Source organism: Chionomys nivalis, chromosome 15, assembly GCF_950005125.1.
Source record: "Chionomys nivalis chromosome 15, mChiNiv1.1, whole genome shotgun sequence".
NCBI classification, from domain to species: domain Eukaryota; kingdom Metazoa; phylum Chordata; class Mammalia; order Rodentia; family Cricetidae; genus Chionomys; species Chionomys nivalis.
Window position 1 is genome coordinate 31,975,120 of NC_080100.1, and position 144,179 is coordinate 32,119,298.

The following is a 144,179-nucleotide window of genomic DNA, read 5'->3' on the forward strand; positions in this document are numbered from 1 at the left end:
TGTGTGGCTTCATAAAAAGATAAGAAAAGGGGAAAAAAGAAACTACTGTTTATTGGATTGTGATACAATATTAGAAGATTGTCTAACATTGTCACAGGTTTAGAAACTACACATCTGTGTGATGTCCCATTAGTCTTTATGATTTAACCCCAAGTATATACAGCAATGGGATCACACGCCAAGCCAGATATAAGAATTAACATGTCTATTTTTAATCCAGATATTGGAATAATTTTAAAAAATGTAAAGCAATGCCACTCCTTTTGATTTACATCCAAGAGGTCTATTTTCTTATACACGACATTTATGTAAATATGTAATGGTTACTGGCATTAAAAATATACAAATCTTTAAATGCTCTCTTTAATATTTTATATGGCAAACCAAATAGAAATAAAAGTTCTTTAATAGTTTGAATGGCAGAAAAGGAGCCTGAGGCTACAGCAGGAAAGCTCAGCTCTTGCCTTATTTCCTGAAGTGAATGTGGCTTCCAAACTGACTAACCCAGGCAAGGTGTGTGTGAGGTAAGACTCCAGAAATAATTTTGTCTTAGCCACTTCATGCTGGTTAAATATTTCAATCCACAAACTTGTATACATATATATATATATATATATATATATTCTCATCTGTTCTTCCTCCATAGCAGCACAGTGCCGATTTGCCCATCTAAGAGCAACAAGCCCTCCAAATGCATTTTCCTCTCCCCAACTCAGACAAAGCCTATTAAAAGAGCAGTCCTGCTTCCCAAACAAGAGTCTGCTCCAAACAGAACTCACATTTCAGTGAGTCAGAAGGAAACAGACAGATAGTCATCTCCCTGAAACCTGGCAGGCTTCCCACCAGGAGCCTGTGAGCTGCCCAGCTGTGTGTCAGGGTTAGTGATCAGCCACCTCAGGTCTTACTAAGCACAACACACAAGGTCAGAACTGTCTGTGAGTAAAACTAAAAGAGGTGGGGGAGAGAACAGGAAGCAACCTGGGGCTGTGAGCTTCCGGGGCACTGAATTTATTATAGTATTAGTCAGAGTTCTAGCATCTATTGAGTGTCAACTTGGTACTGTCTGGAGTCTAGCAGATCACAGAGTCTAGCCTATTTGGTAAGATCCAGGCCAGTAAGAGAGTCTCAACACGAAAGGGTGAATGGCTCTTCAGGGGCAACAGCCAGGTTTGTTCTCTGGCCTCCATACAAATGCACCCATACAAACACACGCAGCTCACACACAAACCTGCACACACATGCAAAAATACACACAAAAGAAGAATTCAAGTGTTCAGTTCGACCCACTGTTTAATAAACAGATAATCATTTGATTTTTACCAAGTAGTTACATCTTCTTACCTGGAAGTGGCTCGCTTGCTCCATGGACCCAGAGAATCCTTTCCTGCCAAGGGGCGAATTCCCAAAACATTCTGAATGATGCGAGCAATAGCAATTAGATATGCAGTTCTTTAGTTTATGAGACTTTTTGATTGCTGCACAGAAAGCAGTCGCTAGAGTAAGTCTAACAGCATCAGTGCACAGGAACCTGTGGCTGAGCCTTTGTAGGAACGCTGGGTGTAGAGGAGATTAAAAGTAGACATTCTCTTTCTTGGATTTGGATATGAAAGAGTCAGATATAGAATACTGTCTTTCAGAGTCTGAAAGACTGGAAAACGGTGATGGCACAATCCAGAGAAAGAGTTGGGAGTCTCTAGCAGCTCTTCCCTCTTCTCACCTGTCCTGAAGTAAATCAAGTTGACTCAGATTCAACTCCTCATCACCTCAGAAAAGAACGACCGCCTCCCCTCTCTCACACACCCCACTGTGGCGCAAAAATAGTACTTCGGGGATAATCATAACTTGAGAGCAGTTCTTTCTGATGAGCTAGTGTAGAACCTGGTCATTCCGAGCTTATTTCTGTCCCTTTCTCCACCCACTCAGGAAAAAACAGAAAAGGGCACGCACATAGCAGCCTAGGAGCGGTGTTCAGGGCTCCTGGCTCCCCGCTGAGCACCATAGAGGGCTTTGAGCTGATAGAACTGCACTAGGGGTCTGGCTAGGGGTTTCCTGTGGACAAGTGGAGGGGGGAGGGTACGACCCTGCATTCTTGGGTCGGGTGTGCTAGGACAGTCTGCTACAGGGCAGGAAAGGCCACCAGGCGGTCAGTCCCATCCGCACTGCCTACAGGATGCGGGGGCTGCGTGGGCGTAGTGGAATTGTGGCTAGCAGTGTGCAACCCTGGGGGAGCTGCAGGCACCGTGGTGCAGGGCTCCATTGGGCGTGGCAGGGCAGATCCGGAGTTTGCCCAAGCTGGAGGGGCGGGTAGGGGCGGGTCCTAACTCAGAAGCTGCAAGCAACTTTTCCTTGCTCTCATCCAGACCAGGAGAGAAGTCCTCGGGACAGCTTCTGGAAAGTCTTAATTTCTGGAAGCCTTCCACCAAGGAGGGTACTGTGTGCACCCCCAGAGCACCTTAGATTTCCCAGAGCAGACCCAAAATGGAGCCGGGACAGGCAGGGGGCGCGCTTCTGCTGCGGCTGCTAGCGCTTGCTCAAGGTAAGTCTGAATTCTGATGCGCTTCTGAGGTGGGAGAGACCGGCAGAGGTTCAGGGACAGCAGGGAAGAATCCAGTGCAACTGGAGAGCCGGCGGTGGAGTCCACACTGCATCCGCGTGGACTCGGGATCCTGTCTACCTGGAGCCGCTTGGATAGACAGACAGACACACAGCCGCGCGCGCGCGTACACACACACACACACACACACACACACACACACGTCCGTATGAAGACGTGTTTCACCAGATCAAACACCCTTCAAAGTCATCTTTCTAAGCGCTTTGGGTTTCGATGTTCTCACACTCAACGTTTGAGGCCTTAGTAGGGTCCCGCAGATCGCGCGACCCTCCTTCCAACTTCCTATAGGTTCTGCAGGTGCTGAGCTAGCCCCGAATCAGGAACCCGGGATTTAGCGATGGACTGCAGCTTGCAGCTCCCAAAAGGTGGCTTTGCAGAAAACTTCCCGAGAGTCGCGCACAGTGCCCCCTGTTCTTATTTCAGAAAGGTGCACTGGAGTTTTTTTACACAGGGGTCAGGAAAGCCAAACAAACACTTCTTAAATACGAGGCAGAGGGGAATTCTTCCTTCCTGCCTGCCTTCCTCTTATTGTTGTAATGTCGTCCTTCAAAGAAAGTAAACTTAAACCAGTTCTATCCGTTTTCTTCATCTTAGACACCACAAAGGGATTAGCTGAGACCAGGGCTAGACTGCCTTGCCTGACTTCCATTGCCTTGAGTGAGGAAAGAGGGCTGGGGAGCCAGTTGAGCCGCTGGGAAACTCAGGAGAATTTTCCACCTTTAACCACAGCCTGGGGTGAGTCTAAGACGAAGGCTTTTATGGCAGTTGAGGGGAAAAGGAAGCAATTGTATGTGGACTCTAAACAGCTAACAGAGCAACGTAATGGTCACTAGTGGTCAGTGACTTATTACAAAGGAAAACATTCTCTAAACTGTGCTTTTCTGGGGGCTAATCTTTCTTTAAGATGAAGGAAAACCAGTCCAGGTTAGCCTTGTGGCATTTCCTGTGTGTCAGAGAGAAGAGAGAACTATGCAGCCGCCCTGATGCTCTAGCAGATACAGGGCACCATTAGACATTTAGGATGCTACCTTGTGCCCCAGGCTGCAATGTGCTCTGTCCTAGGGACACACAATTGATTGAAGGGGGCACCAGCTCCAATCTAGGGGTTTAAGACAGTTGCGTTGGATCCCGGAATTCCCTTTCTGGGGCTCTTCTAAGAAGTACTGGAAACACAAACCCAGGCTTTTTCATCTCCCCTTTTTAATTGTTGCCATTATTCAGAGAGGCCTCTGAAGCACAGCATCATTTTCTACTGGTGAAAAGTTGAGGCTTGTTCTGGGAGGAGCTCTGGGAAGGACCTTGATGGAATGTGTTGCCGAAAGGCACGGAGTCAGGTACCTGGGTTTTCTTTTGTAGCTAGTTAACAAGGATGACTCAGTATCCGCAAGCAGGTGGGGTTTATATGACATTTGTAAAAAGTACTCCAGGTGTTTATTCCTTCCTTTATTTCCTTTATTTGTATTCTCAAGGAACACATTTTCTCTCTATTTCAATCATCTAATTAAATAAAATCACATAATAAAATTTTGCCATTTGAGAAAGCAATTGAGATCCTTAGGCAGGTAGCATGATTTTCAAAGTTTTGGGTGTCTAAGGTTAACATTTAGTTGCAAGCTCTAGGCCTGGCCACCAGTACTTTAAATTTTTGTTTTTCCCTAGCAATATAAACATTTTCAACATTACTTAGCACTAAACAGACACATATATTATTCTTTATAGATCAGGGGCATGCACAATTGTGATGCAAATATATACAAAAGCTAGAACTGTGAAGGCACGCACGACTATGTGTTTCTACTTCTTATATCCTCTACAGCACATGGGCAAACCACATTAGAAGTAAGTTCATCTTCGATCTCTTTTTAACACTTAGCTTCAAATTTCTTTTCCATAACCCTTCTCACCAATCGATAAGAGGAACAATGGCCCGGCTTTGTTCTATATTTATCACTTTTCATTGTTCATGGGCAGGCTGAAGATGGAAAAGAGAGATCATAAGACACACAGTCTGTAAATTAAGTACATATCCAGAGAGGAAATCAACTGTAACCTTAACGTGAATGAAGAAATCACACATTCTTTAGTGGGCTTCCTTTTAACTTTTGGTTTTCTCATGAAATGCTCTCATCCCTGGCTTCTGTTCTCTTTTTCTCCTCTCGTCTCTTTTGCTTCATCTCACCTCCTTCAGAGGCTCACTTTCTGCCTATTGCTGGATGATATTTGAAGAGCTCCATCCGGGATCCCTGACTTCATTGTAAACGTGCCTCTGGATCCACAGGATCTAACTCATCTCACTCATCTCCTGAGTTCAAAATCGCCAAATTTCCACACCTCTGTGTCCTATTAACATGCCAGAATCAATATTCCCTAAGCTGAAGCCACTCCACCCATCTTCCAGAATCTCTCCTTCACAGTTCACTGTAGCTTACCGGCCGTCTGCCATGCCAGCAAGGAGCCTGAGAATGTGTTTCCAAGGCATTCAGTCAGACTCACAAGCTAGACTTTGCCAGTTTTTTCCTTCCAATCGATGCAACTTCTGCCACCACTAGTTCAAACCCTCATCTTCTTGTGTGAGATTTCCATGGCATTCAGTCAGACTCACAAGCTAGACTTTGCCAGTTTTTTCCTTCCAATCGATGCAACTTCTGCCACCACTAGTTCAAACCCTCATCTTCTTGTGTGAGAACATCTGTAACTTGGAAACTGGCTTTTCCATTTTGTTTCTTCTCCTCCCAGTTGATCGCTTTCATTGTCACATGGTATCTTTCTGAGACACTTATCTGGGTCTAAAAATATACACCCTTACTTCAAACACTTGATGTTTCCCACCACATCTGATATAGGGTAAAGTCCAAATATCTTGCCATTCATAAAAGTCCTCTACCATCTGGCCATAGTTTCCCTATCCATCTGGGTTTTTTTTTTCTATACTGCCCAATCCCACACATAAGAACACACAGACACTCCACTTATGTACACATTATAAATATACCCAAACTTTATAAATATACCCAAGGGGGTCTCGACCCACAGGTTAAGAACCACTGTACTAGGTGATTTCTGGGAAAAGAATCTTCTTCATTCTTCAGACAATATGATTTTGTCAGACTCAGATGTGAGGGTCAGAGACATTTCAACCATCTTGCAACCATGGTGTAAGCCAGTTAGCTGAGAGATGAAACCAAATATACCAGGGGTAACATCACACAAAGACTGAGAGACAGTTGGTGCCTGGCATTGCTTTTCAGTTCCTAAATCACCAAAAGGAAATTCTACTCAACTTCTTCAAAACTTTATATAATTTAAAACTTAGTTATGTTTTTAGCTAAGCAACAATTGTTATGTGTTTTATGGCATAAAATAAGTATTTTTTATACAGTTAATGAGTAAACAAAATGTTGAGTTTAGAGAAAAAAATAGCACGGTGACACCAAAATTTCAAGGCTCCAGAGAAGCCTTCACAGGAACAGAAAGGAGTCATTAGCATTTAGATCTTCTGTGGAGGACTGTCGAGGTCGTGGGGTCCAGTCTATCACTTTCCATGGATGGAAAGATGAGAGAGACAGCAAAATTACTGGAAAGAAGACCTGAGTTTAGTTCCTAGGTTGGAGAGGAGCCTTGACACAACGGAAGCAGGTCATAAAGCAGAGATGAAAAGCAAGAGGTCAATGGTCATCTGGCCTTAAGACTCTTCAACTATGCTGGAGCCGGAGTCACATCTGGAGTGTGGGAGAGAGCTTTGAAGTTACCTGAGCAAGGAAGTGAAGTGATATGCTCAGATTTTCTCATTGCCAGAGCACGCTGGCAGCCAGGAGGAGGATAAGGGATAGAGACTAGGCAGAAGATGCCAGGTATGTCTGGGAGAGAACCAGTTTCAGTGTTAGTTTGCCACACCAGGAGAAGGAAAATGATATTTTAAAAAGACCTGAGAGAATAGCAGAAGAAAAAGAGAGTAAAGTAAAATGTAAATGCTATGAAGGAAAAAGATGAGACAGGATTTGGTGGTGGACTTAATTCTGTCATGGGAATAAAGCAGATTCATAGAATCGTGATACATAGCACACAATGTCCAGCCATTTATTCATGTAAGGAATGCTAAAAGAGGCAAGTTGTAGGGAAGAGATGGTCAGTGTGGAGAGGTTGACATCCGGGGTACCCACTAGTTAGTAGATGATGTTTTATCAGTCAAATGAGTGACATTGGGAGAGAGATGGGAGGCATTGCATCTGGAGACAATGGAGCACATTACCTTGATGAGCAGAAGTTAGGAATAAGTGAAATGAGGTCGTACAGTGAGGGGCACTTGGTAGAAATGGGGAGGAGAGAGTACAGGAAACGCTGCTGTAAGTAAACAATGATGGAAATCACTTGCACGTAACTTATGATAGATCTCAGATTTTCTAATCATAATCCTTCATGGTGCATGCATAATTTTTCCAAAATTGTTGTGGCATCCATGAGCATCAGACACCCACCACCCAAGATTGATGGGGAATAGCTTTAGTGTCTGTGGAAAGAATCTTAGAAGAGAGAAAGGAGGGAAAAGGGAAAACCTCGTATTTCTTCTTAATTTGTATGTATGTGGTTTGCATATGTGTGTACATGTGCAAGTATGTGTGTGCTTGCCCATGTGTACATGTGTGGAAGCCAGATGTCTATGCTGAGTGTCTTTGTCTTCTGCTGTTGAGCTCTCTCTCTCTCTCTCTCTCTCTCTCTCTCTCTCTCTCTCTCTCTCTCTCTCTCTGTTGATTGATCTATTGAAACAAGATCTCTCCTAAATCTGGAGCTTGCTGTTACATCTAGCCTGGATAGTCAGCATCTTCCCAGGATCTACCTGTCTCGGCTCTCCCTTTCATCCATGTGGTGGGGTTATAGACAGTCGCCGCCATGCCCAGCTCTCTTTACATGGATGCTGGGAACCCCAAATTAGATCCTCATGCTTATGAAACAGGAACTTTTCTCTGTGCTTAATATTATTAGAGTTATAATTATTGCAAATTGCTATATTCCATTTTTGTCCAGTCTAGGCCTGCTGATTCATGTACAGAAAAGTTATATTCATTATGCTGTATGAACTTAAACTGCAGACTTTTTCCAACCTTTTCAGCTCACAGACTACTGAGGCAGCAAATAAATTTAAATATACTGTAGTTTCTCTTGAAGCTTTGTCTATGTTCACTACCCAGCAGTTAAAAGAAACTAGAATTGTAGGCAAAGACTCCTGCCTTCGCTCTACACCTACAACTGCAATTCTTGCTCTTATGAGTTTAAAGTGAATGCAGAGAGTCTTTATGAAGCAGCTTTATAAAAAAAAAAAATGAAGTGGATGTTGAACCAGAGCACAGCAAACAGAAGCACAGTAAAGACTGTGTTGGCCATGTCTGAGATTATTTCATTGTTTGTTAAAAAGCATGAGGAAGGCCACTGCTTCTTGGACTCTGGCAGCTGTCATTCATCGAAAGGTGGCCTTTGTTTGTCTTTGTGCAGGCCTGAGCTCATTTCCATGGATACCATGTAGCTGTGCAGACAGACTACAAGCTGGATTCTGGCCAGAGCAGCCAGACAGCTCTATTCCAAATTGTCCCCCAGTTACATTCAGTTCCTTTAGCCTACAGCTTCTTCCATGCTCAGTAGAGTGAGAGCTGTCTTGAATTTTATAACCCTTTCTAAATCTCACTGTGAGAGCTGGGTGTTTGAAGCAGATATTTTACATTAACTGGTTCTGCTTTCTGGTTATTTATTAATGTTCTTTGGGACTGGGGAGCAAAAGGAAAGCTGGAAATTATAAGACTCTTAGATGATCTTTATCTTTTCTTTTAGGGTAAAAGTATAATATATAGGCCTAATGAAAATACAATACAGAATTGAAAATGATCTATGAACACATAGTAATTAAGAAATCCCTTCATTACAACAATGCTTAATATTGTCCCCCAAATAAGCAGGCTGTAATAGAATCATTGCAATATTATTTCTGCTTGTTGTTTGGAAGAGGGTTGAGGCCTTACGATGCTATTAGCCTTTGGTCAACATATAGCCCTATCATTTCTGGTTTTGGTTCATGGCCTCCTGTCCAGATGCACTCAATCTATGAGTTCCTGTTTTGCAAATCATTTAATTCTGTTTCACTGAAGTACATGTGCCTCGGGAATGGGATGGGATGCACCCATCGCTCATGCAATTTAGTGGCACTTCTCCCGTGAACCCTGTTGGTAGCTGTCACCTGCTATTTCAGTGCTCTGATCACCTGTGAGCTCTGAAAAAACAAGCCTCCTCCTTCCTCCTCTATATCAAGGACATTTTTGTTAATTATTTTAAATATTACTTTTGCATTTATTCACTTAGTGGAGGAGGAGGGCATGCATCGGCACGCGTGTGGAGCTCAGAGGACAACTTATGGGGGTCAGATCCCTCCTTCCACCCTGTGGCATCAGGGGCTGGAATTCAGGTTGCCACGCTTAGCACCAAGTGTCTTAACCTGCTGAGCACCATCACTGGCCATGGTAACATTCTGCTTGGGAAACACAAGTGAATATAAAAATCACAGTAGAGTTGTCCATCTTCGTGTTGATTAATAAAACTTTAGCAGCTAGTTATGTGTGATCCAAAGACAGCCTTCCACTCCGTTTTATCTCTTAATGTGTATATTCTTAATGGGAACGTAGTGGAACTTGGATTTTGTGGTCATTGCTTACATTCTATTTTAGGTATAACTTCAAGGAAAGTCCCCCAACTCAAGCTCATAAAGATATTATCCTATGTTCCCTAAAACAGTATTTATTTTGTATTTTTATCTAGACCTACATTTTCCTGCAGTGGATTTTTGTGAATGAGAGAAGTAGAAGTCAAAACTGATATTTCCTTATACAGACAACCAATAATCTTAGCAGCGTTTGTTGAATGAAGAGTTCATCCTACAGCTCCTCCTTTGTCCCAGACAGGCAGTGTGTATGCTCTCCTCTAGTGCATGCTCCTCCACTGTGTTCCAAGACTGCTCTGTCTTATTAGCGCATGTGCACAGGAGCTCCATAGGACATTTACCCTACCCATTTTTTCGTCAGGAGTGTCTTGAGATCAAATTTTTAATACAAAATTTGGAATTAGCTTCTTAATACCAATGTATTTCTTTAACTTTTAAAATGTCTTGAATATGTAGCCATAGTGAGTCTGTAAATTAATTTTTGGATAACTGACATATTTTCAAATAATGAGTTCTCCAAGCTACCATTCTAATGAACTCCTCATTCCCTTAGGTCTTTCATCTTTTCAGCAATGATCTCTAGTTTTCTGCACAGGCAATTCTCAGTATATGGTAGACTTTTGTTAGGAGTGTGATGTTGTTTGATATTATTATAAGCAATGATTTCTTAAAATGGTTTTCTAAATGAAATCGAGGTTTTGATATATTGAGATGCAATTTATGTATCATTATTGCATATAGTGGACAGATCTGAGAACCTGAATTCTGTCCCAGGATCCAACAGTGTGGTAGGAGAACTTCCTCCTGAGAGAGTTGTTCCCTACCCTCCAAATATATGGCAGGACGCTTGCGTGCGCGCGCGCACACACACACACACAAACACAATTTATTAGTTATTTTATCTATCATCTTTTAATCTCTTTTATTTTAGTTGTTAATTCATTGTCATATCAGATACACATTATTCTTTCTCAAGGAGTTTTCTGAGTTTCTTTTTTTTTAAAATTTTCTAATCCTTCCTTGTCACACTGAGCTGAACAAGGCCTTCAATACAGTAGCAAATGCATTGTTGACTATTCAAAAAAAGAGGCAAAAGGGGTCTGCAATTTCCGTGTCGCAGTGTTTAGTGCAGTGTTTACTGTGGGCTGTAAATAGATACTTTTTCATCATATGCTTCTTCTTCTCTGTTACTTGGTCAAGATATATTTTAAATTGACAACTAATTTAATTTTATAAATATTTTTTGCATCTTAAGAATCACGTAAATTTTCTTCTATAATCCATTAACATGGCAAATTATATTGCTTTTCAGCTATGAAAGCCTTGTATTAGTAGCCTGTGTCTAGCTTGATCAACATTTGTAATGGGTTCTTGGGTTCATTTTTGCATTCATGTTCATGATTAAGATTAGCTTTTGATTTGATTTTTATGTACTCTTCCTTTGGATTCTGATGTCAAGACTGAGCGATTACCATAAAATTGAAACCATTTCTTCTTTTGTGAGTCTCTCACAAATTTTTTGTGAGCTCACAAGATGCCTCACTTGCTTCACAAGGATGGCTTGGGTTCCATCTCCAGACCCCATGGAAAACCAGATGTAGTGGCTCACATCTGTGATTCCAGCACTCCTGTTGGGAAATGGCGGGTGGAAGTGAGAGTTTCCTGGAAACTTTCAGACCAGCTAGCCTGGAGTACAGAGACCAGCAGAAATGATGAGGTAGACCCTGCGTTTGCAGGAGGAAGGAGAAAGCCATCTCTGAATGTTGTCCTCTGACTGCCATGTTCTCGCTGTGCCACACATGCTTGGAGACACACATGACATGTACACATATTCCACAAGGTTTAGAAAAAAATTCATTTAAATTTAGCTTGTATTTTTCTCATATTTTTAAAAGATATTTGGTTCTCTCTCTCTCTCTCTCTCTCTCTCTCTCTCTCTCTCTCTCTCTCTCTCTCTCTCTCTCTCTGTCCTGGAGTTAGAACTGTGAGCTACTCTATATAAGTACGGGAATTGAACTCAAGTCCTTCAGAAGAACAGCGTGTATTCTTAATGGCTGAACCATGCCACAAGCCCCTTTTTAATATTCTTGAGAGGAGGCCCTGGGAAAATTCTCCTTACATTTTTACAGTGTAGATTTAAATAACAATTTAGATATTTGAATTAGTTTAATAATTATCTTTTTTGCCCTGTAACTTTTTGTCTTTTCATTATGTAACAATAAATTTACAAACTCTATCAGTTTTGTTGGCTGTAGTTTGCTAAGTAGTCTGGATAGTTGGCTATTACCAAACACAGTTTTTTGCTTCTTTTAAAATTATTATTCCAATATTTTTTTTGGAATTTCAATTTACTTGAATGCTCAAATGTCTTAGTTACTTTTCTTTTGCTGTGTCAAAGCATCATGAACAAGGCAATTTATAGAAGACGGAGTTTGTTGAGGGCTTATAGTTTCAGAGGGTGAGCTCACTACCATCATGGCAGGGAGCATGGCAGCAGGCAGAAGCAGTTGGTGAGAGCTTATATCTTTTGGGAATAATGTGAGCTTTTGAAATCTCAAAACCCACCTGCAGTGACACACCTCCTCCAATAAGGCCACACCTCCTAATCCTTCCCAAACAACTCCACCAATAGGGACCAAGCTGTAGGGGGCATTCTCATTCAAATCACCACAACATCTCATTCTACAGTTATTATATCTATATACATATAAATGTAAGTTACAGAGCATGACTAAAGATACTTCATCACAATTCAAGGATGCCTTGCAGTTTCAGAGACAGATGGCTAGTAGACATGCAAATAGGATCTCAGGGAGGTTAGGTAATGAACCCATTTGGAGAAACACTGGAGATGCTGCTGTAGAACCCAGCTACATGGTCAGAGGGTTGAATCAAACATCAGGATTAAATTGAGCTGCAGAAGCCAGGTATAGAAACATGAAGACTCCAGACTTGAGTTGTTTTATAAGTTGCTTTTATTTATAATGTTTTCATCTAAAATTTCAAGTAAACACAAAATGATTTTAATAAACTAAGCTTTTAATTAGTGTAAAATTTGTAGTAACAACTCATTGTCACTCCTATTCTCAATCATTCTCACCAAGAGATTATGAAATTTATAAATGCTCTCAGGGAAGCAATTTTTAGTTCCACTTATTATTTGCACATTATATTTATTTCCGTTTCAGTAATTTGGGGTCTTATTTCTATAGCCTTCCTTATATTCCTCATGAAAATTTTCAAACATCATGTTTTAAAATATTTTTTTTTATCTTCATCATATTTTTTTGTTTTTCATTTTTCTAGAATTTGGTGACATAAAATTGAATTTTCATTTCTTACAAGTTTTTATTTGCAAATTTGCCTAGTCACTAATGTGTATGTACAGTGTCATCTGTCATCCTTAAGGGTTTTATTTCAGTACCTCCAAGAGATGTCTGAAACTATGGATATTACAAAATGTTTTATGCAGCATTTCCCCTCTACATACATATATATCATAGTTTTATTTATAAATTAAACACAATTATCTGGGTCTAATTGTGCACATCTGCAACTCCAATGCCCAGGAAGATAGAGAGTCCATAGTCTCCATGGTCTAAATGTTACATTGAGACCACCACCATGGGCTATGTCATACTTTCTTCTTGAATAAAAAGAAGAAAATAGGCGCAGAAAATGTTAATTATTTAGTAAAAGTACCTAATCATAAAAATGGAACAATTATAAATGTGCTCTAATAAAGTTGTGTGAATGTGGTCTTCCTCAAAAATGCGTAGTATCACCGCACCTTTTCCTTTGTGATGACGCAACACCTCATTGATAAAGTGATGTGAGATGATTAACACAGACATTGTGACATGGCATGAGGCGACCATATAAGGACTAACGCAGACATTGTGACATGGCATGAGGCGACCATATAAGGACTACCGGAACAAGATCTCTGTAAGACCATGATAGCTTAGAGATGGCTACTGAGTGACTAATAGGCAAGTGGCTTGGATATAATTGGAAGAGGGACGATTCATGTTCCAGGAGGATGGAGGAGATCTCACTGGGCTATTTAGACTAGTGGGCACATGAAGATTTATAAGTTGTTTGTTCCTAAAATTTCCATGGATCATGGCTCATTGTGGGAATCTGATATTTGAAAGAAGCTATGTAAGAGAGTGTGTTACTATGTTCAGAACCCCAAATCAATAGCAGCAAAGTTTTCTGGTAGGACAGGAACATGGCAGCAAGACTTTGGATTTGCCCAATGCACACTTTCCTAAATGATGTTAGTAGGAGAGTGCTCTGCCCTCCTGTCTCAGCTTTCCTGGCATACCCAAGAATTCACACTCTAGTCACTATTTCTTTCATGCATGCATGTATGTATGTGTATACATGTTTGTATTATGTATGCATGTGTATATGAATGTGTTATGTAGGAATGTATGCATATAAGTATGTATCTTTGGCTTTTAGCTGACTTTGTTGTTTTAGAACTGCCTCCAGATGCAGTATGGATTCTGTTGAATGCTGCTAAGTGAGAAAGAGCCGAAACAGCCTTACAGAGAGAATCTGTATGTTAAGCAGTCTTCCTTCAGGCATGAATCACTGTATCCTGCCTTCTCCTGGTTAGCTATTGTACCATTGTTGGATATTTAGGTTACATCCTGTGGGATTTCCCTCATCCCCCGCTGTATATAATGAATCTATACAAGAAGATTTTTTTCTCCTGTTTCCTTTTTGGATGATTTCCCAAAGCAGCATTGCAATGTCAGAGATGGCGAGTGTGCGTGTTTGTGTGTATATATGAGTGTGTGTCAGCTATTGCCACATATTCAACAGTATAGTTCTACAATGTAGAAACTGACCAACCTCCCCAACATTGTATTTTTCATTTACTTTTTGTAATCTGTCAGATATGAAGTGGTACACTCATCCTCTTTATTCACAAGGAATCACTGCTTTCATGTTACGACTTTGGAATGTATAGCTTGTGAAAATATTTATAGATTCAGGTCAAAGAACTTAGGGTTAGGGTCCTCTGACAACTCAGAAGAGATCTCAAGAGCTCATCGAGTTCCACACACCCCTGCCTCATTTTGACACTTGGAATTTGAAATGAAATCCAACCTTTCGTGTTCTGTATGTATTTTCAAAATGCTGTTGGGTCACGCTGAATATTTCCTTGAAAACCTCGCTTTTGTCTGTGTCGTTATTGTTACACACAGTCCGGCAGCTTTCCCTTGAAAAGGACACTTGACGCTTTCATGTGTCGGAAACTTTAAGCAGGGAAGGAAGACACTGTGCGTGCCACAGCATTTCACTGTGACCCACAGTCTGTAGATGACACTGGCTGGCTATGACTGTGCATTCACCCCAAGCCATGTCTTGAGCATCATTTATTATGTCTCAGAGTTTCTTCTGTTGGGATTTTCAGGAGTGTCCTCACTGGGGTTTCTGGCCATTGACTGCTGTCAGAGGACAGTTAACTTTCCCTTTCTGTGGCATATCTATTAGTCTCATTGCAAGGCATCCCCTTTCTGTGACACATTCATTAGTCTCTATCACAAGGCACCTACTGCATAACCTGACTTCCTGGTGGTAACTTGGCCTCCAAAGGCAAGTATCTTAAAAAAGTTACCGGGAAAGAAGTTGGGGGACATGGCTTGGTGGCTTTGAGCACATTCTGCTCATAGCAAGGACCTGAGTTCCACTCCCAGTCACCATGTAGGTGGGCTCTCAGGCTCACAACCACATGTGACTCCAGATCCAGGGAGACTTTTGATACCTCTGATCTCCAAGGACACCTACACTAGGGTATACAAACCTACCCAGAGACACACTAGACACATAAGTAAAAGTAATCAAAATTTTAAAGAGATACTGGGAGAAATTCACGGCTGTCTCTGTCTTTGACTTAGAAACCACATCTATCTCTTTGTACAACAATGAGCAAATCTCGCTTTACAGCAGAGGGAGGGGAATGAGACTCTGCCTCCTGATGGAAGAGTATCAAAATATTCCACCACGGAATCTTAAACAACTTAACATTGCTTACGAGACTGCTCACTGTTTAGACTACAGTTCAGACATCAGCATTGCTGACATGAGGGCCTTGATAATTCTTCTAGACCGGGGGAAGAGGAGGATGAACAAGACAGTACAAGATTGCTGAGCAGTGTGTCTGGACTCCACCCACTAGATAGAACACCCCAGTATAACAATCAAAAATATATCAGACATTACCAAATGGCCCCTTAGGGGAAACCACTGAAGAAAACAAGCCTCAATGGAGAGCGCTTCCTGCTCATGGCCGCATAGAACTGAAGTTAGGAAGAGTAGGTCATGTGCCATCACTTTCCTAGGTGGCTTCAGAAAAATCGGAAGCGAATTATTTTCTACTTTGCCTGTTCACAATTATTTTCTACTTGATGTTGGTTCACATCAAGGGTAATTATTATAAAGGGAAGAACATTTTGTATATTGTAAATCTATAAACTGGTACTCACTCATTTTTATTATCATTTGTTTACTTAGGGGAACATTAAAATAATGGCATGCCTGCCATATGTCACTTGGGTGTCAGACACTGGGAACTGGAAGCAGCCTCTCTCTCCCTAACGCTAAGGTCATTGTATTTTCCATTCTCCCAATGCATATTTCTTTCTTCATGAAAGCTGAGGGCTGAAGTTAGCTGCTGCAGTCTTGAGAAGTTGAAGGCATCATATTTTTTGCATATATATATATAAATATCATATATATATATATATTGTGTCTTTATCTGTAGGTGAAATATTACAGAGCTTAGCTGTCCATGCCGTGTGCTCATTTGCAAAGGACCACAACTGTTGAACCTGGTTATTTTTGTCGACAGAAGCTGCCTTCTACCTGCTTTGTGATCCTTTCATACTGAAGACAATGCTACCAAAACCAGATTTCCTGTGGTTGGGTGTGTGCAGATCTTACGTGACCCATGACCATTCCCCTACACACATATATTCTGGGTAATGGTTAGCTGCCCTTAGAGTTGAAGGCTATTAGCTTAATTCCATAGTAGGGTCTGCATCAGTCACTTCCAGTCAGTGTGGTTTCCTGGGAGGGTCCATGGACTGACACTATTTTCTTGGGTTTTATGACGTGCCTTTTCTGTGTGTCAGCAAAATGTAGCCGTCTGTCATCTGACTACTCATGATGCAGCAGTTTTAGAAAATTAAATGGAAATTTGTTCAGGAAATGCTCTTTCATCTGCGGTGGCAGTGGGCGTGTCTCTAAAGTGGTGCGGTTTGTGAAAGTTCCCAGGAAGTGTGCTAGTCTCAAGCAAGCACAATGATACTAAAAATGAAAATGAGAGAGACCAGCTTTTCTATGTGCCCATCACAGGTTGGGTTTCTTGTGTGTTGTCTGACATATGGCAGGAACACATATTGACTGATTTTATCATGAGAAAGCAGCAGCTATCATAGGCTGAGAAACTCAATCACGCCTGCTACTCACACCTCAGAGGTCAAGCTCTTTGATACCACAGTATACTATTGCCCTTGTTCCTCCAGAGGCCATTTTCAACCTTAAAAGAATAATCAACTTTTGCCTTTGTCATAATTCTGCCATCCTACTGCTATAAAATATGAACAATCCTTTTAGGATTCTCTTACAACTACATAATAAGAAAAGTGAGATGTTATACAGGATTATACATAGAAAATGATGTATATTTGCATGAACATATGAATTCACAGTATATACTTTCAATGCACATGTTTATAAATTCTATTTTTATAGAATAATATGTTACATGTAGGCATTAATGTATCTACTAATCCATTCATCCGCAGCCTACAGTCTCAGCTCTAGCTTTGAACCAGCCAGAACTCTAAGTCCTTTCTCTATCACACAGATCTTTGTTGCGCATCAACTATTATATAAGTAATTCATTGTTTAGAGGTTAATTGGTTTTTGTTCCTTCCGCAGGGATTACTGATAGTCTCTAAGTACTGAGCCATATGGCAGCTAATAAAATAAGCATGGTCCCTACTTGGACAAAGCATGCTAAGTATAAAACATGCAGAGATTAATTCAATTTAAGGGATATCTCTGTACAGGCCCTGCCCCATATACTCACACAGTCTGATATTTTTATTAAACACAGAAAATTAAGATTATTGTCTCTCTTCCATCATCTTTCAATAACAAAGACATCAACTGCAAGCTAATTATTAAATTTTGTAATCCAGAGTTCTGGATTAATCCCTGTAAAAGAAAACTTAACGTGAGTTGTAATGTCCCTAAAAACACACAGCTAGCATTATACAGACTGAACAGTACATCTATCTATCTATCTATCTATCTATCTATCTATCTATCTATCTATCCATCTATCTTCCTAATACATTCATAAACACACACACACATGCATGCAATAAAAGTTAGTGGAAAATAGAGGTCATAGATTTGAAGGAGAATGGGAGGGGCATATATGAGGGTTTGCAGGAAGGGGAAGAGAGAAATGTAATTACAGTATAATCTGAAAAAACAAAATTAAAAAAAACGTAGAGGAAGAAAGGGTGTGAAATTTGGTGGGAGGGGAGGAAGGGAGGATCTCTGAGGAGGTGAGGGATGTGGAAGGTGTGATTAGAATATGTCTGTATGAAATTTTTTTTAAAGACTTTATAGCAAAGTGCCTGTGGGCCGAGATGTAACAAGCAGTGCTCATTTAATCCTGATTGTTTCGCCCATATACTTCCTGAAGAGGTGTGACACTTACTCTGTAAGAAGCGAGTCAGGAAACAGGCCCTGAACTGCCAAGTACATGAGGCAGAGAGAAGTAGTGGGGAGACCGGACAAGAAAGGGGCTTCTCTCTTACACGGAAGGCAATTAGGAAGAAGTCGGAAATAGACCATCACTTCAGTGAAGGGATTTCAAGGAGTTCTCTCAACAACTCTTGGGCTAGTAAAATTATTTCACTGTCTCCAGTCCACTGTCAGGAGACAGCGAGTCTGCCAAATGCAACTCACCCTCCTGCACCCTTTTTGTAATGAAGAAAATCTATTGAGTTGCTAGGCGGCACCAAGTCACAGTAAATGGATGCAAGAAACAATTAGAACGAGATTTTGGGGATGGTTCTTCCTTTCAAGATCGAATTGTTGAAATGGGAAAAGACCTTGAAATGACCTGAGTGCAGGCAGCGATTCTTCAGGACTTACTACAGTTTCTCTCCTCTTTCTTTCTCCTCCCCTGCTCCACACTACCCCCCCCAAACATACGTAAACACACACACACTTCGAATTTTTCATAAAAATATGACTATTATGTGAAAAATCTGGAATATATTTATATATGTGCCTATATGGACAGAATCTTTGAAACCTGGAGCAATAAATTCAAATTTTCTGATGAAATTAGATTTCCCTTCTCTAGTCTGCTAGCCCTGAATGACAAATGCTGAGAACAAAGTACTTGAACTAGCAGAAATTTCTTTTCTGTTGTGGAGGCCAGCATTCTAAACGCTTTGGGGACAACTACTGAAATGGTTGGGGCACTTGCAGATGGACATCTCTTTCTTGTCTTTGCATAGTCCTTCCTCGTGTGTGTGTGTGTGTGTGTGTGTGTGTGTGTGTGTGTGTGTGTGTGTGCTGAGAGAAATCACCCTGTTGTAGCTTCCTCTTCTTGAGAGGACACTGCTCAAGTTGGATTAGAGTTCCACTGTGATGATCTTATTCAGTTTGAGTCACTTCCTGATCGTCTCTGTCTCTAATTGCACTCACACTGGGGACTCCAGCTTCACGACAGGACTTTTGAGTGGAGCCCACAACATTCCTTGAGCCTGGGTGATATATTTGGATGCTTAAGTCTGATCACCCAAATGATGCTGTTTCCTTTATGTGAACATAGAGTAATTGCCCAATACATGATGCACGCAAACAAATATTTGTGAACCAGGGAAAAACGTTCCCCATTCACAGTTCAGCAGGCAGCGTGAATGGGCTGACTCAGCGCCCCTTGGCCCGCTCCAGCTAGTCTCCTAGTGTTTGTATGAGAATGCTCAGTGAACATCTGCCTGTGTCATGTGATGTCCCGCAGGAAATAGGGAATGAACTTGTGACCTTGACTTTTTACCTCAAGCGTTTGCAAACCTAGTCTTTGTCCTGAGGGCATATGTCTATCTACCAATATAGTCCAACATAAGCCCAGCCCTGTGGAAAAAAAAAAAAAAGCAAAGGTTCTATATTCTTCCCATACCAATTTAATTGAGTTGAATGTTGATCTCTCAAAAATAAGTTGCCATTTAGTCCCTAGAACCTATGCCTATTACTGTACTGGCTAGTTTTGTGTCAATTTGGCGAATGCTAGAGTCTTCTGAGAGGAGGGAATCTCAATTGTGAAAATGCCCACATAACACTGGGTTATAGGTCAGACTTTAGGGCATTTTTTAAAATTAGTTATTGACATGGTAGGTCTCAGCCCATTGTGCTCGGTGCCATCCCTAAGTTGATGATCTTGGATGACGTAAGAAAGCAGCCTGAGCAAGTCATGATGAAGGAGCGAGAGATAAACAGCACTCCTCTGGTCAGCTCCTGCCTCCAGGTTCCTGCCCTGCCTCTGAATACGAGCTGTGATGTGGACCTCTGAGCCAAATAAACCCTTTCCTCTGGAAGTTGCTTTTGGTCATGGTGTTTCGTCACCATGATAGAAACCCTCACTAAGACAGTTGTGTTATTTGGCAAGATGCTCTTTATATAGTACTTCGAGGAGAATGTGAATATAAGCACAGATGTTCAAGCTGCCTCCAGGCTTAGACGGAACTGTGAAAAATCCTTATTGGAAACCGGAGCAAATGTGACTTCCCTTGTATTGTGGCAGAAAATTAGATCTAGCTATGCCTGTACAATGTGAAGAAATCACAGTTGTGAAGCTTGAACTTGGATTCTTTAGCTGAGTCAATTTCCAGCTATGATGCTGAAGGCAAAGCCTGTCTTTTCCTTGCTAACATAGCAACTGTGAAAAGAAGAGGCAAGTTGAGAACAAACCCCAAATCATCATCCTTGACGATCCAGAATCCTTAGCCTATCCAGATTGGAGTACATAACATTCAAAGTGCGTATGCCTGCCCCTCCACATTTTGTGTGTATTGAAATCCCCAGTGACAGCATTTAAAGGTGGGCCTATGGAGGTAATTAGGTTATAATGCTGGCGGCCTCATGCAAGGAATTAGTGTCCTTACTCAAAGACTAGACCTCTCTCTCTCTCTCTCTCTCTCTCTCTCTCTCTCTGCCTAGTAAAGAAGAAAAAAATAAGAACTCAGCCATCTGCAAGCTAGAAGACGGCTCTTATTGTAACCTAGCCATGCAGGCATCCTGAATTAAGACATCCAGTCTTAAGAACTATGAGAATTAAGCTCCCGGGCTAGCCCCTTATGACAGTCCAAGCAAAGCAATATTATGTATTTTATCACTATAAAAGCATGCCTAACATGAAGGCCAGTTCTTGGCTAGACAAAGTTTTTCTGAACAGACTAGTGTGTCAATCGCGAGCCCTCAACTATCTCTGCATAGTCAGGTTTATCCAGCACAGAGGTTACCCAGGGAAGACTAGCAAATGAGTGCTTGTCTATTGGCACAGATCCCTGTGACATGTATTATGTGTTCAAAAGGTTTTTAAGGATGTTGTACCAGTAGAAATGCTACCATTTTAAATGGGAGGAGCAAGGGCCACTGCTACGAGTAACAATAGTACCAATCGTTCATGCAACAGATTCATGAATAGCAGAATTATTCTCAGAGCTAATGAAAACTTTCCTTCTATTGTCAAACATCTTTGAGACTGGTGTTTCCTTTCTTCTCATCTCTGTCTTTTGGAATGGACTCAACTTTCCTGCATCTGCCTATTATATGTTGGAAATAGATAATCTGTGTGGTAAGTTTGGAAGCCCAGAGATGAAAAGAAATTCTGTTCTGTGAAATAATACTGAAATATCACTCATACCTGATTTGGATGATAAATTTGTGACTCTGGTGAGTTGATATTAGGTGAGATTTGGGGCCTAGAATTAGTATAGAATGGGTTGAAACTTTTGGAAAAAATATGATGCCCCTTACAAGTAGCAGAACTGTGATTTAGCAAGGAGACAAACAGTAGAGCAAAATAGACTAGGTCATTCCCGGGGGATAAAAAGTGACAGTGTACTAGCCATTAGAACTAGTAATTGCTACCTTATTTGGTAAAAGGCTTCTGCATGTGCTCTTGGAATAAAGCATCCATTTTTACCTGGAAGATCCTAAGTACAGCAATAAGTATCCATATAAATGTAATACAAAGGCAGATATGACATCAACAAGGAGAATGCAGTCTCCTGTGTTTGGAGAGCAAAGTCAAAGAGCAGAATTTGCAAGTATAAGAACAGCTAGCTACAGTTGTCATCACGGAGTCAAACACACTTGTGAATGGAGCACAATGAAATTATAGTGGAATGACTTTTTAGACTTCTTGAACAATAAAGAGTTGTTTATGTATAAATTGTTGAGATCTGCCTGGCCTTCCTTTTGTATCATGCACTAGAGCAGGGAACCACAGGCTGAGATCTCCATTCGGAGGATCACTGATAGTCTGGGAGTCTTTCTATGGTAGGAAAATATTTGACTATTGCCCTCTCTTGTTGTTGTTTTGCATCATACTCGAGAGGTACTCGGAATTTATTCAGATTAATTTGTTCATCACGTACATGAGATGGTTTGGTTTGTTAATGGTAGCAGATAACAATTTCTCTCTCTATCTCTCTCTCTGTCTGTCTCTGTCTGTCTGTCTCTGTCTGTCTGTGTCTGTCTGTCTCTGTCTCTGTCTCTCTCTCTCTCTCTCCTACCGGGAGGAAGTTCCAGTGAATACTGAAATTGACCACATTTAATTTCCAATAGCTAAGAGGTAGGAATAAGATTTTTTAAAACTGCATTAACATGATACAAGGAAATGAATAGACCAGTTGAAGGTCGCAGGCTACATCCATAGTTATACATTCTGTTGCTAGAACAAAACAAGTCAAGTTCACACCCTAGACCAAAACATGGCAAACTAGTCCATAGGTGGAGCCCAGTGTTATCTCCTTAAAGGAACTGGTACCTTAGTAAGATCTGTAGACTTTTGTTTGAGGTAGAAACATATCTACTCTTTCTGAAACAGAAGGTCTAACTATTAGCCACACCTGTTGACAATAACCTTGATGAACAGAACTCATTGAGCTAAATCTAGGTGAGACCTTTGCTTGAGGTAGGAACACAACCTTGAGGGAATAGAGGTTAAGTTCCAACTCTCTGACCTTTCGTCAATGTGGAAATAGGCTCACATTTTTGGGCTTCCCCAATTCCTCCCTTTTTAATAATTTTAATAAAAGCCCGTAAAAAAAAGAAATTTCAGATAAAGAAAACAGTTTCCAAAAAAAATAAAAAATAAAAAAAAATAAACTTCAGGTTTCAATACTGTTTCCAGGGTTACATCTAAAAAAAATAAAAAAATAAAAAATAAAAAAAAAAAATAAAACCCCGTGCTTCTGCAACAAGACAGTTGACTGCCTGTGTCTGCCTTAGGTGAACACTTTCCCATTTCCCAGGCTTACCTATCTTTCATACATGCATGCATGCCCATGTCTTAGGCAACTGGCGGCAGGAGGATCAAATGTATCTCTGACTGCCAACCTCTATAATCAAAGGGTTATACCAATATTAAAATGAATGAATGAATGAATGAATAAAGCAAGCAAGCCCTGGGTTTTTGTTTGTTTCTTTGTTTATATAAAGAATCCTGTCTTAAATGTTAATTTCTTTCTAGTAGTGTTATTTTTAAACATTATTAAGACTTGAACTCAACAGTGAGATTGTTTTGACTTGGCATAAGTTAGGTCTTGTACTTAAAGATCTACTTAAAACATATGCCTTTGAATAACGCAACAAGCATTAAAAGAGTTTTCTAGAAAACTTAAAACCGGGACACAGATGTCTCAGTGGTTAAGAACACCTGCTGCCCTCACAGAAGACATATCTATGTTTATGACCTGCTATCCCCACAGCTCCAGGGGAGCTAATAACCTCTTCTGACCTCCATGCCTATAGATGCACATCATTTCTTTTAAATTCTTGAAAAAAAGAAAAGAACATGAAACTGCATTAAAAATTGGCTTTGCTCTTAAGGTGTTTAATTTCTTCCTTTCTTTCCCTATTACTCTAATAACATACCCTGACCCACCCCCCAAAAAATAACCCTCAACAAAGACTTTATTCCAGTTCCCACGTTCAGGAGGCAGACAATCATGACGGCAAGAACTAGAAACACCTGGCCACATCACATCTACAACAGGAAGCCTAGGCTGATTGGTGCTTAAGCCCAGTTCCCTGTCTCCTTTTTGTACAGTCTGGGACTGGAATCCCTGGCCCACTTGTCCTTCGGTGCATGTAGATGGGCTTAAATCTGCAGAGATCATGCCATTATAGAGTCCACGGCCAAATACTGCTGTAAATGTTTCCATAAACGCTGCAAATTACATCAACGAAGTCAAATTTCTTGTGAGGTTAAATTTATTCTATCCCTAGCCGTATTCAATTATCTTGTAACTTAAAATTCAGTTCCAGAACATGGTGAGAAAATAAATTCGTTTACCAAAACTTCATTCTTACAAGTTGCTCATTTCTAAGGAAGCTATTTTAGTAGTAGTCATCAACTTTAAGAGAAGGGGGCGCATAAAATATTTAAATGAGAAATAAACTCAAATCTGTATGAGTTGACATATGTTTAACTATCTGCATTGTAGTTTAACTCACTCATATTTAAATGACAGCATGGCAAGTAAAACTAAAGATGAAACAGTATCCTCTTTTGATTTTGAAAGGAGAGGAATAATTTAACCCCCACCCCACCCACCCCAGCACGTGCCAGAGATACAGTGCTTATATCTGTAGTTCATTTTGATGAGATTTACTTGACTACTTTGGCTTGGTTACAGTCAATAACTGGCTAACAAGATTACCTTTGCTGAACGTTTTAAGAAGTCTTATTGGCTAATGGAAGCTTTCTAGTCTTGGTAATAATATGTTCCTGGAAGGGCAAAATGCAAATTGGTTTGACACATGCTACATCTGATATAGAACTTGGAATACTGGCCTAAATGAAGCAGGTTATGACTTTCTGAGCAATCACTATTCACCATCATCGCAGCCTTCTCTTCTGGATCTGACTGCTGAACATGACAGTTCTTGTGCCTGGAATGGGCTTATCTTCCTCTGCATAGGCGGAATTCCAGCTCATCTGCTGCTGTTTCATGCTTGTCTTAACATCTTACTTATTTAACTTGTCTTGAGGATTGTCATATCTTGCTCTGTTTCTATGTCTGTCGTGTTGTTATATAATCTTTCGTTGTGTTGTCAACTCGCAATAGTGGACACTCAGAGAAAACAGGGGTATTGTTTGTTTTGTTCATCTGCTGCTCTATCCTCAGGATGTGGAAATGTTCACGACACAAAGGCTTTATGTAAATATTTGTTGAATGAACTCTTTCTTAGTGGTTACAGACATGGAGGCTGGAAAGGGAAGTTCGAGTTGAGTTAAATGTAGTTTTTAATAACCATGTGGTCCTAAAGAGATAATAGGAAAGTATCGTTACAAACGGTGACTTACAAAGGAGAAAGAAGCAGATATTGAGTTAGACAAGATAGTTTATATACAAGTATTGCATTTATGGAAATGAGAAGATAGCTTCTGTTCAGTGTGAATTGATGGCATAATGGAAGTAAGTGTGCTTGATAATACTTGATTTATCAAAAGAAGCAGTGCCCAAAGGAAATGATTTAAACAGCAGAAAAGGAGAATTTTAGGATCAGTAACATAAAGGGATGGTGATAACGAGTGACATGTTTTATGAGAACATAAGCAGATCATTTATTAATAGAACTCCTAAACAGTAATGTTGGAGAAAATGAGCCATGCCAAGACTTGAGGAAAAACTTGGACGTAAACAATATGGACATTTAATCTTCGTGAGTTTCACTTTCCTTACTTGTCGGTTGGTGGGAATGGGCTTTGCCATCACACAAGGTTATCTGGGGTTCAGTTAAGTAAGGATAATTCTGTCATAGTCATGAGCACATGACCACTAAGATACAGTAGGCTGTGGTGTGGTGCTGGATACAGTGGGATGGTGGATAATAGGATATGTACTATAGCTTAAATTATATAGAGAAAAATAATGGAAGGAAATATTTTTTAAAAAAATTTTTTAAAAAAACTTATATTTGCAGACCGGGGCTCTAGGCTATCTTATTTCTCCCTCATTTCTTTTTTTAATATTCAAAATCGTCCATGAGAATGTCTGTTAACTTAAAACTGTTTTCATCAGTAAACATCATCTTGGATGCTGAGGTTGTAGAGATAGCTAAGCAGCTAGGAACACTTCTATGCAAGCATGAGGGAGGCCCTGAGTGCAAGGTCCCAGGACCCATGGAAAGCTATTGCAAAACCAGCTGCAACCACAGTGCCTCTCACCAGGCAGGGAGTGGAGCCAAGAGAATCCTGGGGATTACCAGCTGCTAGTCTAGCTCTAGGTTCAGTAAAGGACTTTCTCAGTGGTGTGACAAAACAGGATGCCTGACACTGTTCTCGGACCTGTGTGCATGCGCATACACACAGACACAAATATTACCTTAAGTTCTGAGAAAATATGGAAAAATAAAAGCCATGGCTGGTCTCTCAAGGACCTTGCATTGTAGTTAACAGAAGGTGACATCAAGAAATATGGACACATGAGAAAACTGCAGGTAATTGTCACCCCAGTGGGATAGTGTGTGAAGATGATATTGTTGCTAAATCGAGGAATCAAGGAAGAACCTAGAATAGAGACTATTCAAACACAGACCAATACAATGAATGATTTCCAAAACCTTAAATCTGGAGTTTGGCGAGAGCTACAGCAGTGAGACAGGTATCAAAGACCGCTACTGGAATTTTCTGGGTGTGTTCAAGGACAGAAGGAAAAGGGATGTGTCTAGGACCCAGTGAAGCCAGGAGGAAAGCAGAGGGATGAAACCAGAAAGCTACGTGAGCATCATATAAGAAAAGACCTTTGAAACTCTGTGAGGAAACTGGATTTTCTCAGTACTACAACAAGACCTTGAGTAATTTAAACAGAAAGATGGAATGATGTCTTCCACTTTGAAAAATGTTTTCCATATATACATTTATAATGTACAGTAATATACATACATTTATAAATTAGACTATTAAAATGAATTCTTATTTCCTTATTTATAAATCAGTCATTATATATGTACATATTCATACATAACAATACACATATGCTACATGTATATGTTGTATAGCAGCATTTTAGTCAAAAAATGGATGACATAGAGCAGTGTGAACCCTTAAGATAAAGAGAGAGAAAAGACATGAAGTTGGCTGAGTAGAGAGATGGGGAGGAGTTGATGGAGAGGAAAGAATATAAATAAAATATATTGTATTAAAAAACTTTAATAATTTTTTAAAAACAATTTTGTTTCCCAAGAGTGTAATAGTGATCTTGTGTGTTTATGTGCATTTTATGATTACATAATAACAGAGGCACCTAATGACACATTTCCTAAAGCATACATGTGCCATTACGTTGAAATAAATGCCTATAAATGCAAACTCTTATGAAATTTAACATTAAATAATAAAACAAACTTCCTATTACATGACTTGCCAAAGTCTAGCTTAATAGTGGGAGGGAGCTGCATCATTTTATGTCCAGTCACATTATTCTTTCAGGTGTTGGATTGTTTCAAACGACAATAGTTTGACATGGCCTCTCAAGCTTTAACCAGCATGCATAAAACCTGATGAACATTCCAACAGTGTTTGCTAAGTTCTCATAATGGGTGAAGATGAAGTCTTGATAGAAACACGAGCATTCTGAATGCCGCTTTCCGGATTCGGCTCAATTTTTGGAGCTGTTATTTCCCTTTGCATTTTGCTTCCTCAATAAAAAGGCACAGTGGTCCTATGAAGAGATAGATGTTACGGGCCAAATGTCCAAATGTTGACCCATGCAGATTATGTCACAGTGTATTTCAAAAATAATATGTGCCCTTTTCTTCCTGGAAAGTTTACATTTCTAAGAAATAATGAGCTGGGCTTTTTTGAGTGAGCCAACGCCCAGTCGAGTATTTTTGGCACTTAAAAAGGCTCATTGACTATTTCAGCTCCCAATGCATCATTGGTGACTTCATTTTTCCTTGGAAGCAGTCTATAGCATCTCCTCCCATAAGTTCAGAAGCACAGTGGTAAAGCAAGCCAGTTCATCCAGGCTTTCTGTGCCTGGAACTACAGACGTCTAAAACACCATGCAGACTTAATGCTGGTCCCAAAGTGAAATCTTCCTCTGTGAAGACAAAAGGCACAGGAATGGTGACGTTAAGTTTAAGAGTCCAGGCTGTTTTGTTGCTTTTTTTTTTTTTCAAAGCTCTGTAAGGATAAATGGTGGAGCTCTGCGGCACCCTCTTTCCAAATCCACAAAACCTGGCTTCTACAGTGTGAAGGCCTCGCAGCATTCATGCTTTTGGCACCAGAGAGAGTTAGCTCTGCTCTTCTCTCCCTTTCTATCAGAAACAGAAGTGTAAAACAAACAAACTCTGTTAGATATTGTCTCCTTCGCTTTGTTCTGTTTTCCAAGACTGCCATTTATTGATTGTTAAGTAAGAAAAATCAAAAGACAAAGTGCTTTTGACAGTTCCCACTGGAATAAGAAGATAATGCACCGTTTTCTAAGTCTTTAGCTTACGAAGCATCCTTTTCTGAGAAAGCAAATGATGCTGATTTGCGGGGCTGTGACTTTCCTCTCTCCTCAGCACTATGATTTTAACATATGTTTCATACAGGGAGTATGTCAAGGACAGGGCCCCCTTCGGACACTGTGCATGAGTAGCTTAAGGTCTTGCTCTGTGAGTGAAGACAAAAAGAATTTAAATCACCATACAATATATAATAAAACAATGGTTTAAGAGCTGAGTGTGTTAATTCGGTCTCTTGTTCAAATCCTGGCCTCCCCTTATCACTGGGCATGAGAGACTCATCTGGAACCTCCAAAATGTCTGTAAAGCAAAGATACCATTGTCCGCTAAGGCTGTCGGGGGGGGGGGTGCAATATTAAGGCAGTGAATTATGCATATGAGTATCTAGACCTGTGCTACGGCCCACACACATGCTTTAGATGTAGTAGCTGTTACTTCTTATCAACACTGATAAGGAGAAGAGTTATCAGGTCAGACAAGGTTTTTTTTAAAAAAAAAAAAAAAAACATGGTCCTTACCAATCATATTATGCACTTACATTAAAAATTGTAAATATGGCTATGTTTTCAATTTTAATAGGTATTTTAAGCTGTCTGGCATACAATGTTGGCCTCCCAGGAGCAAAAATATTTCCCGGTCCTTCAAGTGAACAATTTGGTTATGCTGTGCAGCAGCTCAAAACCCCACAGGGCAACTGGTAAGGCTATTCTCTTCTTTATTATTTCAATAGAATAGAATTGTATAAATGTAATGTTTGGATACTGTCGATGGATAGTGTGTGCTTTACTGTCATTCCGAGACAGTCTCACCGTGTTACTCTGGCTGGCCCGGAACATACAAAAAAATGCTTGCCTCTGTCTTCAGGGTGTGTTGGGAATTAAAGGCGTACCCAGTTCTTTTGTTTCTTTGATCCAATATTTTTAAATGAGGGCTTTTCTTCTAAAGTTCATAACTGTGGACTGACAATCAATAGGATACTAGAATGGTACTTTTTAGTGGGGAGAAATCTCAGAAAACTTTCTGTAAAAATTCTACTGACAATACGAGTTCTGACCATAATTGTGGTAGATAAGAAAAAATATAGACAGGTGCATATTTCCTTGGTTCCTTAACCTTTGAACTTATCTTCCATGAGCTTAAAAGTAATCATCCAGCTAACATTATTTTGGTGTCCCTCCTGGGGGGTGGGGCAGAACAAAGTCCAAAATATTTTCTTTTAACAGGGCTTTGCCCTCTCATCTCTAAGTCAGGTTTAGCCTGGTAGCAAGAATTCTCTTATGTGTTCATAGAAAACTCACAAAGTTGACTTCTAGCTTAAAGTACTGTTTTAGTTTAAGTCACTATTGCTGTGAGAGAACACCATGACCAGAAGCAAATAGGGGAGGAACGAGTTTATTCCGCCTACACTCCCACATCACAGTTCATCATTAAAGGAAGGCAGGACAGGAACTCAAGCAGGCAGGAACTTGGAGGCAGGAGCTGATGCAGAAGCCATGGAGAGGAGCTGATTAATGACTTGTTCATCATGGCTTGCTCGGCCTGCTTTCTTACAGCACCCAGGACCACCAGCCAAGGGATGGCACCACTGACAGTGGACTGGGTCCTTCACCACCGATCCCTAATTAATAAAATGTTCTACAGTCAGATCTTTTTTAAAATTTTTATTTTAAAACAGTTTTACATAAAATTCTCATTTTATGTAACTATCCCAGTTCCCCCTCCCCTTCCTCCTCCCATACCCCCAACCCCACTACTATCCACCCCTCAGAGAGGGTAAGACTTCCATGGGGGTTCAACAATGTCTGGAATATCACTTTGAGGCAGGATCAAGGCCCTTCCCACTATATTTAGGCTGAGCAAAATATCCCTTCAAGGAGAATGGGTTGCAAAAAGCCGGTTCAAGCACTAGGCATAAATACTGGTCCACATAGACTGCTCCAGTCACACAACTGTTACCCACATTCAGAGGGCCTTGTTTGGTCCTATGCAGGTTCCCCCTGTCAGTCTGGAGTCAGTGAGCTCCAACTAGCTCAGGTCAGAAGCTTCTGTGGGTGTCCCCATCATGGTCTTGATCCCTTCGCTCATATTATCACTCCTTCCTCTCTTCAACTGGACTCTGGGAGCTCGGTCCAGTGCTTAGATGGATGAAAAGTTCTATATGACAATTAAGGTAGTCATCAATATGATTACAGAAAAAGACCACCAGTTCAAGCACCCTCTCCACAATTGCTGATGGTCTTGGCTGGGGTCATCCTTGTGGATTCCTGGGAATTTTTCTACTGCCAGAAAATGGGAGTGTGGGAGGGGAGGATGGAAGGAGAGGGAGAGGAGAGAAGGAGAGGGGAGAGAAGAACATGAGAGAACCACATGGCTGAGACAGGGAAAGGACAGAGAGGGAGAGCAAGGAAACAAATCTTGATCGAGGAAGCCATTATGGGTCTAGTAGGAAACCTACAGCCAGATCTTATGGGTGCATTTTCTCAATTAAGGGCTCCTCCTTTTAGATAACTTTAACTTGTGTCAAGTTGACATAAAACTAGCCAGGGCAGTACGCGAGACTTTTAATGTATAGGATCACGTTTATAACTCAGAGCTTTATCTGGTGAAAAATGACTACTTTTGAGAAACTGGGGAAATGTGTGTGTGTGTGTGTGCGCGTGTGTGCGTGTGTGTGAATAGTGAATATATAATGGATATCTATCTATATATGTTAATCTAACATATATCTATGTTAATTTAAGTTTACTTGAAAGTAATAGAAAAGACTCAAGGAAATCAGATGACACTGAAATTTATATTGAGGCAGGCAAGTTCCTTCCAATTTGATGGCCATTTGTGGACAGGTCCTTGGAACACAACCTCTCTGTTGTGGCACAGGGACTTAAGCTCCGCCCACTAAGCCTGCAGCTTTAGGTCCTGATCTTTATCCTCTGGATGATTTTAAACAGTTAACATGAACCTCAACTGACTTTCAGTGATAACTACAATGTAATACCTTCATGTTGCAAGCTTACATTTGATTCTCTAATCCACTAAATCAAAGAAAAAAAAAACTATTTTATGCCCATGTTGCTTGTTCCCACATTGGGGCATGCTTATCTGTGTGATGAGAAAACAAAATTAAATTATCACAGTTCATCTTAGAAGGCATTTAGAAGGAGCAAATGTCAAGCTAGGATTAAAATGACAGAAACATGTGGACTGGAGAAGAACCTGAACTTCTTACTCCGAGGAGACCTACATTCACATGTGCCAATTTGCACTTAGAATGACATAATTAAAATACATCTTAAAATTTTAAAAGGATAACCGTTTGTTGAATGACTAAATGAAGGACCTACTTCCAAATGGTCCACCACAGATAGCCTATGAAGTGAACTATTTGAGACTACCTTCAGATATACAAGCTGAAGGAGAGTGCCACGCGAACTCCAGCTAGGCACACCCACGCTAAGGACAATCTGGCATTGAATTTTGAGGTTGTTTTGTTTTTGTTTTCAGTATCAGCTTTTTCTGGGGCAGAATAAGTCTAAGAGAAAAGGCCACCAGCTGTGATAGATGTTATTAAAGATGACGAGTCTGTTATGGACTGGCGAGGAACTCAACCACTGGCTTGGTGACAGCTGAGTAAGACCAAAACGACAAAAGGCTGATAGGGACTTTAACAGATAGAATCCTGGGAAAGTGAGAGTCAGGCTTGTTGTTTTTCTCTGTGTAAGAATTCAAGATATTGTTAAAATGCATTGGTATTAGCAGATTATATTGAAATTTTGGTGCTGAGCAGGTGACGTCAAGACCAGGGACATCAGATAATTCTAAATCCCGCCTTACTCTTCCCATAATATTCTTGTTTAAATAACAACAATGGCTATTGGGAAACAAGGCCCTACTCTATAATTGGCTGGGTTGGTACCTTGAATGCCAGTATGGAACTTTCTGGTAAGATGGAACTTTAGCTTAGGATCACAGCCTTCCTTCCCATTAGCCAGGATCTAATCATCAGCCTATAGAGACTTACTGCACCTCACAGAGGAGAAGGGGCAATTCGTGTCTCTCTAAGTGGCTGAATCCTCTGGAGGCACAAAGCAGAAAGGAAGAGAGCAAAGCTGGTGGGCAAGCCTGTCTGAAGCCTCTCACTGTTTGGATCTTGCCAAGCAAAGAAACAGAACAGGTCAAGCCATGGACAAAATTACCCAATCCACTGTGGACTGGACACGGTGCCTATGTGGGGTGCGGGAAATACAGAGCTTGGGACTTGACCTCCGGAGTGGGGAACAGTCTAGGAGGAGGATTTATATGCAGAATAGGAAAACATGAATAAGAGGGAAGGGGTAATTCGGTGCCAAGCCTTGGAAATGCTCCTGTTTTCATGTTCCTATTCCGTGAACTCAACAGTAAGAGCTCATTTTCTCTTTCCAAGGCCCAGGACACTAGAGATACAAGATTTCCTCATGGCCTCTGTTATTAGCACGGCTATGTCAGTGGGCCTTTCCTGGGTACAATTACCAGACTAGATAGTCCTCAATCAGGACAGGCTGCCTTCACAGCGAGGAGGAAAAATAACACGAAACCTGGGCTCCAGAATCGCCTATTTGTTTTGACAATTGGCACTGTGCCCTTCCCCACTCCTAATTTATGACAATTGCCCAGACATTATGGAAGTAGCAGATGTGGGAAAAACTGTTTAAACATTAACTTTCCTTCTGATACTAATGAAGTTAGCTTTTGCTAGGAATTCCTTCAATAAATTGTGAGTGTTTTCTCTTGAGTTCGTTTATCACACACACACACACACACACACTTACCGGTCCTTTTAGTTCATTGCTGTCTAACTGCTTATTCTGAGGTAGGTCATCCCCCATTTCCCTCTACTTACTTTGACTTTTTTATAATCTCTTTTTCCCTTGACTCCATTTCTCAGCCCTTTTCTTCTAATGCATTCAAGGCTCTCTCTAGTCAGAGTGTTTTTAAATCACACTAATGTTTTAGGATGCAGTTTGAGTTGTCCTATGTATCCAATGTTAAGAATATAGGCATGTTTTACTTCAAGATCTACTAGATTTTAATGAAGCAAACTTGGCTATTTTAGTAGTCTTATTTATTAGATTTTTTTATTACACCCTAGACTTCCACTTTAATAGTGTGGCTGACATCTCTTCATTACTCCGTGAGCCTTTTCAACAGTCTTCAGTGAGCTACTGAAGTTACATAGTTTGAAGAGCAAGCTGACCCTCCCAAGCAGAGCTGCTCTGCATCCCTCTGGCTAAGAGTAAAGTCTGGTGTACTCTTCCCTTGGCGTAGGCAGAGAAGGGCCCGCCTGCCCACAGCTTGAATCTCATACACCGGATGTTCAGTGTGGATGATGTAATCCTTATCACAAACAATCTACAAGAGCCTGAGACATGTTTAAGATCATTTCCTGGAACTAGTGGCAATATGTACTCTTTCTGTTTGTGGAGTCTGAAGACTTGCCTCAAGAAAAATCTGAGTTCATTATGACTCAAAATCATTGTAACTGAAATCACTTGTGAGATGAAGACAAAGAATGAGGGGTATTTCCAGTCATGGCAATGTATTTACTTGTTTTGTCAAGGATGGTGCATTCTATTCCTTATAAAGAGAGAACTATGAATGAATATTGCAGCAAAAAGAAAAACAACCACTGCATCTGTGTGGGGGCACATGTTGCTGTTTCAACTTTTTGGTTAAGAGAAAACTTAGTAAAGGTCCTTATTTACTATGAGTGTGAATAGTCTTCCAACAAATGACTCTAGAAGAAAGTTAAATAGAAAGTCCCATGGAAGAGGGAAATGTTCCGTTTTGTAGCAGACATCAAAGGCTCTGTGTGTTAAATAGCCCTTGCTCTAACTTGCTTTCATCCCTTCTGGACTTGAGTTTGTGGTGCTCATGTACACACACACACAAACACACACACATACACATGTACACACATGCATGCATACACACAAACACACACTATATTTGTTCCTCACACTTGAAAGATACCTGCTGTTCTAGAATGCTTAGAACATATCCATGATCTGTGGAAAATCCCAAGACATCTTATCAGATAATCCTCATGATAATATTGAGTGCCTGCTCCAGAGCGAAGCTTATTGATGAGAGTGAAGAGCTGGGACACACAAAGCTTTCTGGCATCCAACCATCTCAAACATTTCTCTCCATCAGAACATGGATGTGGGAAGTGGGAAGTGGCAGAGATGTGAGGTGGCTGTTAATGTTTTTAGGTTCCATGTGATAAGCAAGTACTGAGTTCTTGCCTAGAAGAATTCTAAGTAGACCCCGTATGATAGAATTGTGGATTTAGAAGGAAAGGACATAGGAGTGGGTCTGGATTCTGCTACCACTGAGATGCTGTACTAGTTATGTTGTGTTGCTGTGGTAAAACACTATGACCAAAGCAACCTAAAGAAAGAAGGCTTCCTTGGCCTTGTAGTCCCTCAGGGATGAGTCTGCTATGAGAAGAGTACATGGCAGCAAACATCAGGAGCAGAAAGCTAAGAGGCCATTTCCCAAACAAAGTCAGAGAGAGGAGAGAGAGAAAAGGATGTAGGATGAGGTTGTACATTCTCAAAGTTTACGCTTAGTGCCATGCTTTCTCCAGCAAGACCACACCGCCCAAATTTCCCCAAACAGCACCCCCAACTGGGGATCAAGTGTTCAAATGCCTGAGTCATGGAAGGGGCTGGGTGTATCTCTTTCAAACCACCAGTGTCTTTATACAAAACCAGAAATATGTTACACCTCATAGGTAATAATAAGGACCAAAGAAGATAATCGTATAAGAGTCCTTAATTAACCATTATGTAGTTTTACAATGCTGTTGCTATTAAAGTGTTTATCTCTGATTTTAAAAAAAAAATGCTGCCAAAACACCTATCAGAAAGGTATTGTATTGTCTCATGGGCTTTGATGTCTGAAATGGAGTAATATTCAAAACCATACTTGTTTCCCTAGGATGGGTAAAAGTGAGGGGACTTGCATCACCATAATTCTTTTCAGTGAGTAACTCAGTTTTTGATTTTAACTTCAGGAAAACTTTATGGAGGGTGATTTGAAGCCATACTTGATATTTATTGGCTCCTTTGTTTCCAGTAAGAAAATATATTTCTAGGGTTTTTATAAAGCACAGCAGCCTTAAGATGCTTTAAGGATAGAGGTAGGTGGACTCCGTTGTGACATTGACAGACCTTGAGGGCTTTGCCATCTCACCACTTCAGGGAACAGTCTGGAAGCTGAAGAGTCTGTGGTCATATAATGAGACTGAAATACTAACATTGCTTTTAACTTATGCCAAAGAGTTTGACTATTGGGTTTGGAATAGCAATACTATGACCTAAAAGATAAAGTTTACCTGCACTCCCTTTTCCTAAGGGAAAACCTTCCATAGGTGACTTCCTTCATCCACAAACACCTTTTCCATTAACTAGCAAGAAGCAAGGATCTATTTATACCTTGCCAGATGCCCTATATTGTCAATAACCTAGAATGATAAAAGGATGATATTCTTATTCATATGCTGTGGGCTTTGAAATTTCTAATGTTAATATAGATATTACATAGAATAGGCTCCAGTCATAAGTAGGGTATCCCCTTCAGGGTCTAGAGGACATCTCAAACGCCTGGTGTTCGGGTGTCGCTCATACAGGCATTGGGCTTCTTCATCTCAAGATCTTGCTCTGCTGGTCTACCTAACGTCCCAACTCCCAGGATTTCCCTTGATCCTGTGGTCACCCCTCTGTCCCCCTGTCCCTCTTTCTTCCCGCCTCTGTTTAAGTTTGAAGAAACCCTGCTGACCCAACTTTGAGAAACTATTTTAAGTAAGGCCAGGGCTCAGCGCCGGAATTCTCTGAACCTCCGCGAGCCCTAACACCTTTTACACAGGAGACCACAAGACCACTCCGTTGGCTTCCTGGTGGCTTTACTACAGCCATTTTAAGGAAGCACCTGTCACAGTTCCCCAAATGTGTCACATTGTGATCACTCTATACTCAGCCCCCTGAAGTCTTTCTTACTTAGAGATAAAAACAGGGGCTAATTACACACTAGTCTATATGTAACCTGGCCCACTTGCCAAGCTGATCCCACTGTTTGCCATTTTCTCCGGCCACGGAAAGTTTGTGCTTGCTGCACCCCTAGGCTACTCTTCCTGTCTTCTTTTAAGTCTTGAATGCTTAAGTCTTTTTAAGTCTTGAATGCTTTTGGGGGGCAGTGGGGCTTCTCTAACCATTTGAATAAAGATTATACCAGTCTCTACCTCATGCTTCTGACACACTCATCTTCCTTCCCAAGCACTGATCACTGCCACCATATGGTTCATTTCCAAGATTTATTATCTGTCTTCACTCTAGAATGTAAAAATTGAGGCCAGAATTTTTTTAGTGACTCATTCAGTAATGTATCCTTAGTACCTACAATCGAGTATGGTCCATGATAGGTGTTCTGGCTAATTTTAGGTCAACTTGACACAAGCAAGAGTCATGAGAGAGGAGGGAGCCTCAACTGAGGAAATGTCTCCATAAGATCAGGCTGTAGGCAACACTGTACGACATTTTTTAAATAAGTGATCGATGGGGAGGGCTCAGCCCATTGTGGGTGGGGCCAGCCCTGGGCTGGCGGTCCTGGGTTCTATAAGAAAGCAGGCTGAGCAAGCCATGGGGAACAAGCCAAAAAGCAGCACCCTTCCATAGCCTCTGCATGAGCTCTAGCCTTCAGGTTCCCACCCTGCTCGACTTTCTGTTTTGACTTCCTCCAATGATGAACAGTAAAATGAAAGAGTACTAAGAAACCCTTGCCTCCTCAGTTTGCTTTGGGTCATGGTGTTTTAGCACAGTCATAGTCACCCTAAGACAGTAGGTCTTGTCACCCTCCATACACGGCCTCACAGGTGTCTACTGTGCAGGGCCAGTTTACATGAGAATGGTGCCTCCTGGAGTTGTACAACATGTCTATCCCATAGGCCCTCAGTAAACGCATCTCGATGATACCGTATTGTTTTAACTGCACCTCCATTGACAATCTCTACAAAAGTCTTTACTGTTGAGGAAGTGCCTGGAGAGCTTAGAGACCCACAGACAAAGGGAAGATATTTTTAGCAGCTCCTGGATTGTGGGTTTAAAATTGTCTGACCTACACCACCATAAATATTGTTTACTAACTAAACAAAGCACTTGGAATTCCACTGGAGGTAGGCAAATTGGCTACTTTTTGGAGTCTACATAATCACTATTTTCCCACAAGATAATTGAACAGTAAGTGTTATTTAGGATAGTCTTGGAAGAAGTCCCAGTTTCACCGTAGGGAAGGAGCAGTTTGTATCTTGGACTTTGGTTTACTTTGAGGAATCAGCACTCATGGCTATTCACATAGCTCTATTTTTTTTTTTGGTTGAGTCAGTAAAATACATAACTGCAAAGAACTCCTTTCATGTTTGGACATGGTTTTCCCACCCGTGTGTGCCCTACCCCCCTTTGTGACATTTGTCCTTTTGTACTTCTCCCTGTTACAGCTATATGCCCATAAAATTTGATGGTTGGCCAGACCAGCCTCCTTCACTTCCTGTCTGCTTAATTTAAGAATGTCATGATTCCCTGGGAGTGGCCTCTGGTGACTTTATAGCCACCTATCATGAGGGAGAGTGAGCTGTAGGGAACAGGATTCCATGAAAGCCTGTGGGCGTGATGAGGTGTCTGCTGCGGGGAAGGAAACGGTACCAGGAAAGACGGTGGCAGTGGTCTAGAACCTTCCCTGGGATTTCTGGCCTGGAGGTGGGCTATAGTATTTACATACTGAGTCATGTGTGAATGAGGGAGTGGGACTCCCTCGGTCTTCAGGTGTACACCAAGTGGCCAGGTATTGCCTTGTCTTTTGCTGTCTTATGTTAATAATCTAAGATGGCAGATGAAGAAAATAACTTTGTCCCCCCCTTCACATTTCAGTGCCTTTATTTACTGCTTACTGAGTGGCATGGGACAGAGCAGGAGCAGGTTTCTTCCTCTTTGTTGTGTCTGCTTACCTTACAGAGAGCCACAAAGTTCCCAGTAGTGACAGTGATGGCGACATCTTAACTCCTCTTTAATTTCAAGGTTAACTAATGCTGAACAATTAGAGGAGGTGAGGGGGCGTCCCATCATGGTGCTCAGTGGGACAGAACGCAGCAAGTCTCTCTTGCTTCTTCCCGTGGAGATTAGCAGAGAGCTGGTGCTGTGTCCTTGCTGCTGGAGACAGCGAGAAACAGAGCACTTTAGTTCAGAAACACTTAAATTTCCTCAGCGTGTCTCCCCTGGGCTTAGGTGAGAAGGTGTGGAAATGTGTACAAAAGAAGTCACCTGAGTGATCAAATCTGGTGCTTCCTGAACATGCTCTGCCCTTGACTGTCACTGCACACGGCATGACCTGTACAGTGCTGTGTATATGTGCTCTCGCAAGGATGACGATGGCACATGTCTGAATTGGGGCTCCCTTCAATACCACACAGCCATCCACCTGCATCCAGGAAGTGTGACCTGGACCTCTGCTTCCAGTTTCTACTCCATCAGTTTCTAGAATTCATCTCATTTATTTAGATAGATTTCCCGGGCCTGGCCTAGGGCTTCTTGCATTGAAGAGGAAAGAGAACTAATTACTTGGAGGTTATAATCCAGTCCTTCAGAAAACAGTTGACTCTGACCGGCAATTTTGTAAGGGGTAACTTGCTCACCTGTCTCAGCACTTCCATTTGCAAAATGCCAATAATATAATCTCAGATTCATTTTACAGATTAAATTAGATAAGTTTTGGAAAACCTTACACCCACTCCAAAATACTGTAAGATTTACTAACATTAACAGAAATTCCCAGAATACCAAGGGCCAGAGTCCCACTTTCTGTAACTGCTTGTCTTAGGCACTTCATTGGTGACTTTTCTCATTGCTGCGACTAAACACCAGCAAGAGCATTTTAAGGAATCGTGGTTCATTTCATCTCACACCTTGAGGGGACAGCCATCATGGCGAGGGAGGCGTGAATGCAGGAGTATGAGGCGAGTGGTCTCATTTCATCTCTGCTCAAGAAGCAGAGGGCAATCAGTGCCAGATTTCAGCTAGATCAAAGCCTCCAGCCATGGATGACTGCTGCCCACAGTTAGGGTGGATCTTCCCTTCTCCATTCAGCCTTCTGGGAAACAGCCGTCACAGACACAGCTGGGGTGTGTTTCCATCAGATTCTAGATCCAGTCAAATTGGACTGTGAGGATTAATGACCATGGCGTCCTTTTCACTTTCCTTCGTGCTTTATACCTTGATCAGCGAAGCTTCTTTCTGTACTGAGACTCATAACTGGCCCAGGGGCCACGTGTAAAATAACACAAGGTGCTGAGTATTCCATGGCTCATCTGTATCACGTCTTCACCATTTAAGACTCAAGAAACTATGCAGAATGGGGAGGAGGCAGAAGAATGTGGCAGTCAATGTGTGGGGAGTTGAGCAGGGAAATGATGGCTTCTGGGTTTGCACAGTCATGAGCACACCAGCTCACAGCAGCTGCGTGCTATCTCTGCATGATCAGCACAAGATGAAGCCAGTGAATTCCACCGTGGACGAGGAAAGGGCACATGAGAACCCACTCCTAGCTGAGGAGTCTGGGCAATTGATGGCTGCCAGAGAGGGAAAGTCGTTTTCTTCAGGGGAGTGACTACTGGGAGAGAGCCAAAACCCTACTGAAGGGTTACACACCCATGTGCTTATGGGGAGCACTAAGAGGACACAGTAGGAGATTTTAAAGGAGGTTGAGCAGATGCACTGGGGGAATAGGGAGTTGGCTTGGGAGTGGAAAGTGGTTACGATCAAGACACGTATACATGTATGAAAATTTCAAAGATAAATTTAAAACATTAATTTTTTTTTGATGCACAGTCAAATGTACAAGCTGAACCTGAAATAGCTTGCAGAACAGCCACAGGGTTTCCTTCCTTTTGGCTCTCTTTGACTTTTCAAGTGTCTTAACCTATGTGCCTAATGTGATTGAAACATGGAGTACAAGTAATATTTTAATACATAATATATATATATATATATTGTGTATGTGTGTGTTGGTTCAATTTCACCTTTACGTGGACAAAAATAAGTTCTTTGGCTAAAACATAATTATACATTATTAATTAACTGTTCTTTTACCAAGACAGTTATTCCAATCAATAATTGAAATGCTTATTTTTCATTCGTTTGTTCAACAAAATTTAGACCTACAAGCACAGAATCTTTGACCCTCATTAACTTTCATATCTACCTCATAGATCTAGTCCTCATAGTTCAAAGATGGCTTTCTGGAGGGAGCGATATCCAACAGGAGATAAATCTGATGGGTAGAACCTGCCATGCGTGGGATGGCATGGCCTGTATGAAGGTGGGCAGCAGAAGAAACTCTGGTCTGCAGAGCTGAGTCCCATAGGACTGGACTCTTCTGCTGCAGGAGAGGCAAAGAATACGACAGTGTTGATAGAGCTGCAGCAGGCTGCATTCTGCCGCCCGGCTAGCTTTACCCGAAATAATTACACAGAAACTGTACTCTTTTAAACACTGCCTGGCCCATTAGTTTCAGCCTCTTATTGGCTAGCTCTTACATATTGATCTAACCCATTTCTAATATTCTGTGTAGCACCACGAGCTGGCTTACCAGGAAAGATCTTAACCTGCATCTGTCTGGAGTGGGAGAATCATGACGACTCACTGACTCGGCTTCTTTCTCCCAGCATTCTGTTCTGTTTACTCCACCCACCTAAGGGTTGGCCTATCAAATGGGCCTAGGCAGTTTCTTTATTAATTAACCAATGAAAGCAACAGATTAGAAAGAAATCACTCCCACATCACGACAGGGCTGAACACAAGATCAGGGGCATATTGCCTGCTTCTTTAAGATGTGTTTGTCTGCAAAAATAAGAGGAACACTGTGTAGACCCCTGTAAGTGAATACTAGAGACTAAAGATGAAGAAAGTGGAGCATTGTTGAAACAGTTTTCACAGTACAAAGGAGACTCCTAACTGATTCTAAGTGGGTATGAAGAACACCATATCTACTCAAACATACATGCCAAATGCCACCAGCAGTCCCACCATTAAAATGAATATGGTGACTTTATATCTATCAGTCAGATTTCTAGCTTTTCCAGAGTCTTAACCTGTGTGTCTAATGTGATTGAAGTGTTGATTACAAGTAACATCTTAATAGGCAGTGCTAAATTATCTCTTGATGAGAGGACAAATCTTTCAGTTGTGACCTTAATAAAACTTAATTTAATTATTGTATTCAAAATGTTCTCTGAGAATAATTTTATGCAATGATTAAGGTGATTTTACTCTTCATCCTTTGTGTCTATTTTTGTATCCTTTGACCATTTTAACATTTTTTCACAGAAGAGCTTCCTATCCTTCATCTCTCTCATATAATTGTTTTATTGTTTCTGTATATTAAACAGTTATGCTGGATTTATTAGGCAGGAATCTGCCTTAGATTTCTCTATGTCTACTATATAAAATTTAGCATGGAACACAAATATAAATGATAGTGACAAATTACTAACTAAGAATGCTAATGGAAGATTTTCATAGATAATCTTCTCAACTTAAAAAAGAGCAACTAACAGTAAAGCAAAGGTACTTCCTTAGCAACTGGATGTTAATAAATAACCTGCTATGGCCTCTGAAGATTAAGCCAATCAGGTTGGGCAATAGCTCAGTTGGTAAAGTGTTTGTCTCAGAAGCATGACCCTGATCCCCAGAACCCATGTAAAAATGCTGGGCATGGTGATTCACTTGTTACCAATGAGAAGAGAGGCAAAGACAGGTGGATCTTTGGGGTCTCTCTGGCTAGCCAGTGAAGCCTAACTGAGGAGCTCCTAACCAATGAAAGACCCTATCTCATAGGAGGATGATAGTGTTTCAGGTGATCTTCTGCCCCCTCCCCACATACACACACATGCACACGTGCACACACACATCCATCTGCACACATATGAACACACATGCATAGGAGAAAAATGATCAAACAGTACATGGTCTCTTTCTGTCCAGTACCGTATGAGCATACACATCTACTGTATTTCTGCGGGCAGGAGAAGCATAGTTTCTAGAAGGGAAACGAAGCTAACCAAAGGAAGGATGTGAATATCAGGCTCATCCTGTATTCTAAATATGCACTCAGTATTGCAGTCACTAAGGAGATCTCCGAGATACATGTGCTCAGTATTTCTGCTAAGCATCCTCCTTATAAAGGCAGTAGCCATAAAGCCACCCAGATAACTCATCTGTTGCCTAAATAGACCAGCCTGTAACAGCACTTAAGGCATAGAAAGAACTCCAGAAATGTTGGTTGTCACTCTTGGGAATGAATGAATATGACGTCATTCTTCAGCTCTATGCCAGCACACACTGTAGTATCTAGTCACATGTGCCTCTCTCTCGTGTTCTTAAAATGTTGCTTGAATATTGATATGTGCTTTTAGTAGGAGCAACGCAATGAATTTTAGAGACTATGCTTCTCTAGCTGCTGGGGAGGGACATCTCGGGGTGTTTTGTGAAGCAGCCATATCACAGACATCCACTAAGTGTCCTGATCAGCTGTGAGAACAGAAGACAAGTCAAATTATAACTGAACATGTTTGAACTATGAAGTTTTATAAGATTAAAATTAAATGCAATGTTTCTGACCTGTAGTCCGTTTTCTCTTTAATAAACTGTCCGTACCATACTGTGACTCATGAGAGCATCGTGTTTCTAGGCTGCTGGTTGGTTCACCATGGAGTGGCTTTCCTGCGAACAGAATGGGAGATGTGTACAAGTGCCCTGTTGACGTCCCCACGGATGCTTGTGAGAAGCTGAACCTGCAAAGTGAGTTGTTCTTAGCAATGTGATTATTTACAAATAGCGAGTCTCACTTGTCAGAAGTGCAGACAAAAATGACAACAAGATCCCAATCTCGTCTTAAAGAAATGTAGATAGCTTTATGCCTTTGTTGATTAACTCATATGGATACAAGTTCATATCCACATTTTTTAAATGGGTTTGAAGACCTGGTTTAATCATCTTCACAGGTAATGTTCTGCCTCCTGGGCCATTTGTCTTAGATCACGGACTGATATCTCCACTTTTATCTTTCATATCATGGTCAGAAGTCTGAGACTATCAGTATTTCTCTACCTCCTCTTTCCAGAAAAAGTCATTATGTACAAAAACAGTAGTTCTGGGATTGAAGGTTCCAAGAAATGCTATGTATTTCAGGTTTCCTGAATAATTACATTCTAGCTAAAATACATAACTTAAAATTATTTGCTATTTTATTCACCTACATTACAGGTGTGTTATATTACAGTGAGGAATATTTAATAAAGATTTGGGACTAGAAAGCTGAATGAGTAATATCCCACATAGTATTTCCTGAAGGAAGTAAAAGAACCTTCAACTCTTAGTTTAACACCTCAGCAAAGCCATGAGGATACAAACATTGCTGAGCCCGAGTCCTCCTTAAAAATCAAGGCATGCGATGAGAAAGGGAATTGTTAGAAAACTCAGAATGATTTCAATGACAGATGTAAAGAATTAGAAACATGACTGGGGATGTGGCAAACACAAATGCTTGAGTTCGACTCCCAAAAGTCACATAAAAACAGTCAGCCATGCGCTGCCTGCATGGCCAGGAACCAGAGGCAGGACAACGCAGAGACACAAGATAGAACCAAGCATGACTGGATAAAAGAAAAAGTCAATGAAATGATCCCTGATGATGTTCTGCTATATTCATAGATCAGTCCCTAGCCTGGTTGTTAGCAGAGAGGGGTCATCCAGCAACCAATGGGAGCAGATAGTAGAGACCCACAGCCAAACACTAGGCAGAGTCAAGGGAACCCTGAAAAAGAGGGAGAGAAAGGATTTTAAGAGTCTGAGGGGTCAAGAATACCATGAACACAGGGTCCATAGAATCAATTAAGCAGGGCTCATAGTGGCTCTGAGACTGAAGTGTCAATCATGGAGCCTGCATGGGTCTGAGCTTTGTCCTTTGCATATACCATATGCTGTACTTGTGGGACTCCCAGAATAGGAGTGGGAGGGTATTTCTGACTCTTTTGCCTGCACTTGGGATGCTTTTCCTACCACTGGGTAGCCATATCTAGCTGTGATTAGAGGGTTTGTGCCCAGTCTTATTGTATTGTTTTAGACCATGTTGGATGGATACCCCTGGGAGACCTGCTCTTCTTTTGCGTGTGTGAAGGGAAACAGGAGGAGTTGATCTGGGGGAGAGGAAAAGTTGGGGGGAAAGACTGGGAGGAGTGGAGGAAGGGGAAATTGCAGTTGGTATGTAATATGTGAGAGAAGAATAAAAGCTAAAGAAAAAAATTAAGACAGTCAGCCCTGACAGCACACACTTGTGTAAAACAGTCAGGCATGCTGACTTAGACTTGCGACAATAGCAATGGGAAGTTGGAGGCAGCTGGGCCTCCTAAGCTCAGTGGGCAATCAGTATTGCCAGCTAGGTGAAGTAATTCAGTAATAAATCCTGTCTAGAAAGAAAAGGTAGATGATGCCTGAGGCTCTGTCCGCATCTGTCCTCTGGCTTCCATGTGCATGCACACACACACACACACACACAAACACCACACGTTAGAAAAATAAGCAGGAATGTCCCTTACATACATCTATGTGACACATTTGTCACATGATTTTCACCCCACAGTAGGTTCTAAATGAGCACATTTTCAGTGAGCCATGTGGTCAGTGATGTCAGAGAGATGGTACAGAGGTTGAAGTGTGAGGCCCGAGTTAACATTTTCGTTTACGTAAAAGGGATGTGGGTGATAGAGCTCACCATGTGTGGAATTGATATTCAAAAATTTTTACTATAACAATGGGGTGTGTAGCTGAAGGGTAGATCCAAGAATATGTGAGAGTTTGTGTTCAGTTCCCCGCATTACAGGAAACACAGCGCCAAGAAAAAGAAAGCAAACACCAGCAATGTTACTATATCGCCTCAATTGTGTCTTTTTAACTTTTGAGCATTTAGGTGGTGGCTTTCTAGGAAGATTTTTTCTTCTAGATTCTCATGCCTCTGGAGAGAATCTGTGGTTAGTGTCTTCCCATCATCCCTATTTTGAAATAAAACCTAGAGATTTAAACATCAAAGTTTGCATTTTGGGTCAATTATACTAGTTAGATGGTCCAGGAAAAACAACACTGTTGATGGGTAGCTTGATATTCAGCAAAACAGTCATAGAATATTTTGTATAAAACACAGGAGTTAGAAAGACACACATACACATAGTTCATTTTAAGCTAACACGTACTGACACATTGCCTTATTAACAATGTTTACATAAAAGTACATTTAAAAATAAGGGTGCATGCCTAGGAGTTTCATTGTTTTCTTTCTATACCAAAGAAATTCTTACTCTATGAAAGCATACATAACTAACGTAGTTATAAGTCCAGTGGGACTGTGGAGTTAGGAAAAAAATAATTTATAAAGAAATAAATACAAGGATCAATAGCCATCCCTCATTTCTAGAATTTAGGCGATATGGGAGTGGTAGCAAGACAGCTCTATGGGGTAACAAGATTAAGAATTCTTTCCAGAAAAAGCCAGAGTGTAAAGGGGTGCCACCAATGAAGTGGGTATTGGCCAATGACAGTGAAGTATTTATCTAACTAGAGACACATCGCCAGCACATGGGAGAATGTGTCTAAGAATTCTTCCTCCTCTAAGACAGAAAGAAAGGAGGGAGGCAGGAGGCCTGCTGGTGACCCTCATCAGTGCTGAGGAGCCCAGGTCGCTGGAGCACGTGGTTCATACCACAGTGTTCTAGCGTCTCACTGTCTCACCGTCTCACCAAGACTGGCAGAGTGTGGAATTTAAGACTTCAGAAGAGGGAAGCCTTAGAGCAGTCTCCCTGGGAAATGGGGGAAGCAACCCAGCTGAGGATTAATGACAGGGGTGGCGATGGCTTGCCTGAAACTAGAGAACACCAGGAAATCAGGTTACCGAAAACTGGAATTTCAAGGCTCAGGAAATAGCCAGGTAGTGGTTGGTGCCATAGTTTGGAGGGACAGATTCATTTCTTGTTTTACCTGGCTGGTCCCATGGTTTCTTTTTGAAATTCTCCTACTGATTCGAGCCAGAATCTGTCAAATGGTGTTCACTAAGAGTATTTTAAACAATCTCAATGAAAAAAAAAAAAAAAACCAAGGCAAGGTGACAAACAGAAATGGATGGTGGTGCCCCCACTGTGCGTTTTGTTGTTTAATGAGAACATTGTCCTTTCTGAAACACATATTTAAATGCCCTGGTAGTGCAGCTGCCTAATGGCTCCTTACACAGGAGAGCTGGGAGTGGCTGAAGAAACCACGTTCCCACTCTTCATTATACAATTCTTGTTTCCAGATATGTTATACTACACTTAAACGTATGAAAAAAAACATGAATCTGCCTGTTTGTTTTATTATAGCCTTACGTGAAGGGTAGATATTTAAAACTTCAAAACATCTCTTTCTCTCCGAAAGGTTCAACCAGCATCTCAAATGTTACAGAGATCAAAACCAACATGAGCCTGGGTTTGACCCTCACCAGGAATTCGAGGACCGGTGGCTTTCTAGTGAGTGTTCTCCTCTCAGCTCCTCCTTCCTCTGGAGAGAGCGTGTGGTCAGTGTCATCCTGTCTTCCCTCTTAGCAAATGCAGTCTGGAGATTTAAACGTCGAAGTTCGCTTTTGGATCAACTTTGCTACTTGGCTAACCAAGGAAACATAACAGGGTTGATGTGGAGCCTTCTTGAATAGTGAGCAAATGATAGGATGTTTGGAATGCCATGAGAAGGTGAAGAACAAGGCCTTTGCCCTGGGAGGTGTGCTGGGCAGGTGTGGATGCCATCAAAATCACAGGCACCTTCCATTCAGCAGGAAGGGTTCAAAGTCAAGGAGTGCGATTGCCTTCAATCGCTGCCTTAAGGTCTGGCTACTCCGATCCTATGGAAAGCAAGGAGCTGTCTCTCCTGTCGTATATCTGCTTGTCCTCGCGTGTATTTCCTAATGTGCTAGGAAGGGAAGGTTTCTGAAGGAAAACAGAATTTCTGAGCTTCGATTTAATAAGGAAATTGCTGAAAATATTTGACTATACAAATAGTGAAAAAAATCACATACCCACTCCAAAAGATGAAAGACAAGTAAAAATTAAACCGTATTTAAAATTTCCTCTGACTCATAAAAAAATAGTCCAATTAGACAGCTCTGAAAAATTGTCTTCAAAAGTCTAGGTTGTCTGGCTATTGACATGCTCACCTAAAATCTTGTTTTATGAAAAAAAAATCTTGATTTAAAATAATGTAGCCAATATTTTCATTTCATTTAGAATAACAGATATTTACATTCAGAAAAACTTACTTCCACTAAATAAATTAAATATTAGCTATCATATTGGCAAATCAGTGTATAAATGGCTATTGCAAGATGTCTTTGTGCTTTGCTGTATTCTAATAGAGCTGACTTCATGTTTTTTGTCTATTTTGACAGTTGGCTAAGTCAGAAGAATATCTTGAGAATTATGGATTGTAGATGTACTTTTAAAGTTTTAATGCTTAATTCTAGATGAATTCAAAGTTTTAAAAAACTACAAGGGAATTCATAGTCACTGTACATGGGCTGGAAGGAAGGAGAGACCTGAGTTTCTTTACACATTTAAAAGGTCAGAGTCTTGAGCCGCTCTTAAGAATTATGTGGAAAAGACTGACAATCACCACATATTTCTGAAACTTCTTAAGTTCTGGGCTTAAAGCAAGAATGTTTTGGCAGTAACGGCTGGCATATTCTACCTTCAGCTTCTTAATTCTGTTTTCCATTGCTTATGAAAAAGAATGTCTATTCTCACATACATCATAAATCATCTGCCAACGTGATAAAAAAGGCTGAGGATATAGACACGGGCATGAATGATTGTCATCTACTGTGTGTGTGTGCGTGTGTGTGTGCGTGTGCATGTGCATGTGCGTGTGTGTGTGTATACTAGCCAGGTGCAACGACTTTTTCCTGATTGGCAAAGTGTTCCAGTTTAATGGGAGGAAAGCCATGCTTGCTCACTGGGCATGAAATATGAGCACAGCTGCTAGGGTTCAGCCACTTACAGTTAAACTGGGTCAAATAAATCCCCTTTGTTTTTCCAGTTGCTTCCTGTAAGTCCACACTTTTCTATTCAGTTTTAATAATTGGTCTGCCCATAATAAGTTCAATGCTCTACGCACGGGTCACGACTTTATATAATGGGAATTCCTTAGGTAATTTTTAGTATCTTTAGACTTAACCTATCTCCCCACGTTTCCTCTTTTTATATAGAAAATTGAGTGTTAGAGAGTCTAACATCTCCTGTGTGCTTTAATCATGATTTAACCCGCAGTTCTCAGCATCCTCCTAAGGGCTTCTGGAAATGAGAGAATTGGCGCTGTGTTATGACTCTAGTAGGAGTTAGGATTTGTGGGCTTTGAGCGTGGAGATGAGCACCAGCCAGTGAGGGACCTTGCTGTTCAAAGTAAATAAACAGTTTATAGCAAAGTTAAAGGGTTGCCGTTCATCACCTCACTTGTGTTGTTCAGTGTGTTCATATGCTTTACAAGAAAGCTTTTTTTTCCCTCAGAATTTCCCTTCAAAGTCTCAGAAAGAAAACGAGTAGGGTTTTAAAATAGCAGGTGAGCAGGGACACAACGGCCTGCCCCTGAATGGAACAAGTGTTTGTTTGGTTACCATAATGTCCATACACAGCTCAGGCACTCTTGAGGACCCTGCCTGCTGCCTGTCCTCATAGGCAGTTGGGGTTTTGCTTCCTATAGAGAATGGGACAGGAGGAGACCCAGTGCTCAAACAACCACAATGAGGTGCCAATGTATCGATTGCTTTTTCCATGACTTTGTTTTGAGTATTTCATGTCGATGGACTATGGAATATTCAATCTTTACAATCTTACAAGGAAAGAGACATAATTTTCTTCCTTTTATAAATGAACCACATGAGACCCATATACCTGAGAAACGAAAAGCCAGCTTGGCATTCTGTTTTCTTATGGAAATTTTCTAAAAGTAGTTTGGTGGGGGACCCCATCATCTCTCTGTCCACTGACAGCTACCCCTGAGGGCCTCATCTCTCTTCCTGAAGGCCACCATGAGGCAGCACATCTATTGCTTTCTCCTCATCTTTTCAGCCTTCCAAGAGGATGGTCACTCAAAAGCATTTTAAGAAGATTTTTGAGAGTTTATTTTTATTTCAACCACATGACTGTGGACCTGAATGTATGTTTGTATGCCAGGTGCATGTCAGTGACTAAAGAAGGTGTAAGATATCCTGGAATGGGAATTATAGACGGTTGCCACGTGGAGAATGGGAACTGAATCTGGGTCCTCTGGAAAAGCAGCCAGTGCTCTTCTTAACCTATGAACTATCTCATCAGTCCTTCCAACGCATTTTTGACTTGCTAGTTTTGAAAGCAAATCGGGTGCTGGAGAGAGGGCTCAGTGATTAAGATCACTGGCTACCCTTCCAGAGGACTTGAGTTCAATTCCCAGAACCCACCTGCTTCTGGCCTTCATATGTATACATTGTGTGTGTGTGTGTCTGTGTGTGTGTTGGTGAATCCTAGTATCTTGGGAAAGAATGGATATGATGTCTTCATTCCATAAAAGGAGAGGTATATTATTATATTATATATTATTTTCTCCTTTCTTTGAAGACCTGTGGTCCCCTGTGGGCACATCAGTGTGGAAATCAGTATTATGCAACTGGAATTTGTTCTGACATCAGTCCAGACTTTCAGTCCTTGACCAGCTTTTCACCTGCAGTCCAGGGTAAGATAGAATTGTGAAGGAGGTTTGAGCAATGCCTTACAATTAAAGCGGGGAGGTCCAACCAAAGTCCAACCAAACCTTCCTGTAAGTCTGAGGTTTCCATGGTTGTGAAGTCTGACTTACCTTTGAAAAATGTGATCTTTTTTGTCTCTTGATGTGTAGCTTGCCCTTCCCTCGTCGATGTTGTAGTCGTGTGTGATGAATCAAACAGTATTTATCCTTGGGAGGCGGTAAAGAATTTTTTGGAAAAATTTGTACAAGGCCTAGATATAGGTCCCAAAAAGACACAGGTAAGGACATCAAAAATGAGCCCATGGCTCTCCTTTGGGGAAAAGAGTGTTAGACGTGAAGACTTAAAGTTTCATTTGTCAGATATTTATTTTTAATGCACTTAATGTTGACCTGGGAAATTAATTGAAACATATACTTCGAAGGTCAGTATTTGGTTTATGGCTTTGTTCGGTGTTGTGGATTTTAGTTTTATTTTTGACACCATCATCAAAAGAATAGCGTGTAGCATTTACGACTCTTTTAAGTGCTGCTTATTTTAATTCTTTAACACATGAGTTTATTAATAAGACATTTACAGGAATAGAGATGTGGCTTAGTGGTTAAGAACACCCAGGTTCAGCTCCCAGGCTACACCTTCTGTCCCAGGTGACCCAAAGTCCTGGCCTCTATAGGCACCTGTACACACATGGTGCACATAAATACACATAAGCACGCACATATACACAAAATAAAAGGCAGTAAATAATATATTTTAAACTTAGATACATATTTCCCTATAAGAATTATGGTCAATAGTCATTCTATTTGTTTATACTTTTTTGTAAAAGAATTATCTGACTTCTGTGAAATTGAAAAATAAATCAGTAAACATGATTCTGATTTATAGCCTTTTGTATTTAATCCAGCATAATCTCAGTTGCATTTTACATAAGGGAAAGTATTTTCAATAATTTGAAATCATTTTCTATATCTTCAAAAGCCTCAATTGGGTGTTATTTTATCTTCTTTTTGTTTTGTTTTTATTTGTTTTCATTAGTTAATTTTACATCTCTGCCACAGTTTCCCCTCCTTCCTTTCCTCCCAGTTCCTCCTCTGTCCCCTCTCTATTCACATCCCCCATCCAGTCCTCCTTCTTTAGTGTTCAGGAAGGGACAGGTCTCCCATGAGTAGCAACAATAGATGGCATAACAAGTTTCAGTAAGACTAAGCACTTCCCCATGTATTAAGGCTGGGCAAGGAGACCCTATATGAGAAGTAGGCTCCCAAAAGCCTCTAAAAGAGTCAAAGACAGTCCCTGCCCCCACTGTTAGGAGTCCCACCAGAGGACCACGCTACACGACTGTAACATATATGCAGAGTGTCTAGGTCAGTCCCATGCAGTCTTTTTGATTTAGGCACTCAGAACACAGGCATACATGTTTCATGATTCCCCAAAGACTAAGTAGCATGTATTTCAAGCTACTCATTAGATAAGGCAGGAACATCTCTGGAGACAAGGATTCTGAGTCTGGCCTGAAAAGTATAGCAAGACCCTGAAGGGAAGAAGAGAGTAGGCAAGAGAGAGAAATGGGGGTCAGTTTCTGGATATTTTGTGGGTTGTTTTTTTTTTTTTTCACCATGCTCCTTGTTTCTTTTTCCATTTTCTGATTGGATCTACCACAAATAGATCCTTCTGACTGGAGCAGCAGCATCCTCAGGGTGTAGTTCACTGATTCCCTAGTGCACATTCCCAGCTGCCATCTGACAAGACAACACCTCACACCTGGGAACAACTGTCGGAATAGGTTTCTCTATTCTTTGCAGTTATCTTCACTGAAAGTTCACTTTTCTAGTTTTCTAAAATATTATAAAATTGTTAGGCAGTGGTAGGCCACACCTTTAATCCCAGCACTCTGAAAACACAGGCAAGTGGATCTCTGTGAGTTTGAGGTCAGCCTAGTCTATAAAGTGAGGTCCAGGATAGCCAGGGCTATAACATAGAGAAACCCTGTCTCACAAAACCAAATATATATATTTACCCTTTCAAGACCATGGGAATTCCACTGTGGATTTTTACTATAAACTTCTACTAATGAAGACTACATATCACATTGGTTCCTGGAGAACAACACTTTTAAATCTCCCTAAGGAGAAACTTTTCCCATTTGTCTGTTTCTTTTCTGTCTCTGAATCGGTTACCATCCCTGTCTAAGCTGATTTAATAGTCTCCAGACTTCATGACTTTCTTCTGTGTCTTTCTACCACAATCCATTGTCTCCTCTCTAGGGGAAGCTGAGTTCAGTCTCTCTTCTTATGACCCGTATTTAATACACACCTTACCTTTAAACCCTACTCTCCCTGCACTCATGGCTGTTTTGTAAAAATCATATTCGGCTAGGATCCTCAGTTAGTTTTGAATCAGTTGCACATCGTATCTTAAAGGAAGAGGGACAGGATGATCACCGTGTTTCTCATCCCTTCCCAGTGGCCGCCATACGGCCCTCCAGGCAAAGCTACAAACTGAACTCAGCTGTCGAGGACTGTTCTTCCACCTCCTTTATAGCCTTACCTCAGAGACTCTTGCGTCTTTCAGAAAAGCCTCTTACTGCTCATCCCTATTTCCTGCTCACACAATCCCATCTCCTGGGCTGGGAGAATTCTTTTCATGCTTGGAAATAGGCATAGTGATAGAAAGATGTAAGTTGCTTGATCTAAAGGATTAGACACTGTCCCCCGGATACCTTGTTCAAAAGTTTATCATTTGTTCACTCTCTCAAATATAGTTCTTTCCAATGGTGTGTCCTCTCTGAAGGCCAGAGGTTTCCAGCACCACATGCATATCTAACACCCTTGCTCCAGCAATGCTCAAGCCCACAACAGGGGAAATCTAACAGTCCATTAAACTGAATACATAGCTTAGAAATATGTGAGCCTTTCTTCTGACTCTGTTTCATAACTACTCAAAACTAATGAGATATCCTCCATCTATGATTGTTTATACCTGTTTCCAAACTAGTAGCCACTGATAATTAGGAAGTCTATTTATTTGTATATATTTTAATCATTGTGTCAGAAAGCTAAACCTAATATTCTTTTGCACTAAAAATATTAAAGACGTGCTTTCAGGTATTTTACAGCTATTTCTGAACCAAAAGTGTGGGCTGTAACAGGTTATCTTGTTAGCAATCACGCTCCTGTTATATACTGAAGACCTCTCCCAGAGATGATTCCACAGAAAGAATACTTTTCAAGAACAGAACTGAAATTGTTTCCTTTAAACTTTTAGACTTCACATCTAAGTTCACCTTTCTCATTATATTGGCTAAATAGAAGTTATGTGTAAATTAATGATAATTAATAAACTTCTCTTTAAAGGTGGCATTAATTCAATATGCCAATGAACCAAGAGTTGTATTTAACTTGAACCGTCATAAAACTAAAGAGGAAATGGTCAAAGCCACATCAGAGACCCGCCAATTTGGTGGGGACCTCACAAATACCTTCAAAGCAATTGAATTTGCAAGGTAAGTTTTGATGCTATTGGATAAACACTTTGACAACATAAAAGTGCTAAAGACAAGAAGAAGGAATGGGAGAGGCAGGGCAGAAGTAACAAGGGCAGAAACAAGCCTTCCTGTGGCATGTGTACCTTGACATGGAACAGAGGAAATGGCGTTACACACCATGGTCCTGGCATGGACAGACATATGAAGTTGTTTTATATGATTTTTCATGAGTGACATAAACTGCAAAGGTCTTAGATTAAGATAGTGTGAAATGAAACAATCTGATGTGGGAAGTCCTTCTGTATATGTGTTGCTTTTATTAGTTAATGAATAAAGCTGCTTTTGCCTATGGCAGGGAAGAATATAGAGCCAGGCTGGAAGAGACAGAGAGAGTGTAGGCAGAGTCAGGAAGACACCATGTTGGAACTTTACCAGTAGGCCGCAGCCCCATGGTAATACATAGATTAATAGAAATGGGTTAATTTAAGATATAAGAGCTAGCTAAGTCATCAATCAAACACTGTTGTAATATTTGTGTGATTATTCAGGTATAAGAGCTAGCTAAAAATACACCTAAGTCATCAGTCAAACAGTGTTGTAATTAATATAGTTTCTGTGTGATTATTCAGGTCTGGGCAGCTTGGAAATGAATGAGCGACTCTGTTTATGACAGTCTATCACTGTTTGTTAGCATTAACTTCAAATTAAGCTAATAGAGCATTTTGTACATATTAATGAAGCTCATGGTATATTATACACAAGAATTTGAATGCTGAGGTTATTATTCTTGCAGCAACATACAGGAAATGGGAATTTTACAACTTCATGGCATCCACCTCCTTCTTACCTCAGTCTCTCTTTTTCTGCTGTCATCTTTACTAGACTCTTTATTAAATGTCTCCCTTTCATTTTTTTAAATGAGAATTATGTGCCTTCCCTTAAACCTGCTTCTAGCCTTTTCCATCTCCTGTGTTTATTCTTTCAAAAGCCATTAAAACAAGTTTCCTATGAATCTTCTCACTTCTTCCTCGAAGCCTGTAGCTCTACCACTAAGTGAGCCTGCTCTCTGCACCAGCTAACCTAGTGCGGCTGCCTCAGACCCACTGCCCTTAGCTCCTCTGTGCATGTGGTGAGGACAGACATACACTGCCGCTCTGAACTCAGTCTTCACTGAACACCATGAACCACTGGGACCCCCACCAACACTGGCCTCTTCACTGACTCCTTCTTCTGGTTTGTCTTCACCGAACAAAGCCCTCTTTCCTCCACAGTCCTCTCTTGTAGGAATAATGTCCCCACCCTTGTTGGGAGGACCAACCCTGTGTGGGCTCCCCCAACACATGTGTCATCTCTTAACCCTCTCTCCAACGACATCAGGAATCTCACTGAAGTTGAGCATCTTTATTGGGGAAACATCTCAGAAAACTCACTGTGTCCTAAAGCAGCCTCATTCCATTCCCTTACTGCTCATGATGCGGGTGTCTGTTCACCCCAGCATCAGGCAAAACCCTCATTGCTGCCTTCCCTCTCCTCCCACTTCCCCTACGATAGATACCAGGCCATCATCACATTCAGTGCGTCTATCTCTTCATTCCCTTTCTTATCTGTCCCCTCATTTTCTCTGTGTGTATAGTGAAGCTGCTGCTTCCATCAACTGGTGACTTTCTTCATATGTCTCAAAAGATACTGTGCATAAGAGAAGATATGGTTGGCTTCATCTTTCCTGTCTCCAGCTCTTTGGGGGCTCAACCATAGTAAACTGCGGGCCATAAAAATGAGTCACCTGTCATTAAGTGGAGCGCCCTTTCCAGTCCAGGAACTCAGACTAAGGAAAGGAATGTTGTCCCGATAAGCTTGGAGGACTTTTGTCTTCAGTAGAGAATGTAACTGGAGCCTATCCCAAGGAAGGAACCTGGGGCTTTGGCAAGCTTTCCTTTCAAAAATAGGGCATGATCACTGTTTGTTGAGGTGTAGCTTGTCTGGCTTTTATTACTTGTTTAAGGCTCTGGATTTTCTCACTACCATCACAATTTCCCAATGAATAAAAATCAGGACCCACCCAAATTCTAATCAATACCTCCAGAACACACAGCTACACACACACACACACACACACACAGAGAGAGAGAGAGAGAGAGAGAATTCTGATATTCTTTCTGTAAATATTCCCATTTCCACATACTTTATTTCATTGAACACCTACCATTACATGACATCACCCTAAACAATGCAGTCAAGCCAAACTAAAAAAGACAGTTCCAGCCTCTGTTCACTCTTGATGTATACTGTACCCACAAAGGGTAAACTTCATTTTTTAAAAAAGGACATGACATGAGCTCCATGATTAAAATTTGTCTGGCTGAAAAATATGGAATGTATTTCTCTGTTCCCTAATACCGGACACATAAAATATTCTGTGTAACAAAATAATTTATCAGCTTTAAAAACGTTGACTTTAGAGTATTGGTGAATGTGTAGACGGGCTAGCCCGCACTGAAAACATAAATATAAAGATAGAAAAGGTGAATTGGAAACAAAGATCATTATATAGCTAGCTGATTGTTTATCCTATGAAATAGTTGGCATGACCTGGGAAGAATGTCATAAGAGGTTCTAATAGACAGAGAGGCATAACTTGTTGGTTGACTGACTAGCTAGAAGAAAATAAAGCTAAATAATGTCCTTTGCATCTTGCATCAAAATTGATATTAGCTGAATTAAATTTTCAATCTAACTGCACATATTGGTGTATGCCTATGATCCCAGCCTGGGCTACATGGCAACACCCTGTCTCAAGAAAAAAAAATAAAAAATGTAAAAGAAAATTAAAGCCTTACTAGATTAACCATGTGCACAAGATTTTAACAATAATTTTAGACTTTTTAAAAAGATATCATTCTTTTTGTAAGTGCCATATCAAATATAATGGGAATATAAGAAAATGGATTAAGGAACTTGACTCTGTAAATAGAAAAATAGGGTTTGGATGGGACTGAAAGATTGCCCAGTGGGTCAAGTGCTTTCTCCACAAGTACGAGGACCTGACTTTGGATTCCCAGAACCCACATAAAAGTCATTTGCTGTGGTATGTGTTTGTGTCCCCAGAACTGGGGAGGAGAGAGACAGATGGAACTCCAGAGCTGCCTGGCCATGCGGTACAGCTGAGTCATAGTTCATGACTGATGTGCTTAAGGATGCTAATTTCCTGTTTCTCTTTCAAAACAGAGATCTAGACCTTAGCCTCTGTTAATACTGGGCAATTTTATCTGTCACAGAAAAAAGGCTTTTTTACCAGCTTCCGGTGGGCGCCCCGGTGCTACCAAAGTCATGGTAGTTGTGACTGATGGTGAATCTCACGATGGGTCGAGTCTGAAAGAAGTGATCCAGCAATGCAATGATGATGAGATCCTGAGGTTCGGCATAGCAGTAAGTGGCTTCCCTTAGGACTCGTCTGAGGGTTGAAGAGTCCGCAGTCTGGTACTCCATCGCTTTCCTGGTTTGCGATTTGTACAGTCTCTCTGCTTCCTGCTCATTTCCAGTCCTGTCAGCTAAAGAAATGGCTGTGGAAGAAGCCCTATGATGATCAGAAATGTACTGCAGTGAACAGAGGGAAATTGAAGTTGAAGAAGAATGAGTGACCTTTGTCCTCTCTCTCTCTCTCTCTCTCTCTCTCTCTCTCTCTCTCTCTCTCTCTCTCTCCTCTCTCTCTCTCTTTCTCTTTTTCTCTCTCTCTTTTGTCAAGGTTCTTGGGTATTTAAACAGAAATGCCCTTGATACTAAGAATTTAATCAAAGAAATCAAAGCAATTGCTAGTACTCCAACAGAGAGATACTTTTTCAATGTGGCCGATGAAGCAGCCCTGCTGGAGAAGGCCGGGACCCTGGGAGAGCACATTTTCAGCATTGAAGGTAAAAAGGCCTTTCACAAATGTCTCCTCCAAATACTCTTTGTTGGAAAAACTGCTGTTTTCATCTAATGTACTTGCTATATGAATATTAGCTCATAGACTATGCATAAAAATTAACTCAAATATGTGGGCAAAAAATATAGACAAAATACATGAATAAACAATTTATAAGAGAAATGTTAAGTGATTAGCAAACAGAAGAAAACTATGACTCTAAACACTTTTGTGTTTTACCTAAAAAACAAAACATCAATACTGCTTAATTTTCCAGAAGTCTCTGAGGTGCAAAGCTCACACATGGTTAATAAGATGACAATTTTTTTTTCAAATTTTGAGAGAACAATTTGGCAACATCTATTAAAACCATAGATTTTTTTCTTTTGAAGTTATGTATGTCACATATTCTTGAGCTTGTTTCTAATAAACATATATACCTTTAAAATTGTGAAAACGCATAACGATCACCAGCAGTTTAGTCGAGGGAAAGATTTTCCTGCTTGTAGCTCTAATGAGGCATTTCCATAGCCTTGTGACATCCTCAGGGCAGAACTGTCAGTCATGCAGATAGTCAGGACCTGGAGAACTGGAGCACTCCTTGCAGTTGGTAAAATGTCTCACCTAACCCAAATCCTTGTTCCAGGAGCTTAACCCAGATAACTCAGCAATAAAGTCGGTGTCTAATCGTGTACTTACATATCAGGTCCTGCCTTAGAAGTTGCCTTCAAAGGTATTACAACCGTGTCCACTGTCATAGTTCAACCTTGATCTTCTGATGGTGCTCCAGAAATTTCTAACCCTCTGCAAATTTTATTGCGGAGGTGTGGTATTTCTGACTTATTTAAATCACCACCAAGAACTAAGGTCTCCTGCAATAACACAAAACTACTAAGGCATCTGGAGTAACAAATTTGCTCCAAATCCATGAGTAAGAGCAGTGTAATTTACAGCTAACTTAAAAAGATTTTGGACATTTTTTGTTGTTGAAGACTTTGAGGAACATAAAACTATTTATTGATTTATTTATTGATTTATTTATTTATTTTTGGTTTTTCAAGACAGGGTTTCTTTGTAGCTTTGGTGTCTGTCCTGGAACTAGCTCTTGTAGGCCAGGTTGGCCTCAAACTCACAGAGATCCTCCTGTCTTTGCCTCCCAAGTGCTGGAATTAAAGGCATGTGCCCACTGCCTGACTCATAAAACTATTTCTCCCTCAAACTGTCTCTATGCAATCAGTGTTGATTATTATTTTTATTTTTAATTTTTTTATTTTTTAAAAAGAAAATGAACTATCTTTTTTCATTATACATACCAATCTAAGTTCCTACTCTCTTGCCTCCTCCCATTCCCTCCACATTCCTTCCACTCCACCCCCATCCACTCCTCAGAGCAGGTCAGACACATTGCTTTGGGGAAGGTCCAAGGCCCTCTCTGATATATCTAGGCTGAGCAAAGTATCCATTAAAAGAGAATAGGTTCCCAAAAGCCAGTACTTGCAGTAGAGATAAACCCTGATACCATTAGCAGTGGCCCCTTATCCTGCCCCAGCCATGCAACTGTCAACCACATTCATAGGGACTAGTTTGGGACCTATGTTTGTTCCTTCCCAGTCCGACCGGTGTTGATGAGCTCCCATTAGCTCAAGTAAACTGTTTCAGTGGATGATGTCCCCATCATGGACTTGACCTCTTTCCTCATATTCTCATTCTTTCCGCTCTTCAACTGGACTTTGGGGGCTCAGTCCAGTGCTCCAATGTGGGTCTCTACCTCTGTTTCTATCAGTTGCTTGATGAAGGAAGGTTCTATGGTGATATTTACGATATTCATCAGTCTGGCTACAGGATAAGGCCAGTTACAGCACCCTCTCTTCTGTTGCTTAGGGTCTTAGCTGGGGGCGAGGAGAACTTGAGGGAATGGGATAGTCGAGATGGAAAAAGGATAGAGATGAGAGTAAGGAAAGAGATACCTTCATTGAGGGAGCCATTATGGGGTTAGCAAGAAACCCTGCTCTAGAAAAATTCCCAGGAATCCACAAGGATGACCTCAGTGTTAATTATTATGTCTCCTAAGCAAGAGGAGCCCTCACAGTAGTACAGTTTGTTCTATTGAAGTGTCCATAGAGGAACCTGGCTGTCCTTTCATGAACATTATTGAAACACGACCATCCCGAACCCTGCTGAAAAGAACGTGCCTACCAATAAAGTTCTGCGGTGTTGGACAGTGACTGATGCTTCAGTGTGATCAAAACAAATTTCCCAGCTAGTAAACTTTTTAGTCTTGAGTCCTGGTTTCCAAGAGCTGACACAGGTCTCCCTCAGTCTAGTCTGTGGTACAAACTAATCACCAGTTCTTCCAATGCATCTGAAGTATTTGTGCATCAGAAACATCAATATTTAAAAGCAAAAGTCACATAGTTGCTTAGCTAGTAGTGATAAATTCACAGAATATCTTGATCTCAGTTTTTCCCCTTAACTAATGTGCTTTCTTTCTTTAATCTAGATTGACATCAGGAATGGCATAAATATTACACTAGGTCAATTAATACTTAATGGGGACCAAAGCCAATTTTGAACACTTCTTTGGATGCTTTCTTAGTAATTTACTCATCCTGGAATCCTCTAGGTTATAGCTGTATATTGACATAAGAACATGTGTGTATGCATGTGCGCATGCTTACTTGCAGGTGTGTGTCCATGTGTGAAAGTTGATTTGAAATTGCTGACAATAATGTAATTTTTAAAGATGATGTTTTCCAGGTACTGTTCAAGGAGGAGACAACTTCCAGATGGAAATGGCACAAGTGGGGTTCAGCGCGGACTACTCTCCTCAAAACGTGTGTCTATCAGATAAGTTTAAGTCAATACTGCCGCTTGCCAGAACACACACAGACACAATAGTTTAGACCTAGTAGGAAAAACAGCCATCCCCCGAGCAGTGATTCACATTTCCTGGGCCCAGTTACTAAGCTTTAAAACAAAAAGCAGTTAAATTCTTCCTTTCCTGTGTCAGAGGAAAATACCTTTTATAATAAAGGCCTTGAGTTCCCTATGGCAAATACATTCTAGTAATTCTGGACATCATCCTTATAAGAATTTCATGGGAATAAAAACTTTTGGTCCCTGACACAGTTATATTTTATATTGCCATAGTATCGTTTTTGAAGAGCAGAGAGAGAGAGAATTATTGAAAATGGGCAATTTGTAAAACCAAGTCCACTGTTTTGGTAGCTTAGCTTGAATTCCTTCTGGTACAGACCTAAGGGATATTTCTTATTCTCAGAATTCTGCCCAGAACAATGGGGGAAAATGAAACATAAAGCAGTACAAAATTTTTGGAAATATTTAGGAATTAATTTGAAATCAGAGAGTGATAAGCAGATCCAAGGACTAAGAACAGCTCCTCCTCTGCCTGGAATAAAAGATGCCCGTGTGTACTGATTCAACAACCCTTAGAGATGTTTAAAAAAAAAAAGAATTCCTATAGAAAAAGATAAATGAATACAATTTTACACAAGTATTTCCACACAATTCCATGAGTTTACTGGCCATTCACTGGAGCCTGTTCTGAAACCCCCAGCTTAGAGTCTGTGCTTATATTATGCTTATTCTTAAAATCTTATATTTTTTCCTTAGAATGGCATATGTTTTTCCATATTTGTTATTTTTTGAACCCACATCATCATATTCTTGTTTCCTTATATCAAAAAAAAAAACTTGACAATAACATCCTTTATTCTGATCAAACCTGTGCTCTTAAGGACTTGTAGCCTTTGATATTTAAATTGAGTTTGAGCCAAAGCAGAGACCCCTGAGCGGGTTGGTGCCCCCCATTCATGACTTAGGCTTTGCTTTCTGTCAGCTACATGGACTCTCACGGCTGCAGGTGAGTTTTCTGGCTGTGCTATGATTAAACACATGGGACATAGAGATGTAGATGCCAGAATATTTGAAAAGAAGAATGAAGCACTGTGAAGGCTAGAGCAATAATTCAGCGGGGAAGAGGGCTTGTTGGACAAGCATGAGATCACACGTACAAATTCCAGCACCCACAACTCAGGAAGGAGCTCATGGTTGCCCTTGCATCTATAGCCCTAGCACTGTAGGAAGCACATAGCAAGGAGGAGCACTGCAGGTTGCTGGTCGCTATCTTTGCTTTAGCTTCACTGAGAGACTCCGTGTCAAGGAAATGAAGCAGAGAGGGATAGCGCAATGCAATGTCCTCCTCTGGTCTCTCTGTGCACAAGCATGCCCATCCAAACATGCAACTCATACCGCAAGTGTGCAAAGAAGAGAGTTGAAAATGCAACAGGTCATGGGTCTCCCAAAACATGCTAGGGAAGAGCAGCATCCCCTCCCGCCTCGCTCCTCTGAGGGCAGCACTTTCTACTGCTTTAGTGTATCTCATATTCATCATGAGCCTCTCCGGTAAGTACGTGGGATGAGAAGTTCTCATCTGTTTCTTCCATGAGTTCTGAAAGGCACAGCATTTGCAAATGTGTGCCTTTGAATTTAACATGACTATGCATCCATCCTGTACCATGGCCTATTGCAACGATTTCTTCATAACACATTATAAAAAGTTCTCCCAAGACAGCATAGCCCAGTGGTTCACAACCTTCCTAATGCTGCGACTCTTTAATACAGTTCTTCTTGCTGTGATGACCCCCCAATCATAAACTTATTTTCATTGTTAAGAATCATAATCTAATATTCAGGGAGTCTTAGGTGACACCTATGAAAGGGCACCCCAATGGGGTCAAAACTCATGGGTATACTTGTTCTCCAGTAAAATCAAAACCTTTCTAAGATATATATTTAGTTTTTACTGTGCAAATTTCCTTAAATTTTGATAGTTCGTGCCTGAATTCCTTTGCATTAAAGGCGATTGTCTCAATCTTCATTTCTTCCATTCTTTCAGGATATTTTGATGCTAGGTGCAGTGGGCGCTTTTGACTGGAGTGGAAGTGTTATTCAGGGGACATCTCGTGAGCACTTGATCTTCCCTAAGCAAGCCTTTGACCATGTTCTGCAGGATCGAAACCACAGTTCGTTTTTAGGTGAGGCACAACACTGGTAGGCTCAGACAACTCAGGTTCTTCTTCTTTAAACTCTAAGGTCAGCTCAGCAGAACTGAACTGTCCTCTGAACTATCCTCTGCTTACGTGTTTGTAATCAGACCTCAGCCCATAGGTAAGGAAAGCTGAGTTTTACACACGAATCTCTGTAGATGTCTGCTAAGCTCATATGTTCAATGATGTTATTTAACTCCACTGCTTCTAAAACACACAAATCTGTTCAGGCAGATATTCCCGGAACATGGCTATTTCTTCAAAATAGAAGTTGTTCCTAAAAGGCAATATATTAACTAGTGTCCTTCTATTGTCTTAGAGTTCTTAGGGGTTTTGATTGTTTCTTTGTTACTGTGGTTACCATATGATAAGCATCCAGTGATGTTCAGTACTTGCTGTGTGGTATTATATTTCATCCTTCCAAAATCCTTTGAAAGCCTGTGACCTTAATAACTTCTATCAATTTCAACAGCTTAGCAAATGATAAATCCAGAATTCAAACCTAGAACTCTGTAATGCCAGGACCTGCGTTCTTCACATGAAGCAGTGTTATCATTTAAATTCATTCATTCATTCATTCATTAAACATTTGTTAAAGGCTACTGTCTTTGCTTTGTTTCCTGTTGCTATGATAAGATACATTAACAAAGGAAATTTAAAGAAGAAAGAATTTATTTGGCTCACAGGGTACAGTCCATCATTGTGGGGAAATCAAGGCAGCAGGAGCTTGAAGCAGTCTAATTCCTCCTACATAGGCCCAGGGGAACACTTAATCTAGACTGCTCTTCACTGGTATGCTCTTCTCCAGTAGAAGTAGATGGTATCAAGTTGACAATTAATATTAGCTATTATCCAGGACTGTAGGTAGTTGAGAACAACCCAGGATCAAGGGACAGCTTCATACATTGAGGTCCTGTCTATGGTAATCAGAGTTACAAAGAAAGGTCAGGACGTCACATCTAGCACCAAGACTTCTGAGCATCTCTGCTTTTTTGAAAACCCTCTCTGGCTGGCACAATTAGTGGTGCTTAACCTAGAATTCCTTCTCTCCTAGGTTACTCTGTGGCTGCAATTTCTACTGAAAAAGGGGTCTACTTTGTGGCTGGTGCTCCACGGGCAAATTATACTGGCCAGATAGTGCTGTACAGTGTTAACAAGGATGGCAATGTCACAGTGATTCAATCTCACAGAGGGGACCAGGTAAATATCACCACCGAGTGAGTGTAATTCATTTTATGGATAACTGGGGCAGGTGGACAGCTGAGTCGGTGAAGTGGAAACGGGTGCGTACTGAGTGGCTCCTCTGGGAATGTCATCTGAATTTACTCATGTCTACCCTAAGTCCCAACAACAGAAGGTTCACTGGGATTAAATCCGATCCTGCTATTGCCTTTGATTTTATAGGTGCAAGAGAACTGCAAACTGGTCACAATGTAGCTACTAGATCCTGCTTTTGCTTCCTCTTTAGTGGTTTAAAGAAGGCTTTTTCTATTTTGAGGAGAAAAAAGAACAGCGACAGTGTTGCAGAAGAAATCACTTATTAATTTTTAAATCCTTAATAAATGTTCGCACAGGCACTCACTGAATATCGATGGATGGGATGGTATTCAGATGCCCTCCTTCTAATTTTACCCCATCTCCACCTAGTTCTCCCATCTTTCCCTCCTGGGAACATCACCTGTGCTGGACCGTGCCACTGGCAGTACGTTGTTCGTGTTTCCCTATATCTAGAAAACTCCTTTTGTCCTTAAGTTTCTACTCAAATGATCCTCCCCTCTCTGACCCCTCCGTCCCCCTCCCTATGTTCTGATAAGGTATCTTTAGTACAACAGTTTCTGCTTTGTGTTGTTTTTCATGGAAACATAGTTATTTGTGGCCCTTGGCTGGCCCTATCCCACCTGTCTTTGTCTAAATCACAGCTCCCGTAGCTATTAAGGGTTCCTCTTCTGAATGTGGCCGCTGGCTCACTGGCCTCAGAAATACCCAGAGTTACATGTGCTAGAATACATACGTGATTATATGACTCCTGAGATTAATATGCTTTGCTACTCCAGATTGGCTCCTATTTTGGTAGTGTGCTGTGTTCGGTTGATGTGGACAGAGACACCATTACAGACGTGCTCTTGGTCGGTGCTCCCATGTACATGAATGACCTCAAGAAAGAAGAGGGGAAAGTCTACCTGTTCACAATCACAAAGGTAAAAATAAGCATTAAACAGACAGCTTAATTGACTCTAGTACTGGTAAATAAGTTAATCTGAAATTTGAAGGACGCTTATTATTCGGGAATAATTGCTAATTTTCATGTGTAGTGTGGCATGTATTTAATCAAATTCAAGGTCTCACCATTACTACAATTTTTTAAAATGCATTAAAAGGCATGAAGTTTAATATATAGTGTATCCTGTTTTCCATGAGAGGTCTGTGGGTATGTGTTCCTATTCACATAAAGTCATTATAAGTACAAATAATTTTTGGCATACACATACTTATAAATGCTGGTTCATTTTTAAAGCATCTTGTGACATTTCTTTGAAATGATAGCAATCACTGGGCATGCTGACCTCTTCATCTCGGCCACTTGTCCCAGCCACTCCGGCAACCTCCAGATGACCCAAAATGCTTTCTGCATTAGCTTGTCAGAAAATTCCAGTGCTTAGTGTCATATTTAGGTGCACGTCCAAGTCTTGGAATTTCAGATCCCTGCTATAAAACCGAGCTGACTCAAAGAGAGAAAGCATCATTTTTCCAACTTGTAGACAGAATTCTAAATCCATTTCAGCAGGAATCTGGAGCTCAGCAAGGACAGGAAGAAAAGCAAATGAAAGGCAGTGGTTGCCATAGGAAACCAGATAGGTATAGGGGGCAGGGAGAGCTCTGCTTGGTCATTGATACTTACTGTATATCAATGTAAAAACTGACCCTTTAACAGAAGCAGTGAAAATAATGGGGTGCTGGGAAATAATGTGAGTGTTGAGAAATGAACCCAGGTCTACTGCAAGAGCAAAACATGCTCTTAATCACTGAGCCGCCCCTCCAGCCCCAGCAACACTATCTCTTAATGCTTTATCTAACCCAATTTGAGAAATGAGTCTTTATGAAACTACTATAAGCTAGAGAGAATCACGCTGACCCAGTTTCTTGGTTGAGGCACTTTGCTACCTTGCAAAGCCATTAAATATTTCCATACTGGAGCACACAATCTGAAGGAAAAGCTTTTATACGGAAATGTCTTTTCCTTTGCACAGAATCATTTAGTGTTGCCTGTCTTGTCGTGGAATGATAGCGACTTCATTTTCCACGAGGAAGTGGAAATTATAATTATATCTACATAATATAATTATAATTATGTCACTGTCCAGCATGAGTAAGATCTAAATTAACGGGCTCCCTTGTGCTTTGTACCTATTCTAACTTCATTCACGGTATTAGCCTTTCACCAGAAGTTTTTAAATCAAAGATTTGGAAAGATGCGACAGCCCAAAAATGAGAAAAAGTGGAGACAGAGACCAAAAATCTTATGTAGGTTTTTCAGGTACAGAAAAGAGAATTATTACCTCCTTTTTATCTTAGCTTAGGAGCTGGTCTCTTGTGAACTGGATTAATGAAAATTTTATTTGTAAATCTCATCACACAATAAGGAATCATCAATTCTAAGATTAAAACCCCTTCACGTTTTGAAATCTTGTGCATAGTTGCTTTGAATCTTTTATTTTGTTGTTGTTATTATTATTATTATTATCTTGGTTTTTCAAGACTGTGGGACTGACTGTCCAGGAATTCTCTGTCTGTAAACCAGACTGACCTCAAACCCACAGAGATTCACCTGCCTCTGCCTGCCGAGTGCTGAGATTAAAGTTGTGTGCCACCACCGCCTGACAGTTGTGAGTTTTGTGTAACAGTGCCTTCTTTCTTTGCAAGGGCATCTTGAGTCAACACCAGTTCCTTGAAGGACCTGAAGGCACTGGAAATGCTCGCTTCGGTTCAGCCATTGCAGCCCTTTCAGACATCAACATGGATGGTTTTAATGATGTGATCGTAGGTTCTCCTGTAGAGAATGAGAACTCTGGAGCGGTATACATTTACAATGGTCACCAGGGTACAATTCGCACCAAGTATTCCCAGGTAACCATGAACAATGTGATGACTGGGTATATAAATGCTAGCGTTAGACAGCGTCATCCAATCCATGCCTCTTACCTTAAATCTGTTCTCTTTCCATTGAAAAAACAGTAAGGTTTTACTATATGTTGGACACTATTCTAGTTCTGAGAATGCTGTACAGAACAAGACAGACAAAATTTTGCTTTTTGTCGATCTTATATTCTAAAAGAAGAAATAGGAGTAAAATAAAATGTTGCAATGTTATAGATAATAACAAATGCCAGGGATCAAACATAGAACTTAATTCAGAGGCAAATTTTCAAGTGTTATGTATTATTTAAGTATTGAGAGGGGTATCAGGTGACCAAAGGATGGTGAAGAACACCTCAATAACAGGCAGTTTTGTGTAAGTCCCAAGGAAAGCTGGCTGGGATAGGAGTGAAGACCTGAACTTGTCTCGGCTCATTCCTAGCCCACTGACTTCTCGCCATTTTGCACTGCCTTGTGATTACACATGAAAGATCCACACTGCTTCCTTGATGAAAGAATCCTTGTAAAAGTATGACAGAGAGCAGATAAAATGTGGAGAAAGAAACCAATAGAACAACCTGAACAATGACTACCTAGAGAATGTAAGGGACAGGATAGAGGCTGTCCTTCTGACTCAGCTGTGTGTACTACAACTTCAAGTGAAATCTGCTCTTCCAGAAAATCCTTGGATCCGATGGAGCCTTCAGGAGCCAACTCCAGTTCTTTGGAAGGTCCCTGGATGGCTATGGAGATTTAAATGGAGATTCCATCACTGATGTATCCATTGGTGCTTTGGGACAAGTGGTTCAACTCTGGTGAGTCACTAAGTGCAAGATTCAGACTCGCTAATTAAAATGACCTGCTGTGTTGTATGATGTGTGTAGTGCCCAATGTGTAAGAATGTAGGAAATGTGTTCATCATGGTTTGCATAAAGGAAAGAATATGCATGGTTTTCCTGAGACATTGGAGGAATACGTATGTATGTGTGAGTGTATATGCGTGTGTGCATGTACATGTATACACACACACACATATATATATACATATATATATGTATATATATATAGCGAGAGAGAGAGAGAGGGAGGGAGGGAGGGAGGGAGGGAGGGAGGGAGGGAGGGAGGGAGGGAGGGAGAGGTTTCTTTATCATTAGAGTTTATGCTTTTCTTCTTATGTGAAAAGAGTCAGTGTGAAGAAAAGACAATTCTTGAAATATCATACATGTCATACATGTTTCTAAACATTATTTTCTTACATGCAGTCTCATTTCAGCTTCCAGTCAGGAAACTTCATGAGAAAAATCTCATAGGACACAAATAAAGTGAAACTTCATATGTGCTTAAAGGCATATTTTAAAATCATTAGTCATAAACAAGATCCATTAATTTGGCTGAGTTGACCTCTTCATTGCCTGCATAGGTGTAAAGTTGAGGGAACAAGAAAGGATTCAAAGGATATATGGTTCAGGGTTTTAAAAATTAGGTATATGAAGGGCAGGCTCACTTGGTTGAAGAACCTACTATTCAAGCATGAAGACCTGAGTTCAATTCCCAGAACCCATGCCTAAAAGCCAGACATAGCTAGGTGAGTTAGTTCATGCCTTTTATCCCAGCATTTGAGAGGCCGATGTGTGGATCTCTGTGAGTTTGAGGCCAGCTTGGCTTACATAGAGCGTTCCAGGCCAGCCATAGCCATATAATGAAATGGTGGTGGCACACACCTTTAACTCCAGCACTAGGGAGGCAGAGTCAAGTGGATCTCTGAGTTCAAGGCCAGCCTGGTCTACAGAGCAAGTTCCAGGACAGGCTCCAAAGTCACACAGAAAAACCCTGTCTCAACAAACAGCCAGGCTTAGTGTCATGTGCATATGACCCCAGCAATGGTGAGGCAGAGAAAATGCCCGGAGCTTACTGGCCAGCTAGCCTTGACTAACTGTCAAGTTCCAGGGCAGAGTGATCATGTCTCAATCAACACGGTACCTGAGGAATGACACCCAACATTGACCACTGGCATCCAGATGCATATGCCCTTACATACATGTACCTACACACACACGTACACACACACACACAGAGAGAGAGAGAGAGAGAGAGAGAGAGAGAGAGAGAGAGAGAGAGAGAGAACTAGACACATACACACAAAATTTAGGTCTATGATCCAGTGAGATAGTGGAATTGAAAAGAAATTGGTTATTCAGTCAAGAATACTCATGCATTCATTTTTCTCTGTTGAAAATATATGCTTTACTGTCCAGACATATAGGGAATAGAAACACAGTCCATGGACATTATATGATTACTGAGTCTGATGCTACTCTGTAGACATGTGAATTGTGCTTTTCAAGAGTAGAGTGCAATTGTTTTGACAAGTGAAACTGTTATATGGAAAACCAATAATAGCTTTAAGACTGAGAAACAGAAAATGCATTTACTGAATAAAGTTAGTTAAAATAATTAAAGAATGGCATGCTAGGAATGTTACAGAGGTTATGTGGCTTCATTTAAAATAATGTATCAAAGCACATACCTGGCAGCCAACGACACTGTGTAAGCCTCAAGGCAGGCTTTCCCATGCGATGCCTTTGTATCTACTTATACTGTGGCATTGTTGAGTCAGTGATGTGACCAAGCTTCTGTTTTAAAAGGTGTATCTGATTCTTCAGAAAAGCCAACACACATGGATTCAAATAAATGTGCTGAGCTGACTAGTCAAGCTAAGCTAATATTCTGTGGTCACATTCCTACGAAGTGCTGAACTGCTTTTTCTGGATAACTCTAGGAATGATGTCCAGTAAATTTATAAAAACATAAATCAATGTCGTCTGTATTAGAATGAATGTTCGGTCCCTCAAATAGCTATGCTAAAATTGAATTAAGCATTAGGTTGTAATTGAAGCCATGCTACATTTCTTAATAGATGTGTCATGGCTGCATATTAAGAGACATCACGGATACATAGTAACTTTTGAAACAGTCTTTCCGATGATACCTGAAAATCAAAAAGAAATGTTGTCTGGGTCTCTTTGTGGTACTTTTCCAAAAAATGATATGTCTAATCACTGCTTGCTGCCCTATAAATAGTGGAAAGTGTACACAGAGGTCATTATGGTGACGTTCAAAATCCAGTAAGGGAGGGATCAGACTGTAGATTCTGTTCCTCACTGATAAGTACCCAGTGAAGTAGTTAGCCTTCAGGTCTGTTTCTCAGCCATTTTCGTTAATGAAATGGAACTAGAATTTGTTCGACTTCACACCAATGTTGCAGGAGCAAATAAGACTGTCTCGGGTATACAAAGGGAACACCAGGACAGGAAACTCTGACATCCAGTGATGGACTCATCAGCCATATTCTGCCCTCATGGTAGTCGCCACCATCATGGACAGGTGACGTTAACCACAGAGGCAACAAGGCATAGAACATGACAATATTCATCAGCTCTGGCCTCTCCATCTTCCTACCTTGTCTCTCTCCTGCCATCTCAAGAAACAAGAGTGGTACCAAACTCAGGGGGAAGACACAGAGGGGTCCTGACTTAACATTTCATTTGCAAAGAAGTTTCAGGTTTCTAGTCTGTGTGGGTTCAAGTGCTATTTAAATATATATTCTGCAGGCTCCAGTTACCAACAAAAATCCATTTACCCCTGCTGCCATCTTCTGCTTTCAAATAGGAAAAGCTACTCAAGGTCTAAGATAGTGGAGAGAAAAATTCAACAATACTGACCCTGGGTCCTCTATGTGAAGTTCATGTGTATGCTGGTATGCTGGGCAGAGAGGTGCATGTGTTTCCACTTATGTCTTTCAGGTCCCAAAGCATTGCTGATGTGGCTATAGAAGCCTCATTCACTCCGGACAAAATCACATTGCTCAACAAGGATGCTAAGATAACCCTCAAACTCTGCTTCAGAGCAACGTTTAAACCTACTGGGCAAAACCATCGAGTGGGTGAGTGATCCTGAAATAGCCCGACTGGGATGGCTTTGCCTCTGCAGCTTTAGCTAGAGGTCTTGGCCTGCAGACCAGAAGAAATTAGGATCTTTACTGGATGTGCTTAAACTGCCATGCATTCGGTACCTAAGAGTAGCTCGTTAGGTGTGGGAGGTTTGTTTGAAGCATCCTTGCTCAGCTCCAGCTGCTGGCATTCTGCTACAGAAGACTGTAATCACTATGGCCTAATCATGGGCTCTGCCTGAGTCTCTCTGACACACGGATCCCTTCTGGAGATCCACAGCACACAAGAATTTCATTGAGCTATGGCAAGTTCTAAATGAGTGAGTCACCTACTGCCTATGCCGTTGCCTACATAGGTGTGTTTAGTAAGAGCTCACTGAGTATTATCCCTGTTATCTGGGAAGAGGAAAAAGAGAAAGGAATATCCAACCTGTACCCATAGCTTTACCATTTCTATAATATGAGTCTGCAGTGTGTTTCATCGGGAGGGAGAAAGCACGGGCAGGATGGTGGGCAAATGTCAGCAGGAATTCTCATCCTGTCTCTCCTACAGAGACACGTCATCTTGCGGGAACTGGGTGAGGTGTCGCATCCTCTTTGACGCCATTCCTAACCAAACAACTACCTCTGTTATCTCAGCATCCTCCAGAGACAGCAAGCAAAATAACATCTCATGAAAAGCTGTCTGTTTTCCCTTGCTAATCTATGGATTCTAATCTCTCCTCCATCAGACCCCGGGTCTTTATTTCAGAACTCTTAGTTCCCAGCAACACTTAATGAAACTGCAAGTAAATTAACTTAAAGGCTGAAAACAGTCAGGTCAGTAGTCTGTCATGATTCGTACCAAGAAATATATGAGCAAAGAGAGAAACCAAAGTAAGATTCACAACTGGCATAACTTCCAGACTCCCTGACTCTCAGGTGTTCAAACACTGACCCACCTTTGAATGGCATACCTCATAGGCCGGCCTTGGAGCACACATCCATCTGAGTAGCCATCACAGTTAAGCTGAAAACTGCCACCAGATAAACATTTTTAGGCTGCTCAAAAGATTAAAATGGAAAATGTGTTCTCTGACACACACGGCTGGCTGCATGTATATGCCTTATGCATCTTCCACATTTTGAATGTTCTTCATATATTCTGCTGGCACGTACTGAAAAACCTGTATCTGCAGAGAAGTTCCTTCTCACCAATTGGCTGGTGAGGGTTTGGGCCTTTCCTTGGCGTTGGGAATCCTTACCTTTGACTCTTTTATCTTGCTGTGTTCAGGTCTACACTGACAAGCCGGTCATAATTTTTCAGTCTGTTGTTTGACAATAACCGTGCACAAGAACAAAATCCCATCTTTAAAACTGCATGACCTGCCGGGCGGTGGTGGCGCACGCCTTTAATCCCAGCACTCGGGAGGCAGAGGCAGGCGGATCTCTGTGAGTTTGAGGCCAGCCTGGTCTACAAGAGCTAGTTCCAGGACAGGAACCAAAAGCTACAGAGAAACCCTGTCTCGAAAAATCAAAAAACAAACAAACAAACAAACAAACAAACAAAAAACAAAACAAAACTGCATGACCTATGAAACTACATATTTATTTTTATCAAGCTACTTTTTAAAGAAAAAGTACCCAAAGTGTGCTAACTTTGTCCTTTTGACAGTTACCTAGACCCTGTTATTAGTTTTTCATTTTCATATTTTTTAGCATTTACTTTTAGTCTGCCCATTCAATTCTTTCATATTTCAACATCTTTATTTATCTCTTTAAGTCACTGAAGCACAAAAATTCCTCAAGTTTCTTTAGTGGGGATATTAAAGGTAATATAGATATATTGTCTTAAGAAGTACACTCAACTTTAAAAAATTGAATAAATCTGATAAAGTAATTCTAAACAAGACAGCTTCTGTAAGCAGCTGAAATTCTGGCGTGTGGCCCATGGACTTTCTTAAAGGACGCTGGTCTGACTATTTAGACTTTGGTTACAGTCATCATTTTTCATCACACAGCTGTTTTTCATTTCCACCTTCCTGAGTTGATATTAATAATTTCTAATTGCCAGAGAAACAGCGAACCAAAGAGGGTAGGAGAAGTGCTCAAAGTGCAGGAGGCCATGCACTGTAGGATTACTGTTCAGGCTAAGAATATCTGGCTCAAACCTTGGACCAGCCATGTTGCATGTCTTTCTCCATGCAAGCATCTAGTAGAACACATCAGACACTGTGTCCGCTCTTTTATGTGATCACAGTTACTTCTTACAATAACAGTTAGTCCCTGCAATGGCGTGGGAGTAGAAAGAACATGAACTTCCATTTCAAAATTACTCAGATCTTAGCTCTGAAGTGTCTCAGCTGGGTGAACCCATACCAATTATTCTGCCTCATTTCATTGCGCTTGCTCTCTCAATAGTAGCAGCAGGCTATCCAGCGTCCGGGTTTACTGGAGAGTGGGTAGCATATGAGGGTGTGTTCAACTGGAGGCATTCCGTAACAAAAGCTTCTTCCCCGTGTGTGCCCCATGCTATGGTAGATGAAGCTAAAACACAGGAAAGGGATCCGTTTTCCAGATTTATCCAATAGATTTCCGGGGGCAAGTGCAACTGTTGTTGCTTTCCGTTGCTGCAAGCTGCATTTCTCGGCTCGTTTTTGTTTTTGCTCTGTATTCACGTAGACCGAATCACGAGACTACAAATGCCTTGCCGTCTCTGCAATTTCTCAATATCAGGCTTTGTCCAATAAAGCAAGGCTGTTTTTGTCTTCAGCACTCACTTGACGTATTTCTTTGTGATTTTATCATAGCCATCCTGTATAACATGACACTTGATGCAGACGGATATTCATCCAGAGTGACCTCCAGGGGGGTATTTAGAGAAAACAGTGAACGATTCCTGCAGAAGAATATGGTTGTATCCCAAGCACAGAGCTGTTCTGAATATGACATTAGCATACAGGTGAGACCTCAGGGTTACCTCTCTCCACCTCTTTCTTCCAAGCAACTAATGAATCCAGGAAGTTTCAAATGGGAGTTATACATTAGAAGATGGCTACATTTCTTGTCTAGCTCTTTGGACAAGAAAAAAAAAAAGAAATCTTTAGTGGCTGACTGCTTTGCTTCTCTGATCCTTCAGCCTTCACCCCTGGTAGCTGACTCTGGGTTTTTATTAAGATAAAATAGAATTTGTGCAATACTACCATGGTATCAAAGCCTGGAAGTCTTTGGTTCAAGGTCCCTGCTGATGTCTGTTCTCTCTTACCTCTTGTAAAAACAATTCTATCAGATCTGTAAACTGGGCATAACACAGCTTCTCACAAATACAATTTCTCCAGAAATGCCCTTTTGCCTTCTATTGTCTTCCAGCCCATGATATTCATAGGAACCACAGTTGGCAAACAGCAAGCACCTTCAGTTGCTCATGTGAGCCTATACTTTAGACTTTTAATTTTGTTATATACAATTAAGCAACCTTTGTCTAAGGGAGATACATAGTTAATATTTATATTATTCAGTTTCTTTACTTTTTTGTCTCCCCATGTTAGCTTATATGCCTCTATAACCACAGGCTCACTATTCAGGTTATAAGAGACTCGTTTCTTGCTGAAAATTCTCTTTAGTTCAAGCAGTTCACATGTATAGTATTTTTTAACTATCATACCATTTCTTTTGCTGAGATTTTATTAAAACATCTCTCTGCATGCTGAATCATGATATTTTCTATCTTCTGTCTTAAAGGTCAGATCTGAGAGGAACCTTTTATCATTTCTATTTTTTCTTTTTCCTTACTATTCAACTTATTTCTCATAGGTTGTCAATTTTTGGTTACAGGCAAGGCTCTTTAGCATGGGTATAACTTGTAGCTTTGCCTTTATACTCCACTAACAATAAAAAAATAAAATGTCAATACTTCGAAGAAAAAAAAAGAAACACATTTCTGTTATGCTAATACTTATGGTCATATTCTGACTTTATATGTGTTAGGGACATTACATTTTATTAGGGTGTGCAACTAAATTGGCTAAAAGATTGTTAAAGAAAGCAAGCACTGGGGACTAGAGAGATGGCTGAGCTGGTAAGGACACTTGCTGCATAAGCACCGGGACCTGAATTAAAGACTCCAGCACTTATGTAAAAATGCCATGTTTGGCTCTATGAGTGTCTATAACCCTGGGGCTGGGAGCATCAGAGCCAAGACAGTGTCCGGGGCTTGCTGGCTGCCAGCCTAACTCCGAGGTCATCTAGAGACAATGATGAAGGAGAGGATCTGATGTCCTCCTCTGGCTTTCACACATATGTGCACATACACCACACACACATGTGCATGGGCACATGGCTAACCCCTCCACACACGTTGAATAAAAAAATAAATAGATTCATTAAATAAATGTTTTTTTAAAAAAATTGAAAGAGTGTTTTCTTAAATGACTAATCGGGTTAACTTTCCATTGCCAATTTTATTTTGACCTCTTTCCCATCAGGTAAAAGTTGTGTAGTCATTTTAAGCTCCTAAAACTGAAAATCTCAAAAGCGGTTTCTACTACTGCTTTATACTGGGTCAGTGGTTCTCAACCTTTCTAATGATGTGGCCCTTTAATACAGTTCCTCATGCTGTGCTGACCCCAACCCTAAAATTATTCCATGACTACTTCTCAACTATAATTTTGCTACTGTCATAAATCATGATGTAAATATCTGATATGTGACCCCCAAGGGGGTCATGAACCACGGATCAAGAACCACTGCCCTAGGTAAATGATGGTAGAGTATGTGGCAAAGATTGCCTATTCTATTAGGTCATAATTGTTAGAGTTCACATTGATGTGGGAAATCTTTCCTGAAGGAAACATGCTTCTTGGGAGTAACTTTCCAATGAGAAATTTATTTATAAGTTATATGAAACATCTCCCCCAAGAACTGTGTAATAATATCTTAAAAGTAATAGCAGAAGACACCTGCACATGGTGTATACACAAACACACAGACTGTCTCTCTCTCTCTCTCTCTCTCTCTCACACACACACACACACACACACACACACACACCACACGGAAAGAGAAGGAGCTAGGAATGGGGGAGAACAAAAGGTTGAGAGGTAGGTGAGGAGACCAGACAGGAAGGAAGGAGGAGAAGGAACAGGGAAGAAACTTGGCTTCCATTCTTTCCTGACCTTGTCTAATATGGGATCAAGTTACCCATAGAATTAGAGTGTTCATGGAAAGAAGAAAGAAGATACTAGAAATGAGAAGCAAGACCACCCAAGTGCTGGGCACTGACATAGGTCATATCATCTAAATACTTATAATTACTCGTGTGTGAATAATGAGATTATTTGCCATCCTAGGAAGAACTGCTGCTTCAGATTTTCACTGTAATTGAGTCGCCTTCGGTTTCTGAATTGGAACCAAAGAGGAAGCCTTGGTCATCAGAACAAGCCTCTTCTCTGTAACTGATGGCACTTTAAATTATAATCACATTTGCAGACTTTGTTTTTAAGTTCCTATGACTAAGTAATCTATCATCGCCCTCCTCCCGTCTTTAGAAGCCCTCTGACGTGGTCAACCCTTTGGATCTGCGTGTGGACATCAGTTTGGAAAACCCTGGCACTAGCCCTGCCCTTGAAGCCTATTCTGACACTGTCAAAGTCTTCAGTGTGAGTGAGCATTGCCCTTCCCAAGTCGAGGTTGGCTAACGGCTTCCGTAGCTGCTGTGGTGTTAAAGGTGCTAAGGGTGCAGTCTAAATGTAATAATGCCCACAGCTCTCGGGCATTTTGGTCCAACAAAGTAGAGATTTCTTCTTCCACACTCTGTTTCTGGCCCCAAGAGAGGTGCCAAGCCACTGCCAGTGCTCAACAAACGCTTCTTAAGGAAATAATGAAACGGACCAAACTGCTTGTGCTCAACACTCACTTAAAAATTCAGATGCCTGTGAAGTTGTCGGTCTGTCTCCATTATATCTATTTTAAGTTAACTCCCCATAAACAAGCTATTACAAGTGCACATGGTGGTGCAGGCCTTTCGTCCCAGCACTCAGGAGGCAGCGGCAGGCAGATCCCTGGGTTCAAGGCCAGTCTGATCCATAGAGCATGTTGCAGGATAACCAGAGCTACACAGAAAGTCCCTGGCTCAAAATAAAAACTAACAGACAAACTATCATCTAGAATCTTGTATTTCGCCATATTTGTTTCTTTAAAATTTTGCTAACTATACACAAGCTTCTAAACCTTTGGTTTCCCATGGTTTTGGCCTGTAGGCAAACGGGATGATATTGTATACATTCTGTTTTATTTTGTTTTCAACCCAAGAGGATGATGCTTTTGTTTGTTGTAGATCCCTTTCTACAAAGAATGTGGCAGCGATGGACTTTGCATCTCTGACCTCCTCCTGGATGTCCAGCAGCTGCCAGCCATTCAGTACGTTCCCTCTTCCTTCCTGTGCGGGGCGCGCTACATCGCTTCATTCAAGACAAAATTTTGGGTTTGTTTTTCTACAGAGGAAGTTTTCAGAGTATAATTAAGGCATTTTAAAACTGAATTTCAATCCTACCATTCTCCTAAAAGTAAAGCAGTGAGAAATACCAACTGCTGGCTTTAAGCATTTCTCTTTCCTACAGTAATTAAAAGCCACCAAGGATGAAGCCCGGCATCATTTGCTTACTTGCCAGCATCATTTTACTATGAAAAAAGTCTTTTGTAATTAAATAATCATCAAGTAAATGCAAAGAATTTCTTGAATCAAGAAAGGTTTTGGACGGTGGAGTAGTTTCAGCTTCAGTGGTTTTATCTGTCTCTCTTTTCATGTTTGAACAGAAACCAACCCTTTATTGTCAGCAACCAGAACAAAAGGCTAACGGTTTCAGTGACACTGAGGAACAGAGGGGAAAGTGCCTACAACACTGCCGTCAAGGCGGAGTTTTCCGAGAACTTGTTTTTTGCTTCTTTTTCCATGCCGGTATGTAAGGAACCCATCCCTCCCCAACACAAACACATATGCATCCCTACTGCCCCCAACCTCCCCACACTCCCACTAACCACCCCACACAGATTTCGTCCCTTCCTCTCTGACACTCGCTGTCTCGGATACTCCAACCTCTCTGTGTCTGTCTGAAAAACTCAGACACGTCCTGGGCATGCTCAGTCCTACCTTGTGGCTTCCAGTTAGTGAAGCCTCCTGAGAATGCAGTCTGGCTCCGAATCTAGGGCGGCTCTGTTTGCAGCGAGGGTCACTTTTTCCTTTACCCCAGGCCTTGGCAGTGGCAGCTCATAACTTCTCCAGCCTTCTATGCTGTGAGGAGGCCGCCTGTCCTGGGCTGGACAGATGTGATGCACTTGCTCAGTGGCATCCAGTCCCACAGCGTAGTCCTGGCTTTGCAATGCTGCTACTTCTGGTGCCAGGATGGTGCATTCCTGCAAAAGCATTCTGTGGAGCTGACCTGATCACTAAAGCAGGAATACACTTAACCAGGAGAGCCCCTTGCTGATTCCTCTGTTCTCCGGCCATGACACGAGAATAAGAAAAAAAGGGAAAAGCTATTTTTCAACTGGGCTGCTTGATTAAAGGATATGAAAAAGTTTCTGTATATTTCAAGTTAATGTGAACTTTATAGATTTAAGATTCCAAGCCTGTGCGGACTTCATGTTTAAATGGCCTGTGCCAGACAGCAGCCCTTACATTAAAGACAAAATGAATTAAGGAAAAGTGGCAAAATCTGCTAGTTATTTAAAACACAAACGTGTATTTTTTTTTCTTTTAAAAATATGCATTTTCAAAACATTATGAAAAAAGTATTACTAAATATAAGGCTTCTGAATGTTATATTAAAGATATTTATGCTTCTGAAATACAAACGTTGATTTGCATCTTAGTGCACATTTCCCTAATCCTTTACCTTCTTGAGTGTCTCTTTAGAGTTGGCAATAATAACAACATGTTTAACCACTTGGCTAATACAAGATATTCAAGTCTTTGAGAGCAATTGGTTTCTATTGGAATAGAAACCAATATCACTGCTAAGATGTCCTTGTCTACTTTTCAATATGGGTATACACACACACACACACTTAGCTAATTTTCACTTCTTTGGTCCTCTTCAGGTCGACGGAACAGAAGTAACATGCCAGGTGGGCTCATCGCAGAAATCTGTTACCTGTGATGTGGGATATCCTGCCTTAAAGAGTGATGAGCAGGTACAGCTTGCCTCGCCTAACCCTGGCTCTCCACACCTGAGGGTACTCTCTGTCTTTACCGGGCCTCATCATTTAACAAACATCACTCAACAACCAGCCACATATGGAAGGGGCTCCCTCACTGGGGTTATTCTCTTTAAATCATTAGCCAAAGTAGCATTTCCTCATGCACCTCCTTCCAAGCGCACATACAATATGCAATGCTCTTTTGTGTGACTGTGTTGTCCAACATTGGTCGCAGTGCTGTAAGTGAATATCAGATCACCACAAGCCTGACCATCCGACAAATGTAGCCGGATGGCCTGAACATCTGATAGGAGTCAACCTCTGCTCTCAGGTGAGCAAGGGGGACACAAGTGGTCTACGAACTTAAAATTTTAACACATGAAATTCAGAGTCACACTTGGCTGGGGAACTTTTGTCCTGGTCTAAAACATCACAGATGATGAATTTTAATGTCACATTTAGGTGACTTTTACCATCAACTTCGACTTCAACCTTCAAAACCTCCAGAATCAGGCAACCATCCATTTCCAGGCCTTCAGGTAAGACATAGGGCAATCATAAACTTACGCCCAAGAAATTTTATAAAATTTCTTTTTAAGTAATTTCTAATACTTGTTTTGATAGTGAGAGCCAAGAAGCAAACGAAGCAGACAATTTGGTCAGTCTCAAGATCCCTCTTCTGTATGATGCCGAACTTCACATAACCCGGTAGGTGAAGTCTGCTAGACGGGCGGGTAGCTTTTTACACCCTGGTACATAGATCATTCAACTCATGACTACAGTCCACAACTGGCTCAGTCTTAGCGCATGAATTTAGTGCCTACTTGTCAACTAGATTAGAAATATGCAGACAAACTGATGCCTAGGAACACATGAACTTTTTAGGTTTACTGACTCAGAACAGCACCAGAGGAGAAAGGTTCCCATCCCATGTCATGGGTCAACGGCCCTGAAGGTGGGAAGGTACCTGTAATTTATTCCAAGATGCTGAAACAGACTCTTGGATACCATGAGAGATACCAACACTTCTCACTGCTCCCTTCATTGTATGGTACTGGATGTTAATAAGGTACCTGTTCTTGGCTATGGAAGTCCCCAGCATCAGGTTTTGGACATTGAAGGGGCACAACAAGTAAGAAATGGAGTCTTGGGCTCAATAAGCCGATACGGAAACTACACCAAGACTAGCTTCTTTATGGAAAACCCCAGACGTGACTGCTGATGGTTTTCTTCCAATCAGGAGGAAATGAGGGATTTTCCGAAAGAAGTCACCTATGAAGCCAGGCTTTATTCCTTTTTCTTTCCTATTTCCTTTTCTGCCTTCCAAGGCAGGTCAAGCTGAGGACAGTGGTTAAAATGTTACCAGCCAACACCAGTTAGCTTGAATTGTCCCAAAAGGCAGGTGTCTTGGGAAATGGGTAACACACAAACCCTACAGGTGTTATAGAATAAACTCACTCTCTGAACTAAGACCTCTGAAAACATTTCCCAGCAAGTATATGGGCAACCACATTCTCTAACTCCTGCCTTAGCAGTCTTGCCCATAAAAGTTTGGAGCACACAGCTGATCAATAAATCACAAAACAAAACTGACTAGGAACTCATGCTACCCTGTTTGAAGCTTGAGACATATAAGCAAAGAGAAAAAGAACACGTCTGTATCCAGTGAGTCTCAAAGGCACCCACAGAAACGATGCATAGCCCAAGTTATCCAGCCTGATAAGTGTATCAGTAGCTCAAGTTTCAAAAAAAATCTCTCTTAGATAAAATAAGTAATTGGTGACAAAGCTATGGTGATGTGTATTGCCACATCACCTGAACGTTCTCCTTCTAATGCAAACAATTCTGTATTTTCTTAGACCCATTTAGTGAGAGTCTATTTTTTTCTGGAATGTTCACATGGAATAAATATGGGATTAAAATAGGACTTTACTTTTACTAACATCTTAGCCATGTATTTTATGTGATTGTAATTTTTTATTCTAATGCATTCTAGTATTAGAGTCTATGTCTTAAAATATTAAGGTATATGGTAAAAAAAATTTTATGGAGAATTTTAAAGACATGACTCCTGATCCTACAATCAGGTGGTTCCCCCACATGATTCTCTTTTTTAAAGAATTACATGAATGTATTTGGAAAATGCAAACATCATAATAAGACACAAAATGAAAAGTGAGATTATCATTCTTCAACACTTTGATGACAGTCCCCACAAATGACTAAGAAGACTGTTTTGGAATATCTTCAGTTCAAACAGTTATTTTATGTGCAAGGTTAGAAACATACACACACACACACACACACATCAACAATTTACCTACGAAAGGGGAGATACTAAAACATTCTTTCATATCTTTATGTGGTTTTCATAGAAGGACATACATATCTAATTTATTCTATTTCTGGATGAATCATAATTCATACAGCCACCCCAGCAGTCGTGAGATACTAAGTTATTTCACATTTTGTTTGTGTAACCATCAGAAACAATACTGAAGAAAGGCTTTAACATTTTGTAAACATTTGAGAAAAGTTCCACCTACTCATCATGTCCCTTGGTAGCCACTTTAATACTGTATACTATGCCATCATGTTCTATGTGTGTAATAAATGTATATAGAATTATTTTTAACAGGATCCTCCTGGATGTAGATTGCTGCTGCTGTAACCCTTAAGTACTCTAAAGGAAACTTACGTAAAAAGTAAAAAAGTGTTAGATCTCCTTAAAATATAAAAAGCAGACCCTATCAATCAATTTAGGAGTTGGCTGTGTTTAGGGGCTCACATAAACATCTGGAAGGCAAAGAGAATTAACTCATGCACACGTAGCCGAGTTTTCTATTTCAATTCCTAGTCAGTTTTCCCATTTTCCATACAAGCCTGACACACCATTGTTTCCCCTCAGACACATAAAACCTTGACAACTACCACATATATTCAACTCCCACATAACAGATTTTCCTTTTGAAATTTTGGAAGAACTTTCTTAAAAGACAGAGAGACGGGGCAGACAAAGAGAGAGAGAGATAGGAAGAAAAGGAGAGAGAGGGGGGTACAGAAAGATAAGACAGAAAGAGACAGAGTGCCTGAGGATAGAAAACATTCTGTCTCAGAAAATGTGTAGTCCATTCTTCTGGTAAATGAACTGAACATCCTATAATTTAGATAAACCCTCCCCTGGGATGTATAGAGAGATAAGCGTCACACTTCTCAGAATCCTACCCTAGCTATCAGGTCCTTCTCACTCCACACAATGCACAGAAGCTGCCCTGGTTGGACTGGTGCCTCAAAGCACCAGCAATAAGTGAAAAAATGGAAGGCCTCCAGTTTCACCTACATCTACACAGTTTCCTGGGGACTCCTCTGGTTAAGCACTATATGCTTGTAGGCATTAATCAGGAATCCTAAATCTTGTGGTCAAGATCTCATAATAAAATCTTTGGATTTTAAGAGTGCTTTTGCAATGATGGAAACAAATTAAATGAACTCCCAATTCACTGCCAACTATTTGAGTTGGTCGAACACTAGAGAAAGATTAGTAAAACAAATGCACGCCCTGTTGGAGAGGCATGATTAATGAATACTGCAGGAGCTAATAGCTGGTTCCCATCATTGCACTACACACAGCAAGTGAAAAAAAAAATCTTGACTTACAGAGCCAATGCAACCACCAAAGCTGGAGTGTCCACATTTCCAACATCCTTGCCAATGTAACAGAGGTCTGGAGACCAATGCAACTGTCAGTTCTAAAGCGATACTTTCATGCCTATGTTAGAAACTTGACAAATGATAAACCCGTAGGCTCTGCTCAGAAAGATAGTGAAGGGGTATGATTTGAAGGGGAGTTGTTTTAATCTCAGAAAAGTGCATTGGACTGTGGAATCTAACATTCATTCACATGTGGTACATTTTTAACTTTTGTATTATAATTATAATAATTAAAAAGTCCAAATATTTATGGGGCTTAAGATTTATATATGTGCCTGTGTGTGTACATGTGTGTGTGCATGTGTGCATGTGTATGTGCATACAAAGAACATCAGTGGTAGGTAGCGTTGCCATTACTACACTCCCTTTCAAGCAGAAAGACAGATTCTCAAATTCAAAGTGGAAGCTTAAAAAGTAGAATAAGTAACTAAGTAAAAGTGAACCATTTTGATGATATTCCAAGCTACAAGATACTTAAGTAAAGTAAATATAATGCTTCAAGAGCAACAGCAAAACAAAAATAATTGGTTTTACCAATGTCACCCAACAGATCCACCAATATAAATTTTTATGAAATCTCTTCGGATGAGAATGCTCCTTCTGTCATAAACAGTGTTGAAGATATTGGTCCAAAATTCATCTTCTCCCTCAAGGTTGGTAAGCTTGTCATAAAGATGACAATCCAGGAGGAGGAGGGATGAAATAAAGACATAGATAATGAAAAGGAAGTAACCCAAAATTCCAATGCACCCGTGGCTGCCGATCTTGAGTGTGCAGTAACAACAGGAGAGCGTGTTACAGCAGACGCAGCTAAGCTTCATCCCTAAGCTGCTGACTCAGAAGGTCTGCAGTGAGCTTGGCAGTGTGCAGCTCCGACAAGCCTACGGGCAATGCTGCAGATGCCGCTGGTTTGGGTGTCACACTTTGAGAACATTGTGGTAGATGACAAATAAACAGAAGAACTCATGCTTAGTTGTGTGTCCTCGGTAAAGAAGAGATAATATATTTTCAAAGCAAATATTCAGGATTAACCAGCAAGGCGTTGCTAGAATGGCATTACAGTGGGTGAGTGTCTTTTACACTACTTTATGCTTGGAGACCAATCCTGTTTGAAAAGCTCATCATTTGTACGTGGTACAAACAGGGCTTTTGGACAGTAATGCTAAAAGTATCTAAAATGCTCTGATCCAATTCAGTGCAATATAACTGTAAGTATCTACAAATAAGTAGCTATTATTCTAAAGATTGGCATCAGTTATATAGAGAAATTCAAAGAAAGACACCTGTAATCCCGAACTTGGGAAGCTGAGGTGAGAGCGTTGTAAGTTTAAGGCCAGTCTGGGCCCCAGAGTATGACTGAGGGAGAGAGAGAGAGAGAGAGAGAGAGAGAGAGAGAGAGAGAGAGAGAGTTATAAAACAATAGCTAACTTAGAAAAGAATGCCACGGAGACTTAGGAAAGTCAGTAGGAATGCACCTGCCTCCTGGAGCCAATGCCATTCGGGCTCCACGCATTTCCATTTGTCCATCATGTGCACCCCCGCTCTACAGTTTAGTCTCGCGTCTTTAATGAAGAGAATCTCGATTTGTTATCCAGATTTTGAGTTTCAGAAAATGAGGATGGTAACCACATGCTTTATAGGATTTTTAAACAATTCATAGTAAACAACAACAGCAATATTAAGAGTGCAAGTATCAGCCATTGTAACACATGTTACCTCTAGCAACATAGCCCCTCTCAGTGAGAACAGAGCAGGGGAGCACATGGCCGCTGAAATTTTGATGCTCTTTAATTTTTAGGTAAACTTTATCTTTAGAGAGGGTCCGTTCCTTGCCCATGCCACACTGCTACTCTGCATCCCTCTTCTAGCATCGGGGTGGTTTTCCTGGCAGCATCTGCTTCACCTGTTACTCTCTACATAGGTAACGACAGGAAGCTCTCCAGTAAGCATGGCCTCAGTCACCATTCACATTCCCCAGTACACCAAGGCGAAGAACCCGCTCCTGTATCTGACCGGAGTGCAAACAGAAGAGGTAAGGAGAACACAGCTGGCCACACAGACAGAAACAACCCACGATTAAAGGGTGGTTGTGTCTGCACCTAAAAGCCGAAAAGCGAAAGGAACACTATGCATCCCAGATCCCAACAAACCAGAATCAGACTTCAGGGTATAAGCAGATCACTGTCCAAAGAAAATGAGCATCCTCGTGACTGAAATTATCCTAAGTATCTGTGTTCTGGGTAGGAGAGGACTTGTCTTGATCAGAACCCTGTTAGGAGAGAGTACTGGGAAGTGAGAGGTTCCATCTACTGTGGGCACACAGTAGGTCTAGAGATCTGCTGGTCCCCAGGCAGCTGGCTGGGACTTTCACCCAGTAGGACTCAGCCCTGGCTATTCACTTCAGTCCCCAGTTACCTTTTAAGGAGAAACATCAAAGCAATGAAATCAGAATCTGAAGATAAGGCCAGAACTCTGGCGTTTCCCTTTGAAAGCTACAGACACGGGTTCTTCTATGCTGCCTGCACCAAGAGGTAGTGCCTGCCATAACCAAACATCTTAACAGTGGCTCTCCTTTAGTTGAGCACTTAGCTGGTCTTGTAGTGGTATTTCTATAATATACATAGCATATTTCAAGAAATTAAACTCCTAAAATATACCAGAGGAAAAAGCCTTGAATTGAATCACAGTGTGTTTGTTTTACTATATTCTTTAAGAGAACAAAAAGAACCATTTTTTAAAATTATTATTTGTGTCTTTCACATCATGCATCTCCATCCTTTTCATTTCCCGTCCCTTTGTGTCCAACCTCTGCCCTTGTAATCCCCCGCCCCCCCAAAAAAAATAAGATGAAAAAAGGAAAAATCTCATCATGGAAGCTGTGGTGTGACACAGTGAGTCACGCAAGAACACTTTGTCCTCATATCTTTACGTGGAAGAATTCATTGCAGAGTCACTGGTCTGGTTCAAGGCCTCTGGTGTCTGCTACACTACCAATGCTGGTCCCTCACTGGGACGCCTCTCGGATATCCTGCTGTTTCCCCATGTTGTGAAGATCCTGCAGCTTTGGATCTGTAGGACCAGCCCCTTGATCTCATGTCATAGCAACTCACGCATTGCTACAATAAAATGCCTGGCGTTAGGTTAACTTTACAAACACAAAGGCTTATTTAACCCCCAGTTCTTGTGATTTGGTGATATGATGCCGGCATCATTTCATCTCTGGTGAGGGTCTCATGATCGTCGGTATAAGAAAGAGAAGGGGCTAATGGAAGTACATTGCCAAGTAGGAAACTTGAGGGGGCCTACAATTCTGAACTCCCTCTTTTAGGACATCCTTCCAATTGGCCTGTAGCTGTTCTACAGTATCCCAACTCTAAAAGTCCCCTGTTCTCTCCACACTGCCAACTTGCAGACCACACTTCCAAGGTGTGAACTTTGAGGAACAAACCACACTGAAATCGTGACAGGCTATGAGAAGCTGGCCTGCCTCATCAGGTCACATCAGCTGACTGAAATACTGCAGGCTTTACCAGAGCACAAAGTATTTGGCCACTGAGCCCCTGAGAAAGGAGCCAAGGACCCCTCCCATATGTCACATGATGGCAGGATTTCCTGGCAGGCTGGAAGGAATAGCGTCCACCATTTTGCTTTCCAAGTCTGACATGGTCTTCTTCTTATAGGCCGGTGACATCAGCTGTGCAGCAGATATAAATCCACTAAAGCTAGGACAAGCGTCCTCTCCTGTCACTGTCAAGAGTGAGAACTTCCGGCATACGAAAGAACTGGTGAGGCGAGGTCAATGTTCCTGCTGAACCTGCCTTAAGTAGTCTGTTACTTGCTGCACCTGGATCCCGGTCTCTTGTTTTATGCCAGCAGTGTTCTTTTGCCTTTGGTGTCGAACGTGGATTAGGATACGGAAACATGTTTTTAAGTTTAGGCTGACAATTCGCAGCATCAACAGGACATGTGTGATGGGATCTGGAAGTGAAAAGGGGGCTATTGCAGGTGGAGGGTGTGGAGGGTCGGGGATGGTGAGTAGGGGAAGAGAGTCAACAGAGGCAATCAGGTTTGAAAACGGCACATGGAGCCCACTTCGTCTGCTAACTTTTAAAAAGGAACTCCATGTGCTTGCTGTCTGTTCCCCAGCTCTGCCCTGTTCTTGGAGGAAGGGGTTAGTTTAGCAGCTAGCATGGCATGGCTCTTGGCACAGACTCAGTCATCAGGCAAGTAAACAAGACAAGCCGTGACAATTCCCCATCAGTGATATTGAAGTTGTCCTGGCTTTCTTTATATTGTGATGGATGGACTAAACAGAAAAGGCTGAAACAGAACTTTTTTCTATATGTATTAATATGTTCATGTATTTGTAAGTTATTACACAAATAAGCCATGTTGTTATTTTTTGGGCATGCATAAGCCGATGTTATAGACTGTGCTTTTGGGTTTTCAGGGTTTTGTTTTGTCTTGTTGTTTGTTGATTTTTGATTCTGTGTGTCTGTGTTTGTGTGTCTGTGTGCATGTGCATGTGTGGGAGAGATAGGAAGAGTGTACAATGTATTTTGGGGGAGCACGGTATGAGTGTGTGTGGACAATGTGCACATCTGTATGTATAGTACAGCGTGTGTATACCTGTGTATATGGTATGGAGTACGTGTGTATACGCACATGGTGTTGTGTGTGTGTGTCTGTCTGTCTGTCTGTCTCTCTGTGGCTGTACGGTACATGCACAGGAGTATGAGGCCGGAGCACTCCTCGATTGTCTCATATTACCTTGAGACAGGTCTCTCGCTACATTGGACGGTCACCATTTTGCCAAGGCTATACTGCCAGAGAACTCTCAGGATCTGCTTGTGTCTGCACTGCCTCCCCCAACACTGGGGCTGCAGGCACACACAGCCAGGTCGGGCTTCTCAGGTGGATGCTGAGTACTTGAACTCGGGTCCTATTGCTTGCAAGTACTGTGCTATCTCTCTAGGCCTCACAGCTGTTTGGAAAGGGCTTTACTTCTTAAAGCAGTTCATAACAAAGGCGTGTGACTGTAGAGGAACTCCCCATACACCTCCTGTTCTCACATATTCACGGCTTCCTCCACTATCAAAACCCCATGATTACGGTGATGCATTTGTCGTGACAGGTCTACACTAACAGATCTCATCACCGATGCCAGAGTTTACATTAGGGCTCACGGTTGGCATTTCAAATATTCATACTATGGAGTTGAAAGTGTGTAATTGCCTGATTCCATTAATTATGGCAGCACATTGAATGGCTTAGTACCCTAAAGCCCTACTGTACTCTGTGTGCGCACCTCCCTCTTTCTCCAACCCCTGACAACTACGGATTCTCTTACAGACAAGCTCCAATCTAGGAAGTTAATTATTATCCTTAAGTTTAATGGTTAAATTATATGACATGTTGTTTCTGTTCAATAATTTACTTGCCTAGCACATTGCAGATAACATGAATTAGTTACTGTTTCCTTTTTATGGTCATAAATAGTATATCTGAACAGGTTGTATATAGTCAAAATAAATGGAATAAAGAGCAGGTTGTGCCTGTTTGTAGTTGGAAATTTTGGGGGCCACCAACCAGCTCCCAAATAAAGACATGGAGACTTATTATTAATTATGAATGCTCAACCTTAGCTTAGGCCTGTCCCACCAGCTCTTTTAACTTAATTTAACCTGTTTCTATTCATCTACGTTTTGCCTCAGGGCTTTTTACCTTTCTTTCATTCTGTATGCCCTACTTTCCTGCTTCCTTTTGTCTGTACAGCTGGCCCCTGGCATCTTCCTGGTGTCTCTTTTTCTTTTGCTCTCGAGCCCAAATTCCTCCTCCTACTTACTCTCCCTGCCCAGAAGTTCAGCCTACACCTCCTCCCTCGCTATTGATTGTTAAGATTTTTATTAGATAAATTGAGTTCCTGAGGCAGGCAAGGTAAAAAAGCGACACATCTTTACATAATTAAACAAATGCAACGCATCACTCCATGGTTAAACAAATATTCTGCAACGTAAAATATATGCAACACATCTTTATATTGTTAAAAAAAGGCAACACATCTTTACATGCTTGAACAAATATTCTGCAACACCCTTCTTTTCACATATTTCTCTTATCTCTGAAGTTATCAATACAGACAGGAAATGGCTGGGGAAAAACTATCTCAACTCTCTTTATATTCTGAAACTCATTATCAAAAATCCCTTGAAGATATAAACTAGTATAAATACTAATAATATATAGCTATAAATATTAATAGACCTAAATACTAATATAAATTAGTATAAATAATAGTAACTATAAATACTAAAAGCCCCTGATAGTGCCTGTTTCCACATGTCCTGCCTAGCACTGCTTTATCTTTTCCTAAAGTTTTAGCATTTGTAACACCCGTTTTCTCTGTCTCTCTCCCCCCATTGACTCTGATCTGAAAGGACTGCAGAACCGTCTCCTGCAGTGACATCACCTGCTGGCTGAAAGACCTTCACATCAAATCGGAGTACTTTATCAATGTGACAACCAGAGTCTGGAACAGGACCTTCGCTGCTGTAAGTCTCAGCTCTACCTACTGGGCCGTCAGGGGTGAGCAAGGAAGCATGTGGCTTCATTGTCAAAAATACTACCCCCCCTTTTTTTTTTGGTGAAATAGCACCCTGCCTACAGGCAGAAATGCCCAAACAAGCCTGAGCAACTGTACTCAAGGTAGTAAGTTCACACCCCTTTCCAGTGCTCACCCTGTCTGGCATTGTCTCAGAATCATCTGGAGAACTCATAAAGAGGTCTGCCTTTTAAATGCCCACACCTGTCCATGGCATGTATATGATCTATATAGATGCCTTTGCTGTCCTTGCCAGAAACAGCGTCTTCTTGGTCTCCCTCGTGGTGTGCCCACACTTCTCTTTTCGGTATGTTCATGCCATCTTTCTCCTTGAGTTCCCAGCCAAGTGTGTCATTGATCTAATTATGCAAAGATGAATCCAGCGTGAGGGTCCATCTCCTTTTATTAATAAACAGGCAGATGCCCTGCTTTCCTGGGTTAGCTTCAGTTTGATGAGTAAACCCAGAAAAGCATACAAGTCTGAGGCTACTTCCACCTTCATGGAAAAGAAAACCCCCCAAACAATAGTCACTGTTGTTTCCCTGCACGGCAGGCCAGAGTCTATCATAACACTATTTGCACAGGGATTGGGTAGCCAGGACGTTAGTCTGGCAAGAACAATGTAAATACAGCAAACCTCAACTTCCTTGAACCTGACTGCCAGAATGGCTAGCTATGCCCTTTTCCGATGCTGACTCTGGGCGCCGACAAACTACCTTCGTCAGGATCTCCGGGTTCTGTATGGCTTTCTCTGGATCTCACTGAACTCTGGCCCTTTGATTTCCACCATGTCACAACCAGCAATAACCCCCATTCTCTGAGTTGGAGTCCTGTGTTAAAGATTACCCTCATTCTTTGGCCATGAAGTCAAAACATAAGCAATAAGATAAAGACATAATATGAAAATAGTGATGGGAGTTTAGGGAAAGATTACAGAGCTGGGGAAGTGGGAAGACTGAGGGGTTGGGATTTCTTTTGAAAATACGGTCCTTTTTCGTTTGCCTGTTAGCTGCATTGGCTTCACAGCCTCTGGGACAGTTCTAAGTCCTAAAATGTGATGCGTGCTGATGGAGGGGCCACCGTTCTCCCAGCTGCTGAACCTGGTACTCAGTCTTGGTACTCAATCATGGTACTCAATCTTGGGACTCAGTGGGTTCCTGGCTCCTTAGATCTGAAGAGCAAATATGTTTGTAACAAACTCTGCCCAGTTGGAAGGAAAACTGACTTCTGCACATCAAAATAATGTCGCTCCAGCTCTGTGAAAAGTCTTTGAGTTTTCTTGAAGCTACAATATTTTTACCATTGTCCTTTATGAAAGTGACTCTCAGTGGGCTCAGAGGTAGCCTTTCCTTTGTGGGAGCCAAGTTCTTAAGCAGTGGGGAATTTACCCTTTTTCACAATGGTTACACCCTCCAGAGTTACTGGTTGTCAAGCCCGGCACATCTTTCTCCTCCATACGAGGCCAACTATTTACCCTTGCCTTACTTTCGTCTACTTTAACAGCCAAGTAGACACTCTGGTTTGAGATTCAGGTCTCATTTCCTGCATGGGGCTCACTAGGTGGTACCTCCTGCTACTCCTTTTTCTGATGCAAGGATGTCAGCCTAACATCTCAAGTGTCTCATCACACACTGATTGCTCGGGCTGCCCAATAGCACTGGCTGCCTTTTGTAAGGAAAGCCTGGGTGGACACTAGCAAGTGTGCTATTCTGCTCCCCTGGGTGTAGTTAATACTGTAGGATACTGGGCATGTGTTAGAACAGCCAGCTCTGTGTGGGCGGGTATATAAGCATTTTAAGAACAATTATTTCATCATACAGGCTACAGGTGCTATTGCCTACATTCACTGACTGCCACTTTTTGTTTACATTTCTACTGTCAGTACTAGAAAAACATAAGAATGTGTGTGTGTGTGCGCGTGCGCACACACACACACACATACACCACACGCATGCAGGGACTCTTGGAGGTCAGGAAAGGGAATTGGATCTTCTGTAATGGCAAGTATAGGTGGGAAATGAGCTGAAGTCCTCTGTAAGAGCATTGAGGGCTCTTAACCACTGAGCCTTTTCTACACACACACACACACACACACACACACACACACCACGTAAATACTCTTAATGCTTCACCTATAACATATGTTTAAAAAATCAGTATTTAGGGTTAACATATGATGCAATCTTCCATCTTGAGAAAATTAAGAGTAACCAGAGACTGGGCCAGCAGAAGGGAAACAAATGGCTCACTTTTTGGAAATATATTCTCTCTTGCTGGCTGCTGGATATGGTCTAGCGAATTACTTCATTAAGATGTTCAATCATATGCCCTAGCAACAATAACAAGGGAGTCCTAATAGCTAGAGTCCGTTAAAATAGCTGTAAAATCTGAATTCTCTCATACATAATTATAAGGCCCATAATTAAAAGTGTATAGCAAACACTAACATTGATGACACATAAGCTTACTGTATATCCTTACTTATGGCATCATCACACACATATGTCCTTATACATGCATCCCAAACAGTATCATCTCATAGAGACACTTAGATTAGGACATGTAAAATCATTCCTAATGTGATATTACATGTAAGAATGCTCAAGGTTTCTGCAGTCAGCGTGTATCGCCAAGTTCCGGTACACTTTCAGATAGTAATATTTTATACAATAGAAAAAGAAACTCAAATGCTGGTGTCCTGCTCCATTATGAGACTTGTTCAGGTATGGGTAAAAGAGTATTATGTGTAATTTTCTTTCACGTATCAAGTTTCATTAAATTTAAAAAAAAAACTCACAGTGACAAGCTTTTCCTTTTAAAAAGGCCTTGTAAGCCTTCTATTTGAATCACTTTCAAATTTGAATAATGTCAGAGGGTGTTTCCAAGGCTCGTGTCTGGGTGCCACCCTGGGCTTCGGTTTAATTCACGGCAGTCGGCTCCAATCGGTGCAGATTTCAAAGGCTGCCCGGCAACCTTGGGGCAGGCTTAGTCCTCACAGCGAGTTCAAGCATGCAAAGGATGAATCTTCAGCACCGGGTTTTCTTCTTGTGACTTTCCACCAGGAACTAAACAACCTTAAACAGGCCGGCTTTTCTGTGTTTACTGCTACAAGGGTGAAATGTTTTTATTCTGTGTTCCAGTCGACTTTCCAGACTCTGCAACTGACAGCAGCCGCAGAGATTGATACACACAACCCCCAGCTGTACGTGATTGAGGACAACTCTGTCACGGTGAGTGTGCTGTGTGTCTCCCTGTGACAGGCATTCTACTGTGTAAAGCACAAAACGGCCATTCTCATCTCTGTGTGTCCAGAAGACTAGCTGAAAACCTGAAGGCCTGGGCTTGGTTAGACAGATGTGACCAGGATGGCTGGGACTCAGAAGGTCCAGTGACACACTTGCCTTCTCTTAGTCCCGCCCCCCCAGGCTGAGAAGTGCTTTCTAGAAGTGACCGATCCACCAAAAAGGTACAAAGGGGCTCTGTCATATTTGGGACACCATGGTGACAGTTCATGCCTCAAGCAGCAGCATCCCTTCGTGTGCTGTGAGAAACCGTAAGGATCTGAGGCATAAGACCTAAGATATACTACCTTACATCATAAATTAGATCGGGAGCATTATAAATGAGTATGTAAATAAGGCATTTATTAAACTTTTTATACAAGTTCTTCTTATAACCAGACACTGTGACATGTCCATTCATGGCCCTCCATTCGAAAGAACTACAAATGTAACCCTCGTTTAAAAGGGAAAGGACTATGGAGGACTGTCCCTTCACAGAAGACAAAGGCGGTCTGTTCTTGGGGCTGGCAGAGGCGACTTTCCTTAGCAGTGAGCCTCTGGTTAGCATGTGCCATTTTTAGATACAACAGGATTTCCATGCCCAGCTAATCTGCTGGCAGAGCCCCGAGCATTTTCCTCCCCAAGCTTTTGTCTAAGAGCTGGAAGTCAATTCCCAACTCTGCCCCCAAGGCCAGCTGGACGGTTGGCCTCTGTCCAGCGCTCCAGCCTACACATCGGGTAGAAAGCCAAGGGCCCCATGAACTCTGGGCCTCTCTCAATGCCTGTGTTGAGTTCCCAACACTGCTGCCCCACTCTTGTCCCCGGAAAAATTATTCCACACAATGGAGGCTGCTTTTCTGTCTTTGGTTTGGGAACCTCGGTCAAAGCCCACACCCTCTCTGCCGAGGCTGGGCATGGAAACCCAGAAGTGGAGCCAAAGGAAGGAAGTGCAGGCTCCAAACTCGAATCACTGTGAACCTAGTGACGGTGAGAACAGTATAGACTGCTCTCAAAGCCTGCCATAAAGGTGCAGCATTGGGGGGGGGGGGTCTGTAAACGCTGCTAAAGTCTGTCTTTTGTGAAAACAGCCCTTGAAGATAGTAACTGAAAATTTAAAGTTTCATTTTCATGAGTCCACCAGTTTTCTTGGTTTTTTTTCTATGAGCAGTACTAATTAATAGCAGAGACTGGCTTCTACTTGTGTCTGTGAAGTTATTCTGTAATCCAAACAATAATCTGGATAACCTTTTCAGGAATACTTGGAACCCAAATAATATGCTGGCACACACTGATATAAAGGCCCACTTCAATGAAGTATTGTGCTCAAGGGTACAGGGTGATCCAAGCATCAGATGGGTGGGCTCCAGACCACAGTCTTGGTACCGCACTACTACACAGCAGTGAACTGGGTGAATTTATGGTGATTTCATTCAGAACATTTTAGCTTTTCAATACAAATGAGGAGAAACAGACTCACAGAGCTTGGTTCCTATTTATCCCACCATAAAATGCAGCTTGCCAGGTGGCAGCGGTGGCACATGCCCTTAATTACAACACTAGGGAAGCAGAAGCAGGCCAGTCTCTGAGTTCCGAGTTCGAGGCCAGCCTGGTCGACAGAGCGAGTTCCAGGATGGCCATGGTTACACAGAGAAATCCTGTCTCCAAAAATAAAGCAAACACAAAAAAAAAAACCCAAGAAACAAAAAAGACAGCTCTTCTATAGTTTAACATGGTAGTAAGTAAATAAATTATTGTTCCCTTTTGCTCTGTAACTCTAAGAATATTTTTGTGGAGACCCCTTTTATCAACCAAGAAAAAGAATATGAAGTGTCACTGTTCAAGCCCTAAGGATGCCATTCCACTCCACGCCACAAAGATCACCATAGGACAGGGGCATAAAGCCATGACTATGCCCAAGGACAGTGTCGTCACTGAGGTCAACCTCACCCTGGCAAAACCCCATCTGTTCTGCTTTTCCAGTGTCTTGTATCAAAGTTGAAAGAGACTGAAATCATATTTTAAAAGCTGATACAAAATTATTGAATGAGGGGTTGGATGGTTGGATGAGGCTATGCTTGCCCAATTCCTAGGATGCTTTGGTCTCATAAGAAAAGAAAAGAAAAGAAAAGAAAAGAAAAGAAAAGAAAAGAAAAGAGAAGGAAGGAAAGAAAGAAAGAAAGAAAGAAAGAAAGAAAGAAAGAAAGAAAGAAAGAAAGAAAGAAAGAGAACTAAAAAGTAGCTGGAGTGTCTACTTTAAACAAGAAAAGCACTGATGCCTTCTGTTCAGCACAGCCATAAGACAGTAACACAGCAGAAGGGAAAAAAGTAGAAAGGTTGTGCATTGCCTGAGTTTTCAAATTGTCTCTTCAATGTGTTTTTCATGATGCCTGAGGGACAAATGCTATGACAAGTCACAGCCCCCTCCAGAACTGTGGGTCATATTTATAAATTATTGAACTGTGTTAGACCATATTACTTTTCTGCTAAATGGATAACTCAATTGTGAGCATGTATTCATTCACAGATTCCCCTTATGATAATGAAACCCACCGAGAAAGAGGAAGTACCGACAGGGGTTATAATAGGAAGCATAATTGCTGGAATCCTCTTGCTCTTGGCTCTGGTTGCAGGTTTGTGGAAGGTAAGAAAACTTCACAGGTAAAAGGTGGTACTCCCAAAGGCCCCTGTTTTGAATGGCATGGTACTGCTTGCCATTGAGAAAAGAAATGCAAAGTTGTTTGTGCTTTCTTACACAAATCTTTAAAAAACCAACAGGGACTTAGTTTGGTTTTAACCTTCCTATCACACAGTAACCTGAAAATTTTGTCTCAAATAAATATGACAGATACTCAGTTTCACACAATGAAACCTAAAGTTCCTCAATATATGAATGCTAAGATATTAGTCTGCAGTCTGTGCGCTAGTCCCCCCAAATGTCCTCTAGAGGGGATACAGAGAAGTGGGCAACAAAGCATGAGCCAGCCATGGGTGGTGATGTCATTCTTTTCTTTTGTTGGGTATTTTCTGGGCATGGTGCGGTGTGGATACGTGTGTTTGTTGGCTAATGACCAAATCAAGGTAACTGTAGTCACAGGGCGGTAACCAGCTATGTCATCATCACCTTACAGCTTGGCTTCTTCAAAAGACAATATAAAAAAATGAGCCCAAATCCAGATGAGATGGACGAGACCACAGAACTCAACAGCTAAACTCCCAGCGGACACCACGGCATGGCGGCTGGCGACTCCCAGCTACGGTTCACTCTGTGACAGTCCGGTTTTAAATAATTTAATAGGCAAACTAGCCTGATAATTTTAGAGTAAACTGCTGGTCAGTTGGGAATGAAGACATTGTGGGTGGAGGTTAGGGCTAAAAAAAAAACAAAGACATTATATATAGAAAGAAAAAAAAAGTAATTTTTAAACGGGCTAGTCCAGTGTTTACATGCTAACGTTTATTATGTCAAGAAGACAGGATGAGTCTATGCATGACAAGCCTTCAAGAAAATTGTAACATTTTTCAGATGGGGGGTGGGAAAGTGCATGGGGGGATGCTCTTTTTAATTTTACTAAAAGTAACAATAGAAGTGAAAAGTACCTGGTATGCATATAATACATAATGCATATTATATATGTTATATTATTAATATAGCATATAAGTATGTATTACATATATATAACTGTGACATAAATTATATTGTAAATAATATATATTATATTGAATGTTTCCACATATATATTACTATAATATATATGAATGTTTGTTGAAAAGAGAGAAAACCAGCATAGATTGTTTTTTTCAATTTATGCTGGTCATCCAAGGTTGCGACAGAGGATACTTTTAAATGATAATATTATTTATAAACTAGGTTTTTTTTAATAAAAAAAAAAGTCTTGCTATTGCAGGACAGTAATTTCAGCTACTCAGGAAGCTGAGACAGGGGTCCGAGTCTGGGGTGTCCCTGAGTTGTACAGTGAGTTCAAGGCTATCCTGGACAACTTAAGGAAACCTTGTCTACAAGCAAAAGGTGAAATGCCGCTGGGGTTCAGCTTAATCACAGAGTGCTTGCTTAGCAGGATCTTTAAAAAATACATAAAACTTGTTGCTTTCTTTCATATCCTGACTGCCTCTTCTGAGTACTATCTTTACTATAAACATGCTTGAATAGCCAAGAGAAATACAGAATATATATATATATATAGTATTTTATATGTGCATAATACATATATGTGCACATACATACAATACATATATATGTATATATACATATATAGAATACTTGCATATAAATATACCAATTACTAAAAAAAAAACACACCACAAACATCATGCTGTGGGAGGGTCAGTTTAAAAGCCAAGACACCAAAATTTACTAATCCCCTATACTATAACAAGTTTATAGTATAAATGTCTGCTGGGGCCATCCTGACAAAGGAAAGGGGGAGGGGCGTTCCTTTTAGGAATAGCAAGATTTCTCTTTTACCTGATTAGCTAGCTGGAAGGGACTAGCGGATTTGCCAGAGATGAACAATTTCTTTTGCTAACTGCCTCGCCTGCCTCTCCCCTTCCCTGTTGCCCTTAACGACAGAAGCCCCCAGCGGCCTGCCTTTCCCCCCAGTAGTTACCCACTCTCCTTTACCAGTCCCAACCTGCCCCCCACACTACGACAGTGTGGGGTGAGAAAGTCCCCTTTAGCACACCTGTGTGGCTATTCATACACTCCTCAACTTTAGGGAGCTATTTCCATTTGCTGCTACCCAGTAAGAAGACTATGCCTGGATTGCAGCTGTCACAGTTATACAGAAGGTGAAAGGAACAGCTCAGGGATTCGCAGGTTGGACGAGCAGCAGATCCTCTATGCTTGATTCAGGCAGGCAAAACTCTTCAGCTCCGACTCTAGAAACTCTGACTAGGTCGGGCTGATAGAAAACCCAATGGCCTGAATTTTGACAAGCACCCAGGCGTTGTGATGTAAACAGACTGTGCTCCAGGGAGTTGCACACCCTTTTCCACCCTTGGCACCTTATTTCGAAGCCTACACATTCTCCAGAAGAGCACCGGGAAGACGGATCCAGGGAACAACAGTAGAAGCCACGATCACACACTATATGCATAGAGCTTTGGCCCAGTCCTTAACCTCGCGGAACTTCATTGTTCTCATTATGAAAGGGGAAGTCAGGGTTAGGGCTCAGCAGTGACTCAGTCTTAAAAGTTAAACATAAGGATTTCCTACTATACAACCTCCAAGAATGGGACCTAGGGAGGTCAGAGGAAAACCAGTTTGCCTGGGTGTGCATGGGTGGCCCTGACTGTCCCCATGGCCAGGCCCCTGCGTGGCAGGCCAGAGCCAATTGGACCAGTTATTGGCTTACTTCATCCTTGTCTAAAGCCAAACAGAAGGGAAAAAAATATTAGCTGCAAATGTCAGGAAGGCACAGCAAAACCAGCTTGGTACTCTCTTAGTTACGTGATCCAGGGTCCAAGTCTTTTAACAGCTGCGTGGAGGCACTGTGGCATTCTAACCAAATTTTTAGTTTGGAGTAGAGAAACCAGGTTGACAGAGAATCCTTCACAAACCTACTATACACACACACACACACACACACACACACCTTTTCTAGTGCACTTTAGGAGTACTCATATCACACAGTTCCTTTATTTTACTGCCTGCCTCTCCTTCTACAGGCAGTAAACCAGGGTCATCTACTACTATACACACAGAGCTTGAGACCTTTGACGAGCCTTGGCTTAGGTCATCAGTTTTGATTAGTGTTTAAGGGGTAAGGCTGGCTTACGACTAAGACTTAGACCCAGTCTCTAAACCATTTCTCACGCTAGCCCAGGGGTTGTGACCTCAGCGATGCTGTAATTCTGGAGCAGGCAGTTTCATGAGGGGAGGAGCTGTCTTGTTCCTCCCAGGGTTTTCAGGAGCATCCTTGGCTTCTACCTACTCAAGGAAAGATTGCATCTCCCCCCCCTCCCGGGGTCCTGACACCAACACATGTCCCGCACACCCAGTCTTTACTAAGTGACTCCTGTATCTTTCAAGAAATTTTTAGCAAAGCCGAATGTTCTCAAGAAATTATTGGGGGCAGGTAGGCAGGGTTGGGAAGGAAGTTTTGTGGTCCATTCAACCCTATCTTTTGCTTTAATAGTAAGTATGGGACTCAAAAGATGTCAGGTTAAAATTTCCATTTCATAAATGGTGGATCACAAAAAAATGTGATCTTAAACACTTGAGTTGCCTCCTGCGTGCTCAGCACACAGCTCTATAAAGAGCAGCAAGGTAAAATAGTGTAATAAAGGAACTGGACTCATTTAAAACTATGCATCACTCATTTTAGCAGCAAACTATGAATGCCTAACTGGTCGCATGTTCTTCTAGCTAGCAGTGTTATCTTTATAAGGCAGTGAACCTTGCCTTTAACTGTGAAGAATAAAGAAAACTGAAGCCAATTTATGATAGTCACACACGTGCCTATAATTCTAAATTATAAAGTATAGTGTTATGCTGCATCTATCTTGATACAGGGCTGTAACCTAACATGTAAGAATCTCATTAAGACTTCATTAAAGAGAAGGCAGGATTCTTAGCAGAACTCCCTCATCCATCTCCTTATACACACACAATTCTGTACACAATCCCCGAGCACTATGGCCTTTATGTACATTCAGGAAGGTTCCTTTTCATTAACAAGAAAGAGTAAACACCCAGAGTTAAAAGATAAACATGGGGGCAACTTTGGGAGTAAAATATTTACTACTTTGAATTTTCAAGTAGAAAGATGTAGTCAATGTGTAAATATATAGATTGTATTGTATGTACTTGGTTTTGGCAAATGAAGCCAAAATGTAAATGTATATATTGCACAAGGAGTAGAATTGTCTATTTTTAAAGAGGAGAGTGTCTCATTCTCTCCACACAGGATTAGTAGTCTTGCTGAGATGTAATGTTTGCAGGTTTGAACTAAATGTGCTTTGCCATTTTACTCCCCCCAAAAGTAAACAAGATGAATGTATTTGTTTGTACCCCAATTTGGTGAATTTATTTGATTTCTTAGAAACAATCAAATTATAGTGATTGACATAAATAAGAACTTTCCCTATATCAAAGCACGAGAGTCGGACAGAAAAGTCTTATTTAATTGAAAATTGTTCTTTTCACAACCTGTTGTTAAATATCATTAAAAATGTTTTGAAAGTAAGCTCCTCTACTTGGGTTTTTATTGCAAAGCCACACATTTCAATATGTCTTAGGGAGTCCTTTTGCTTCAGAACACATTCAAGATTCAATTTAAGAAGACGTGGGCCATCAGTAGCCTAAGTTTGTGGCCTGACAGACAATCAAAGCAACCGATGTGCCGCAATGTGCAAATCACAGTGTCTCACACACATTGAAGAATGGAAGCCGATAGACCCGAAGCTCGATAGACAGGAACGCAGACTGCCCTCGCGGCAGGGAGAATGTGACCATGTTGCCATCTACGCCAGTGCTGAAACATCTCCCACTCTGGTATCAGGCCTTCCTTCCTGTGAATTCCCACCCCCCAAAATGTATAGCTTTCTATAGAAAAACGAGTACATGTGCTTAAAATACAAGCAAGAAAAAAAATTGTTATTGTTGTTTTTAGTTTTATTTTTCTTTACAGAAAGATCCATATTATTTCTTTATTCAAAAATTTTTTGACAATGTATTTCAACCACACTCTTTCCCCACACTCCACTCTCCTAGACTCTCCTACCTCCCTACTCAACCAACTGTGGTTTTGTTTCTCTCTCTCTCTCCTCCCCCCCAAAAATAAATAAATAAATAAGTAAATAAAGGAACACAGAAAAGCATGGAACTCTCTTTGTGTTGGCCAACTACTCCTGGGCACAGGGTCTGCCCTGGAGAGTGGCTGATGTACCAAATGACACTCTATTAATTTTCCATTTCCCAGCAGAGATAATTGGAAATCGCTTATTGGTCAGAGCAGGACTTCCTTCTTATCAATGGCTTTTTAAAACGTGTATGGAAGCTGTCATTGTGTCCCATACAGGTAACTGTGTAATAATTACTGTTCTGTATTAGTACTAAAAACTACAAACCTTTTGGTTCTGGTCAGTATTAAATTTAAGTCACTTGCAATGATAGGCCTGGATCTACTGCCCTCTGCTGGATGATTCAACTAATTACAACACACCATGGACTAGAATAGCTACCTTTGCCTACTGGTTCGTTTGGTTAACCAGATGCTTTTTCACATCTGTATGTGGTACGACTTACATGTCAGGTGTGTTTAATTTGAGAGACAGTATGTGAAGCCAACAGCACCAGTATTTAACACCACCACAAAGATTTAGCCGAATGTTATAAGCTCATGCAGTTCGGTGAGAAAGCCCTTGATCTCACGCAGTTGAAGGTAATGATGGTGATAAATGGCTGGGTGTCGCACTTCAGGTGGCATCAGACACCATAACAAAAAATGAGGCTGAGGAAATGGACAGGGGTTCACTTTTAAGCAGGGTAGTCTGTGGAAGTTCTGTGTGCAAATAACACTCAGAGTTTGGAACAAAGACAAGAAGCAGGGTACATAAATCTCACAAGGAAGAACAATCTAGAAGAGGCAAGAACGGCTTGCCCACACCAGTCACAGCAATGGCTGGAGCAGGATGGGAGGTGGGGAGGAAGGCTACTATGTTGGATAGCAGAGGTGAGAACGCTGGAGTCTGGGAGGTCCCAGCACCCATGTGAAGGCCCTTATAGAAACATAGATGAGTTAGGCTGGAAATGGCAGAGAGGCAGGTGATGGTTGAGTCCACAAGGCCTGGACCATGAAGGGGAAGTAAGGAAACTGGGTTCAAAACTCACCCAGGAATCCTAGTAGCCAAGACGTTCATACTCAGGAAGTCAAAACCAAGATCCAAACGACTGCTTCTTAACCAGTCTCGAAACATGCTGAAGACATATCGTGACTCTACAGATCATATCCAAAAGATACAAATCTAGAGGCTACATCAGTGACCAAACATCTGCTATTACTTTTGTGTTTTGTTTGGAAATTTTCAGCTCACGATTATTGAGCTTCTTGGGGGAACTCACGCAGGACCAGTCACAGTCCAGAGCATGCGATGTGCTAAGGCTGCGGTTTGTTTTGAAGGCTACTCTTCTGCTTTAACATCCAGCTGGCAATGGCTACGTGCCACGGTGACATCAGCCTTTCATCTCCAACCACCAATTAACTCCGCCCCTCCAGAGAAGTCGGGGACGAAGGAAGATCCCTTTGAATTCCAGGGCCGTGTGCTATAAACTTTCAAGGATGCTCCATTCTGGTTCTTCCAGCGCGTCCCAAATCTAACCCTACATTTTCATGCTGGAGACTTAAAAGTCCAGGTCACACACAGCATCAAGCCTACTTAACAAAGGCATGATTCTTTAAAACTATTTTTAATGTCTGCTCTATGCTCTTTAAAAACACAATTACCTTCAATAAGGGCCTTTTAAAAGCATTTGAATGGTAATTTTGTTGTTGTTGTTGTTTTTGGTTGGTTTTGGTTTTAGAGACAGAATTTTTCTGTGTAAGCCTGGTGTCCTGGAATTCACGATGTAGACCAGATTAGCCTCAAACTCAGAGACCCTCTCTAGTACTGAGATTAAAGGTGTTCACCACCACTCTAAGCTCTAGAAATGGAAAGTATCTCACATTAATGTTAACACCAGGGGTGTACAATCCTAGGCAGATACACAGTGGCCCAGTAACCTAATGTGTTTTCAGGGTTAGGGTAACTGACTCCAACACCCAGTTCTTGATACAGATGCAGACTAAAACCTGTGAAGGAAAGGAAGGTTCTAAAGTGACAGAAGGTTGAGATAGACAGACTACCCCAAATCACTAGTGGAAGTTTATGGTATAAATGGTTTCTCTGTCCCACCTGTTAAGAAAAATCCTCTAGACAGGCGCACAGAAATCCAATCAAGCCAAATTAAATCGAATTAAAATTCCCATGTTTTAATAATTGCAGCACTCTCAGGTGGCCGAGAGCATGGGGAGCACATGCAAAACCCTTAACTACACGTTCCTCCTCGGGACTCCCACTTAAATACCTGTGGGAGTGGTCCTTACCCTCCCCTGGGGAGGGGTCAGGACCTGACATGCTGGGATTTGGAGTCCAGACCAACGCAACTCCCAGGCCAGGGGGCTGGGATGGATGCCAGGGCCTGGGGTGACGCTCCCAACTTAACATCACACCACCCAGTCCCACAGCTGCTTCCAAATAATCACTCAGAGGCTCACATTTGTTATAAATTTTTGCCCAGTGGCTCAAGTTTATTATTAACTAGCTCTTACATTTAAAATAGCCTGTGATTAATCTATGTATTGCCATGTTGCCATGGTGTTTGCCCGTTTGCTGGCATGTTGTTTCTTGGGTGGCTGCTGGCATCTCTCTCTACTTTGCCCTCCTTCTGCCTGAATCTCCTTTTGGCTTTCCCACCTAGTATTATTCTTCCTGGCTATAGGTCAAATCAGCTTTATTTATCAACCAATGGGAGCAACACATATTCACAGAAAGACCATCCCACAGCAGGATGGAGATTTTTCTCTCTTCCAAGTGTCCTTCTGACCCAATAATTAGGGGTGGACCAAGAAACAGAGAGCAAGTAACCAAGAAATCCCTGAGGATGCATGGCTATCCTGTTGCTCACAGCCATCAAGAAAGACAATCTTCTCATGATAACAAAGATACAAAGATGCGGGACAGGGGCAGAAGTCTGTCATACGATCGGCTTTCAGAAAACATTTGTTGAATATATGAGCTAACTAGGTAAAATGTGGTTTTCCTGGACATAATGAATAGAATTACTAAGTTACTTAAGCCAAAAAAGAAAGAAAAAAAAAAAAACGCTTCAATCTAAGTGTTTAATGGTAGTCTTTATTCTTATTATAAATGTTTCTAATTCTATGATGACGTCTATCATCCAACTATGCTGGGATTTTAATTATTTAGGAGCTCAGAATGCACCTGAAGTCGCCCCCTACTGATGCTGCAGAAACAACAGATGTGTTACTCATCTGGGTCGTGATGATCACAACACAAGCATCCAAACACCACATTATAGAACTTAAAATACATTTTACTTATCAAATATAGGTCAATAAAGTTGAAAAAACTTTCACAACAAATTGTATGGGACTTTTGTACTCGGACCTGCTATGATAGCTTGACCAATCAAAAACTGGATGTCTGGTATAAAAATTTTGCAGAAAATTTAATATGTTTAGTTATAACTTCACACAAGGTAATATCATATAAACATTATAAAACTATCCAAACTATTTTAATAAATAACCACATAATCTCCCTAAGTAGTTGTGGGCCAACTTTCAAACATCAGATACCATTTTAACACAAACCATTTTGCTGATAGTTTTGCAACAATTTTATGCTAATTTTTACAGTCATAAGGATACTGGTAACTAATGAAATATAAAAAGGTTTACTGTGTAGTTATAGATTCTGAAGTCATAGTGGTCTCCGTAATATAAAATTTCTTAGATATTATCACAAATAGAATCTACTTTAAGCTATTTAAAATCATGATTTATTTGGTTTTACGTTTAAGTTATGTAAAATATATAATATCAAAACTAACAATGACTTTCTGATCCTGCCGATCTTTTGTAAAACATGCCTGATAATGATGTTGTCAAGATCCCATGGGACAGGGAGGTCTTCCTGGGACAGCTGACCATAAAAGGAAGGTCACAGTCCTTGTGAGCTGGCTACAACTGGGAATTAGTCACAGGATGGCCCAGCAGACCTTATCTCATATTTTAGTCAAGCCATTTCTTCCACCTTTAGTTCCTGTAGCCCTCATCACACACGCTCATGCATTCGGCTATTTTCCGTTCGTATCACCTAAGAGATTGCTTGCCACATTTAAGATTTAGGCACCAGCAAACACCCAGTGACTAATCTCCAGCAGCCCAGAAGCACTCTTTGTTTCCTTTCCAAGATGATGCTGGTTCTTCATATATTTCCTAAGAGAACAGAACCACAACAGGTCTTCAATATGGATTAACAAGAGAGAATAAAATACACTCAGACAAGTCAGACAAGAGACCAGGACGTCTACTTCCACCACCCACCACTTTTGACAATCTAAGCGACATTTCCACGAGCACAAACATAGATGACAGGCAGAAGTTGTCACAAGATGCAACTAGAGAAAAGAGTAAGCAACTCCATCTGGGCCGCCTGCCTCTCTCGGATCTACTTCTATTTATCAGCAGTTAGATTAGGAATGAGAAAACGGGAGGGCTTAGCTTCAAACCCTTTTTTCTTTCCAAACTCACCGACCTGGACATTCCTAAGATTGGGGGTGGGCTGGGTTTCCACCAGCTGTGAGGTTACGTGGGAAGCTGGCAAGTGTTTTCCACAGGCCTGTGCCGCTGCCCGCTGTGACCTCTGCGCAATGCTCTCTACCTGCCTGTGGCCCCCTTGCCTGTGTCTCAGATGATCTTCAAGTGTGAGCTAGGCAAAGAATCAGACTGGAATGCAGACAACCCAACAGGAAGAGAAAGGTTATAGCCTCTTCCCACATTGGCCAAATTTCACTTCTACAGCGAGAGAAATCCAGATTCAACTTCCAACTGCCCTTAAATTCATCCCTGCCATTCTCACGTCTCCTCTTCCCCCGCCCCTCTTCTTGTCCTCTCTTTCTCTCACCCTCCCCATCTCCACTACCTTGTTAAATTGCCTTTTCTGGGTTCTCTCAGTTTCCTCACAGCAGCTATTTTAAATGCTTGGCCTGAAAGGTGTGCACTGCAGGCCACAGCAAGCCACTAATGCCTTGTCTGTTCCTGGATAAGGTCTGCGTCCCCTGCTCCCCTTCATGGCCTCTGAGCACCTCCATGTTCCCATTTCTCTACAGACCAGGAAGCAAATAGAAAGTCCACCTATTCCTTGAAGAATAAACCAAGGGCATTGCCCACTGCTGCTTCTTGCTCAGTTGCAGGGCTAGCCCCTGCCCCCCATCAGCTGTCTTGACTGTCTGTCTGCTCCGCTCCAGTGAAGAAAGCAGCCTTGCCATCTGGCTTGAACCTCATTTGGAACGCTCTCCTCTCCTCTCCCGTGCGCAGGCTTGCCTCCTATCCTATTCTCTCAGAATCATGTGGTCTTTACACATACCCTGTCCTGTAATCCCAGAGCAGTTCCTAAACTCTTTAGCCCAAAGAGAGGATCAGATTTTAGCCAGAAAATACATTCACTGAATTTCCCAGACCCTGGTTCAGGGGTACCACCTGATCATCTTTCCCACTGGCTGAGGCCAGCCACCCTTGAGGATAGTCCTGGCCCTGGACGGCTCTTCTGATCCTTTGAGCTGGCATTGGTTCCTTGGCTTTGGGAACAGCCACACTCTAGGGGAATTCTAGACTCAGATGCCTAAGTACATATTTCCAAGATTTACAAGTACAGAACTGTCTGTTCAGTGTTGCTGCAGTCAGGCTTGGCGGTGGGGGGTGTCCCTTCAGAATGCTCCATTTAACCAGAGAATTACTCATTCTTGTTTAGCTTGACTTATTGGCAGAAAAAAGAGACAGAATGTCCTATCACTGCTTCTATTTTACATACATACATATGCATATATTGGGGATGAGGTCTAGGTAGCCTAGGAGAAAATAAAGCTTGTGATCTCCCCAACAGTGCCGAGAATGTAGATGTGTACCATGTCTGGTCGCTATTTGTCTTCTAATCCACCCAGTAACATTTTCTCAGACATATTATCCACCCTAAGACAGAACCACTAGATAAAGGCTCTTCTGCCGTAAGGGATTTCTGTTTTAGGCAAAGACTAAGTAGCCGACATCATTCTCACTTGCCTCTAGTAGAACAGAGTCCTTACTGAAGGGAGATTCCCATATGAACTGCAGGAAAAGTGTGGACTAGAAATTCTATCTGCCAGCACTCATGAGGCCTTTTCCACACCACACATTCCTTGGGGCATATATTTTTTATGCTTAAACTTGGAAAACAGACACGTCATAAATGCACCATTTCAGATAAGGAAAACCATATGAAGCCAAATTCTGAACGTCCTCTTACTTTACAAATGAGTTATTTCCGTCACTTACCTTTTTCCATATGGGCACCTTGGCTTTCAAAGAATCGATGGCATAGCTCACAGCTTCCAGGGACGCGGCTCTGTGAGCCGAGGACACAGCAATGATTGTGCTTGCTTCTGACACCGGAACCAAACTTCAACAAGATGATGAAAACAATTACCATTATCTCCTAATTCACATAGTAGAGAAACCACTGAAAGGGTGGGAAAATCTGCTTATAAATTAGAATTATAACGTAATTCTCTTTTATTTAAATATTTAGTTTAATTAGAAAATGGTCATTCATGTCAGTTAGAGTTAGTGGAAATTACCATATATCCATAAAACTTCTTTTTTTTTTTTGTTTTTGTTTTTGTTTTTCGAGACAGGGTTTCTCTGTGGTTTTGGAGCCTGTCCTGGAAGTAGCTCTTGTAGACCAGGCTGGTCTCGAACTCACAGAGATCCGCCTGCCTCTGCCTCCCGAGTGCTGGGATTAAAGGCGTGCGCCACCACTGCCAGGCTTCCATAAAACTTCTTTATGGGGACTAAGAAGAAAAGGTCCTCTCTCTAATTCAGTGATTTTCAACCTTCCTAACGCTGTGATCCTTTAATACAGTTCCTCATGTTGCGGTAACCGCCAACTATAAAATTATTTTCATTGCTACTTCATAACTGTAACTTTGCTACTGCCATGAATTGCAGCGTAAATATCTGTGTTTTCCAATGGTCGTCAGCAACTCCTGTGGAAGGATCATTTAGACCCATAGGTTGAGAACCACTGCTCTAATTCAACAGACATCTAATTCAAACAAGGTACAGGGTAAGATGGTATCTAAAGACCAAAGTGACCACACACACTTAACATATAATTACAAATAATACATACCAATTAATCTTAAGTAACATAACTGGCAACACCCAGTAGCATTAGCAGTTAGTAATAAAATTATAGCTAATAACAAAATAATGACAGATGTCTTAACTGCTGGCTTCTTTTAAAATCCTGGAATGCCATTATTCTTGGTAGTATGAAAAATAAACTGTTTTAACAGCTTCAGATCTACAGCCAACTTTCAACATAATGCCAAGCCCAGGGCCTGAACAACTGTCTAGGCTTCGAGGATTTAAGCAGGCATGCCCGCAAGCACTCAGGCCTGGACCTGAAGGTCTTCATTAGAGCAAAAGAGGGACAGAGGGCACCCAAACTGCCGTCCAATAAGCAGTCAAGGAAGATGCTGGGAGACCTCTCTGCTGTCCTCCAGGGGAAAAGTACAAGCCTTCCTTTCTCAGTAAGAGACAGTCAGTATCAATATACAGACAAAAAGCAACCAAATTCAACATTCAAAAGATAAGGAAACCCTACCCAAGTCGATGGAACACCGCAATGTGTCTGACTGGCCATTTCTGCCTGATGTCAAGACAAATTTTTCTGATTTCTTTTTCTGCCATTGGTAGATAAGCTTCATATTCTAAACTAATGACTTTTTTGCCTTCAAAGTTATTTCTTGTAGTCCCTAAAAAACAAAACAAACAAAACCACACAATGAAAATAACATTTTTCCTATATTAGAAATACTTTACAGAATATTTTTTTTAAAAAGGATTGTTTCTAACTTACAAACAAGTATTGTACATTTGTCTAAAACCTACTTAAAATTTCCTACAGAAAAAAACCTGATTAGGAAAGTAAACAATAACCATCTCCAAGATGGTCAATAAATAATAATAATTAAGCAAGCTCCCTGAAAGCATTTGTTCCAAAACAGACTGTGTTCTTCTTCTTACCAATAGTGTTTCATACTTAAAAGAAAAATATCTGCATTCCCAGTATTATCAAAAAATACATTTTTGCCTCAATATTTGGAAAATGCAAGTTTTCCTCTTAGCATTGACTTTTATCATGCCTTTATTATCCCTGTAACACAGCTTGTGAATCAAAAAGTAACTAAGATAAAACCAGAACTGAGCCAAGTGGTGGTGGTGCACGCCTTTAATCCCAGCACTCAGGAGGCAGAGGCAGATGGATCTCTGTGAGTTCAAGGTCAGCCTGGTCTATAAAAGCTAGTTCCAGGGCAGGTTCCAAAGCTACAGCGAAACCCTGTCTCAAAAAACCAAATACACACATACATACATATATACATACACACATACATAATACATAATACATACATACATACATACATACATACATACATACATACATACATATTAAAAAGTTTCTGTCCACTTCCAAGGGCAATCCTGGTTTGCCACTCAGTACCCTGTGCCCTTTGACTGTTGACACTAACACAGAAGTTAGTGTCACTAGTTCCTACTCTGTTGCAGAGAAAATCACAAACTCACCTACAAAGAGAGACACCGCACCACACTGCGGGGAGATCACCAACTGAGAGACTTTATCCACTGAGAGCTTCTCTTCAGTCAACAGTATTATGTCTTTAGGTTTCTCGTCAACCTCAACCACATCTTTCCTAGAAATAAGATGTCAACAGCCTTCAGCGAGAGTGTCAGAAGTAACACTTAAGACTTACATGTTGTTTCCATGTCCCATTTTTTCTTTATCAGGTAGGAAGAGGAGGTTTTGATCTGAATGATAAGTTCAAAGTTCTAACAAACTAATACAACTATTACTATCCCTCATTAGTCTACAGGAATTCTACATGGTCGTAATCATTTACATGTGTCCATATCATGTGCCAATATACGCCAAGAATGTAATTATTGTTCCTCTTTCTGACACGATGCAATTGAGGTATCACCACTTTCATCTGTATGTATGTCATCGCTAACTTCTATATAGGCGAGCCCCACGCCCAAAACATCACTAACCACTATGTAGCCGAGTCCCACACCTAGAATACCGCTAACCACCAAGTAACCAATCCCCACACCATCTAGAAGACCATTAACCACTATGTAAATGAGTGCCACACTAGAACATCACTAACTACTATGTAAAAGAGTCCCACACCTAGAACATTACCAACCACCATGTGACCAAGTAAGTCCCAAATGACTTAGAAAGTCACTAACCACTACATGGCCAAGCCACACACCACCTAGAACATCACTAACCACTGTGTGTCCAAGCCCCACACCTAGAACATCACTAACCACTATATAACTGAGTCCCACAACTAGAATATCACCAACCACCAAGTAACCAAGCCCCATACCACCTAGAACATTACTAACCACTATGTGGTGTAGGAGGTTCTTTGATCTTTGTGTTGCTTTCATTGGTTAATAAAGAAACTGCTTTGGGCCTGGTGATAGGGCAGAACTTAGTTAGATGGGGAGATGGAACTGAATTCTGGGAGGAAGAAAGCAGAGTCAGGGAGACGCCATAGAGCCTCTGCCTGAGACAGATGCTGGTTAACCACTGCCATGTGGTGATATACAAATTAATAGAAATGGGTTAAATTAATATAAGAGGTAGCCAATAAGAAGCTAGAGCTAATGGCCCAAGAAGTGTTTTAATGAATATGGTTTCTGTGTGATTATTTCAGTTCTGCGTGGCCGGGACGAACAAGTGGCCTTCCTTGTAACCACTATGTGCCCATGCCCCACACCTAGAACACCACCAACCACTATACAACCAAGTCCCACACTAAGAATGTCCTTTTTGTTTATTCAAGCAAGAGGTGGGAAAAGAGAGGAGACAATGATTCCATAGGAAGAAGGAGCCCTTCACAGTCTGGCTCAAGCCCAGTAGTCATGGAGGAAAGAAGGTAACGACTGTGGCCTACAATCTAGATATTGTGTAGTCTTTTTTGGTATCTCATTTATTCACCAAACAGTAATATGCAATGCCATATTTTATACTACACTGGGTAGTTTTATGTCAACTTTACACAAACTAGAGTTATGTGCAAAGAGGTAACCTCAATCTTTCCATACTAGATGGGCTGTAGCTAAGCCTTGGTGGCATTTTCTTGATTGATGATTGATATGAGAGGACCCAGCTCACTGTAGCAGGACACAACGCTTAGGCTAGTGATCCTAAATCTAAGAAAGTGGACAAAGCAAGGCATGATGAGCAAGACATGAGGAGCAACCCAGTAGGTGGCATTTATTTCTCCATGGCTTCTGTTTCAGTTCCAGCCTTGAGTTCCTGTCCTGGCTTCTCTCAGCACCAGAGTACATCCTGACAGTTCTAAGCAGACATAAACTTTTCTGTTCCCACCCTGCTTTTGGTCATGGTGTTTTATCATAAGAACAGAAATCCTAAGACAGAGACTACCCTAGGCACTGGTCTGCAGGGAACAAAAGCACAGGCTCCTGGCCTCAGAGAGCTCATATATAAGTAGGACAAGAAAACCAGCAAAGAAGCACGGGTCTAGGAAGATGGCTCAGCAGCTCTTCAAACCTAACTACCAAGCTTCAAGCTCAGAACATACACGGTGGAAAGAATCAACTCCTACAAGTTGACCTCTGACCTCCACATGCACCCTGTGGCATGTGCACATTCACACACAGACACACAGACACACACACGAGGAATGCAAACCTACCACACTAAAAACTTAATAGAAATAAATGAATTTCACAGGTCTCAGAGATCACAAAGGTCTCTCTAAGGAGGTCATGTTGCAAGTTCAGACCTGAGAGATAAGAAGCAGGCACATGAAGAAATGGGAACAGGGTGTAGGTGCTAAAGGGAGTGGCAAATGTCAAGACTCTGGAACAATAAAGAGCGTAATTGCCTGGCAGCACAGGAGCAAACGGGAGAGGCTAACCTGGAGGCCAGGGACGAGGACCTTACACTGTAGGCACAAGGAGTGTAATTGGAAATCCCGTGCCAGTTCATCTGATTAGAAAAGTGAAGGAAGGCTCAGAGAAGTCATTAAAGATGTATTTGAAGTGCTGAGAATCCATGAAGTCTTAATCCAGTCATGTTTTCCTGTTAACCAACTTTAAGAAAATAAAAAAGGCACCTGACTCCCGGGATTTCTCACGTTCTCTACATGCTATCTGGGGTGCCTGGCCCCTTTCCACCAGAGCTTCGCAGCTTTCCCAATGCTGCGGACCTTGACTGCACGTCCCCGTGCTGGGGTGACAATTTTGCTTCTGTTATGAACTGCGATGCAAACATCTGATATGCAGGGCATCTGATACGTGATCCCTGTAAAAAGGTCACTTGGCCCACAGGTTGAGAATCACTACTTTACACCCTTTTGGATTCTGATAACACAGAACCCCAACAGGTGACCTATGTGCTTCCCACCATACAGATTCCCCTTCCTTCTGATTGTACAAGACTACCCAAATTAGCGTGCAGGTTCTAAAATCAGCTGAGAAATCATTCAAACAAGTACTTTACAGACAGCGCCACCTCCCCAGCCTCCAAAGACGAGTTTCTTTTTTAACTTCTCTGAATTTGTTTTCCCACCATCAAAATATAAGCATAGTAAGATCTCAGTAAGCAAATGTAAAATAAATATAATGAATGTGTCCTGCTGACATTAAACCGCTCACTACCGAGATGACAGGAGATGGGAGATGGTGTGCATCACTACCTACCATCAGCAAAGCTACCCCGTTGATGTTGCATCAGTAAAGGACTGGTGCAGACAGACACAGCAAACCAAATACAAGTTATCATGCGTAGGGTCCTGCAGCACAAGACTGGCTAGGAAAAGAGACACCACACACCTAGCTGGCTCCGATGCCCTATCCTCCGCTAATTGGGGGAATAATGGCAATTTCGTCTCCAGGCTGAAGCAGGAGTTGCTGATCTCCAAGCTCGACATACTCTTGACGAACAGCAAGTATCACCTGATTTCTAACATCGGCCAATCTGAAAGAGAAACAGTCTGTGAGAAGGGGTAAAGTGAGCTCCGCCTCACATCTCCTCGGCTGCAGTGAGGAACTCATCACCCACGAAGGTATTAATCTAACTCTCATTCAGTAGAGAGCATAGCCCTTGAAGAATACACTTGATGACAAAGATGTGTTAGGTTACTATTGCTGAAAAGCCGGGTGCTTGGTGGGGGAAAATAAACAAATACCCCCAAACTAGACGAGGCCAATATTCAAGCCTTTAGAGAGAGAGAGAAAAAAATAACTTCCTAATCAGAACATGGTGTTTTCTCAGGCTTAAGTGTAGACAGCGATAGTCTAGCTGAGATGTCTCCCACGAGGACAGTTGTGTCCCTGAAAGTAGGTAAAAGAGCACAAAGTTTGGCCAACTTTTCACTGAAAGTAAAAGCAATCTGAAAGACTCCAGGGGAAGAATTCCCTGCAGAACACACAGGGAGGGCAGTTGCCTTCTGTACCCAGCACTGAGTTCTGGGTCAAGCCTGTCTATGCAGGCAGAAGCAGCACTCCTGGCATTCCTGGGACACTGTCAAATAAATTCCCCCCACATCTCATCAGAGAAGGGCTCGAAGTGAAGATGGTGGCAGTTACATTCAGACTTTCACATGCCAGGAGGACATTTCTCAAATTTCATAAAAAGCCAAGCTCAGCAGCATGTACTGTTTGTTATATTTCTAAAAAAAAAAAAAAAAAACTCAGAAAAATTCAAATATTCTAAAGAAAAGGACAGAAACATTTACAGTGAACATCTTTTAAAAGCATCTTTAAAATTATATCCTTAGGTTACAAAAGGCACAACTTACATTTTCTGCCCTAGAAATTATAAAGATGGTGGTAAATTATATAAACAAGTCTCGGGGCGTCCACTTTACTGTGTCGTTTTTTAGAAAATTACCTGTAATGTTTGTTAAACATTCCTAAATATGGGAGTTTTAAGATTTCAAAAAAAATAAATAAAACTAGTATTTTTATGTTACAACACACATATAATTTACACATTTCAAAAACATCAAAGGGTCCATTCTGTGCATTCTACAACTTTCACTACCCAGGATGCAGAGTCTCTATCTCCTTCCACAGCTGCAACGCTTTGATTTCCTGCGGCACAGAAATGGTCTCCGAACGAACTCCGGTTATTTCAGCACTTTTTGCGAAATACAACACTTCAATCTGAAACAGGAAGAAATGCTTTAAATGACTCGCACTGGGAAGTTTCCGAATGTAACTGCGCGTAAAACTTCAACATATCCACAGATTCATATTCGAGGCAAACGCTTTAAACCCAGCTCTGATTTCTTCATACTTTTTAAACCCGTCACAAGCTTGTGTGGTACCATTAAATCTTAGTTCCTTTCCTTAGAAAACATGGTTAAGTCTGACTTCAACTGACATAGAATTGATTCTTCCATAAATCATAAAGCAGTGAACGCAGGTTCACTGGGTCAAGGGGTGAATTACACAAGTAAACTAAATAACTCAATCAGCAAAGGTCCAGCTTTGATTTCACGGTGGTCAAATGACCTCTGATCCCAGTCTACATTTCGGTTAAGTTTCACAACACACAAAACTTGGCATCCAGCAAAGCAAATGGTCTTGAATTACAGGATAAACAGGTACTGCCTGGGCCAAACCTGTGCAGTCAGCCTGGGAACTAAGGGACCTGACCATGCAAAACGGCTCACTTGTCACTCAATACCGCTTATGTCTCTACGCAATAATCACGGGGTCTGCAAATTATCCAGGGCCTGTCAATCCCAAAGAGGTCGCACATTTCCTCGCGTTTTAATTTAAAACAAAAAAAAATTGTCTCTGTCGAAATGAATCCATGAGGAATGACAGGAAAACAAAGTCTAGGAGCCTTCAGCAGGGAATTGGTCCTGCAGGCCAGGACATGGACACCAGAGTCCGGGAACGGAACTTGATTTTCGGTGAGCTGCAGGCACAAGGCCCGGAGCAGGGAGGGGGTGGGGAGGCAGGGCCTCCCGAGCAGGGCCGGGCCTGTGGTGGAGCCCCGAGCCCAGACTAGCTCTCGCGCGCACAAAACGCTTACCTGGCACCGTGGAATCATCCCGCTGCATGACAGAGAGCTGGTTTACCACCTCAGAGGCACCGGCTGACTCAAGGCGCATGCCCAGTCAGATGCTCCTCTAGCTCTGGACCTGCGCGTGCGCACACTCCGTCCCGCCCCGTCACGCTCCGCCCCGCCCCCTCCCCTCCTGATTTCGGGTTTCACAAAAGTTCTCTGCTGCAGTTCCCTTTGCCTTTGTGTCTCTGATCTGCAGGTCAGCTGGTGTTCCCGCTTTGCGGCCTTCCATCTCCATTCCTTCTCCTCTGTGACCCTCCATCTCCATTCAGGGTGGGAATCGGGTTCTTCTCCCAGCCTGGGGACCATATCTGACTGACACTTCAGTGTTCTGGGCGCTCAGAAGTTTTTGAGTCAGCGACCCCATCCAGACTTCCTAGTCGCAAGCCTCTGTCATAGCTGTCACAGGGGTACGTGGATTTCAGTGGCCCTGGCTGGGCACGCAGTCCTGAGAGAAGACTAAACACTCGTAAAGGTTAAACGGTAACTGTGTTTCAAGTGTAATTCTAGCGGTAAAAAAAATCTTATGACAGTGGAAAGGGGCGTGTCAGAGTCACCTGCTGTGAGAAGTCTCACCGAGGAGATTCTTGTGCCAAATAAATTTACCAAAATAGTAACAAATATGTGAGGAAGGGGCATTTCATGTTTCTGTCTCAAGCAATAGTAGTGTAAAATTGGCTAATAAATTCCCAGGAGGAAAATAGTTCGCAAGGTGGGTGTTTCCAGTTCGAGGAAGGAAAAGAAATACTGGAGGCAGGATTTATGATTTACATCAACATATAGTTTGGTAAGGTTGCGGAACACTAAGGTTTATGCCCACATCGTGTTAGAAAGAAAAGGAAACTGTGACAGTCACCCTAGGGATCCCGAGTGGCGTCCAATGATGGCAATATCTACACAAGGCTAAAAAATAAATCATGGTTTAATGTGATTATGCTACCGAACTGGAGCACATACAGGCCAGACGCTATTGCTCCTGATGGGGAGGGACTCAAAAATTACCTAAGAAGAACCCTTACTAAAAACTTTCTCGGGTAGCCTCAGAACTGAGTCAGAGGTTAAAGGCACTGGCTACTCTTCCAGAGCACCCAAGTTTAACTCCCAGCATCCACGTGGAAGCTTTCAATCCCCGCTGATGTTGTCTTCTGGCTCACCGGATTCCAGGTGCACAGGCGGTGCTCAGACATGCAGGAAAAACACCCACGCACATAAAAAAAAATATTAACGACAAAAAAAAAATCCTTCCTTGGGAAAGATTTCATTAAAGAATGTGACTAAAATAAATAGCTCCATAATAAATTAATTGTAAAAGCAAAGCGTGTTAAAGTTTTAATCCATTTAAATATAAAAAAGCCGATTGTGAGACCATGTTTACACTCTAAAGTGTTCCTGACATCAAAATACTATCATTTATTTTGAAATCATTAATGAAAATAGCCAAAAATTGAAGTATGTAATTAAAAACCATCAAGTTTCTCTATAGTTTTCATATTTATGCCTCTTATTTTAAAAGATTCTTAGGGCTGGGCATGTAGTTTAGCTTAAAACCAAAATCCACAGGCCTGAAAAATAAAATTTAAATAAATCTTTTAGGAGCTATGAAAACTGGTTTGTCGCTGTTTAATGTTGAGAATCTTGCTGTTTAGTTTCTGAGCTATTAGTGGGATGACTTTTCATGTTTCTTTGGCCTCTTATACTTTGAGTTTCTTTTCATTTTTTTACTTCATTGCCAAATAAATAAATGGCATACAGCCCTATCTCTAAGCTCTGGATTTCAAGCAAGGCTAACACCAGGATATTTTCATGTTATGCCAAAGGCTTTGATGATATCTTAATTAAAAAACCTATTAATTAATTACATAAGTGGGTGATCATAATGGACTATAATAAATTAATTAGGAACAGCAAAACCTTTTTAGTAGCAAGGTTATTATTTTTACTTAAGTTAGAATTTATTGTAAATAATATCTAGAACTACCATTTTCTTCCTGTACTATAGAAATGGCATTTAGTTAAAAATAAGAACATGAGTTCAGATAAAGACACTTCTATTTAATTTCCAGATTTTTTTAAAAGGCTAAGTTCTATGATTCTAGAAATGTAGGCGCATTTATGTTCTTCACAATAGGCTCTGTTAAGATTTCATAAAGGTAACTTGATCTTGAGGAAGGATTTTCAAAGTGTGCATTTCCTTTTCCAAAAATAAGATTTCTCAGAAATATCTGACAGGGCCAGGCTTCATTGTAAGCATTACAGTGCGGATGGAAAGATATCCTGGCAGCTGAGAACCAAGGAGCACTCCAAAGTCACTCTGCATAACACACCTCACACAGATTTATTGGGAGGGGAGAAGCAGGAGGGTGGCTCCCTCTGCTCAGCTGAGAAACAGAAACAGAAGCAATGGGGATAGAGTTTCTTGGGTGGGGTTAGAGTCCAGCAGTTAGGACAGTTAGAATATTCTGTGGGTAGAACCCAGCAGTTAGAGGTTCTCAGGGGAGGGACCTAAATTCACTAGCGTTCCTAACAAACTTTGAATACAGAGGTAACTGCATTCCCTGTCCAAATAAAATTGTTTAATGCTTTCCACCATTACTATGACATGTTGTTGCTGTGCTGGTTAGTTTAAATATTCCCCCACCACAGCCTTGAATTACCTGGAAATTCTGTAGATGAGACTGGCCGTGGACATGCCTTTGGGAACTGCCCTGATTGGAATTGCCCTGATTGGTAATTGACCCATGCTTGTCATGGCACCAAACCCTGTTCTGGGCCTAAAACTTTTACTAAGTGTGAAGGAAGAGTGTAGAGTGGTGCAGCCGTTTCTTTCTGCTCTTCACCATTGGTGTGAAGTGATCGGTGGTCTTGGGTTCCTGCTGCTGCCGTGACCCCTGCTGTAACCCGGAACCACAAGCCAAATCAACCCATCCGTCCCTAAGCTGCTTTTGATCAGGGTGTTTTATTGCAGTCACAGAAAGGAGATCAGAACAACAGCTTAGCCTCCGCTTGAACTGAGCCTCAAGTAAAATAAAATGTATTTTCTGTTTCTAAAAGTTTCTATTTCAGATTTGGTTTTTGGTTTGTTTCTCCGGTTTCGTGTTGGTTTTCGATCTTTTGGGGGGGTTGTTTGGTTTTGTTTTTGTTGTTGATGTTTTCGAGACAGGGTTTCTCTATGTAGCCCTGGTTAGCCTGGAACTCATTCTGTAGACTATGCCTACCTCATGCTCAGAAATCGGCTTGTCTCTGCCTCCTGAATGCTGGGGATTAAAGGTGTGTGCCACCGCGACACCCAGATCAGAGAATTTTTGAAAATCTGAATATTTGTATATTCACCAAACATCTAAACCACAGCCTATTTCTATTTCTGTCTAAACATTTCTGTGATCTGTTTTTAGTCCATAAATCAAATCTGACCCCAGTCATCTACTGCATATTATCAAGGATTCGCCCTGGAATGCCACTTGGTTTCACTGACTCAAAAATATTTGAGGCCTACAATCCTAGGCTATGCTAAAAATTATAGAGAAGAGATCTTCAAATCCCAGTCTCTGTACAACTCATGGAGTATAACAGAATGTATGATCAGTGGGGATATTTCTGAAGATGTTTGGAAGCCAATATGAGATGAGTAAGCACTGGACTAGTGTCTTTAGAGTATATCTGATGCCATTGAAAAACTGATGGCATGATAGTTATTCTTTAAAAGGCTAGCTGTACATAAATCCACCTGAAATGATACATCTTTACAGGTGACCCAAAGTTTCAAACACCAATCCAAACAAATGACTATAAAGGCAGATTTATCATTAAGGCATGTTATAAAGGCAAGCCTACTACAAAGGCATGCTATTATTGAATTAGAGCAGTGAATGCCCACAGCTTTTAGAGTACATTTAGAAACAGGAGGTGAACCCATTAGTCCCATAGGCTATCTTTGATAACCTTTGCAGTATAGCTCATAAAATAAGAGAGAGAAGACAAGGAGCTTCTGGGCAGAACTGAGACACATAATTTTAATAAATAGGCTAGGATAAATTTTTCAAGAAGTTTGCATAAAATAAACACAAAATATAAACCAGCCTAATGGGAGACTTATGATAGCCAAAAATAAGTAAGGAAAACTCATTTTCAAGTGTTCAGCATGCCAACAGGAGATAGGAAAGCATGACAGAAAGCAAGGTTTTCAAAGGAAAAGTCCTCAGCATGTTTACACTGGAAGGTTACCATAGCTACCGTTATTCCTGATCCTACTTTTCAATTTCAGTTACTTGTAGCTAAGTGCAGTTCAAAATATTACATAGAAGCTTCCGGGAAAAAAATCACAATTTTTCATTTGTACATATTTTAAATAGTTTGGTGAAATATTGGTTATTTTTGTTTTTCCAGAGATGTAAATCATAAACTTTTCCTTCAGCCAGTATATCCACTTACCTATTAGTGGCTCAGTAGCCTTCCTGGTTGTTATAGTGACCATCAGGCTATCAAAATACTGTGCTCACATGTCTTACATCACAGTCCTGCTGCATTCATCACCTCATCACTTGAAAAGTAGCTAGAGAGGTGTTCTGACAAGGGCTATATTTATGAAAGTTATTATCACATATACTTATAATTGTGTTATTTTTAGTTTTTATATATAAGGGAAATTATCAAATTATATATATATATGTGATATTATATACTTTGAGACATTCATTGGAGGTCTTGAAATAAATCCACTCTGGATAGTGGGGACTATGTAACAAGAACTCAAACTTATGTTAAGAATACGTCAGGAATAAGACAAAACCAGGATGAAGAGATGGCTTACTGAGTAAAGTTCTTATCACCGAGCCTGACGACTTTTGCTGATTCGCAGACCCCATAGAAGCAGAAAACTGACGAATGCAGGTTGTCCTCTGGTCTTCACTTACTGCTTACAGCTCACATGAACACACATACACCCACACATGCACACAAATAAATAAATGTGAAGATTTACAAGTAAGAATAATACAGAACCACAAAGTAGAAATGAAATTCTTAAGGAAATACTGATACCATTTGAGAAACAAACATTAAATAAGAAAACCACAGTAAGAATCAGAGTCAATTGTAGCATGATTAATAAAAACCCAGAGACAGAAATTGGGGTTCAACTTGAAGGTCAGAAAAGCAAAATGACCAGCTAATGGCTCTTACCTCTACCTCAGTCTGAAATGGTGATCCTGTTTCCAGAAATCTAGAATGAGACTGTGTGTGACAGCTGTCTCCTCCCATCTTATATCCCTCTCTAGTGTGTGGAGGCCCAAAAATGTCTGAAGGTCAGAGAGTTTGAGCTTACTCAAAGCCCTGGAAGACAACTTCAGGCAAACACACCCTGACCTAGGGTGTGGTTACTTCGCGTTAAAATGGCCCAGGTGGAGGTAGATTCACTCCACCCTGACCAAAGGTCAGAGAATTCAATCATACTTCTCCTTCTTTTGAAACAGGAGATTTGGCCTAGGGAGTGGCTGCTTTCAGGATACTTGGTCTAGAATGGGTTCACTGACTAAACGTTTCTAATCCTCAAGCCTCTACCCTGGAACGTGTGAACCTGCTGTGGCTAGAATTGCAGCAGAAGTCATCCCAAAAAGATGGCAAGTGCTGGGATAAAAGGTGTGCACCACTACCATCCATTTTCTATGGCAAGCTAGTGTGGCTACCGGGATTAAAGGTAGCCTGGTCTGTAAGGCTGATCAGTGCAGCTGTTTTACTCTCTGAATTTCAGGCAAGCTTTACTTATTAAAATACAAATGAAATATGACTGTAGTCATTTATTGTTCTAGACCAATGGTTCTCAACTTTTGTAATGCTGTGACCCTTTAATACAATTCCTCATGTTGTAGTGATCCACAACCTTAAAATTATTTCATTGCTGGTTCATAACTGTAATTTTGCTACTGTTATAAATTATAATGTAAATATATGTGTTTTCCAATGGTCTTAAGCAACCCCTATGAAAAGGTCATTCGACCTCCAAAGGGATCACACCCCGTAGGGTGAAATCTGCACTGCTCTAGATTTTGTCTCCACAAGTGAAATAATTGGGGTGTTCCACCCCTGTGGCCCTCAGCACAGCCACAGGCATCTACTGCCTGGTGGAAATGTGTATAAATGCAGGCAAGGAGTTGAACTTTAATGGCCTTAAATTTTCAATCAATTTAAGTTTAAGCAGCCCCATGTTGCTTGTGGCTATGTATTGAATTCCAAGTAAGAAGGATGCACCGGGAGAGATTAGATTAAACAAAGGAAAGGATACTAAATAGTTGCAAAGAGCATAATAAATGCAGAATAGATGTTTACATCACAGAATATAAAGATAATCTATGTCTTTGGAAAACAGCAAATGGGACCTGACATGCACTGGAAGTTGTAATAGAAGGTGACTTTGCCAAGTAAAGGAAGAACTTATGTGGTATTTTAAGGACACTGTGTGTTCTAATAAAATATGGAACTATTCTAATGTATAATGACAACCTTTCATTGTGTGTGTTGATTTTTTTCTTTGAGACAGAGTCTCATTTTAGACCTCTGACTGGCCTGGAACTCTCTATATACAGCAGACTGGCCTCAAACTCACAGAGATCCTCTTCCTCTACCTTTCAAGTGCTAGGATTCCTAGAGTGAGCCACTGTGCCTGGCATGGACTGAATTTTTATGATAAACATCCTTCTAATATCCATCAAGAATAAGCAAAGCTATTTATACAAAGAAAGAAAATTGACCTCACTTGTGATTTCTTCTCAGTAACATTTAGCATTAGTAGACAGTGAATAACATCATTAAAATTTTTTGTAAGAGGAGCCAAAACTTCTTACATAACGACTTATTGTCCAAATATAAAGGTAAATATAGAATAATTTTGGAACTGTATAGTTAGTGTATATGGAAATACTTTCTTCATAACAAATTTTACCCATACAAGAAGCAAAGTATCATAAATTTAAATATGAAACATAGACCATTACAATACCAAAGCTACTCAAATATACAAACAAATTTAATGAGCATGAGTGCAATCCTTATAGAATGAAACATATTTTAACTTAATGGGCAAATATACAGGATACCAAACTATCTTAAACCTGGTTTTTCCAGATGTATAACCTGAACTTGGAACGTGTGTATACGTGGTTTAGTGAGGAAACCCTTCTAGGAAGCATTGGTAAGAATATGGAAGAGAGGGCTAGGAAGGGAGAAGAAGGCACGCATGGGCAGCACAACATACTCGAGGGTCTCTAATGGAATCAGAATTCTCTAAATCTAATGGCGGCATGGGCACATGCATTTACCTGTTCTCCCTCTGAAAACCTATCGTGAAATGAACAGGATAGAGTACAAAGAAAGAAAGCAATGGCAGAAAGCCAGGGGAATTGAAGCCTTGAGGAGAGACCATGGGGAAAGGTTGAATGGTAGGCAGCAGGTGGAGAAGGTTCAGATCGTGGTGGGTAAGTTGGTTTCAAGCTTTCTCTCTTTCTCTCACATGCGCACATCATAAAATCAGGAAAGACACTAAACAAATGCCTTCATATACCAGCGAGCAAAGGTTATGGTCCTTTAGAGAAGAAAAACGTGTCACGAAACAACCTTCTTCTTGAGGGTATTTTCTAGTTCTGATGCAGGAAAATCAAGCATGGGAAACAGCAGGCAGACGGAGAAGAAAAAGATGGAAAGATGCACATGGTCTAAGTACTGTCCAAGAAAGCTGGCGTGACAGTGAGCACAAATAATAAGAGCTATTGGATTATAAGAAATATTAAATAAACAGGAAAATTATGTAATAAAAGAGTCAATTCAATTTTGGAAGGTATACCAAAGCTAAATTAGTATATGCCATATTAAATGGCCTCAAATTGCATAAAACAAACACCAATATCCTCAAACCAAAGCCAAATTCAACATACTATTTGTGTATTTTACATATATCTGTCAGCAACTGTCCAGGTTAGCTGTAACTGTGAAGTTGACACAGCCTTCAATCATCAGGGAGAGGAAGCCTTCATAGAGAGACTATTTAGATCAGGTTGGTCTGTGGATGACGTCATTCCTGAGGCAGGTGGTCCTGTACTGTATATGAAAGCTAGGTAAGCAGAAGTCTTGGAGAAAGCCAACAAGCATGCCAGAAAAGTGGCATTCCTTCGTGGTTTCTGCTTGAGTTCTCACCCTGGTGTCCCTCAGTAGTGAACTGTAATCTGGAAGTGTAAGCCAGGAATTTATAGATACAAATATAATCAACAAAATACAAGAGATGGAAGAAAGAATCTCAGGTGTTGAAGATACAATAAAGGAAATAGATACAGCAGTCAAAGAAAATATTAAATTCAGCAAATTTTTAGCACAAAACATCAGGAAATCTGAGACACCATGAAAAGACCAAACCTAAGAATAATAGGAAAAGGAGAAAAACTTGAGCTCAAAGGCACAGAAAAATACATTCAACAAAATCGTGGAAGAAAACTTTCCTATCCTAAAGAAGAAGAGCCCTATGAAGGTACAAGAAACTTACAGAACACCAAATAGAGACAAAAAAAGTCCCCTCACCATATAATAATCAAAATAATAAACATAAAGAATAAAGAAAGAATATTAAGAGCTCTAAAAGAAGAAGTCCAAGTAACATAGGCAGACCTATGACAATCACGCCTGACTTCTCAATGGAAACCCTGATAGCAAAACGGTCCTGGACAGGTGTGCTAAAAGACCACAGATGCAAGCCAAGACCACTATACCCAGACAAGCTTTCAATTACCAAAGATGGAGAAAATAAGATATTCCATGACAAAACCAGATTTAAACACTACATATCAACAAACCCAGCCTTACAGAAAGTACTAGAAGGAAAACTCCCACCCAAGGAAACTAGCTGCACCCATGAAAACACAGAAGATAACCTCACACCAGCAAACCCCAAAGAAGGGAAACACACAAACACTACCACTCAAAAATAACAGAAATTAACAATCACTGATCATTAATATCTCTTAATGTCAATATACTCAATTTGCCAATAAAAAGACACATGCTAACAAAATGGATACGAAAGCAACACACCTCAACCTCAAAGACAGACATTACCTCAGAGCAAAGTATTGGAAAAAGATTTTCTAATCAAATAGACCTAAGAAAGATTCAGGTATAGCTATCCTAATATCTACCAAAATAGACTTCAAACTAAAATCAATCAGAGGAGATGGAGAAGGACACTTCATATTCACCTCAGGAAAAATCCATCAAGATGAAGTTTCAGTTCTGAACACCTATGCCCCACATATGTAAAAGAAACATTGCTAAAGTTTAAATCACACATCAAACACCACACACTAATAGTAGGAGATTTCAACACCCTATTCTCCCCAATGAACAGGTCAGACAAACAGAAACTTAAGAGGGAAATAAGAGAACTAACAGATGTCATGACTCAAATGGACTTAACAGACATCTATAGAATATTTTACCCAAACACACACACACACACAAAAATACCTTCTTCTCAGCACCACATGGAACTTTCTCTAAAATTGAGCATGTTCTTGCTAAAAAAGCAAACCTCAACAGATACAAAAAAATTGGAATAATCCCCCATATCTTATTGGATTACCATGCTTAAAGTTAGAATTCAACAACAACACTAATTTCAGAAAGCCTAAAACTCATGGAAATTAAACAGTGCTCAGTTGAATCACCCCTGGGTTAAGGAAGAAATAAAAAAAAGAAATTATAGACTTCCTGGAATTCAGCAAAAATGAATGCACAACATACCCAAACCTATGGGACACGGTGAAAGCAGTGCTAAAACAATAGTTCATAACACTAATTGACTAAATAAAGAACCTGAGGAAATCTCACACTAGCGACTTAACTGCACACCTGAAAGTTCTAGAACAAAAAGAAGCAAACTCACCCAGGAACAGTAGACAACAGGAAATAATCAAATTAAGGGCTGAAATCAATAAAATAGAAGCAAAGAAAGCAATAGGAAGAATCAATGAAACAAAGAGCTGGTTCTTTGAAAAAATCAACAAGATAGACAAACCCTTATCCAAATTAATCAAAAGGCAGAGAGAGAATATCCAAGTTAATAAAATCAGAAATGAAAAGGAGGACATAACAACAGGCACAGAGGAAATCCAGAGAATCATTAGGTCATACTTCAAAAGCCTATACTCCACAAAATTAGAAAATCTTACAGAAATAGACAATTTTCTGGATAGGTACCACATATCAAAATTATATTAAGACCAGATAAAACAATTTAAACAAACTATTTTTATGAGGCTACAGTTACCCTGATACCCAAATCACACAAAGACTAAAGAAGAGAAATGCAGAATAATTTCCTTCATGAACATTGATGCAAGAATACTCAATAAAATACTGGCAAACAGAATCCAAGAACACAGTTTTAAAAATTATTCATCATGGTCAAGTTGGCTTCATCCCAGAGATGTAGGGATGGTTCAACATCTAAAAGCCTATCAATGTAATCTACCATATAAATAAACTGAAAGAAAAAAAAAACATAGTATCATCTCATTAGAAGGACAGAGTTGGAGAACAACGAAAGGGATATTTTGATATTATGAGGCTAGCCAGAAATCTGACACTATAGAATTCCCAGGGATCCACAAGGATGACCCCAGCTAAGACCCTAAATAATAGTGGAGAGGGTGCCTGAACTGGCCTTGCCTTGTAGTCAGACTGATGAATATCTTAAATGTCACCACAGAACCTTCATCCAACAACTGATGGAAACAGAGGCAGAGACCCGCAGAGGAGCACTGGGCTGAGGTCCCAAAGTCCAGTTGAAGAGTGGGAGGAATATGAGCAAAGAGGTCAAGACCATGATGGGGACACCCACTGAAAGAGCTCACCTGAGCTAATGGGAGCTCACCAACTCCAGCTGGAAAAAGAAGGAGCCAGCATAGGTCCAAACTAGTCCCTCTGAATGTGGGTGACAGTTGTATGGCTGGGGCAGACTGAGGGACCACTGGAAGTGGCACCAGGATTTATCCCTACCTCCTGTACTGGCTTTTTGGGAAACTATTCTCTTTGGAAGGATACCTTGCTCAGCCTAGATATAGTAGGGAGGTCCTTGGACTTTCACCAAAGCAATGTGCCTTACTCTCTCTGAGAAGTGGATGGGGTGGGGGTGGGGGGAATGGAAAGAGGGGAGGGAGTGGGAACTAGGATTGGTATGTAAAATTAAAAGAAGATAGTTTGTTTTCTTTCTTAAAAAAATTTAAAGTAAAAAAAGAATTAATTTACTTGAGTTATGAATTAACCAAGTTATCGAAAGCAATATATTAAAAACGGAAAAGAAACTGCTGTTTGCAGTACTGGCTTGCTAAAGGCATGCTGTTTCTACTTGCACCACATGATGGCGCCACTTCAATTAACAATTACAAATTCCATCCTCCAAAATTTGACTTTAGTTCCGCATCTTTTGAATGCTACTAGATCTTCATCTTCATATATGAATCTCCAGCATAAACTGCAAGCATCCATTTGTAGGCCTGACCAACTCCATAAGTCTATTTAGTAGTTAACCCTTAACTATCAAGATTACTTTAAGGTAGTTAACCCTTAACTATCAAGACTACTTAAAGTCCTCCCCACTCCATGACAAATGGGAGCTGAGTTTTCCTGAAAGGTCTTACTAAGTTCGTTCAAAACTGCCCCCGGAACAAAGGAAAGGGACACATGGCGTATCATTCTTTTATACAGATATAAATTCCAGGTCAGTTACGGATTTTCCACAGAGCCAATCCAAATTTGAGTAGTGAATGCCCCAAACAGTAAGCCAAGATCAGAATTTTTCAAAATAGTGTGAAATATTGAGATATCACTTCTTGATTCACAAGGTAATATACTATCAGAGCAAACGAATGGACACAGTGTAATCATACCCAGGAAACTTTTATTTAGTGTATCATCTGCCATCCTTGCTTATTAACGTCTTAAACAGCAGGACTTCCTGCCATGACCCCACTTTTTATATTGTTCCTCCCCTTTCTGAGAACGAGTCATTTTTAAGTCAGGCTCCATGCTCTGTGCAGCCAATAAGCCAATATTTAGTAATATTTAATTTTCACAAAAGCCTGGTGAGGTAATCACTTTTACTTTATAATTGAAAAGAGACACAAACACCCAGGGCCTTTTATCTAGCAAAGCACAGAGCATAGGTCCGTTGGTGCAAGTGCCATACTTACCCTTGGCCCCCAGGGGGTTCGCGATACCCTAGGATGTGGGTACTTCTGCCTTCTGTATTGCCCTTTGTTCAGTCCGCATTGAATGCGACCCTTCGTCATACATGATAACTTGCTGCTAGAAATAGACAATACAGTCTCCAATTATATACGGCCACTTACAAAATAATGATGAAAGGGTCTTCCATCACTACCATAGTTCATCGGCTGTCAGCATACACCGGGACTACCCCTTTCAAGATTCCAAGGGTTTTCTTAAAAGTATAATTTTAGAGAAAGGTGCAGAAACATCTTAACCATGTTAGGACTAAAAAACAGCAATGGAAATAATTCGTTCACTCAGAGGCTACATGCTGGGTTGGATAGGGGAGCGCTGGAATAAACTGAAACAGGGAAGATTATCAGATCCAAATAACTGACGGACTTGAATATGCTCTCCCAGGTGCCAATTGAGCATCTGACCACCCTCCAATCAAGTCTCTTGAATGCCTGACAATTCTACAGTCTGAGAATTTCTTTCAGTTCAGCAAGTAGAACTATTTTTTATATGCCCAGAAGCTGGAGGAAGACGGGGTTGCTGATATTCCTGGATGATTGCCCGTTTGTTGAGAACTCCTTCCGACCTGGGTGGGAACCGTTTCCTTCCCCTAGGAAATGGTTTCCACAATAGTCTTTGACAGGCCAGGTGCTTCAGGAGAACAACAGACAAATACCCCATAGGATTTATACCACAGGATTCATAGGGCATTTCACTTCCATTTCAATGAACTTAATCTGGTCAATATTTTGTGATGAAATATAAATATACTTAATTAAATAAGGTCTAGTTCAAATTAGAACAGTCAAATTATAACAGCTAAAACCAAAAAAAAAAAAATCCCTTAGAGTGTAAATCTGTATATGTATTCATTCTGCTATGCTAATTCTCTTTTCTATATTGTGTCTATGAAAAAAAACTATACAACTAATTCAAAGCCATCAAGTGTCTGGGAAAAGAGACAGATGTAATACTGTTTTATACATTTTCTTTTCCAACAGTTAAAATAGCTCCACAAGAGGGAGCTAGTGGTATCTTATCCTCAGACTACTAATCTGAAATAATGTGAAATAAATGTGTTGTTACTGTGTTTATGTAGTAATGCAAAGTATTCAATGCACACACATGTTACTTAGGAAAATTAGCTTTGCTAGTACTGACTCCTTCAAAGCAACATTTCAGATCACTAAAATTGAAATTTAGATATGCCATTATCTCATTTTAAAGAAATGTGAAGCCGACCACGATGGTGCATAACTGTAATAACAACAGCAAAGTGGCTGAGGCAGGAAAACTAGAAATTTGAACTCAGTTTTGGCTACATAGTGAGTTCCAGGCCAACTGGCTTCTGCTATGAGACCTAGAAAATAAAAAAAATACGTGTTAAAGATGCATTTTAGAAAAAGAATTAACATTATTGTCAATATTATAACTTGCTAAAATAAAAAAATTGGCCAAATACTGTATTACCTTAAACGTCAAAAAAGGTGTGCTGAGTGGCTCCTTTTGTGTGTTGAAATGGTGTTAAATTCACAGGCATGCCACATTTGTGGAACCACCGAAGTATCCCATATTGCTCTTAGAAATTATGAATGCCTACTGCCTTGGTCCTAATTTGAGTGTCTTAGTGACCAACATGAACAAATAAAGACATGGAGTCATATATGAAAATACACATCTACATATGAACACACACAAACAACATTACTTAAGACAATGTGTATGTTTAGGTCTCCTCTACCTTCCAGCCCTGACGTTACCCTCCATTTGCTGTCTAAAAAGAGAAACAAGAAATGGTAAGAAGAAAACAAGCTTATTGTGTAGGATAACACTATCAAACTGGCCATTTCTATGAAGTAGAGGAGCTTTCTTCATATTTAGAGTGTTTATATCCATAGAAATGGTAATACTTAGTGCCTTGTTATGCTAGGTATTGCCTAAGAATACTGGGAAAACCAAGTCTCTAAGAAACTAAGTACTTGCCAGGGGTTCTTTGCTCTAAGCAAGTATTTGGATCTAGGTCAATCTTATTCCAAGGAATAAATTGCTCATATTAATATATATTCAATCTTATTACTCTTATTCCTTGTTCCTATATGCTCAATACCTACTGCCAGCAGCAGTTTGATGATACTGACAAGTTCATAACTTAGATTTGTATGTGTCTAGTAAAATATGTTTGGGCATGGTTGGATGTGCAAAACGTATGACCTCCTTTGATGGATGTCATGGGAAGTGGGGGAGAAATGGAAGAAAGCTATTTCCAAACTTCAAATCACTTATGGAGTAGCAAAACTTATTATGGAGTACAGCACTGTCGTCAGGGACAATTCCAAAAGCCAGCTTACATTCCAGGATATTTATATGAATCGTGGGATAGCTTGTCTCGGATGGTATGAGTCTTTTTGGGCTTCCACAAAAACCCTGTAACTCTGATCAACTCTCTTTTCATCTAAAGAGTGGAAGTATGGGATCTTGGGAGCTAGGATACAATGGGACATGAAGTAGGTCTTACTGCTTAACTTGTAAGGTAGGTAAGGCAACACACTTCTTCACTAGAAGAACCATTTTGGTTGGATTCTCTGTCCCTCCTAGTGAGAAGTCCCCCAGCTGATTCACCAAACTCAAGCAGAGCACTTGATGAGGATATTTGGCCGTGCCTTCTCAGACTTGGCACTTAGCAGTAAGCAGTCAAGGATCGGATCAGTCTCTGGATATACAGAAAGGACTGAAGGACTGAAGCCTCCCCATGTTCTAGTCTGTATGAACCAGGAGTACTGAGGAGACGAAAGGGTAGGGCTCAGTGAACTCCCTATTTTTGAGAAAACTGTAAGGCTTCCCGTTAGAAATGATTCATTTCTTTTATCCCAAGAGAGGAAGGTGCTCCTCCACCAAGACAAATACCAAGAAGGTGCAAAGGAACTGTTCAGAGTCTGGGCTGGGGCCTGCAGACTCTTACTCTCAAGGAAGATGGGTTCTCTGGCTGGGTGCCAGTGTAAGCCCCATTACCTGACTTGCACATGTTATGTATGGGTTGGGGAGAAACCAGCCAAAGAGAGTCAACACGGCTAGACCTGCAATACAGGCCTGTAATCCAAGCTTCTCAGGAGGCTGAGGCAGAAAGTCACAAGTTCAAGGTCTACCCAGAGTGCTGAGTGCATTTCAAACTAACCTAGGCAGCTTAGGGACACTTGTCTCAGAAAAAAATATAAAGAAGGCTGAGAATATATTTCAGTGATAGAGCGCTTACCTATATGTGTGTGAAATCAATACCCTAAAAGAGAGATGGGGATGGGACAGGAGATGGCAGAAAATGGGACAGAGAGAGATCAACCCTACTGTCACTCGTGGCAAAGACAGGGGAGCTAGCTCAAGGCCAAGTCAGTATGGTGAAAAGTAGGCAGCATCCAAATCTTTTGTCCTGCCCATGGCCATGATTGCTCCAATCAGAAAATTCTGGTAATACAAAGCTGTAGGTTTGTGTCACTAGAATATGATTATGAAAGAAGCAGAAGCAGTGAAGTTAACAGCTGGGTCTCCTGGACAGACAGTCACAGAGTAGAGGGTCCTACAGAACCCACTGGGAGACTTGTATGTAGACCACACAAGAGAGATCCCAAAGGAGGGGAAGGATTAAAATCAAAATTGAGATTAATGCTTTAAAGTAAGTCTAATGGGTTTTAGTGGCTCAAAGTGACTGGAAATTTATGGGATCTATCCCAGATGGTATTAAGTGACAAGAAATGAAGAATGGATTAGGCATGGTTGAAGGCAGTGACTGGAAGAAATAAATCCTTTATGTACTTACACCACGCTGAGTGGACTGTTCATCTGCTCTAATGGGATCCTGGAGAATTCCCCCTTCTGGCAGGCAGCTGAAAATGGCCCAACAATCAACAAGAACGTTGGCATCAGGTTATAAGCGACGTGGTGAGTGTGGCCTTCCCATTCACAGCCTCTCTGCTTTGTCTGTCTTCCTAGACAACCTGCTTAAGAAAGTCTTGATAGAAAAGAGCGAGGGTAGGCCATGGAGAGATTACTATATGTCTAGTGATTGCTCAGATTGCATTAAAGTGAACAGCTCAAGAATCAATTAAGAACTTCAGTTGGTGAAGACATGAGAAATTGATCACTTTTCTGTATGTAATTTATGTCTCTGGATGTTAGGAAAAGTTTATTATTATTATTATTATTATTATTATTATTATTATTATTATTATTATTTTACTTTCAGGCCTAATTCCAAAAGTACATTGTGCTCACTACCCCCAGTAGTTTGTTAGCATGGCTGAACCGTGGGATAATTCTGGAAAGGATGATGTGATAAGGACCAATAAAAGTAGAAGCCCTAGGTGTTTCATTGAAATGTGGCGGGAGTTAGTTCTTTGCTTGTTGGGATGGTGACAGAATGCCGGAGACGTGGGTGGGCTGCGGAAAAGTGCAGAGTGTCTGTCAGAGGATCCAGCTGTTACCCCACCCCTGCCGACTATTGCAATGTGAACATCACACCTGGTTTAGCCAAGTCTTCCAGTTTCTCAAGATAAATGAAAATTTCACTTTTTCATATAAATCTCATTATTTTTAAGCACTGGCAACTACTCAAAAAAACGTTAAGCCTGATCAGGGCCAAACAAAGCACATCTGTAGGCTGATACGGCTGGTGGGTTGCCAGCAACCTCTGGCATAGGCAATGGGAGAAGGTGGTCAGAACTGAAATATGGGATGAAGGCTCCAAGACTGTTGATCATTATTGCTGCAAAATGGGCTCTGGATGTCTCTCCGGCTGGAAATAAGAACACTGTAGGAGGTCTGAACACTAGAAGACGCAAGTCAAATTCTACTAATGCTGAAGAATGAGGTATCGGTACCTCTAGGATGATGTCACTCACCACATGTAAGCCGCAGGAAGGCTTCTTTCAGACATCTCTGGCACAGGGAGGGAGACCAAGGGTCAGCTGAAGCAGCAATGTGCTTTGGTGGCATTCAGGTTGCAAAGTGAAAAGATAAATCCAGGCACAAGATAGAATTTCATGAAAGCCTGGCGTATCAGGGATTCCTTGGAAGAGGAAAACATTACAAATACAACTTTTCAAAGCACACAGAGAAAGCATTTTGAGCCAAAAGGCCAAATCTCTTCCTCTCCTTGGATAGTGTTTTGGGTGGAGGTGGAGTGGACAAATGCTGGCCCACATACAGAAATGAGATCAGAGCAGGCTACGTGTGGTTCTAAGAAAATGCTACACTGAGAAACTGGCCATGAGGTGAGCACCATGTTTTAGACACTGAACCCAGATTGGGTTAGATATGTGTATTTATTTTTATTCTTACATTTATTTTTTGAGAATTTTCTATATGGGTACCATATTTACATCCTTTCTTCCTCTCTTTCTGCATCCTCCCTGACCACCATCAAATTTATGGCCTCTTTGTCGTTAACTATTATCGTTACATATATTAACATCAACTAATATATTCAATTAATATATTAACATTAGTATTTGCATTACTCAATTGCTTCCTAATCTTTCCCCCTGTTTATAAACTTAACCTCTACAGTTCCAAACACAAAACCAAAGTAAAACTTTAGAGACTTAAACCTTATCATATTATTGTCTCTGCTCCCTGGCATCTCTTTTCTTCTGAAACCAATCCCAGTGCCATTAAAATGTCAAGGTCCCTGATTGGTCCTCAGTGTCCTTATTTTGTGTCATTTGTTCCAACCCTGACCATCTCATCCATCCATACTGGCCCCAGCCATGTCCTGAACATATCCAGCACCTCCTCTCTCTTCTGCTTTCTTCGTCTCCAACATCTGTCTGCTGGAGCTCTTCAATTTCTTTGGGTCTTGCTCGGATCAGCCTCCACTGACTTCTCAGGGCCCATAAGCAGCTCTGCACCTGCGTCTCTTTCCACATTGCTGTGATCGTTGCTCTCACACCATTTACCACTGCCTGGTTCACTTTCTTTGCATTAATCTACTAATATAACCATTTATCCCCCTTAAGAACACATGCTCCATTAGGGTTTTTAATCTACTGATCTATCCCCTGATCCCAGAGCAGCGCCTGGCACACAGTAGGTGCTTGATAAATGTGTCGAGTGAAGCTGTGAATGGAAGAACAAATTACGGAAACTTTTAATGACATCTGAGTAAATTAACAGAGGCCAGGGAAGTACTCTGACAATTTTTCAGAAAGATTTAGAACCTTGGTGTCGCTCCAACACTTAAAAACATATCATTGTCGTTGTCTATTCCTCTCCTGTGATGAGTAATGTTAGTGACACAGAGTTGAAAGGGTGGGTGGTTGCTTTCTGGAAAGAAGGAAGGCTGACTCCTTGAAACTGTTGAAAGATCAGAAAGGAGTAGATAGGATTCCAGGCTTGCATGAAAAACTTGGCTGCAGAAAAGCCCATATGTGGGTTTGCAACAGAGGGGACACAATGTCTACAAGTTTATTGAGACTTTGCCAGAATCTGCAATCAGGACCTATGACTTTTCTGTATTTCCTAACTTCCAAAAGAAAAAAAAAAAAACACCATGATTTAGATATATTTCTTCAGAATGCTGGCTGTCATCGAGATCTAGTAGTGACAGCAGTCTTTGGGGATTCCTAGTGGGCTTGCCTAATTTGCTGAGAATTCTTTTCTTCTGTAATACATATTTATAAAACATAATAGGGAGAGAAAAAGAAACATTTGGAGTATTTTCTCCCCAATCTATTTTTTCCTCTCTTTCTCTTTAAGATAAATGACATGTTGTGGTACACATCTATAGTATATATATTTATATCTCCTCTTGGAATTATTTACCCTCAGCTACCCCTTCACTGCTAGAAGAGGGTGGAAGAGGCTAGCAATAGTATGAGTAACTTAATTTATTGCCAAATATTAGCCATTTAACATCATGTTAATCAAACAGCCTCAGCCAGAAAAGACAAGGAGACAAAAGTGACTCCCATGTTACCACAATGAATGTCTATATTTGTGATGGGCAAGACCTTACCATTTTTAAAGCTTAAATTATGTTTTGTATTTTAACTTTATTTAGTTTCAAAGGTTTTTCAAGTGCCAGTGCAAAAAAAATTCTCTGCTTTGTTTTTTAGAATAATTTATTTTAATTCAAGTTTAATAAGCTCAAGATGGGGAAATGACTCAAAAACAATGAAATGTGTTTTCCTAAGTAATCATATTAGGTTATAATACGAAGAAAACATGTGAATGAAGCCACAAAGAATACAATTTTAATTAGAATATTTTATGGCCAGTTTTCCTTGTACGATATATAGAATTATGTACTCAATTTCCACTAGACATAATAAGAAGAATGCACAAAAGCCCACCACACATAGCACTGAAAATGTGACTTGGGACCAAAGGGCTATTTCACTCTTTGCCATTGACCCTGATGTCATTTAAGTTGTCCTGTACCTCTGTGAAATATACCCTGACCTCTTGATGGTGACAAATACTTTGTTCTTTGTTCCTGTTTATGGAATCCTGTGGGTTTTACCATTTCCCGATTCTGTCGCTTCTAACCTAACTTTGTGTTTTAGACACTTGTTGTCTTTCTCCTTTATCCACTCACTGACTTATTTAGGAGGAAGCATGCTTAGATGTGGCATTTCAATACCTCCTCAAGAGGTAATTCTGATATATCAAACTTCAGTCAAGGATTAAAATTTGTTAAATGAGACTACACATATATTAGTTTTTGCTTTGTTATTATCTTTATCACATAAAGACAAAGTCTTTTAAAAATTCACCCTTGGGCATTCTTTTAAACTATAACATCTGGAAAGTTTCAGGAGGAGGTGAGATAGATGTAGGCTGGACATTGAGAGCCAGATAGCAAACTATAGACATGGAAGAGGGGGTGGCGTTGCTGGAATACAAAGAAGAATCCCTTGGGAAAGGAGTAGCCTGATCTACATTCAGAAGCAGACCAGGTAGAATGGAAACCAGGGAATAGTCTGAACATGAATGAAGTTAATGGTGGATGTGCATGGAAAGGAAGCCTTGAAAAACATAGAGTAGGTATCTGAGTAGCAGGATGAACTAATTAGGAGTAATGTCATCTTCAATAAGCAGAAAACCTGATTAAAGCCCCAAAATGTTTGTTGTTTTCTTAATTAAAAAAAATCCAGAATTAGGCAATCTGGGGTTGTGTTAGCAAGTCAACAGAATTCTCAAGGATCAAAAGCTTTCTACTTCTTCATGTCGTTCTCAAGGACTTTCTGTTCTATCTGTCTCCTTATGGTTGTAGGATAGAAGCTTCAGGCATCATTTTAAGATGGGAGAAAGAAAGGCAATGGCACAAATTCCTTGAAGAAAAAAGCAAAGGCTTTCCTATCATTTCCCAGTAGTCTTATATCAGATTGTTTAAAGCTGAGTCAATGGACTTTTGCAGCTGAAATAGAGCAAAGAAAATTGTGCTCTTTCCAGCCTTTGGGGTAAGGATGTTAAAGGGAAAATTGGAAATGCTGTTGCCTGTGTTAGCCAACCTGCCCAAACGAGTGAGGATTAAATGGGTCGTGCTGGAAAGAGGCAGTTACTGCAGGTTTTCAGAAGAGGAATGGCATAAAAGCAAGGAGTTAATATGATTAATAAAATGGTTTACAGAATGGAATTGGCGAACTAAGAGACTGATGGCAAGGAAAAAAAAAAAACACAATGAAGAACACACCAGGTTACAGAATCTCAGATCTGAGTTCGTGTTGGAAATGTATTTACTGTTAAATGACCAAAAGAGCTGCCTGCTTGAATCCACACTAATTTTCCAGTCCACATAATTGTAAGCTAAATGGTGGTTCCTTCTTTCAGCAGGTAAAATTTGAGATGGCTTGTTACTCAGCAAAACTAGTAGACACATATCTCTGGCACATATCTCTGCTGCTACCTTGGTCAACTCAAGTTTACCCTTTGTTCAGAAGACAGAATAAACTTTCCAAAAACATAGTGACAATCACATCATTGATGCCCCCCACAGTGGGGCTCACAGTGATCTCTAAAGATGCGCCTTCGTATTACTGCTACTCACATACTTACAGTCCCTCAATTCGTTGGACTTTTCATACCAATCACACCAGCTCTCTTGGTATTTCTTGAACAACTTAGGTACACTCTTGCCTTAGAATCCTTGCCTCCACTGATGCTACTGCCTGAAATGCTTGTTATCTTTCCCAGTATCTTCTGATCATCCCTCACGTCTCCCTTTCTCAGGAGACTTTTCCTTCTTCTATAGAGCAACCCGAACCCCATCTCCAACAACAACCCATCTCCTTTTTACTTGTTCTTTTACACCTATCATTTTCTTGTGTGCCCGAATTTGTATCCAGTTATTAGGCTCACTATTAACATATGGCTCTCTGAGCCATCAGGGACCTTCAAAGGAGTAAAACCAATTATTAAAAAGATGCATTGCTAAGGTGGTGTGTGTTTAGATGCATCAAGAAATAACATTTGTTTGTTTGTTGTTTGTTTGTTTGTTTTTAGAGCTTGTCTCAGGGCTGGTATGATTGCTTAGGCCTAAAAGCAATCAGAAGACAAAAATCCCTTCAACCCAAGGGGCCAATGTTTACATATGACCACACTTTGTTGCTGTAGCTGTCTTGGAACTCATTATGAGGGCTAGGCTGACCTTGACCTCAAAGAGGTTCAGCTGTCTCTGTTTCCCAGTGGCTGGGATTAAAAGTGTGCATCACCTCCCGGCATGACCTCAGTCATTTCCTCGTATCTTTTAAATTAATTGGATGGGTCTAGCCGCATCAAAGTAAGCACCCTGCCCAACTCTAAATCTACTAATTTAAATAGTAATTTTTTACTTAAAGCAACACATTCATAGAGATCTAAACTGACATTTGACCAATTACTGTATGCCATGGCCTTGCCAAGTTAACAGTTAGAATCTGTCACACTATCTTTATCAAAATGTAAGTCGTTTGAGGAAAAAAACCTTTATCCTGTTCTGTAATATATATTAAGTGCCTGAACTTATGATTGACCCATAGATTAAATGAATCAGTGAGTCTTACAAAATATAAGGAAAACCCAACAAGACTATTGTGAGTGTCCAGAGGATGGTGGGGTCAGTCCAGAAGATTCCCTGAAAGATGTGCACTTCAAGCATAGGTTTTCAAGGACACTGGAATGAAATTTGGCAAAAGAAAGAGGAAGAGACCTCAGGCAATCAGAGTGATGTGTATATTGGCTCTAAGTAGGGAGAAAGCAAACAAAATGCTCCCTCTACAATAACCACATTTTGTATAAACAAAAGGGACACTTTTCAATGATCCCTGAAAAACTAAACACTTCCTTATTATCAACTGAAGACCAAAAGCATCATTTGTCTGTCTATAACATCTATTTTTAAAATGTGGTCTCTTGAACATCTGAATGTTTTCCAAGTGAAATAGAGCATTTATATAAAGCAGATGCATGCAACATAACCTTCAATCATAATCTTCCTATACCTGCAATAAGATCACTACTAACAGAAGGCACTGTTTTCTGACTTGAACCAGCAACTCGAAACCAGATTCAATATAATGGCTGCAGGTACCAAACAAGTCCACTCAGTTTTCTAAAGAGACAAGTAGTGTCTCTAGAGCACAGTTGCTGCCAATTTCACCGCGCCGTAAAATCCTCCCAGCATCTGACTCTGATGAGGCCCTGGGGGTGTCCTGGATAACTGTGCTTTTTGTAGAGATGCAGAAACTGAAGCTTAAGTGGGAAAGACATTTATAAAAAGAACTATTTCTCATTAGCGTCCATTTGATCTCTAGTTATCACAAACATAATTTCTGGTAAGCTCAATGCAGCCACATTTCTCCACCTGCTTGTTTTCTCGATCATATTTCAGTCTTCTCATCCGTGTTCTGATATACATGTATGTTACCTTTCTGCTTTTGGGGTCAAGGACTGAACTTCTTGCTGGATTTAGAGAGTGGAGAGCGTGTATACCAATAGCCCATCAATGGCCCTTCATCCTCTGACTGTTACAGATCTCTTGGTGACCACAGTTTGGATAATGCTCTTTGCTTTGTTTATCTTTGAGAAACTGTGAAAGTCTTAGCCTTCTCGTGAGATAGAGTGCCAGAATTGCATATAACCTGTGAGAACAAAATTCTCCAAGAATCAGGCTTCTAGTACAGGAAATCCCTTCTCTAGAAAGTTTTAGTCCTCTTTCTATAACACCCAACAGTTGTGGAGTAGGTTGTTAGAAAGACCACAAGAGAACTATATTTATATGACATAGACAAGCATGCACTTAGTCATTCATGAAACCTTTATTAAAACTATCATTACACCCAGTCTGCTGTGCACAGGGAAGGAGAGAGACGACACTTATGAATTCCAAAGATTTTAATAAATCAGCACGTAAGCGGGTCATTGATCACTCAGGGCTACAGAACAAGGACGTGGGAGCCTTATTTCTCCTGACAGCCCTAAGCAAGGGCAGCAGCAGTGTTTATAAGCATAAAAATTACAAACATTTGTTGCCAAGTTACAGTTACAATATTCACTAATCAGAATTCAAAGATTAGGGACTTGGCTTGAGTGTTCCATCACGGTCAACTGACATACAATGTGAGCCTTTGCTACAACCAATCAGATTCATTGTTGTTTTTTTCTGTTGTTAGGAGCAGTCATAATGTTTCTAGAAAATTAGAGATGTGTAACAACTATTTCTATGGTTTAGGGAAGAGGATGATCAGCCATTGAAAACTTCTCCACTCCCCTAAGGCTTGGGAACCTGAACTTTGTTTTATCCACAGGTAAAATGGAGCCTGAAGTCAAAATGGCAGAACTCAGTACAAAGTGCTTTTGCCTGCCCCCTTTACTATCTGTAGTTTTTCCCTTAAAATATGAATATTAATAACAAACAAATGCATACAGTTTAATTTTAAGTTTGAATTCTCACATTTTGAGTGGGAGGGAGGACAAACTTAAAATACATTGAACCTTTTCTCAATACTGGTTTCTATAAAAGACATAGATATATTTAAAATATGTTTTCTAGAGTTTACTAGCATCATCAACCACTGTTTAACAAATATCTTACTGCCAACTGATGGATGAAACAAACAAAGAAACAAACAAACAAAAATCCCTGTGAAATTGGCTAGCTGGGTGGCTACCTAGAAACTTTTCTATAAGTCAATAAAGATAACTGTGTATATTAGTGTAGTGTATGAAAAATGCTTACTGCCTGTCTCCAGAAGGGCAACCACAGTTTGCTCTACAATCACAGAAAGCCTAAAATATATTTCCTGGTACCCTGATCAGTATATGATGCTAAGTCCTGCCTGACTTTTATAAGTCACTTTTACTTAAGGAACAAATTGCATCATTGATCATATAATATTATTGTAAGGAGAGTGAAGACTTGGAAAGAAGAGGGGATAAGAAATCCCACATTACTCGTAGAAAGAGAAGGGGGTGTATGATGAGTATTGTATTGAATACTTAATTGTCTCTATAAATTCTAGTCACTGCCTTGCGGCAAATTTGTTCTTTATAATGGTAGGAAGTTATCAGTGGTCTTTTAGAAATGACTTTGAACCTACAAACTCTTATAGCACAATTGGCAGCTACATAGCTTACCGTCCTCCACCATGCTAAAAGAGAAGAATTATTGAAGAACTTCCCTAGAAGTTCACTGGGAAGGGAATTCAATAAAGATTCAAATTTCTCCAAAATTTGGTTATATGTAGACTAGCATAGGCATTTAGATGATGCTTAACTTGGTGCTTGGCATTTTCTCCTTGTTTGGCAGCTTTAGAAAGTTTTTAAAATTTTAATTTAATGCTGTAGATGAGCAGTGACTTTTTTGAAACTCTTGATCACTTCAGTGAAAAAGAGCTCATTCTCCAATTCCCTGCCTAATTTACCCTAAACAGTTGTAGAACGACAAATATTTAATACTATAAAAATTCTTATTCTAATTTACATGAAAGGACAAAGCTGTTTTCCAAGCCCATCTACCTTACACAAATGCAGGTAGCTTGTCCCTCTGACAGATAAACAGCGGGAATGAATTAACTCACACCACACAGCTTCATGCAATTACTTCTCTTTTCAGTGGATGCCTAGAAAAAATAGTACAATTTATCTATAGATTGATGTAACTTTAAATTTTTAGGTTTTAAGCTAAATATAAGTGAAAAATAGAAAGCTGTGATTCAAGTCACATACTTGACTTGCAATCCTTTCTGGAATGAGATGACTTATAAATTATTTTTGAAGTCCACAATGCAATGTAACTGTATATTTTTTAAGTATATGAGGATAAAACAGTTCTTATGCAGAAAGGGAAAATTCCTTTGAAATAGTTTTCCACCTTTGCATGTTCCCTCCAGCCAGAATGAGTAAATGAATGATAGTGTTTGGCCATGAGAACCTCATATCTGTCTGTCGTCCCTGGGCTTCTGAGGCTACTGGTCTATATTCCCTCTGCCAATACAGTTCTCAATATAAGAATGGCTTCTTTCAGGGGCTGGAGAGATGGCTCAGTGGTTAAGAGCATTGCCTGCTCTTCCAAAGGTCCTGAGTTCAATTCCCGGCAACCACATGGTGGCTCACAACCATCTGTAATGAGGTCTGGTGCCCTCTTTTGGCCTGCAGACATACACACAGACAGAATATTGTATGCATAATAAATAAATATTTTTTTAAAAAAAGAATGGCTTCTTTCTTTTCTCTTCCATTTTTCTACCACCTGGATGTATTCTTCCTTGCACCTGTTTTCTTTTGTTCCTAAAAGCCCTCTAGTAGCTATAAATGAGAACCATAAACATTATTCCAATAGTCACGTGGAATTAGAAATTTTGTTGACTCACGTTCTTATTTACTACTGCTGTGAAGATGCCGTGACCATGTCAACTTACAGAGGAAACAGTTTATTGGGGGCTTACGGTTTCAGAGTGTGAGTCCATGACTATCATGGTGGGGAGCAGGACACAGACAGGCAGGCATGGCACCAAAGCAATAGCTCAGAGCTTACATCTTCATCCACAAACACAAGGCAGAGAGAGAAAGAGAGCTAACTGGGTCTGGCATGGGCTTCTGAAACCTCAAAACTTCCTCCAACAAAGTCACACCTAATCCTTCTCACACACCAAATAGAGACCAATTATTCAAATGCATAAATCTGTGGGGATCATTTTCATTCAGACTACCACACTGACTTGGGAGTAATCTCAATCTTTCAGAGTCAATAATAAAATCTCTAAATATTAGGCTGGATAGTTACTAGGATAGGAATGTCACGTACTCTTCTTTATTTTAGATTCTCATTGGACTTATTCTTTCTGGACTTAAAAAAGTTGACACTGGCATCAGCCATCCCTGCAGCTTTGCTTAGTCTCAAAAAGAGTACGGACGCTTGACCTACTGTCTCACGTTTTTCCTCTATGGTTTTTACTCTTTTTAAAAGAAAAGGCAATTTTTTTAAAGGAAGTATGGAATGAAGTGATGTTAAATTAACTCCTCAGGTGCAGGAGCTGTTGCAGGGATGGAATGCCAGCAGTCTCCATTGTCCCCAGAGCTCTAAAGGGATGATCTCAGACCTCTGTCGTCTCCAGGCTTGTGTCAACTTTGGCACAGACAAGAAAGATCCACTTCAGGAAGGAAGCACTAATCTTTAATTCCTTCTTCCTCTGGGCATGCATGATATATTTTTGTCATTTTGTAGTTTTATGTGTCCCTAGATTTACAAATGTAGTGACCCATTATAAGGCCCTTTATTTTCCTATCATCTGGAAGAGACAATGTGAGTAATTAGGAAGGCAAGGTTTGTTTAACTGGGAAGTAAGGGAAATGGGCAACGATGAAATTGTTTAATTCTTTCTCCCCAAGTAACTGCACAATTACAGATGTCTCATGAATGCAATCAATTAATTTTAGTCATGTCTGTTTATTTGTATGCATGTTGCCAGAGTAAAGACCTAATCCAAAGACTAATGATTTGGGAATCTGTTGGGTATTCTTCTGGACCCTGTGCAGTTATTTTTCACAAGACCCTGAAGAGCTCCCTTACAGTACAACATACAGCCAGAGAAGTGGCTGGCAGCTAACGTGTGTCAAGGCACAGTTACACTCAGTCTCAAGTAACAGCAGAGCTCAGAACCTCAACTCCAGTCTTCCTTAAATGTAATTAAATAGAATGGGCCCTAGTTAGGCGGAGGCAGAAACTGGAAAAGTTGGGTTATTCAATGGAAATAAAAACTGGTTATAATCCACAGACAAAAAAAGTAATGAAAGTATTCAAAGGAAGAAACTTTTTGTTAAAAAGAATCAGATGTTGTGTTATTGGCTTTTTGAAAAGTATAACAAACTGTTTCATAATTTGCCAAAATAGTATTCATCTACGTAAACTAATAAAGGCACCACTGATTAGTTTAGGAGGAATCTGATTATTGGGACAGAAGTTGAAAGTAAAATGTACTTGTTTAATAGATTTTTCTCTTTACAAACTCCCTTATGGAGCTTCTCTGCCTGAGAGATGACAGACTCTCACTCTTCTGAAGGCGGTATGCCACTAGGTACACTCTCAGTCATGGCTGCATACATAGTCCCTGCAGTCACCCCCTCTTGTAGAACTAGAAGATTCAGATGTGACATGATTTTCCTTTTTCTCTCTCCCAGCACTTCCTAGGATAAAAGTTGAAATTTTTTTGAAGTCCTTTGTTCCAATAACAATGTTGCAGAATGCCCGCACTTGGCACTGCCAATTTAGCCCTTTCCTGTTTGTTCAGGCTAGATAAGAGAACAGTGGATATGACTGGTCTGAAAATTATCTTCTCCGTAAGAAAATCTTACATAGATGAGAGCACAAATTTTGTACCTATTCATTTGTCAACAAAAATCTACTTATTACTATTGGTTCTCTATACAAATCTTATAATTGAAAAAAATGTTCCTAGGGGCCGAGAATAAATGTTATTTGCAATGTTAAGTGCTTACAGGAAATATTAATCAACCTGGATATCATTATGATGTCTTAGAGTCAGTCAAGTGCACCCGTGCTGAGACTATGGATTAGCTCTCCTGTAAAGGCATTCTACTTGTCTATTGCTTTTCTACCTGCCCAGCTCTAAGTTTTGACTCCATAAAAGCAATTATTAATTTTATTTGTTTCACAGGTGACTTAACAGGGAAAACTTCAAGGGGCAGGTTTCACTCCAGAGCCAGAATAATGTAGAGAACAGTGGCAAGCATGAACACAGAGCTAGACATTAGGACAGTGACTAACTGTGAAGTTAGCAGTCACTCCTGGGAAGGTGTGTTCTCATAGGCTGTAGAATTTGGCAGAATAAAACAGAATCAAGGCTCCTAATGACATGAGCCATGCTAGTTGATGTGAAATCAGTACATTGTTGATGGAAAGTCTTGGTTTTTATTAATTCTTAACCAACCCAAAAACTCCTGCCTCCTGAAAGTTAACACACACACACACACACACACACACACATCTCACTGATTGACTGTTGCTGTTGCAAATGTGTGGAATTCAGCCTCAGCTTGTTTTAACACTGTCTGATGAACTGTGCGAATATACATGGCTAATTCACTTAAACTAGCCCCATAACTACTTTCCTCTTTGCAGTCCACTTTTTCCCACAATGCATTATGCCTTCTATCTTAATCTATGCGCATTGTATTACTTTCTTTAGTTGCCAGTCTCATCTCAACTCTCTTGTGCTTTAGTGACCTTTGAAACTGTTCCAGAGAAGACTGTAATGTTCTTTGTTGCAAATAAAATTCCCAAATGATTGCTTTTCCATGACCCTTTATCTTATGAAGTGCTCCTCTTTTGACTAAATGTCCTGTTCACTTTCTCTACATCCGTTTGATGTTATTCTCTTGTCTGCCTTCCATTGTTATTTGCTGGGACATACCATTTATTGTTCCCTAGTTCATCAGCTATAACATATTAAATGAATATCAATAAATACCAAATCTTTACTATCAGGGTATCCTTTGTTCCTAGGTTCCAGATCTGTCTATTCTTTCTGGTCGGGGTATTTACTTGCAAGAAGAACTTGTGTTTGGAACTCACACAGAGTCTTTTCCAAATTGAAATTCTTAGTTCCTGTGTTCATTGTGAGCCCCAAGAAGAAGTCAGTGATATAATCTTGCTGATATTTCTTGCCAGAGCATCTTGATTACATGGTCATTACCTAACGGGCCTTTTTTTGTGATAGATGTTCTATGACAGGCATTGAAATGAGCTAAAAACATTTTCACACTTTATCTCTGCTCCTGTGAATCCACTCATCTCTGACTTAAAACATTCTCATCTCTGGGATTTCACAGCAAATGAGTAAGGACTGAGAGTCAGTCCAAGTATATTGTGAATGTTTTGTGTTCAGGATATTTTTTTACTACCCAAGAAATGGAGAAGTTGGTCTATAAGCCAAATCTCTGTTCACTATTAAGATGCCCTCTTACTAGTAGTATAATATGTTGTAGATGGTCTGGGCTACAAGCTCTGGGAACTTGCATTTCTCCTGTAGATCCTACCTGTGTTTTGTCCTGGAAGTACCACCTAGACTAATACCATGAAAGAATCATAACATTATTACTGGTTCATGATGAACATACTTATCTTTAGAGCTCAGTAGATTTCACAATATTCATGGTA

General features: G+C 40.8%; 2 protein-coding genes across 3 annotated transcripts; one reads left to right on the forward strand and one right to left on the reverse strand.

Moving 5' to 3' along the window:
* The first annotated feature begins 2,478 nt into the window (after positions 1-2,478).
* Positions 2,479-95,784, forward strand: Itga2 (integrin subunit alpha 2). Its single transcript, XM_057789903.1, has 30 exons — positions 2,479-2,536; positions 28,689-28,806; positions 42,882-42,991; positions 46,652-46,743; positions 49,855-49,969; positions 50,132-50,259; positions 53,336-53,484; positions 56,742-56,892; positions 57,209-57,374; positions 60,125-60,201; positions 62,286-62,424; positions 63,491-63,636; positions 64,491-64,634; positions 66,358-66,561; positions 67,249-67,385; positions 70,374-70,513; positions 73,309-73,460; positions 76,045-76,155; positions 76,833-76,915; positions 77,312-77,453; positions 78,596-78,688; positions 79,157-79,233; positions 79,319-79,402; positions 82,956-83,058; positions 84,327-84,437; positions 86,086-86,190; positions 88,843-88,956; positions 92,147-92,236; positions 94,812-94,928; positions 95,416-95,784. The coding sequence occupies exons 1-30, from the start codon at positions 2,479-2,481 to the stop codon at positions 95,494-95,496; spliced, it is 3,537 nt and encodes a 1,178-aa protein (XP_057645886.1). The 3' UTR covers positions 95,497-95,784.
* Positions 95,785-102,255: 6,471 nt separating this feature from the next.
* Positions 102,256-113,358, reverse strand: Mocs2 (molybdenum cofactor synthesis 2). Of its 2 annotated transcripts, none has more exons than XM_057789947.1 (6): positions 113,187-113,205; positions 112,027-112,171; positions 108,715-108,842; positions 107,735-107,885; positions 106,402-106,525; positions 102,256-104,307 (listed from the first exon to the last, which is right to left on the reverse strand). In XM_057789947.1, the coding sequence occupies exons 2-6, from the start codon at positions 112,122-112,124 to the stop codon at positions 104,239-104,241; spliced, it is 570 nt and encodes a 189-aa protein (XP_057645930.1). In that variant the 5' UTR covers positions 112,125-112,171; positions 113,187-113,205; the 3' UTR covers positions 102,256-104,238. The 2 variants fall into 2 exon arrangements, with proteins under 2 accessions (XP_057645930.1, XP_057645929.1); XM_057789946.1 differs by lacking the exon at positions 113,187-113,205 and adding an exon at positions 113,240-113,358 and having other exon boundaries at positions 102,258-104,307.
* Between the last annotated feature and the right edge of the window lie 30,821 nt (positions 113,359-144,179).

Coding starts and splice junctions, on each gene's coding strand:
- Itga2 (XM_057789903.1), top strand. CDS start 2,479: ATGGAGCCGGGACAGGCAGGGGGCGCGCTTCTGCTGCGGCTGCTAGCG. Junction 57,375..60,124: donor GCACATTTTCAGCATTGAAG/GTAAAAAGGCCT, acceptor GATGTTTTCCAG/GTACTGTTCAAGGAGGAGAC. Junction 73,461..76,044: donor AATATGACATTAGCATACAG/GTGAGACCTCAG, acceptor TCCCGTCTTTAG/AAGCCCTCTGACGTGGTCAA.
- Mocs2 (XM_057789947.1), bottom strand. CDS start 112,124: ATGTCGAGCTTGGAGATCAGCAACTCCTGCTTCAGCCTGGAGACGAAA. Junction 108,843..112,026: donor AGGGCATCGGAGCCAGCTAG/GTGTGTGGTGTC, acceptor TCTTATTTCTAG/GAAAGATGTGGTTGAGGTTG. Junction 104,308..106,401: donor AGGTGCCCATATGGAAAAAG/GTAAGTGACGGA, acceptor CTGTTCTCTTAG/GAAATATATGAAGAACCAGC.